Source organism: Zosterops lateralis (genome assembly GCF_965231275.1).
Source record: "Zosterops lateralis genome assembly, chromosome: 21".
NCBI lineage: Eukaryota > Metazoa > Chordata > Aves > Passeriformes > Zosteropidae > Zosterops > Zosterops lateralis.
In genome coordinates, this window is record NC_139781.1 from 9,364,594 (window position 1) to 9,486,489 (window position 121,896).

General features: G+C 55.6%; 5 protein-coding genes and 1 long non-coding RNA gene across 10 annotated transcripts; 2 read left to right on the forward strand and 4 right to left on the reverse strand.

The window, feature by feature from the left end:
* Positions 1 to 35,736: 35,736 nt before the first annotated feature.
* On the reverse strand, positions 35,737 to 40,441 carry SPRY3 (sprouty RTK signaling antagonist 3). Its single transcript, XM_083876234.1, has 2 exons — positions 40,371 to 40,441; positions 35,737 to 36,780 (listed from the first exon to the last, which is right to left on the reverse strand). The coding sequence occupies exon 2, from the start codon at positions 36,731 to 36,733 to the stop codon at positions 35,837 to 35,839; it is 897 nt and encodes a 298-aa protein (XP_083732360.1). The 5' UTR covers positions 36,734 to 36,780; positions 40,371 to 40,441; the 3' UTR covers positions 35,737 to 35,836.
* A 12,191-nt stretch (positions 40,442 to 52,632) lies between these two features.
* On the reverse strand, positions 52,633 to 54,966 carry LOC310917894. Of its 2 annotated transcripts, XR_014591515.1 has the most exons (4): positions 54,877 to 54,966; positions 54,674 to 54,743; positions 53,700 to 53,823; positions 52,633 to 53,504 (listed from the first exon to the last, which is right to left on the reverse strand). It is a non-coding gene; the product is annotated as an uncharacterized lncRNA (long non-coding RNA). The 2 variants fall into 2 exon arrangements; XR_014591516.1 differs by having other exon boundaries at positions 52,633 to 53,823.
* A 1,168-nt stretch (positions 54,967 to 56,134) lies between these two features.
* Positions 56,135 to 67,259, forward strand: TMLHE (trimethyllysine hydroxylase, epsilon). The gene is made up of 9 exons (XM_083876343.1): positions 56,135 to 56,186; positions 56,323 to 56,389; positions 59,319 to 59,497; positions 60,124 to 60,300; positions 61,295 to 61,574; positions 62,585 to 62,704; positions 63,674 to 63,910; positions 64,511 to 64,649; positions 65,542 to 67,259. Exons 3-9 carry the CDS (start codon positions 59,326 to 59,328, stop codon positions 65,671 to 65,673), a joined length of 1,257 nt encoding a protein of 418 aa, XP_083732469.1. The 5' UTR covers positions 56,135 to 56,186; positions 56,323 to 56,389; positions 59,319 to 59,325; the 3' UTR covers positions 65,674 to 67,259.
* Positions 67,260 to 79,276: 12,017 nt separating this feature from the next.
* LOC310917713 (HEPACAM family member 2-like) lies at positions 79,277 to 84,065 on the reverse strand (the record flags this gene model as incomplete). The annotated part of the gene is made up of 6 exons (XM_083876207.1): positions 79,277 to 79,374; positions 80,028 to 80,076; positions 80,389 to 80,448; positions 80,609 to 80,878; positions 80,989 to 81,318; positions 83,987 to 84,065. 6 exons carry the CDS (start codon positions 84,063 to 84,065, stop codon positions 79,371 to 79,373), a joined length of 792 nt encoding a protein of 263 aa, XP_083732333.1. The 3' UTR covers positions 79,277 to 79,370.
* A 3,673-nt stretch (positions 84,066 to 87,738) lies between these two features.
* Positions 87,739 to 93,874, forward strand: LOC310917854 (tumor necrosis factor ligand superfamily member 10-like; the record flags this gene model as incomplete). Its single annotated transcript, XM_083876446.1, has 5 exons — positions 87,739 to 88,002; positions 90,090 to 90,236; positions 90,482 to 90,518; positions 91,570 to 91,677; positions 91,871 to 93,874. The coding sequence occupies 5 exons, from the start codon at positions 87,739 to 87,741 to the stop codon at positions 92,302 to 92,304; spliced, it is 990 nt and encodes a 329-aa protein (XP_083732572.1). The 3' UTR covers positions 92,305 to 93,874.
* A 4,231-nt stretch (positions 93,875 to 98,105) lies between these two features.
* LOC310917878 (H(+)/Cl(-) exchange transporter 5) lies at positions 98,106 to 120,668 on the reverse strand. 4 transcript variants are annotated; one of them, XM_083876483.1, is made up of 13 exons: positions 120,573 to 120,668; positions 113,070 to 113,219; positions 107,530 to 107,681; positions 106,481 to 106,580; positions 104,987 to 105,171; positions 104,414 to 104,536; positions 103,792 to 103,998; positions 103,094 to 103,174; positions 101,892 to 102,434; positions 100,708 to 100,894; positions 99,273 to 99,671; positions 98,635 to 98,851; positions 98,106 to 98,331 (listed from the first exon to the last, which is right to left on the reverse strand). In XM_083876483.1, exons 2-13 carry the CDS (start codon positions 113,200 to 113,202, stop codon positions 98,241 to 98,243), a joined length of 2,418 nt encoding a protein of 805 aa, XP_083732609.1. In that variant the 5' UTR covers positions 113,203 to 113,219; positions 120,573 to 120,668; the 3' UTR covers positions 98,106 to 98,240. The 4 variants fall into 4 exon arrangements, with proteins under 4 accessions (XP_083732609.1, XP_083732608.1, XP_083732610.1 ...); XM_083876482.1 differs by lacking the exon at positions 120,573 to 120,668 and adding an exon at positions 115,345 to 115,428; XM_083876484.1 differs by lacking the exons at positions 113,070 to 113,219; positions 120,573 to 120,668 and adding an exon at positions 111,010 to 111,184.
* Positions 120,669 to 121,896: the final 1,228 nt, after the last annotated feature.

Below are 121,896 nucleotides of genomic sequence, written 5' to 3' on the forward strand. Positions count from 1 at the left end.
CCCCGGCCCATCTCCGTAACGGGAGCTGACACGGCTCCTGCGGGGAGACGTGGGAGTGAAACCCCTCCCTGCACAGCCCCTAATTGGAGTTAACTTTTGCCCTGGGAGCGACTCCATTACCAGGGAACCCCGCGGAGGGGCCGCGCTGAGTTGGGGTTTGATGGGGCCAGACAAAAGTCGTTTTCCGAGGCTCCCCTCGGCTTCGCACCAGACTTTCTCCTGCCCTTTCTCCTCCCACCTCATCTCCAGATCAGCTGCTCTCTGACTGGTAAAATGTTTACACTCCATGCAGGTCCAGAAATCAATTAGAGACACATTTAGCTGACATATGGCTTCTCCAAAGCCATGGCCCTGGCGGATCCAGCCAGAGGAAATAAAGGAGCTGGGCTGGAGACTCCGTGTGCCACCCTTATGGACACCAACCCTTTTTAATGACCCTTTAAATCAGTTCTGCTCCAGGGGTAGGGGCCAAAGCCATTATTCCCTGACATTTATGACCAGAACTCGCCGCCTGCTCTGTCCCTGGTTTTACCCATCAGGAAATTGGTAATTCTCCTCTTCCCCAAACATCAGCTGGGTCGGGAGGTCTCAATCTGCCAGGTCTGCAAAGGGCAGCAAATGCAGGGATCAGGGAAGAGGAGGGAGGGAAGGACTTTGGCATTACTTTGATGGCTCCTTTTCCCATTGCTCCACTTTTCATTCCCATGGACAAGACCCAGCAGCCCCCAGAGCTGTCCTCACCTGCCCAGGTGGCCACGGAGCCATGGGAGCAGGAAACTGCTCCACAAGAACTCCAGCTAAAGCCAACCTCTGCCCAATGATTGAGGAAAAGGTCCTTTATACACTGGACTGATGTCCTGCAGAGGATCTCCCTCCTCTGCGCCCATCTGATTTGGTTCTCAGCTGAAAACATCCCAGAAATAATTCCTACAACACTTCCACAGGCTCCCACAGCAGGAGATGGGAAAGGACGAGCTGTTAGAACAGAGAGGGAATAACTGGGGGCATGGGATGATGGCCAAGGGGCCAGGGAAGGTGGGAGTGGGCACAGCAAGGGCACCTTTGGCCCACCATGCTGCCCGTTGGGTTTGATATAAATCCGAAGTTTTAAATATGAAACTCTGCACCACAAACAGTGCGGTCACACCAAGACATGCAGGATCCAGGAGGAGAGATTTGTCACATCCCACAAAGTGCCCAAGGCCAGGTTGGACAGGGCTTGGAGCCACCCGGGATAGTGGCAGCTGTCCCTGTCCATGGCAGGGGGTGAGATGGGATGAGCTTTAATTTCCAATTCTAAACATCTTATGATTTTCCACTGGCCAAGCACAAACCCTGGGATTCATCATCCTGGCCCCAAACCCACTCCATCCATGAGGATTTCCCTCTGGAGACACGGCCAGCAGCAGAACAGCCTTGTTTCCTCTATCCCCCCCACGACCAGCGCTCCTGGGATCTGTATCCACCGAAAGAGTCCTGGATGTGGAAACTCCTGCCCATCCTGGGCTGCTCGGAGCCACCTGTGAGTGCCGGGAAGGTGCAGAGAGACTCGGGGCTGCAGCGCTGCCGCATCGCCCCATCTAGTGGCAGTGGGTGGCCAGAGGGACCTTCTTCTGCAGCCCATTAAGGCACAGGGATCAATGAACGGCTGCCCCTCGCTGGGTATTTTTAGTGTGCAAATGTTGCAGGCTTGTAATCCATCTCCCCCGGCCGGGGCTGAGCACGGCTCCATTTCCTCCCAGCATTACGAGGATGCCGCTGCAGCCAGACTGACGAGAGCCTGGTTGGAATTATTACACCAGGAACCACAGGGATGGGGCTGTGTGCAGGGCTGGGGGGCTCTGCTAGTTCCAGTAAAGGTACAACGGTTTAAGTGGAAATGACTGGTATTGATCCTGGCAGGCAGAGACCAGCAGAAGTAAAAATAAGCTGCTCTCAATTAACCCGCATTGATCTGAATTAAAAGAAAAATGGATCAGCCCTAAATAAAATACCAAGCTCTCCAGGCAGGGAGGATGGTGCTGGGTGGCTTTTTAGCAGAAACAGGTGTTGGAGACGGGAAAGGAAAGGCCTGGGTTTGAGCTGCAGGTCTGGTTAGAAAAGCAGCAGCACAAATGGGAAGTTCCTGAGGTTTTTCCCTTTTCTCCCTTGGTTTGCAGGTGCAAAGGGCTCTTTGTTCCACCAGCCCCCCAGGAATGAGTCCCAGAGCAGCACCAAGTGCAGGAGGCTGGGGAAATCCAAGGAGAATGGTGGGAATTACTCGACCCTGGTGCAAATCTATGGACAAAACCAGGAGAAGAGCAACAGACTTTCACTTGCAGACTTTAGGGAAAAATTTGAAGTGAAAATGATGGAGAAACACCAGAAGAGACAGGCCTAAGTCCTGCTCCTTCTCTCAGGGTGGTGCTGTGACTGCCAGGAGTGCTCCAGCTCTCCAGGACTGTGGTGGATCCTCCTTCCCTCCTCCTGGATCTCGGGCTCCGTGTCAAGGCTAAAAGCTCATTTGCATCAGACTAATCAGCAGAGCTGACACAGGAGCTGTGAAAGACAACATTATCTCTCCCTGCGGAATTGATAACACACTGCACGATCCCCGGAGGCCCCAGGCTGCCAGCAGACACCGTCCCTGCTCCTCCGGGGGCCACCGGGGCAGCCGAGACTTCGGGAACAGGAGAATTCTCCACTGCACCTTCCTGCTCTGGAGCCTGGCTCAGCTGGACCCCTCCTGCTTGCACCATGAGGAATTTGGGTGGGGAGGGAACCGGAGGAGCCAATGCAGGGAGCAGGGAAATGATGCAGGAGCCTCTTCAGTCGAGGCTGTTGTACCTGAACTTTCTCACTCATCTCCTACATCACCTTCTGAGAAGTGCAGACAGTGCAAAAACGAGGAAGTTTCTTGTTTAGTAAGAAATACAAATTTAAAATTCTTGTTTCTCCTTTGTAAGAAATGTATAAATATCTAATAAGAAATATTAACTGGAAGAAGTGAAGAGATAAAGGAAATTCCTGTTGATGTCCACCCTGAGCCTCCCCTGGCCCAGCCTGAGGCCCTTCCCTCTCTCCTGTCCCTGTTCCCTGGGAGCAGAGCCCAAATTCCCCCTGGCTGTCCCCTCCTGGCAGGGGGTTGTGCAGAGCCCCAAGGTCCCCCCTGAGCCTCCTTTTCTCCAGGCTGAGCCATCAGGGAATCAATGTCCCTGGGGTCAGGGGCTGCTGTGGAGCTCCCACCCCTCACTCCTAAGGCAAACTGGACCCTGGTGCCATTCACAGCTCCCACTGACACGGCCAAGCAAACCAAACCCTCACCTGGGCACACACAGAAAGCCCACAGCCCCCAGCACTGTTGGAGATGGCCAGAGGACACAAACCATCCCTGGCCCACCCAAGGTGGAGCCCCAAGGCAGTTAAGGACCTCTTAAGAGCCGCACAAAGCTGCTGCTCCACGCTTTACTTCATTTCCGGGCAGTGCCTACACAAAATTCTGGGATCTCTGGGTTGCAAAGAGACACAGAGTCTCACTCATGTCCTGGCACCTCACTCACATTGATTTCAGATCAGAGCTGGGTGCCAGGAGAGGAGCAGGAGGGAGCCCAACCTCCCGGCTTTGGGCTGAATCGCTGCCGCTTCCCCAAATTGCTGCTGCCTCCCATCCAGGCTGTGTCTATTCCAGGCACTTTTCTGTTCCCAGATGGAGGGGAAATGCTGGGAAAAGGGTGGCCTGGGAGCCTGGATGTAGGAAAAGGGCTGTTCTCTTGAGCACAGGGGGTGGATGGATGGAGAACATGGTGACAAGCAAATCGCTGCTGCTCTGGAGTTTCCTTCTGTCGGTGAAATCAGGAGGAGAATTTCCCAGGCAAATTCACCTGCTGGACACCCAAATTCGTGTGTAAATTTGCATCTTTTCCTGCTGTAGCTGGAGGAGCCAACAGTGGAAGGGAGCAGCAATGGTTATCCATTCCCAAAACTCCCAGGCGCCAGCACTGCCCATCCAGGGCTGAGGCAGCAGGACTGCCCCTGGTCCCACATTGCTGCCTCAGGTTGGGTTCCTGAGCTGGGCTTGGAGCCTTTTCTTTCTCCCTTTTGCTTTTGGACAGCCCATTTATTAGGGAAGCCCTTTAATTTTTCCGTTTTGGAAGAACCCCAAATGGGCTTCCCAGCAAAACTAATGTGCAGGCACTGGGCATTAAGCACTGAGTAATCCTGGAAGTACAGACCTGATGTCTCTACAGGCAGCAATATACTTTTCAGCACAATACTGTAACCTCAACTCTTCCTCCTTTAATGGCTTTTCTCCGTGCCATTAACATCCCTGCAGAACTTCCCAGCCGTGCCATGAGCAGGTTTTGGGAGTCAGGGCTCAGGTGCAGCCCTTTCTCCAGGCTCCTTGGGTTGGGAATGCTGCCTGCAGGGTAAACATGGAAATCCCATCCAGGCCTTTATTCTTCATCCAAGGCAAGGCTGGATGGAACTCTGAGCAAACTGGTCTAGTGGAAGGTGTCCCTTCCCATCAGGGGTTGGAATGGGATGAGATTTAAGCCCAAACCATTCCATGATTCTGTGACATGCAGGATGCCAGACTGGGAGCAGAGAATGAGGATGACAGAATCCTCCAGGGACTCATCTGGGGCCAGAGACAGCTGCGGAAGAGGGGTGGAATTTCAGGAATGAGAGCAGATTTTGCTCAGCTGATGACAACAGGTTGTCCAGGATGGACCACAGCTCCTGCCAAAGTGCAGGAGCCTGAGAAGGAGCAGGATTTGGGAATGCAATGGTTGTGTGACTGCACTGGAGAAGGAGGACTCTCTTCCAGTAAGAGGATGAAGAGTCTGGAAAACCAACTAGAAAGGTGTGGGAACATTCCCAGGGAGGAGCCAGCTCAATTCCCTGTCCTGCTTTCCTGCTGCTCTGCCCTGGTGGCTCAGGCAGTTACCGAGGCAAGTCTGGGGCTCTGCAGAGCTCTGAGCTGAGCCAGCTCCCTCCAGGCAATTTAAAAGCACTAAAGCTTGGCATGGAGGCCCAGCCAGCAGCAGAACCTGGTGCAAATTGATGTGGGGAGGAAGAGAAATTCCTGCCACTCAGCATCCTGAACACCCTGAGCTGAGAAGGGGTCGGGGCTGGGCTGGCTCTGCCCCCTCTACATTGCCCCCCATGAGTCTGGGGGAGTTGTCCTGGGCTGGGCACCACGGACAGAGCCCAGGGCAGCCCCATACCCCATCCTCAGCTGTCAGCATCTTCTTGAGACCAGATTTTGGGTGACACTGCCTCTGTGTCCAGGGGAAAGTCAGGGAACTGCATCCGCAAGTTCCAGCTCTTCTTCTGCTGCACAAAATTAAAGGTGTAACACTTCCCTCTGAAATCAGGCACAGTTGTCTGTCTTAAATCATTAAAAAAAAAATTTAAAAAGGCAAATTTCCTCCTGGAACAGATTCCCAAGGCCAACTGGCAATGTTCAGGGCTGTGTGAGACAGAAGATGCTTTTGGACGTTTTAGAAAAAGGCCATTGGAAACTTGCAGGGATAATGGGGCAGCCCCAGCTCCTTTGGGCACCCTGTGCCAAGGGCCACTCCATCCTCACTGTAATAAACATTGCAATCTTTAATTATTTCATTATCTCCAGTGAAAATCCCTCTTTCAGTTCTAGTGCAGAGACCTTCCTTTCCCTGTGTGCCCGATGCCTTGGGCTGTCGATGCTTTTGGACATTTTAGAAAAAGGCCATTGGACACTTCCAAGGATCCAGGGGCAGCCCCAGCTCCTTTGGGCACCCTGTGCCAGAAGCCTCCCCACCCTCACTGTAACAAACATTACAATCATTAATTATTTCATTATCTCCAGTGAAAATCCCTCTTTCACTTCTAGTGCAGAGACGCCCCTTATTTCACTATCTCCAGTGAAAATCCCTCTTCCAGTTCTACTGCAGAGACCTTCCTTATTTCACTATCTCCAGTGAAAATCCCTCTTCCAGTTCTAGCGCAGAGACACTCCTTATTTCACTATCTCCAGTAAAAATCCCTCTTTCACTTCTAGCGCAGAGACACTCCTTATTTCACTATCTCCAGTGAAAATCCCTCTTTCAGTTCTAGTGCAGAGACCTTTCCTTTCCCTCTGTGCCCGTTTCCTCGGGCTGTCTCTGCTCTCAGGCAGGGAGATGATGGATCCTGGATCCCGGATCCCAATCCCAGCCCTGTCCTCCCACCACGGCTCCTGTGAGGATGGACCCTGACCTGGCACCTGGGTTTATCTTCACTTTTGAGCGAGGAAAATAAATAAATAAACGAGTCATCCCCAGAGCTCCCCCAAGGTGCCATTAAGGAGCCGAGAGAGAGTCGGTGATTAGCGCCAACAGGAAAAGAAAGGAGGGGGGAGAAAAAAAATTATAAACAAAGAAGTCATCGCGGTGTCCGTGGGGAGAGCACTTCTAAAAATCCTTTAACAGGCCTTATTAAATATTCATGGCCTCGGTGGCTGGCGATACATCCTGATTAGCCGTGACTTCAGCGCCGGCAGGCCAGGGGTGCTGCCCCTCGGTACCGGGACAGGGCCGGGCGGGCCCGCCGGGGCGGCCATGGAGCCATGAGGGGACACAGAGACCTGAGGGGTCATAGAGTCCTGAGGGGACATGGAGCTCTGAGGGGACATGGAGCCCTGAGGGGCCATGGAGCCATGAGGGGACATGGAGCCATGAGGGGCCATGGAGCCATGAGGGGACATGGAGACCTGAGGGGACATGGAGTACTGAGGGGACATGGAGCCCTGAAGCACCATGGAGCCATGAGGGACATGGAGACCTGAGGGATATGGAGACATGAGGGGACATGGAGCTCTGAGGGGACATGGAGACCTGAGGGGACATGGAGTACTGAGGGGACATGGAGCCCTGAAGCACCATGGAGCCATGAGGGACATGGAGACCTGAGGGATATGGAGACATGAGGGGACATGGAGCCATGAGGGAAATGGAGACCTGAGGGGACATGGAGACCTGAGGGGATATGGAGCCCTGAGGGGACATGGAGTCCTGAGGGGCCATGGAGCCCTGAGGGGACATGGAGCTCTGAGGGGACATGGAGTCCTGAGGGGACATGGAGCCCTGAGGGGCCATGGAGCCCTGAGGGGACATGGAGCTCTGAGGGGACATGGAGTCCTGAGGGGACATGGAGCCCTGAGGGGACATGGAGACCTGAGAGGCCCGGCAGAGTGGCCATGGAGCCCTGAGGGGACATGGAGACCTGAGGGACATGGAGCCATGAGGGACCCGGCAGGGCGGCCATGGAGCCGTGAGGGGACACGGAGACCTGAGGGACATGGAGCCCTGAGGGGACATGATGCTCTGAGGGGTCATGGAGGTCTGAGGGGACATGGAGCTCTGAGGGGACATGGAGACCTGAGGGGACATGGAGACCTGAGGGACATGGAGCCCTGAGGGGCTCAGCACAGTGGCCATGGAGCTCTGAGGGCTCTGGCAGAGTGGCCATGGAGTCCTGAGGGACATGGAGACCTGAGGAACCCAGCAGGGCGGCCATGGAGCCATGAGGGCACATGGAGCCCTGAGGGCCATGGAGTCCTGAGGGACCTGGCAGAGCGGCCATGGAGCCCTGAGGGGACATGGAGCTCTGAGGGGTCATGGAGTCCTGAGGGGACATGGAGCCATGAAGGGACATGGAGCCCTGAGGGACATGGAGCCCTGAGGGGACATGGAGCTCTGAGGGGACATGGAGCCCTGAGGGGCCATGGAGCCATGAGGGGACATGGAGCCCTGAGGGGACATGGAGCCATGAGGGACATGGAGCCATGAGGGGACATGGAGCCCTGAGGGGCCATGGAGCCATGAGGGGACACGGAGACCTGAGGGGACATGGAGCCATGAGGGGCCATGGAGTACTGAGGGGACATGGAGCCATGAGGGGACATGGAGCCCTGAGGGACCATGGAGTACTGAGGGGACATGGAGCCATGAGGGGACATGGAGCCCTGAGGGACATGGAGCCCTGAAGGACCCAGAACAGGGGCCATGGAGCCCTGAGGAGCCCTGAGGGGCCTGGGCTACAGAACATGTCCTCCCTGCTCATTCAGGGTGAGAACACTGAGGGAGGAGAGGAGGAACCAAGAGGGACATGGTTTCCCTCCATGCCTGGCAGCCAGTGCCTCATGGCGCGGCTCAGGGCAGGGGAACCTTTGGGGAACATTATTTGTTTTATCCCCTCAGCCAGGACACTGCAGGACCATGTCACACTCAGCAGGACCAGGGGACAGCTCAGGATCAATGTCCACCCTCTGCCCTCACCCTTCCCTGCTGGAGAACACGCAGTTCTCCCCCTCCCTCAGCAGCCCCAGGCCCTCTGCTTTCCCCTCTCCTTTAACAAGATGAATATTTTATTGCGTTGCATTGGAAGCAACATGCAAATGAATGTGTGTGGGAAGGCCCTGGAGCCTCCCCGTGTTAACCAAACAAGAAACATGGATTGTCCTGCTCGTGGAGGATGTTAACACCACAAAGGGATGTTCTACAATCCAAAACCTCGCAGGGAACGCGGGGCTGGAGCCACTTTTGCCACAGGAATTCACTGTGGCACCAAAAGGTTTTGGCTTTGCTGATCTGATTTTAGTTTTTCAAGGAATAGAAGGGTTTATGTCAAATGTTTCAGTAGAATAATAGAAACCTGGGGCTGCACAGGGTGTCAGGGCTGGAGTGGATCCATTCCTGTGGTAAGGAAATCCTGTGAACACTTCCAGGGATGGGGAAGTGTCTTAAATCATCAAAAACGCTCTCCATGGGATTCCAGTGCTTCCACAGAAATCTTCCATGGCCTCATGCTGATTGACACGTTGTCTGTGAGGGGTCCATGATGGGTTGGCAGAAAAGGAGAGAAAAACAGGAATGTGACGTGAGAAAAGAGAGGAAAATCTTCAAAATCAGGTTGGACGGGGCTTGGAGCAACCTGGTGCAGTGGAAGGTGTCCCTGTCCATGGCAGGACCTGGGCTGGATGAGGCTTTAGATCCCTCCCCACCCAAACTGGGATTCTGTGAAATGTCACTAATAAAGTTGGACATTTCTTGGAGCAGCCTGGGAACTGAGGCCCATCAGGATTTCTGGATTTGATTTCTTTGGGTGCTCAGGGTATGGAGAAAATCAGCTTCCAAGGTCTTGCTGCACCTCCCCACAAATCACAGCACTGTCAGATTCCTTCTGCTTTGCTGCTTTTTTTCCAAATTCCTTCTGGTGTCACTCATCACTCGCAGAATCTTGAGCATGAGACATGGGAATTGTGCTGTTGGTGGGGCTCTGTCTGAGGAGAACCATCTGCACGGAGCAGAGGGGAGCCCCAGGTCCAGCCCCATGACCAAGCCCGTCTGTTCCCAGCCCCGAGTCCCACGACTCCCTCAATCACTTCCACAGACAACTCCCTTGGCATCAGCAGCCTGTTTTTCTCACTGCTCAGCCCGGCCTGGGCCAGTGGGCAGAGTAATTATGTAAATTCTGCCATCAGAATGATTAGCCATTCCATGTCAACCAAGAAAATGCTGGAAATTGGCTCATGATTTATTCTGTGCTCCCATTTCATCTCGTCCCTCCACCACGGTGCTGGGGTCTCCCTGCAGCTCTCCAGCCAATTAGTGGAATCAAAGGAGGCACATGGAAATGCAGGTCTCAAACTCAGGTCCACGGACAGCTCCACTCCCCAGGAGCTGGGGGAGTGACATCTCCTCTCCCCAGGGATCCTGTGCCAGGCTGGGCCCTTCTCCTTCCTGTCCCAGAGCCCAGCTCCTTTGGGGACAGGCAGCTCTGGAGATCAAGAATTGCTCTGTGAAGTGGAGAATCTCTGAGCTCAGCCTAGAGGAGAAAGAATTTGGTCTTTCCAACCTAAAATAGTGATAAAACTGCTCAGACAGGAACTCTGCTCCCAGGTGGAGGCAACCAGGGGCTGCTGAGCTGGAAATGCCCACATTCCCTCCCTCCTCCCTGCTCCTGCCTGTCCTGGATGCCAGAGCATGTTCCCTTCATTTCTCCCCAGTGCTCTCCATGGGATTCCAGTGCTCCCGGGGAAACCTTCCATGACCTGACACATCTCTCTGCCAAGACATTCCCCTGAGCACTTTGTTTCCAGTTAAAATCCCCGTCCTTCTCTGCTGCATCCCCTTTGTGCCTTGACATGTCCTTCCCTCCCTGCAGCCCCATTTTGCTGGGACACAATTCCCTGTGTTATCCACCTGCAGTCACCCATCCCTGGCCTGGCTTGATTTTTATCCTGATGCTTTAAAACTTCAGACATTTCCCATATGTGAGAGCTCCATAAAACATCCATATGGTTTTCCTGGAGCTGAGCAGAGCCAGGACATCTCCTCCCTGCTGTGCCCTGAGGGGGTCTGCTGTGTCACCTCCCGTGTGTCATGTCCCTGGTGGAAGGTGTCCCTGCCCATGCCAAGGGTCAGGATGAGATGTTCTTCTTTGAGCTCCCTTCCACCCCACACCATTCCCTGATGGTGTGATTCATCCTCACGGGGCTGCTTGGATCCGCTCTGAGCCCCCTCCCTGCCAGCACAGCCGGGCTATGGGATGGGACACAGGTTATGGGATGGGACACATCCCTGCCAGCAGGAGCTCAGCCGTGACCCCCGGGGGTGATTTGTCACCTGTTGACCTGTCTGGGACCCATCTCCTCCTAAGTGGAAGTGACTGGGGAGCGCTGCCGGGGCCACGTCCCCATTTATCTCCATGAGAGCGGTGACAGCCCGGACAGTGATGCATGAGGCGAGTCCCCGGGCCGGGCACTGTGACACGGCCGGGCTCCGCTCTGCTGCCTCTGTCACTGCAGGGTGACACTCGCTGCCTGCTCCGCTGGCAGCCAGGAGTCCGGGGAGAAAAGCCATTCTTCACACTTTGCTTCAAAGAAATTAAAGAAAGCACAGCTCGTCCGTGGACGTGCCAGAGGTGCCAATGGCTGCTTAGAACTTTCTGCTTTGCTCCTCTCCGGGTTTTCTCCAGAGCTCCCGGTGTTCCCGAATGGTCTGGGGACAGGGAAGGGGCAGCCCTGTCCAGCTGCCCAGGAGACACAGAGCAGCCTCATCAAAGTCAGCTCATGGATCACTCCTGGAGCTTGGGTCATCACACACGAAATTTGGGATGGGAGGCAGATGTTCCAAACCTCAGACTGAGGTTTTATCCATGAAACTGAGAGAGTTATATCCTGTGCCTCAGCTAAAAGGTCTGGATGATATCTGGTGCTTCTTTCCCATCCTTGACCTCGGCAAATTATCCAAAAAACACTGAAAAACAGAGTCAGGTTTTCCAGAAGCTCCCCAGCTTCCATGATTCCTTAATGCTAAATTACTCTTGCAGCCTTTCAGCAATAAGATTTCCTCTCCATGGAGGGAGTGATGGGAATTTGGGGCCAATCTGATCAGCAACACCTTTCCCAAACTAAAATCCTACAGGATGGAGGAGAGCTGGAGGGAGCACCATCCCTCTGCTCTGGACTCAGGAGCTGTAAATCACCAGGAAGTAACTTTGTTCACAAATGTTTTCAGCTTTTGGTTTTATGTTTGGAGTGTGACCAGAGTGATCCATAACCCCACGAGCTGCTCTGCTTCTCCCGCAGAGCCCTTGGGATCTCAGCCTTTTTCCCCCTCTGCTTTCCCATTTCCCATTGAGGGGCAGCCCTAAAGCAAAGCCAAGGAGGCTCCTTGTTGGTCTGGATCATTCCTAGGCCCGAGCCAGCAGAGGCTCAGTGCAGTTGGTGCCCAAGAATTGCTTCTCCCACGTCCTCATTTCCCACTGGCAGGAGGAAAGGAGCAGGGACATCTCACAGGGAGTCCAACTGCTGCCTTTGATGGGAACCACGGAGAGGATGGAGCCAGATTCCCTGAGGTTTCCTGCTGAGGAGTGGGACACGGAGCTGCCCTGATGGGGACATCAATTCCTGCAGCAGAAGCTGAGTCAGGGCAGTTTAGGTTGGAGATCAGGGAAAGGTTCTTCCTCCAGAGTGTGCCGGGCACTGCCCAGGCTCCCCAGGGAATGCCAGAGCTCCAGGAGTGTTTGGACAGCCCTGCCAGGGATGCCCAGGGTGGGATTATTGAGGTGTCTGTGCAGGGCCAGGAGCTGCACTGGCTGATCCCTGTGTGTCCCTTCCAGCTCAGGATATCCCTCGATTCCAATCCCCACCTTCACTCCCGAGCGTTTCGCTGCATTCACAGGCGGCGTCACAAGGTGGAGCAATTGTCCCGTTAGTCACTCCGGTCTCCGCTCCTCCCGGCGCTCCTGGCCCGTCTCGGGCCGGTTTTGCAGCCTGGCTGAGTGGCTTTTCCTTTCCCGGCTCCCAGGGGATGCCTGAATCCAAACCTGCTCCTCGGATTCCCCCAGCGGCACCACATTGCCTGCCTGTGAGAGGCAAAGGTGTATCGGGAGCAGCCTGTGCCTCCTGCAGCCACATCCCACAGCCCATCCCCTGCTCTGTCCCACCACGGGGCTCTCTGCACCCCAAAATGTCTCTGCCCACACAACCCAGGGCTCATCAAAACTTCCAGAGGATGAACTTTTGACAGGGCAGGAGCACTTCAGATCCTCATGCCAGGATCCCATCTGGGATGTGGAACTCCCCTTGAGAACCACACAGGTCCCAGTCTGGTGTTTTGGGGTGTGGCTGCACCCAAACTCCTTGGAACTTGGATCTTTGCTCCTTGGAACTCTCCAGGAGCATCGTGGACAGAGGAAGAGCTGTTCCATGGGTTTAGGAGGACGTGGGCAGGGTGGAAAGGGGGGAAAACAGCCAGGAGGAAAGCAGGAGGCTGGATCTGCCCTTGGGAAAGATGGAGGAGCAGTGGAGGAGGTGAGCAAAGGGGTGGTTTCCTGAGGAATTAAATAAAAGAGGGAAAATGCCTCTTTTCCAGAAGAGTGGCTCAGCTGGAGAGGTGGAGCAGTGCCAGGGAGGCATCACACTCTGATGTTCTGGCCATGGAAAAGTGGCTCTCTGTGCCTGTTCCTGGTGAATTCCTGTCCTTGCCCCAGGCAGGACCTTCCCAAATAAACTGCTGCCATCCCAAACCAATGACTCCCTTGAACTGTTGGAGCTTTTCCACGCCTCCAGATCTCTCCTCATTGAAAACATGCTTGGAAGAGGTTGAAACGTCCCATTTTTCCACAGCCACATTTTCCTTGGGACAGCATTTCCTTCCTGAAGCTCTCTCTGAAGTTGATTGGCACAACAAAACAGGCTCTTTGCAGAGACCAGCTCCAGAGGCGTCATTTGGCCTCTCGCTTCCCAAGTACTTTCATCAGGATGGGAAAACTGAGAGAGCTTGGGGAGAAATCCTTTCCCAGCAGCTCCATCTGACAGAGGCCAGGCCAGAAGCTTCCCTGATCCCCATCCAGGCCAGCAGCCCTAGCCATGGCTGCAGGGACCCCGTGTTCCCCACACCAAATATTTTGTGCAAGTTCAGGGCCACCCAGCACAGAGCAAACAGGGTGAAGCCACAGCTGTACAAACATCTGGGTCTCCAGGATCCCTGGGACCTCTCAGTGTGTGTGTGGCAGCCGAGGGAGAGCAGCTCCAGCCTCTCATCCCCACTGAGGGAGCAGCTCCAGCTCCTCTCCCATGAAGCTGCAGTAAAATCTTGTTTTTTCAAGTAGCCTTTATGTTCCTAAACTCATGGGATGGTTTGGGTTGGAAGGGTCCTTAAAATCACCTGGTTCCAACCCCAGACCTGGGTGTAAGTCCAGACTCATGCCTAGATGAACCCTCTCATCCAATCCCAGACTGGTTTGGGTGGGAAGGGACCCTAAAGTCATCCCATTCCACCCCCTGCAATGGGCAAGGACACCTTCCATGAACCCAGGTGGGTCCTGGGCCAACCTGGCCTTGGACACTTCAGGGATCCAGGGGCAGCCCCAGCTGCTCTGGGAACCTGTGCCAGGCAGAGCAAGGCAGGGGGTCTCATCCTCCCCCTCCATGGGAGGGCACAAGAGATGGATTTCCCCATTCCTCACCCATGGGGGAGCAAACGAAGCTGAACTCCCCTCACATCAAGAGCAGCATCACAAACCCCATAAACAAACCCCCGAAAAGTCCCGTGTCCTGGCTGGTGCTTCCCAGTCCCCCCAGCTGCCCCAGCTGGCCTGGCTGCTCATTCCACGCATGTTTCTCATGGCTGTCAGAGGAATGCAAAGCCCTGGGGTGTTCAGGGAGACCAGCACCACATCCCTGCCGAAAAGGGACAGCGGGCTGATGTCAGCGGAAGCATATTTTTATCCTGTATTCGAATGAAAAGGAAACGACCCAGAGGAAATGCATCAAAAAAAAAAAATAAAAAGAAGCCTCCTGACAATGAAAAGTCCAGCTTTGCTTTCAAGTTTTACTTTTCCCAGGACATGCCTCCCTCCTGCCCTCAGCCAAGAGGGACAAGAATGAGCAAGGGAGCGAGAAGCCCCCGCACAGCCCACAAACAGGAAACTCGGGCTATATAAAGATTGGGAGCCAGAGGGGCAGGACACCAGAGGGATGTGACATCCACCTAGGCCCCTGTGCATGCAGATGGGCATAGTTACCCCTCAAGTGATGGCTTCCCGCTGCCATGGGGCAGGGTGAGGTGGGATTTTGGGCAGGAATTGTTCCCTGGGAGGGTGGACAGGTCTGCCCAGAGCAGCTGTGGCTGCCCCTGGATCCCTGGAGTGTCCAAGGCCAGACTGGACATTGGGGCTTGCAGCAGCCTGGGACAATGGAAGGTGTCCCTGCCATGGCAGGGGGTGAGACTGGATGAGCTTGAAGGTTCCCTCAACCCTAAACAATTCTGGGATTCTGTGGGTCCAACCATCCCTGCTGGAAGCCCATTCCTGTCTGTGTCTGCAGGAATAGCAGTGCAGTGAGGTTTAAGAGAACAAACCCATCCAGCATCAGGAACTGCTCCTGTCCCCCACCCAGCCCGGCAGTGCCAGGGGGTCTCAGCCCACCCAGGACTGAGTCTCTGTCCACTCCAGGGCCGGAGTGTCCCCAGGGGATGCAGGCTCGGAGCCTCTGCGGTGCCCTGACAGCTGATGGACAGCAGGGGAAGGAGGTTCAGCCAGCCCAGCCGTGCCCCTCGCCCTCCCCTCCCCTGAACCCATCCGTTCCCATCCAGCAGCCCTGGGAAGAGCCTTTTGTTGAAGCCTCTGCCAGAGAGGTTTATTAACACCCTTTAAAATCCCATTTCCTGGAAGGCAGGAGACTCCTGGGGACAGAGAGGGAAGGGGAAGCAGAGAGGCAGCGATGGAGGGGAGACGTGTGGCACCTCCGGGTGGTACCATGGGCTGTGAGCATCCCCAAAACCCCATCACACCGGTGGGTTGGCACTGGAGTTCCCCATTCCTCTCAGGCAGCCAGATGGATCACGCAGCCTGGAACAGCCCCAGCACCCCCGGCTCACTCCTCCAGGGGCACCGACTGCCTCTTCTTTACTTCATTTTCCTTCCAGGGCTGAGCTCCAGCCCAGAAGCTCTTCCCCAGACCTGCGCACGGGAGTTATTTTTAGGCGCCGCGGGGGCCAAGAAGAGCTTGGACCCAGCTGCAGGAAAGAGGCGCTCAGGAAGGCAGGAAGGAGCAGGAGGGTGGGTACGAGGAGCCCTCCCTGCCTGCAGCCACCGCGGCTCCTTCCTCTGGCCCCAGCAGAACCAGCTGCCCCCGGGAAGGCGCTCCCCGGGCCGGCCGGGGCTGGGCACGGGGGGCAGCGGGAGGAGAGAAGATTCCCGAGCCTCCCGTGAGAGCCCAGCCCGGGGGATGTCCCAGAGGCCACAGCAGCCACCGGCTTTTGCCCTCGGCCACTGCTGGTGGGAGGTCGGGGCTTGGCCTGGGGAGGGGCTGCAGGGGATCACTGGGGATCCTGAGCAGCCCCGCTGCAGCCGGACAAGCAGGATGCCCCTGAATTTGCCCCTGGGGAGGGTCTGGAGGGGATCCTGAGCAGCCCCGCTGCAGCCGGACAAGCAGGATACCCCTGAATTTGCCCCTGGGGAGGGGCTGCAGGGGATCACTGGGATTCTGAGCAGCCCCGCTGCAGCTGGACAAGCAGGATGCCCCTGAATTTGCCTATTTAGCAGGCTGGAAAGGGTGTGCACCCAGAGGATGCTCCCTGTCCCCTGCTGGAGGGGGTTTTTGGGTCCCATCCTCCCTGTGTGCCCCAAAACTGCTGCTCCAGAAACATCTGGTGCCTCCGGGATGCCTGGCCTGGGCTGCCAGCCTGGGGACAGCACTGAGAGCTCTGCTCTGCTGGGGACAGCTCCTTCACCTGGGAAACGTCAGAGGTGAGGAGTAAAACAAGAAAACTTCAAGGGGCAGATCCCCAGCCTTAAGGAAAACCTGGGACCAAGAGGCTGCCTGATCTCAGGCTGTCCCCTGCAGGGTCTCTATGCCCCTGGAGCAATGTCCCCACTCAGAGCAGCAGCAAGAGGAGATGTGGCACAGCTCCAGCCCCCTGGATGGCAAAGAGGGACGTTTTACAAGGGCATGGAGTGACAGGACCAGGGGGAATGGCTTCAAGATGAAGAAGGGAAGATTTAAATGGGATATTGGGAAGGAATTCCTCCTGTGAGGATGAGGAGGCCCTGGCACAGGGTGCCCAGAGCAGCTGTGCCTGCCCTGGATCCCTGGAATGCCCAAGGCCAGGTTGGACAGGGCTTGGAGCAGCCTGGGACAGTGGGAGGTGTCCCCGCCCATGGCAGGGGTGGGATGGGATGATTTACAGTCCTTTATATCAAAAATGTGGGCAGCACCTTCCTCCCTCAGCTGCTCTCTGTGGCCACAGGGCAGAGGGGACAATGAGGGGCCAAGCTGGAGTTGGGTATTCCTGCCCCCCACCTGCCCAGGAACACCAGTCCCATGGGGTTTGTCTGTGTTTCAGGAGGGTTTCTTCTTCCTTGCTTCACATTTTTTGGGAAATCCTCTTTGCCTCAGGTGTGGCTGCCTCCAAAATGATGTGCTGTGTGCCCGACATCCCTGGGACCTGGTGTTAGGTTTATAGAGTCCTGGGATTATTTAGGGTGGGAAAAAAAAACCCCTGTAATTATCAAACCCAACCATTAACCCACCACTGCTGCTGGTTTAGGCAAGAACACCTCCAGCTCTACCTGCACATCAGTCCTCCCCTGGAATAACTTCCCAGCCTCATACAAACACCAAGTCTTGCTGCAGAGAAACCGTTTCTAGATTTGCTCCAGTGAATTCCTTCGGTCTCATGGGTCTGGGAAAGTGCAGCTTGTTTTGGGAGAAGAGGGAAAAACAGCAGGGCCAGAGGTTTGGCAGTTTTCTTCTCAGGTATTCCCACAGCCCCCCCAGCTTTGATGGACAACTTCCTTCATGCTGAATGACACTGGGGACCCACCGGGCCGTGCGAGGGGTTTCGAGGACGCCTGACCCGGTCTCCACCCTGCGACAGCGACAAGAATGAGCCCGTGCCCCCTCCTCCATCCACCTTCACCCCGCCGCCCAGAGGAGCCCGTGAACCCTGTCCCCCGAGCTGTGGGACACCAAGGGGCACGGCAGGAGCTGCAGAGGCTCCGGGCATCCCCCGGGGCTCGGGGCCACCCCCAGCACTCGCCGGGCTGCATTGAAGGGCGCTGGGGACGCCCCCGGCCCGCCGGGGTTCTCAAAGCCGCCTTTGTTGCGGGGATGTCACCCGGGGCACAGGCGTCCTGGCCTCTGGTTGCCAGGACAACGAGAGGAGGAGGAGGAGGGTGGGCTGATGGGGAGGAAGGGGAGACACGCAGAAGGAAAGTCTGGACAGTGCCAGCAAAAGCAAATCCCAAAAAGCGGCTCCCGGGGGGTTCTGTGGCTCCTCTAGGCACTGCTGGGAGGAGAAATGCCAAAGCTGAGCCCTGAATTGCCCCAAGCCCCCACTGGGTCAATTCAAATCAGACAAAAAGGAGAATATTTTTGTAGTGAGGGTGGTAAAACACTGGCACAGCGTGCCCAAAGAAGCTGTGGCTGCCCCTGGGAATGTCCAAGGCCAGGTTGGATGGGGCTTGGAGCTGCCTGGGATAGTGGAAGGCATCCCTGCCATGGCAGGGGGTAAAAATTAGAAGATCTTTAAGCTCCCTTCCAACCCAAACCATTCTAGGGTTCTACCATTCCATGAAATGTATTTTCAGGCCAATATTTATGGTTTGTCCCTTTGCAGGTTTGTAGTTCCAGCAGATTTCAGGGCAGTTCAAAGGTGTTTTCCTGCCTCCTCCGAGCCCTGGGTTATTTATAGCTGTCAGATGTTGGCAGCCCAGCTCTCACAGACAACTGCGTGGTGACAATGTGCACATGGAAATGGCTCATTCCTGGTGAGTAATTCCAGGGCCAGCCAGGATCCTGCAAAGTGACGGGCTTTATGTATGAGAGAGTCAGAAAGGGGCGCTGGGAAGAGCAGTGACACTCTCCTTTAGGCTGAGTATGAGGGAAAAAAGTAGAAAGCTGAATTTTCCAGGGAGATCTCTTACCTTTCGGGATTCTCCTCGGGGACAACGATGCTAATCCTGCCCCATGGGCTATTTCAAGCCAGGGTGGCCTAGTTGCCAGAGCTGTCCTTGCTGCTTCCAGCTCTGGGGATGCTCTATCCTTCCCCAGGTGCTCAAGAGAGGACAAATCTCACCATGGCACAGTACCAATGCTGCTCCAAGCCCTGACTGATCCAGATGTCCCCCCTCCCCTCAGATGCCCATATCCACCCCCCAAGCTCCTAAAAGGCTTCCTCTGGCTGGGATTTTGGAAAAAGTGACCCAAAAAGTCACTTCTGGCATCCCCCCCAGCATGAAAGTGGCAACCCAGGGCAGGGGTGGTGTCCCCATCACTGGAGGGATTTAGAACTGCATGGATGTGACACTTGGGGACATGGTTTGGTGTGGTCCGACTCTGTGACCTGAGAGGGCTTTTCCAACCTCAACAATTCCATGTTTCTATGGAAAAGAACCTCCTACAGGAACCAGGACCCTCGGTTGCATTTTCTGTATTTCTCCGTAGAAGGTGAATATCCCACATTGTGGGGGAGTGGAGAAGAGCAAAACAGGAATTCCAAATTTCCAGTCAGCAGGGTCTGGCATCCCAGCAAATCCTCATATTTACAGAGCTGCAGGAATGGCCAAGCACAGGGATCTCCACCAGCAGGGGCTGTGTGGGGCCGGACACACGGATGGGCTCCAGCCCACCCTGGACCTGACTGGGATTTTTCCTCTCCTGCTGGAAGTTCCCCCGAGTGCTGCAGAGGCACCACAATCTCCTGCATCTCCCCGAGGGCAGGAAGAGGAGGACACCATGAGCACACAGGAACTCAGAGAGAGCTGGAAAAGAGCTCTGAGGGCTGGCCAGGCTCCAGGGCAGAGGGACACATCCCCTGCTCAGCAGCAGAGCCACAGAGACCTTCACGGCCACGGCTGCCCCATTTCACATCCCACTGGAGCAGAACCACTTCACCTTCCCAGTTTTTTTTGCACTCACCCCCTCTCCCTTCAGCATCAGCTGCCGGCAGATGGGAGTGTGGTGGATTATTTAGGGAAAACGCCCAATAACATCACAATTACTTACCATAAAAGCCTGGTGTTTCCAATAATAGCCTAATGTTCCAGGCACCTGTCCAACAGAGCTCTCCTACCTGCCCACTGCAGGATTTGTATCCATCACACTCCCCTACAGGCATCTCGAGGTGCCATTGCCACTCTGCCAGGCTCGGGGAGCCCTGGGGATTGGGGCCACATCCATGTGCAGCAGGGACAGGGGCTGGAGGACCTGTAAGCCCCACTGTGTCACCCCTCGGGGTCTGCACAGGGTTGTAAACAACTGGTGGGGAAGACGCAGTGCCAGTCCAGGAATTCACCTGCAAATCAACACTGCCATCACTGGAAGTGTCCAAGGCCAGGCTGGAAGGGGCTCAGAGCACCCTGGGATAGTGGAAGGTGTCCCTGCCCATGGGGGTAGAACCAGGTGGGTTTTAACCCAACCCAGGTGAGTCCCTCCCAACCCAAACCATTCTGGGGTTCCAGGATGTGCCAGGCTTTGGCTGCTGCTCCATCTCCAGGCTGGCCTCACCTCTCCTGCCAATGGCAGGTGACACCAGAGGGGCCCAGTGAGCCCAGATGCCACTCTCACCTCCTGACACGGTCACCCTGATGCTGGAATGAGGTGGAAAGGGACAAATGGCAGAGGAACAAAAGGGCTCCGAGCTGTTTTTCTTGGTCAAATCCCACGAGCCCCATCAGCGACATCCGCGATGGCTTTTCCAGACCAGGCTGGGCAGCCAGATTTTGCTCAAGTGTTCCCAGGGAACAACAGAAAAAAAAAAAAAAAAAAAAAAAAAAAAAACCATCAAGAACATGTGTCTTGCTGCAAACTCTCTGGCTGATATGAACCCAGGATTATCCAGCAGCAAAGTTCCTTGTGGGCTTGGGAAAGAGTGGAGGAGCAGCGGAGATAGTGTAACAGGATGTGGGCATCTCATCTCCCCAGAGCAGGAGACAGCCAGAAGTGCTGGCACCCACCCAGCACTCAGCTCCAATTTGTTTGCACACAGGCTTTGCTGGAAAATTGCATCCAGCCGGCCAGTTAATAAAAATCATCCTCACAGAGCTCACCGGCAGCATTTGCTGAATGAGAGATGGATGCTAAATTATTCACTCTGCACCATCAGAGCCGCGGCGCTGGAAGAGGGAGGAAGATTTCGTGTTGTGCTGTCAATTCTGGAGCACTTCATTCTCAGGGCTCTGAGGCTGCCATCTGCTACTAAATTCACCACGAGGAACGGGGAGGGGAAAGCTGGGAGCGTTTTCAGGCACTGACTGCTCATCGTACAGCAGCTCTAGAACACATTTTCAAGCAGTCATGAGAAGGAGAAACGCAGGGGGAAGTGCAGAGTGGAAGGGATAATGTGTCACTTAGAGGATTCCACCCACACAGATGGAGGAGAAACATCTGAGGGCACAAAATACCATCCTGCCTCTCCTGTCTGCCACACCTGAGCAGTCAAGGGAGAGGGCAGACGTAGCACAACCTTCTGGCTTTGTAATTGGCCTTCACAGCCAGAAATTTTCCCATTTCTTCAAGTATCCACCTGTTTTCTTTGTCTACCGAGCTACCTCTCAACTCTCCCAAATTTTCTTTAAAAAAATTCAGAAAATTTTATATATTTTTTAAATTAAAATCTTGGTAAGGTGTTCAGTAAGAGATCCTTGTTCTCTTACACACTGAGAGGAAATTTTGGGAAATTGCTGTTAGAGACTGGCCAGGTGCTGTGGTGGAAGTGTTCTGGTGGAAGTGCTGGTGAGGAGGCTCTGGATGCCTGATCCATGTTTGGGAGCTCATCCAACCATGCTGAGCAGTTTGTTTTATCAGGAACCAGACAGAGGAGACACAGCAGAGCCGAGAGTGAGGCCCTGCAGGCAGAACTGGGTAGGGAGATAGAGCACCTTGGCTGGGCATGAAAGGCTCTGGGAGAACGAGAGAGGAGGAGACAACAAAAATCAGCCAGGAAAACAAGCTCCCTGATTTATTCCAAGACTCTCAGCACTGAACACCAGAGATTTTGGGGGCTCAGTGCAGCTGGAGCAGAGGGCACTGTGGCATTCCTGTGTCTGTGACACGGCCCAGACACGAGAGGGATGAGGATGCAGCCTGTGGGTTCCCACAGAGCATCCCAAACAACCACAGGAAAGCCATGAACTGAAAGCTTCTCCCCTTTCATGCCTTTTCCCCCCAGGCCATGAGCCTTTCCCCTCAGCAGGACTCTGGATCAGAGCCTGGCACCATGCATGGGGAGCTGGGAAATCAGGCTGAAGTTCATCAACCTGTGGCTTGGACTTGAAGCATCTACATGCTCAGGAAGACAATTCCTGAGGTGTCTGAAACACCCCCAGCCCATCCAGGCTGTGGGAAGTTGGGTTCCCATGATACACAGGATGCTGGATTTCCTCTGTGTCCCTCCCCAGAGCTCCCAGGCTGGGGATGAGGACTCTGGGGAAGGCTGTGGTGGGTCTGGGAGACAAATATAGGCTATAAACCAACAGGGAAAAGCTCCACAAATTCTCTTGTCCTTCACTGCATCCCTGACAGTCTCCCTTTAGCACGGCCTGGAGCTCAGGACTCACATACAAACAATACAAGAGTCAGGAGAAGGAAGGGCATGGGAAGCAGGAAACACCCTGATGGATAAGGACTGGGACACACAGTTCCTCAGTCTGTCTCTTTGGGTCCCCAAAGGAAGAGCTGGAGTTTCCTGTGTGGAATATAGCTCAGGCTCAGGAGTTTGCCTTTACAGTGGGTGAGGAGAGGAGAAAAGCTGGGGAAAACCAGCTGATTTTGGGAAGAGATGCTCAGTGTGGTACCAAGGCCCCAACCCTCACCAGGACATGACCCAGACATGAGATTTATGGGTGAAGCTGTTGATTTCTTTATCCTTGTGTACCCATTTCCCACCTGGAGCCCCTGGACACTGGAGGACTCACTGATGGGAGGGGCAGGAGGTAGTTCCCTCCCCTCAGCACCTTGTTAGGTGTGCCTTGCTGGATTGACCCTCAGGGAAAAAGCCTGCAGCACAAGCTCAGATTTCCATCTGTCTTGGACCCTTCCACCTCTCCCACTTCATCCTACTCTGGGTATGAACTGCTGATGCTGCTTCCTTCATATTCCAGCCACTTTCCTAGTGGAGAAGGGATGCCCCTGCACAGCCAGATGTTCACTTCCCACCTCTCTCCCTTTCCAAAGGTGGCCCTTCTGTCCTTAAGGAGCTGAGAGACATTCAAAAGGAAGGTGAAACCCCACAAAATTTCAGCGGGTGGAGCCCATGGAGCTGCTCTCCAGGTGAAGCTCTCCTGTTCTCACCTCTGGGACACACAAGGACATTGTCCCTGTTGGTTATTCCCCAGCACATCCAGCTCATCCAGCTCACTTCTCTCCCTCGGAATCACGGTGGGATTTCACCCCCAGCCTCGGGGGGTGTTGGTTTTTAATGCCTGTGTATTTATTTTTGCCATTGCCCAGACCGTTCCAGACCCCACTTTATCTCCAGCGCTCTTTGACCCCCACATGTCAGGAGTTCAATCGGGGACGTTCCACTCTTTGCCCCCACTTCATTCTTTTCCAGCTGCTCGGCTTTTGAAACCTGGTGCAATATGCCAGCCCCAAAGAGTCCTGATCAATACCGGGGGACCAGGTCCCTGTGACCCTGCAACCCACCCCAAAAAGGGCAGAGGGCAGAGCCCAGCGTTGGCCATGTTTTCATTACAGGGTTTGTTGGAGGGGGAGGGAGAGCTTTTCTTTCTTGCTTTCTTTCTGTCTTTCTTTTCATGGACGTGGCCCAGCTGGGACACTCCTGGCTGCCTGTCCCCTCCTCTGCCTCATTTAATGACAGCAAGTGCCAAAAATCAGGAGAACTGATGAGATAAATTAGAAAAATCAGGAGCACAACTTGCTGTAAGAAAGGAATTGCTCCTGCCTGTCCCTTTGAGACAGCCAGTGTGTTTGGGGTTGTAAAGTCTCACTGCAATGGAGGGACCCATCAAAGGCCCCAAAGAGCCCTGGCAGGAGTGCTCAGAGCACCTGGTTTCTCTCCCCAAAGCTCAACCCCTTGTGTGGCCAAGTTTTATTCCAAGGAACCCCAGTGAGGTGCAGCCCTGTCCTGCCCCAGGTGACAGGGAATGGTGGGGATCCCTCAGCCCTGTGCTAGGGCTGTGTGAGCTGGGATATCTTTAGGCCCCTCAATTTGAAGGTCACTCTTTTTTCAGGCCCAGACCTTCCCCATGCCATTTATTTTCTCCTTTTCTCTGTTCAAAAGGTACAGCACCTGCTTTCATCTTCGGAACAAGGAGAACGGATGAAATGGGAAAAGCAGGTGGTGTCTCCTTGGGACAGAAGTGCTTTGATGGGGTTGCTCCCAAAGGGAGATTTAACCCAGCTTCACTTTGCCAGGGAGGAAAAGCAGCAGTGAGGTCCAAGCCGAACCACTCCCCTGGGAATGGGCAGGGACCAGGTGTCTGCAGGGTCTTCTCCAGTTGCTGCTCTGGGTCCCATCCCCATGTCCTGGCAGAGCAATGTCAGGGCCAGGCTGATGGTGCCAATGTCCCCATCCACAAGTCACCAGGACAGCCCTTCGCTTGGGAGTTTCCATGGGTAGAGACCCTTTCCCTTGGCTGTTTCCTGTGGGCAGAGATCTTGTGCCAATATCCACAGCCAAGGTAAATCTATTCCCCAGCACAAGCCCAGCCCTCCAGAGGGTGCAGGACAGAGTGTGGCATTGCCACAGCCACCCCTCTGCTTGCCTGGGCCCCTGGGCTCTGAGCTCATCAGCCACATCCCTTCCAACCTCCTGACTCAGGGAATGGTCCTGGCTCTGAGCCTCCCAGAGCTCCACGAGCATTTGGACAACACTCTCAGAGGTTGTGGGTGGGATTGTTGAGGTGTCTGTGCAGGGCCAGGAGTTCAGTCAGTGATCCTTGTGGGTCCTTCCAACTCAGGATATCCTGTGATTCCAGATTTCTGGGGTGTCTGTGCAGGGCCAGGAGTTCAGTCAATGATCCTTGTGGGTCTTTCCAACTCAGGATATCCTGAGATTCCAAGAGATGTCCCCTTGCCCAGGCCTGCAGGGGGAAGGTGTGGCCCTGGCCCAGCAATGGAAAAGCCAATGGGTGATCTGGGATCTGCTGCGGTTTTGGCTCCTGATAATGGGTTTGACACCAGGCTGTGCACAGCAGTCCTCCCACAAGCTCCTTTCTCCTCACCTTTGCTTCCACCTCCCTACAGGGGCAGGGACTGCCCAGACCAGGCTCTGCAGGAGCTCAGTCCCATCAGGAATAAAAGCACCTTTGACAGTTTGGGGTCAGTGGCTTCTGCAGGATCCTCTAGGAGAAATGTTGGGGCATTTTTGAGCACAGATGTGCTGATAACTCACCCTGGATCCTAACAACCCAAAACCTGTGGGGTGAGAGCAGCACACCCTGGCGTGTCTGGGGCTGGAGAAGCAGGAAAACCCCCTCTTGCACCGGCCTGTGACCCAAGGGCTGCCCAAGGACAGGAGTGATGGGGCACCTCATCCTCAGCATTTCCTGGTGGTGGGAAGGGCGGGCAATCCCCAGATGGAGGGCACTGCCATGCACCATCCAATTAACCCTTCTGGCAGCTTCCATTAAAAATAAAGGGGCCTGCAGGTCCCTGCTGGAGCGGCCTATTTTACGTGAGCATCTCCTTGGTTTTTCCTCGGCGGACGGACTTGGGGAGGCGGTTATTTCAGGAAAGGGATGCTATAGATAACTGATCTGCCAGCCAGGTGTCATGTTCCTTCATTTATTTTCAATTACTTTGTCTCTGGAGCTCCGCTGAGAGTTGCCTGGTGTCAATTCATTTGGTGTCCTCCGTGCCTGCCGCACCTCTCCGGAGGTGTTCTCCGGTGTGGTGTGATCCATCCCCAGGGGAGGCTGTTACAAAACAGCTCCGCTTCTCTTCCAGCTCCAGCTGAGCCTCAGGGCCACCCCCAGCTCTGTCACCCTGCTCAGGGTCATCCAGGGGCCTGGGAACAGTGGTGTGAGCAGGCAGAGCAGAGAGGTGTTTGGGTGGGAGATTCCTTTTGTTCCCCAGGGTGCCAGGATGGTGACAGTGCCCAGCCCCTCGCCTGCAAAACTTCTTCACAGCCCCAGGTTTTCCTTACATGCAGGTGGCAAGGACCTGAACCTCATTGCCCTGAAGTCCATTTGCCCCCTCAGCTGCTGGAGGTTGGGCTGATCACAGAATCATGGAATGGGTTGGGTTGGAAAAGAGCCTGAAGATCATCTCATTCAACCCCTGCCATGGGCAGGGACACCTTCCACTATCTCAGGTTGCTCCAGCCTGGAACATTCCCAGGGATCCAGGGGCAGCCACAGCTTCTCTGGGCACCCTGTGCCAGGGCCTGCCCACCCTCAAAGGGAAGAATTCCTCCCCCATATCCCACCTAACCCTGCCCTCTGGCAGCTTAAAGACATTCCCCTTGTCCTGTTGTTCCATGCCCTTGTAAAGAGTCCCTCACTCCCCTCAGGGTTCACCACCTTTAAGGTGAAGTGTCCTCACTCTTGCTTTCACTTTGGGGCCCTTTTTACCTGCCTGAGCTGCTCTCTGAGTGTGATGTGAGCCATTCCTGGCGTGTCCCTGCTCCTGCTGGCACCGCTGAGCTGGCAGGGCTGGTGACAGGGCCAGCTCAGCGCTGACAGTGACAACAGTGGGGACCAAGAAGGGCATGATGTCATTTTCAGATCCGCTGGGAAGTTTTCAGCAGCCATGTCTAGAAAAAAAAAAAAAAAATCGTTTCCCCATGAAAAAAAAAAAAAAAAAAAAAGGGCACATTTGCTCTGGTTTCAATGAGAAAGAAATAAATAGAAAGCCTGGGAGTGACTGTCCTTAATTGATTAGTCATTTCTGCAGATGATAATTGCACATCAAAAGACTGAGATCCTACTGTTCCATGCAAATGTCCTCACAGAGAGCAGCGAGGCACAGGGGGAAGTGGATACAGGAAATAAATCCTTTAGAAGCTCCCCAGGGGGATTTGGAATTCCACATCAGGAACAATTTTGTTCTAGATGCACCTTGGAAAAATATCCTGAACCTCAGGCACATCCCAGGAGCGGAACATGGAGAGGAAGGAGGGCAGGGAGCACCTCAGCCAGGGGAAAACATTCCTGCTGCAGATACCAGAGGAGAGCTTTGTACTGTCCTGCAGCTGCTGATCCAGGGGCTGGGGTTTGGCCGGAGCTCAGGATGACCCTCAGCCCTGTTAAATGACCCTCAGCCCTGTGAGATGACCCTCAGCCCTGCCAGATGACCCTCAGCCCTGTGAGATGACCCTCAGCCCTGCCAGATGACCCTCAGCCCTGTGGCTCAGAGCTGTGGCAGTGAGATGGTCAAAGGAAGGAGCCTGCCAGTGACCAGGCTAAGATGAGAAGATGTCCCACCCATCCCTTCTGCATCCCCAGTTCAGTGTCCTGAGCCATTTGGTGCCCACTTGGTGCCTAGACCATCCCTGCTCCCTGTTCTGGGAGGATCCTGCCTCACTGCACGGCCCCAGCCCCGCTGCCAGCCCCGGTGTCTGGCAAAGGAGGCTTGTGAGCATGACTCAGTCAGCCTCCAAAAGCAGCAGCGAAAAACAAGAATCTGCTGTGAGATGCATCTTGATTTTTTAAGCCGATCTCGTGATGTTTTGCAGGGCCAGAATGGGGCTCTGTGATGCCCGGGCAATGATGAAACCCACAGGCATTTTGGGGTATTTTTGGGGTGCAAATTGTTCTTTTTGTACACATTGGGGTTGTGGAGACTCTCCTTCCTGCAGGGAGCAAATCTTCCACATTCCCAGGGCTGCAATCACAGCACAGGTCACCCTTTTGAGGGGGTTATTTCTCGTTGGGGATATTCCAAAACCTCCTGGCTGCCCTTAGAGCTGCCCCCTCAACCTTGTGATGCCTCCTGGGATTCCTAAACCTCACTGAGCAGCTCTGAACAGTGGTGGGGCAACATAAGAACAGCCTCTTGTCTCTGCCCAGAGCAGCCTTGGCTTTGTGAGGCCAGAGGTGTGAGAGCAGAGGTACCATCAGAGCATGACCAGGGAAGGGATTCCCTCCCAGAGCCAGGCAGGGAAGGGCTTCTGATGGTGGAGAAGAACATTGAGCAAATCCCTCCAGCCTGAACTGCTGTCCCATGGTCCCTACAGCACAGGGTGACAGCAGGGAGCTGGACTGGACTGGACTGGTGAAATCTCTGCCCTGTCCCACCCAGATTCCTACAGGCACCACCTTCAGCACATTCAAAACCCACCCGTGTTTAATTAATCAATCCTCCATCTCCTCATCAGCATCAGTGAGGAAGAAGCACTGAGGATCCCCGGGGGAGGCTGAATTCCCTGCTGGCCCAGAGCACATCCAGGAGCCAGGCTTGGATCCGCTCCCCTCGGTGGGGCACGGCGGGAGCTCCTTCCCTCTCTGCAGTCAGCGCAGAGAAATCGGGAATTTCAGGGCATGACTCATCTGACCTATTTAGCCATCTTAGGGAGAGATGAATGACTCCTTCCGAGGGCTCCTCTCTCTCTCTGCTGTCTAGACAGCCAAGCTCTGACTGCCAACGCCTTCCCTGGCTCTCCTGAGCCCGCCAGGCACCTTCCTGGGATGCAGGGATGCAGGGATGCAGGGATGAGAGGGATGCAGGGATGAGAGGGATGCAGGGATGCAGGGATGCAGGGATGCAGGGATGCAGGGATGCAGGGATGAGAGGGATGCAGGGATGCAGGGATGAGAGGGATGAGAGGGATGCAGGGATGCAGGGATGCAGGGATGCAGGGATGCAGGGATGAGAGGGATGCAGGGATGCAGGGATGCAGGGATGCTCCCCCAGACACAGGGCTGGATCACGCCTGGGATTCCTCAGGGGGATCTGAGCTCTTGTTGACTTCTTGCTCTGGGCAAGGGAAGATTTCAACACCAAGGAGGTGGAAAATACACTTCTGGTAAACATTGTCCGTTCATGAGGAGGGTTGAGCTCACTGGGGCTGTGCTGGTCCTGGGACAGGACAGAACAGGACATTTCAGCTCTGAATAACCTGGGGTTTTATCCCAGGTTAAACCTTCTGGGTGGCTCAGAGCCCCAGCTCACCTTGGGTAGGTACCATGGTCTCTCCTCGTCCTCACACAGATGCAAACCAGAAAATAATATGCAGTTCAAAGAATCACCCTAATCTTAGGGTGGAAAATCAAATTTTGCAGGTTTTTTGTCATTCCTGGGACCATTACGACCTCCTTCACATAGAAGGAAAATGTTCAAGTGAGCAATTAAGGGTGTTTAAACATATTTTAACATCTTTTTCGGATTACCGTGGTCTGTAGGTCACTGTCTCGTGTTGCAGTTCATCTCCACAGGATCACAGGAGAGAGACCCAGAGGTGCCAGAGGATTTGGTGACCTGAGGACAGGGAAGGCTTGGGGAGGTGGCACTACAGGCACCAACAGGGCTCTAACACAGTTAACAGAAAGCTGCACATCTGGGAATGAAAGTGCTTGGCTCTGTCCAAAAGAGAGGGACTTTGGCACTGCAAGGAGCCAATGGGTGACAAATGGCCCGGAGCCATCTTTTGTTTGAAAAGCAGGGGAAGAGTGAGTCACAGCAGGGATGGGACTCACATCTGTGCTCCAGAGCCCTGGGGCAGATCCTGGATGGGGGGGATGAGGCGTTGGAACCGGCTTTGGAAAGCAGGCTCCGACACCAGCAATGCCACAGACAGGGAGAAACAGGGAACCAGCCTGGGAAAGGGGTTTATGGTGAGAGATGTGGAGAATTTGTGGTTTTAATTCAGCCCAGGAGTTGGGAAGGCTCTTCAGCACAAGCCTGGCCTGGGGAAAGCCTCCCAGGAAAGGAAGGACTGTGACAGAGAGGGGAAACGGGGTAGACATTGAAGCCAAAAAAGGGAAGAGGAATAAGAGGCGTGTCACCAAATCTGTGTGCAAGGATCCTGTGCTCTGGAGGTGCTGGGGTAAAGCTCCATCAGCTGTTTGAGAGAAGAGCTCTGGGTGAGCAGAGCCCCTGAGGATGAGGATGTCTGGGCTCTGTACGGGCAGAGCTTTGGATCCAGAGCCTGGGATGGGAGCAGAGGCACCAGCCTGGCCCAGGAACTGCTGGGGTGTGGCCCAAATTCCTCCTGCTCTGGCCTAAACCCACCTCCAGGTGCCTGCAGCAGCTGCTGGGGAAGGAGCCAGGGGGCAGCTGCAGCTCCTACTGCAGGAGACACCCACAGCCCTGTGGCATCACCCCCTCTCCTCTGGCACTGGGAGAGGCTTTTGGAGCACGTTGGGATCTCTGTGGGGGGACTGAAAGCCCCCCAAGCACTCAGGAAATTCTTACCTTTGGTCCTGCCCTTTGCCCCCTGAGCCAGCCCTTGCTCAGGGATCTGGGACAGCTGCAGCAGGGAAACCCACACTGAATTTTGGAGGTTTGGCCATCAAAAGACTCCTAGGGGAGACCTCATGGAGGCCAGGATAATCCCCCCAGTTCTCAGTGCCTGCCCAGCCATCCAGGCCAAGCCTGAGCCATCATGGAGACAAAAATGAGACCACGTTCAAAATTAATATATATTTTTATTGAATAGTTGCTCTAAGTGGGCTTGTGAAGCCACCCATAGAATCACTTCTTTCACCTCAGCAGTGGTTCTGTAACAGTTATCAGCTTTGCAAGAGAAGAAAACCAAACAGAAGAGGGTGCAGTAAAATAAATAGGTTGGGTTTTTTTTTCCTTATCTTTAAAATAAACTTTTCAAATAAATACTTTGGTTTTTTAAATTTTTTTTTCCCTTAAAAGGTACAAGAGTATTGTCAAAAAAAAAAAAAAAAAAAAAAAAAAAAAAAAAAAAAAAAAAACAGCCATCAGGTTATAAACATATATTATACCTTATAGAAAGGAACTGGAATGGAGAGAGACATGAAGGGATCTTTACAGGCTGTACAGAAGGGTTTTGTACCCAGAAACTCGGGATGGGAGCCTTGGGAACCTGGGCCTGTCCTGTGGAGCCCAGGGGGATCTTCCAAGGAGAGTTTTGTGCTGAGGACACCAGGGGAGGAGAAGGACAGGGAACTGCTGCCAGGAGAGCATCCCGATGGAAAGGGGGAAAGGGACAAGGTGGGGACAGGTTTGGGACTTGGAGTGACCTTGGCACAGAGGGAGCAGGACCTCCTCTCCCAGGCCCGGCTCTCGGGGTGGGATTGGTCCTGCTCGTGACTTTGGGCACAGCAGGAGAGGGACCCAGAGCCTGCCCCACACATTCCCCCTGCCCCACAGGGCTGGGACCCCTTCCCAGCCCTCCAAACCCCCTGGTTTGGGTCTGCAGTGCCCCTCGGAGGAATCCCAGGATTGCATCCTCAGGGGATGCTTTTTGTAACATCACCCCAGAGCAGATCCCAGCCCCACTCCCAGTGTGACTCCAGGAGATCCTGGTGCTCACGGAGAAACACCCAAAGCAAACTGAGCCCAAAAGGTCCCAGCTCAGAGTGGTTTGGGCCACCTGGATCAGTGACCATCCCATGGGCTCCTTGGGGGAGCCACGCCTGAACCGGATCCTGCTGAAGACCAAGAGTGAGCTCCAGGGTGGGGGCCAGCCCTGATCACATCCCTGTCACAAACATTGGACCTTCCAGTGTCTGAACACTGACAGCTCTCTCCAGCCTCAGAACAGCCAGGAGAGAGTGACAGCAGCAGTGCTGGGGACAGGAGTGGGCTCCTCTCCTGTCCCAATCCCACAGCAGCTCCCCTCCTCTCTACCACACTTCAGAGCCATTCCTAATCTCAGAGCCATTCCTAATCTCAGAGCCATTCCTAATCTCTGATTCCAGGCTTTGGCATCTTTTGGTCAGTGGTGTTTGTCCTCCCCCCATCTGGGTTCACCCCTGGGAATGGGCATGAGTGAACTCAGTGGGATTTTATGGGAATCTGTCAGTCCCAAAGAGCTTCCCCCTGTTCTTTGGGGAACTGATGTTTCTCAGGGATGAGAGGACAGAAATCCAATCTCTTCAGCCCTTCCACCAGGAGTGGTGGGATGGGAGGGACACCCCAGCCTGCTCCCCACAATCCCTCCCCACCAGTGCTGGGACTGATCTGCCAGTGGGGAAAAAGGAAAGCCTTGGAGGAAGCAAAAAAACATCAGAGATTCTTGTGTGGATGGAGCTCTGGACTCCTGGGTGGGAAAAGGAGGCTCTGGATGGGGAGAGGAGCAGGGGGAGCTCAGGTCCTGCTCAGCAGCTTCTGCCTCCTGCTCCTTTGGCACCTGAATCTCTTTCCCTGTCTCAATCTGCCCCCAGCCCTGCGTGTTCCCTGGCAGAGGAAAGACAACAAGCCAGGAACGCTCCCTCACAGTGCAGCTCCATCCCTGTGGGAGAGGAGAGGAGAGGAGAGGAGAGGAGAGGAGAGGAGAGGAGAGGAGAGGAGAGGAGAGGAGAGGAGAGGAGAGGAGAGGAGAGGAGAGGAGAGGAGAGGAGAGGAGAGGAGAGGAGAGGAGAGGAGAGGAGAGGAGAGGAGAGGAGAGGAGAGGAGAGGAGAGGAGAGGAGAGGAGAGGAGAGGAGAGGAGAGGAGAGGAGAGGAGAGGAGAGGAGAGGAGAGGAGAGGAGAGGAGAGGAGAGGAGAGGAGAGGAGAGGAGAGGAGAGGAGAGGGCTCCACATGTGACGCTCACAAAAGAAAACCAAAAAAGACACGTCAGGACAGAGAGAAAAGCCCAACTGCTGGGACAGGCAGCTGCAGACAAACACCCCAGAGCAGATGGGATCTGACTCACAGAGGGTGGGGCAGGAAAGGGGCTCCCAACCCCAACCAGAACTGGGCCCTCTCTGCAGGCAAACCAAACATCCTGGCAGCCGAGGTGGGGATGGAGCAGGATGGAGCTGGTTGGAGGAGGTTGGGAAAAGCTCCGGGAAAAGCTGAGGCTGCCCACAGACTTCCCCACCACGGATGAGCCTTGGGGAGCCAGAGCTTTGGGTGCTTCTCCTTGGAGAGATTTTGGTGCTTCCCAACCTCTCCTGGCTGCTGAGAGCAAGGAGGGGAGATGTGCTGAGGGCCCCAGATGGAGCAGGAAGGAAGAATTCCAGGTGAATTCAGCTCCTGCCCCCATGAGCAGGGCTGAGACCAACAGGCTGAACTCCTCCAGCCCCTGCAGGTCCAGGACGTGGTTTTGGTGTCTGCCCTGGGTGAAAACAAAGCCCTGCTCTGATCCAGCAGCCCTCAGTGCCCAGCTGGGGCTCTCCTCCTCTGCATTTCCTAGAATCATGGAATCATTTCTGCTGGAAAAGCCCTCTGAGACCACCGAGCCCAAACATTAACCCACTGCGCCACCACTAAACCCTGCCTGCAGGTGCCACATCCCCAAAGCTTCTAAATCCTTTCCTTTCTACAACAGTCCAGTATTTCCTGAAATGCATCTCCCAGATTTGTCATTTCACGAAGAGGAGACACTCCAGAGCCCTGGCCATGCTCCACTGCCCTCCCCAGGCTGTGGCACCACACCCTGGTGGGAAGGGACCCAAAAAGCCCATGAGGTGGAGGCTTCTGGCGGTGGTGGCTTCCCCCTAATTCATAATTCTGCTGGTGCCATGGCACCATCAGCTCTGGGGAGCTGAAACATGGGCAGCCTTCTCCTCATCCCCCAGCTCCAGCACCTGGGGGAGGTCACCCCACGCTCTCGCATGACTTGGGAGGCCGTGAAAATGATGAAGCTTCACATGTTGAGTCATTCCACCATCAGGAGAGGAAGCAATGAATTGCAAAGATACAGAGGTGGTAACTAAATTTACAAGTGGGATCCGTTTAAAAAGGAGAAGGGGAGAAAAAAAAAAATCAAAGTAGAGCAAGTTGGAAAATTCTGTTCATTAGTTTTTTCTTTAAAAAGTTTTCAATGAACTGTTTCACATTCTCATTCAAGGGAGACAGTTCCTCCAACCCACAGGGAAAAAGGGACCTTTTCTCCCTAAAAATGCTCTCTGGTTTTTATGAAGAAGGAGTTTAACGAGCACCAATAGAAGAGTGAACTGAGCCTTCCAAAGGAAGGAGACTCCTGGAGGAAGTGTCTCCCCACAACATCAGTTGAAATAGGGACCCAAGCAATTATTGGCATGAGGATAAATGTACTTGCAATGCATTTTATCTTTGCTGCCAGAGGAATGATCTGTGAGGGGTTCACACACCTACAGGGCACCCTCTGAGAAGGTCATGGCTTAAAATCCAAATGATTCCAGAGCCCAGGCTGGCCTCAGGGCTGGGCCACGCACAGATGGGGCTCTGTCCTTTCCCAATGCTGGGAGATCCCTCTGAATCCTGAAGCATCATCCTGAGATACCCACAGATTCCTCCACATCCCCCTCAGGCTGTGGGTGAAATCAGAGAGAGGATTTCACTCCTGCCCATAACACTCTCCAGCACAAACCTCCCACCAGGAATGGGATCCATCCCCCCCTTCCCCACGGAACCCGGAGTTCAATGTTTGGGTGCCATTTGAGTCAGGGGAGCCGAGCACAGGCAGCACAGGATTGAATGAATAATGCTTCCAAGCGGGATGAATCACTCCCTGGAACCACTTTTCCCTGCAACAGAGGGAGCCTGGATCCACCACGGTTTTTTAGAAAGCGAATGGATGGAAAGAGGAGTCCCACAGTGAATCTCTCCCTCCCTGCAGAGCAGACCCCCAGACAATCCACACACCTCCCTTTCCCTCAACCTGGGAACCAGGGGATTGGGATTAGCAATAAACTGACTGGGAAATCATCTTTTCCAGCGTGTGCAAATGCACCAGGAAGCCAAACCTTGTACCTGGCACTGTTCACAGCAGTATCGTGAATATTATTAGCAATAGACCTACCCATCCTAACATTATATTTATATCTACAAAAATAGATCCACAGAACTCTACGGAAAGAGGCGGCTGGGAGGAGGCGTCGGATGGGCCCTGGGAGCTGGGGCTTGGAGAAGCCAAGGGATGTGTTGCATATATTCCTCCCTCAATGGGGAACCATTCTCTCCTCTGTGGGGAGGGGAACAGGCAGACAGAGCCGAGCTCCAGGACACCAAACTCCCCCAGAGGGGGTCACAACCAGGAGCTGGCACTGCACAGAGATGGGGCTGAGGCCAGGCCCACCAGGAGTGCCCCAGCCACAGCAATTAGCTGGGGTTATCACCATCCCAGAGAGGAAAAACAGAGCCCTCACCTGGAGTGCAGTGTCTGCTCTGCCTCCAGCCCCATTCCTGGCTGTCTGTGGGTGGCAGAACTCCCTCAGCAGGGACAGGACTCAAAGGAAATTTGGCAGAGAGGGGTCCCCAGCTTTCACACTCCTTCCTGCACTGCAGCCCAAGGCAGGGTGACAGGAGCCCCCTTTGGGGAGTCCCCGGAGCGGTGGCTGTTCACAGTTGGCTTTGTCGTTTTTGTTTTTTTTTTAAAGTGAATTCAGTGCTGGTGGAAGGTACCAGATTGGGGTTCGAGCACGGAGCCGGTGCCTGTGGCATCTGCTGGGGGGTGGGATGGAGCCAGGCAGCAGCTCCCACCTCAGGCAGCCCTCCAAGGCCTGGAGAAATGAATGGCAATTTCCAAGCAGCTCCTTGTTCTCAGCCAAATCCCAGAGGGGACCTTTCCCTTGCTGCAGTCGGGCAGGAGCGAGTGGGCTGGGCTGCCTCCCATAGCTCCTTCCCCTGCCAGAAGGTTTCTAAAGCTTCCCACACCTTCTCTTCCTCTTTGAGACAGAAAAACACGGTGCCACCTCATTCTGGAGCTCGCTGGCTTCTCCCAGCGGCTCCCAAGCCTGGAGGGAAGCCACTGCCACTATTGAGAGCCCTTGGCACCTCCAGCCCCACGGGGAAAGGGACCTGTGGCCACCTGTGGGGAGAGAGGCCACCCATGGGAAGCCCTGGAGAGGGAGAAAGAGTGGGAGGAGCAGGTCTGGCTCCTGAGGGGCACAGGGATGGACTGACCAGCCTCCTCCTGCCCCATGGGTAAGGACCACACCATGAGGCAGCTCCTAAAACTACAGAGAGCAGAGTCCTGAGAGGCCTCAGGTACCTTTGCCACGGGGGTAGAGCCCCACAGAGCCTCTGGGTCACCTTTCCCTGCAGGACACAGCCAGGGAGGGCACCCTCAGCTCGCTCTGCCTCTCCTGCCCCTCTCCCAGACGTGCAAAACCACTGGTACCCCCCAGTCCAGTCAGTGCCAGCTCCCCCAGGCACTCAGCCAGGGTGTCCCAAAGCCTGGGGGTCCTGGAAGGTGATGGCGGGGAGGGGGGGCACTGCAGGGCAGAGGGAGCTGAGGGAGGAAGGGGATGGAGCAGAGAAGAGGAGGAGGAAGGGGAGAAAGAGGAGCAAAGCCCACTTCTCCTTCTCGGGAGGGTCATACCGGCTTGTCCAGCGTTTTGGGGAAGGGCGTGCCGCTGGCGGAGGAGATCTTTCTGCAGACCGTGTTGGTGTGGCTCTGGCAGCGGCAGCCGGGGCGTTTCAGGCCGTCATAACCCCGCTGGCAAAGTTTGAGGCAGCCCAGGGTGGGAAAGTAGCAGCAGAGGCAGGGCAAGAGCAGGGACAGGACGCTCATGGCAGCCCAGCGGGCGCAGCAGGAGCCAGGCCCGCAGGAACAGGGCTCGTCGGCGCAGGTGTCCTCGTCGTCGGTGGAGCAGTGGTAGAAGAGCCCCTTGACGCAGCAGAGGCAGGTCCCGTAGTCGAGGAGGCTCTCGGCCGAGCAGAGGCAGCGCTGGTTGCAGAGCCAGCAGGAGGGCAGGCTGCGGGCGGCCGTGCAGCGCGGGCAGCGGCAGCGCCCGCAGGCCTCGCACAGCACCAGGTGCGCTCCAGGCTGTTCTGTGCCTTTCCTGGGGGACTCCTCAGCCTTCAATTCTCCACCACCAGCACCACCGAGGGGCTGCGTCCGCACCAGAGAGTGCCCGGAGTGCGACGGCGTCAGGCCGCCCAGCAGGCGCTGCTCGGAGGCCGTGGTGCTCTGAGACACCGAGCTGGCCGTGCTCGAGTGGCTGAGATGCTGCTGTTGGCTCTGGTGCAGGTCCTGGAAGGTGGAGGAAGCCAGGCGGTCCTGGGGCCACTCCTGTTTGTGAGGGGGCTGCGAGAGAGAAGGGTTGGAGCGGGTTTGCTGGAAGCACGTCGCGGGTCTCTCCACGTAGTTGTTGCTGGCGCGGATGGAGCGGATCTGGTCGATGGACAGGACCTGCTGGAAGCCCTCGGCGGGTGGGGGGTCCATGGTGTCCTCACAGCTGAGTTCGGCCACGCTGGAGGAGAGCTGCATTGCCGGGAGCCAGGAGAGCCTGCGGCATCAGGGCACATCTAAAAATCCTAAAGGATGGGGCAGGAAGAGAGAAAAGATCCGTGTTACTGATCCGTCCATCCAAATCACGGAATCGCGGGCTGCTTTGGAATGGAAGGGACCTTAAAGTTCTTCTCGTTCCAGCCCCCTGCCATGGGCTGGGACACCTTCCACTGGAGCAAAGTAGGACACAAAGGCTGCCTGGAGAACGCCAAATGAAAGGATTTCCAGCAATCAGGCCGGAGTAGTTCTGTGCCTGGGAATACTTAGGCTGGACACATCCCAAGGGAAGGGCTGTCAGATCTGCTCCTCAGCCCCAGTGGGCACAGCCTCTCTTCATCCTCTTGAGCCTCTCGTGTCCTTGCAGAGGATTTCCCACCCCTCACCAGTGCCTCCTTCCTCAGGGACAGCTGCTGGCCCTCTCCAGAGGGGGAAATGGGGAGCAGTGACTGATCAGAGGCCTCAGATCAGAGCTGGGAACGGTGTCTCCCTCCAGGCAGAGCCTCTCTCTGCTTTGGAGGTTCCCAGCACACCTGAGCAGCCTCCTGCTCCCATCCCCTGCACACTCTGGGCTGGGGAGTCTGAGCACAGTCAGCTCTGGGGAGCAGCAGTGACAAATCAGAATCACAGAATGGTTAAAGTTGCAAAAGCTCTCCAAGATCAGCAACTCCAACCACCAACATTTACACCACCACATTTACCACTGAACCGTGTCCTCCAGTGCCACATCCACATCTTTTTTTGAACACTTCCAGGGATGAAATTGCAACTAAAGAGCCCCACATTTGTCCAAGGGCAGGAATATCTCACAGACTCCAAACCCCACTACCCCATCCACAGCCCAGGAGCCAATTTGCCCCCATCAGGAGCATTGGGAAGGGCAGGGAACCCCTTCAAAGCTGTCACAGACACGAGGGAAGGCAGATTGGCACAGAAAAGCCCCTCACACCACCCTGATGTGCCCTTTGCTGTTGTTTTCAGGACGTGGCAGTGCTGGAAGCAGAGCCTGCTGTGCCGGATGGGGCAGACACGACTCCATGTCCCACCACTCACCTTCCTGGCAAGCTTGACCCCATGGCAGCAGCTCCATCCCCAAACCCTCATCTGCCAGGGAGATGTCAGGGAGAATGGGAGAGGAGAGGGACCCCGGGGAGCTCTGGGACAGCTCACAGTCCTGGGATTGAAGGATTCACAACACTCCCACTCCATCCACCTGCACACGGAGCTGCCCAGGAGTGCCCAGAGCATGGACATCACATCCCATGGAGTGAGGGATTCACAACTCTCCCACCTCAGCCACCTGCACACAGAGTGCCCAGGAGTGCCCAGAGCATGGACATCACTCCCTGCAGCCACGAGCTTCCCCCCAGCACTTCCAGCCCAGATTTCCATGTGGGATACGTGTTTCCTGTGCACAGGCACGTCCCTGGGACAGAGAGGGACAGTGACACGGACACTGTGGCGGTGCCAGGACAGCAGGAAGGAGGGAGGAAGCTCCTTTCCAGGGGGAGGCTCCCCCTGGCATTGCCCACACTCGGCAGGACGGTGAAGGGGCCACAGGTAAAATGTGCTCATGCAGCAGAGAGAGGCAGAGGGAAGATTGATTTTCATTAGCTGGGCTGACCTTGAGGAGCGGGGAAAAGCAAAGGCAACTTACTTGGACTGCTCAAGCAAGATCTCGTCTCTCCCAGCCCCTCTCTGGGAAAAAGGACACTGACCTGCTCAGATTTGGGGTTTTCCCCCCTCCATGCAATTCCCCGTGTGGGGAGATGGTGACACTGAGGAGTGGCTCACCCAAGACACCCACAGGTGATTGGAGCACCCTTTCCTTTCACAGCAGCACCAGGGGGGAATAGGAGGGCACGGCCAGCCCGGGGAAGGTTTGTGAGCTGCCAGGATGGGAACAAGGCAGAGGCAAAGCTCTCGTGGTTCTCACCTGCTGCCACCTGCTCCCTCACCTGGGAGGCTCTGGCTAAAGCCCAGCCTGGGGACCTGGAGCCCCTGAAGAGGGATGGGCTGGGGTTGTGCAGAGGGGAGCCGAGAGCAGGCTCAGTGCATTCCCACATCCCCCATCACCCACATCCTGCCGGGATCATTCAGGGAACGATGCTGGGTCCACCTGGGAGCAGCCAGGTGTCCATCCCCACTCACCTGGGCTCATTCAGACCCTGTGGAGGGTCCTGGGGGGCTCAAACCATGGGGAGCCTCAAAGGGAGAGACCCCAGAGAGGGTCCTGCAGCCTCAGAGCCGATGGGACTGGCAGATAAAGGGCATCCAAAGGGCTGCCCCAATACAGGGAACCCAAATCCTCTCAAGAGCTGAACCTCATGAGGAATGAGGAGACCCCCGAGCCCGGCTGGGGTGGGAGGGACAAGGTGAGTAGGACCCAAACCCGGAGGCACAGGCAGAGAGGAGCTGGCCATGGGCTGGGCTGGACGCTCTGGATCTGAGGATTCAGGCTCAGCATCCTGAGAAAGGCTGATCCCGGGAGCACCCCCAGCACTCCAGAGCTGAGATTGCCAGATCAGACAAAACCTGGGCTCACCGGCCGGGGGCACATAAATGTCCCTGTGGGAGCCAAGGGGAGCTGAGCAGAACATCTGTGGGTCCTGGGACCTTCCTCCTCCTCCCTGGGATAGCCCAGTGCCCCCCACTCCTCCCCAGCCTGACTCAGTCCATACCCCAGCCCCTCTGAGCTGAGCATCCCCGGGGCTCTGCTGCAACCCTCCCTCCTGTCCCCCTGCCTGCCTGGGGGCCTGGGGCAGCCTCCCCCTCCCGCCCGGAGGAGGAAACCGGGCCGGCTTTATGGCCCCCACCAGCCCCAAACACATAAAGTTGGTGTGATAATGGGCCAGAGGGAGGGATCGTAAAGGGAAATGATTTACAGGCTGAAGGTGGCGGCGAGGCGGGGGCCGGGTGGGAGGAGAGGGACCCCCGGGAGAAGAGGGGACCCCGGGAGAAGGGGGACCCCTGCCCTATCCCGGTGCCGGGGGGAGGCTGAGCCCCCCGCTCAGCCCGGCGCCACTCGGGGGTCGCCCCCGGCGCGGTCCCGTGTGCGGGACAAGCGACAGAACCCCCCACGAGTGACCAGGAGCCACCAGGGGCACCCAGGGGTGGGCAGGACCCCCAAACCCCCCCGCGCATCCAGGGAGCCTTTGGGGGAACATCCCCCCGGTGCCCGTGTCCCCCCGGTGCCCGTGTCCCCCCGGTGCCCGTGTCCCCCTGTCCTGTCCCATCCCGTCCCGCAGCCGGGCGGACTCACCCGCAGCCGCCGCCGCCGCCGCTCCATCCGCCCGCAGAGCCCCGGAGCGCCGGGGGAGCCCCGGGACCAGCCCCGGGAACAGCCCCGGGACCAGCCCCGGGAACAGCCCCGGGAACAGCCCCGGGAACAGCCCCGGGACCAGCCCCGGGAACAGCCCCGGGAACAGCCCCGGGAACAGCCCCCAGCCCCGCGGGCAGCGGGGGGGCCGCGCTCGGTGCCAACGGGAGGAGGAGGAGGAGGAGGAGGAGGGATGGAGGATGGATGGAGGAGGGATGGAGGAGGAGGGAGCCGGCGCTGCCCGGGAGCATCGCGCTCCCCCTCGCTCTGCGCTCCTTCCCGGAGCTCTTAACGCTTTACCCAAGTGGCGTCATCCCGCTGAAATGGACTCGGCCCATTAGCGGCTCCGCAGGGCCCGCGGCGCTCCCCAGGGCTCCTCCAGCCCCGCCGCGGGGCGCTCCGGCCGCTCCTGGAACGTGTCCGTCTGTCTGGGGCCGCCCTGCGCCCCCCGGAGCTCCCCGGGGTGGCCTTTCCTCACCCCGGGCCGGCGGTGCCCCCGCGCCCCCCTGGGGACACGGCAGGGACAGGGTGACACCGGGACAGGGTGACACCGGGAAAGGGTGACACCTGGGCAGGGTGACACCTGGGACAGGATGACACCAGGGGCAGGGTGACACCTGGGCAGGGTGACACCTGGGCAGGGTGACACACCAGGGACAGGGTGACACCGGGATCAGGGTGACACCAGGGACAGGGTGACACCGGGGACAGGGTGACACCGGGAAAGGGTGACACCTGGGACAGGGTGACACTGGGGACAGGGTGACACTTGGACAGGGTGACACCTGGGCAGGGTGACAACTGGGGACAGGGTGACACCTGGGCAGGGTGACAACTGGGGACAGGGTGACACCGGGATCAGGGTGACACCAGGGACAGGGTGACAACTGGGGACAGGGTGACACCGGGAAAGGGTGACACCTGGGACAGGGTGACACTGGGGACAGGGTGACACTTGGACAGGGTGACACCTGGGCAGGGTGACAACTGGGGACAGGGTGACACCTGGGCAGGGTGACACTGGGGACAGGGTGGGGGACAGGGTGACCCTGGGGACAGGGTGACACCTGGGACAGGGTGACACCTGGGCAGGTTCTGCCCTGTTGGGTCACAAAGGGCTGGGAGTGAATCAGGATCCACCGCCTTGGGTTTGATCCATAAATTGCTGTGAAAAGGGCGCAGTCACCACACAGAATCATGGAAAAGTGGGGAAAAGGTCTCTAAGGTCATCCAGTCCAATCTTTCTCCCAGCTCACCTATTCCCAGGAGGCACCTGGAGGTTCCCAGGTTCCATCCACCTCCGACACTTCCCCAAAGTCCAAACCCAGCCCTGGGTTGGCTCCTGAAGGGACACACTCGGCAGAGGGGCTGGGAAGCAGCTTTTCCACCCTGAGACCCGCAGAACCAGCCCACGCACGTCCCACTCTCTCAGAAACAAAAAGCTTGGACTCAAAATCCAACCAGGACCTGGATCCTGTGTCCTACAGGACCTGGATTTTCCATCCCAGAGGTTTTCCCAAGTCACTTTGTGCTCTGTCCCTCCTGCTTTCCTCATGTCCCTCAGGAGCATCACGGGCCCTTGAGACACCCCTCAGCCCCATTTATAACTAAAGTGGACCAGGTTTGACAGTCCCAGAGACACAAAGGCCACTCTGGATGTCACCTGTGGGCCCCAGCAGAGCCCCCCTCCCTCCATTCCCCCGGACACTCCCAGGGTGGTCACCCATCCCTCCTGGCCGTGCTCACCAGAGGAGCAAAGTGACATCCCCAGCTCAGGGAGGGCTCAGAACCTGTTTCAGATAAAACCACCAAGCCCTGAGCCCCCCAGAAAAGTGCCCACAGCACAGGAGCCCCTCAGGGTGGGCAGGTCCCCAGGATAGAGGGCAAACACAGGTCTGAGTGTGTGAGAGCAGGATGGGCAAGAGAAGGACCCGGAATAAGAGTGATAAATCCAGCTCTGCTGCGTGTGGCTCTAACAAGGTGGGGACAAACTGCAATGGGCTCCCTCCCAGCTGTGCCAGCAGCAATCCCCCCAGTGCGGCCAGCGGCTCCGCTCTCCCACAGAGCTGAACCTTTGCAGTCTCATTTTTAGGCATTTCTAGGCTGAGGCTTTCTCCATCCCCACGGGATGCTTCTCCAGGAGTTTCTCCAAGAAAAGAACGAGTCCCTGACAGCATCCCTCATCCCCTGCTCCAGCTCAGAACCCTCAGGCTGAATCCTGAATCCCTCTGCGCTCCCCCCGGCCCCTCCTCTCCTCCCCATCGCTCTCAGCTCCCCTTTTAAAGCCACAGGAAAGATCCGAGTCGCCCAATTCCCAGCTGAGAGCACCTGACAGCCGGGAGGGTGTGTGATGATGCCCTCCCTTTCTCCCAGCCCCAAATCTCTCACTCCCACCTCGAGGTGCCGGTGATTCAGGCTTCCCTCGCAGCATCCCAGCGTCGTGCTCAGCCGGCGCCGCTTTATTCCTGTATTGGGAGGGCCGAAAAGGATGAATGCAGAGCTCCCGGGAGGAGTGGGAGGGTGGGAAGCTCGGGGAGAAGAGCAGCCCTCCCTCCCAGTGAGTTATTGACCGCTGGAGAGGAGGGCTGGCAATCCGGGAAAGTTTAGAGCCTCCCCCAAAGGTCTGGGATGGAGCCCCCCGCCCTGCTCAGGAGGGGGTTTGGCTGTTGGGAGGGAGATGTGGTTCTTCCTGAGGAGCCCTGGCAGAGGGAGGTGTGGGACTTGTGGGGGTTTCTGGCCATTTCTCCCTGTGTGGGGAGTGCAGGGACTGAAATCAGCCCTGCCACATTTCCCACTGTGCCCCATACTGTGCACAGCCCATCCCATCCCAGCCCATCCCATCCCATCCCATCCCAGCTCCTCAGCTCACCTTTGGGGTGTGCAGGGGCTGAAATCAGCCCTCCCAAGCCCCCAGTGTGCCCCACACTCTGCACAACCCATCCCATCCCACCCCATCCCATCCATCCCATCCCATCCCATCCCATCCCATCCCATCCCACCCCATCCCATCCATCCCATCCCACCCCATCCCATCCCACCCCATCCCATCCCATCCCATCCCATCCCACCCCATCCCATCCATCCCATCCCACCCCATCCCATCCCAGCCCATCCCATCCCATCCATCCCATCCCACCCCATCCCATCCCAGCCCATCCCATCCCATCCCATCCCATCCCATCCCATCCCATCCCATCCCACCCCATCCCATCCCATCCCATCCCATCCCACCCCATCCCATCCATCCCATCCCACCCCATCCCATCCCAGCCCATCCCATCCCATCCCATCCATCCCACCCCATCCCATCCCAGCCCATCCCATCCCATCCCATCCCATCCCATCCCATCCCAGCCCATCCCAGCCCAGCCCATCCCAGCTCCTCAGCTCCCCTTTGGGGCATGCAGGGGCTGAAATCAGCCCTGCCACATTTCCCACTGTGCCCCACACTGTGCACAACCCATCCCATCTCCTCAGCTCACCTTTGGGATTGCTCCCACTCCTCATCCCAGTGGAAATCCACCCCCTTTAAGGCCTTGAACTCCTCTGGGGTCCTGCCCAAAGGGACGGGGGGAAGCAGCTCTGGGTGTCCCATTTTTGTTCGAGGCTCTCAGTGTGTGTCGTGCCTGGGCAGTGAGAGCAGAGAGGTGACAACACTGAGATGGAAATTCTGGGGTTCCCAACTCTATCTGAGCCTGCCCAGCAGGGCCCCAGCTCCTCTTGCATTTGGAGGACCCCCATCCCCTCCAATCCTCATAGATTATCATCAGTTTGTCCCTGTTTTGCTCTTCCCATTCCCCCTGCACATCCCAAACACCTCCAAAAACATTAAGACTCACTGACTTTCATTCCCCTTCCCAAAAAGTGCTTCTCTACATCCACACCTTGGTCACAAACCCCGAGGAGCTCGGCCTGAAGAACGGAGAATTTAGTTGGGATTTTAAAACAATCAGGAGAGCTCAGCACCGTTTTCCACAGAGATTTTCTGAGCCTGAGCAGCTCCAGCCCTGGCTGTGGCCACAGTCAGATAATTCACCCCTGGGAATGAGCCCTGGGCTGGGCAGCAGAGCAGGATATCCCAGAGCAAGGCTGGAGCTGCCTCATCTCTCCTCCTGCTGTTTGCCAAGCTTTGGGCTCAGGGGGAGGGTAATTCACCTCCAGTTAAAGATGATGCAGGGGAGGGAGGAAAAAAAAATAAAAAAAAAAATAAAAAAAAAAAAAGAGGAGAAAGAGAACACGCGATTCCCCTGATTCAATCAGCCAGAAAACAAGGAGGTGCTGGTGCCCTCTAATTTGGAGATTCACAGATTTTTAGGGCCAGAAGGGACCGTGATGCTCATCTAGCCTGACAGTCTGGATTATGTAAAAGCCACTTGAAGCCAGACAGTGCCACGAGATTTTTTTTCAGAAGCAACAGCCAGTACTGGGGAACTTATGAAAGGACTGTGATTCTCCCGAGGAGGGGACATGTGGCTCCCAGCAGGCTGGAGAGGAGGAGGCCAGGTACACCCACCCGCCTGGGCTGCAGCTGAACAGACGGCAGCGCTGGGGGAGAGGGAACAGCATTTCCCTTCCCTGTCATGCAGCTCCTTCTCGCAGAAGGAGGGATAAGCAAGGAAAAAAAAAATAAAAAATAATTAAAAAAAATTAAAAAAAAAAAATTAAAAAAACGCACCCTTTCCTTGTGTTTTCCTTTTGTGTTTTCCTTTTTAGTGTTCCCTAATCCCTGGAAATAAAACCGGGATGTTGGTCCTGAGATGTTTCTGGCCCATTTTAAGGGTCAAACCCCACAGTTTGCAGTGCAGCCATGGGAGCTGAGCTGCCTCTCCTGGAGCCGGATCTGGAGCTCCGAGCTCAGCCTGCAGCAGCCGGAGGTGTAGTCATTGACTGCAATGAGAGTTTCCCTCTGAAGATGGAGCCAGGCAGCATAAAACATCAATAAAGCGCTCAGGATGCATCCCTTAATGAGCTGAGATTGTAACACGCTGCCAGAGCCAGCCAGAGCTGCCCATTCTGCCGGGAGAGAGACACAGAGAGAGGAGCAGATTCTGCTGGGGAAGTGTTAAGTGGGTCCTGCTGACTCATTGATGGAGATGTTTCCGGCCCTGCACAGAGCAGGAGCAGCGTCCCCAAGGGCTCCCCAGTGCCCAGAGTGGGCAGGGGTCTGGCTGTGCCCCAGCCAAGGGGGACAGGAGGACAGGGTGGTGATTTCCCAGGGTGTGATTGACTCCCTGTTGTGTCCTGAGTGTTGCCTGTCCCCGTGCATTGTCACCATGAGGGTGGCAGGCCCTGGCACAGGTGCCCAGAGAAGTTGTGGCTGTCCCTGGATCCCTGGGAGTGTCCAAAGCCAGTTTGGAATGGGCTTGGAGCAACCTGGGATATAGTGGAATGTGTCCCTGCAGGGGATCAAAACTGGAGAGTCTTTACTGTGCCTGCCAACCCAAATCACTCTGTGATCCGTGGGCTCCCCACACTTCCACTGCAGCTCTTCTAGAGAACATTTGTCCTGATGGGGACCCTGCCCAAAGCCCATTCCCCTCCCAACAGAGAACACAGACCTGACTCCAGCAGTGTTGGCTCCAAAGGTGAGACCCCCACCCTGAGCTCCTGGGGAACCTGAGCTGGGGGAGTGAGGACACACTGGGATATAAAGGGATCCCACATACGCCAGGGATCCCACATGTCCCAAATATCCCAAATGTACCACGTATCCCACGTGTCCCAAATATCCCAAATGTACCAGGTATCCCACATACACCAGGTATCCCACATATACCAGGTATCCCACGTACTCCAAGTACCCTACATGTACCAGGTATCCCAGGTACTCCAGGGATCCCACGAGTCCCAAATATCCCAAATGTACCAGGTATCCCATGTACACCAGGGATCCCACATACACCAAGTATCTTATGTACTCCAGGGATCCCAGATGTACCAGGTATCCTACGTACTCCAGGTATCCCACAAGTACCAGATATCCCAAATACACCAGGGATCCCACAAATACCAGGTATCCTGTGTACTCCAGGCCATCCCAAGCACACCAGGTATCCCACTTCCACTCCTGCTGGTGCTCCAGGCTGCTCAGCTCTCCCCAGACCCACTCACCCATCCACCCCACAGCTCTCCCAACCCTCCCTCTCCCCCCAAACCTGCACACCTGTCCCGAGCATCCTCCCTCACCTGGGCACTGCCCTTCCCTCTCCTCCACTCCATGGACCAACCCCTGCTCCTCAGGGATGGATGGGAGGGTCTCCCCTCAAATTCTGTGCCTTCAGCACTTCAAATCCCCGTTTCAATGTGACTTTAAGTGGGGCCAGGCGTGTGCCGGGGCCCAGGGCTGGGTATGAAATCGCCGGGCTGCTCACATGCTGCAGGGATTTGGCCGTAGCTAAGCAGCACCACCCCCGCAGTCACTTTTTTGGCTGGTGACTCCTCTGCTCGGCGTAAGGCAGAGCTGGCAAAAGAATAGGAGAAACCGAAGGGGGGAAGGAAGAAAAAAAAAAAAAAAAAATTTAAAAAAAATTAATAAATAAATAAGAGCAAAGCAGGCGAGTCATTGTGAATGTCAGGAGCTCCTGGGCTGCGGGTGTGTGACAGCGATCCTCCCCCTCCAAACTCGCTCCCTGCGAGAGCCAAGGAGAGGATTTCATTAGGATCTGGTAGCAGGCTATTTTCAGAGCTGACATCCTACCCACGGCTAAAAATAGCCGGTCCCCTCCACGCAAACCAGGCTTTCTGTTCTTCCAAACTTTAACAAACCCTAGTGAGGCTCAGACCTTCCCTTCTCCCCACACTTTGCTCCCTTCCTTGTCCCGTTCCTTTCCACCATTCCTTGCCTTCCCTGCTCTCCACCGCTCATTTCCCAGGTGTCCTCTTTGCTCCAGTCCTGTCCCTGGTATCAATGTGGAGATGGAGCTGTCACCGTGCAGGGCTGGGGTCACCTCCTTCCCAAAGGCAGGATCCTGCACCCAGCTCAGGCAGAGAGGCCTTGAGATGCTGCCAGGAGCAAGGAGCATCCCTGTGGAGCCTGGAGCATCCCCCTGGATCATCCCTGTGGAGCCTGGAGCATCCCCATGGATCTGCCAGGAGCAAGGAGCATCCCTGTGGAGCCTGGAGCATCCCATGGATCATCCCTGTGGAGCCTGGAGCATCCCCATGGATGATCCCTGTGGAGCCTGGAGCATCCCATGGATCTGCCAGGAGCAAGGAGCATCCCTGTGGAGCCTGGAGAATCCCCCTGGACCACTCCCTGCCCCAGAATTATCACCCCCACCAAGGGAAGATGCTTCACTTCGGTGCCTGATGCTCATATGGAGATGATCCCAGGATCATTCCAGGATCATGGAAAGGATCCCCCAGCCCATGGCTGGGCCGAGCTGGGCTCAGGGTGTCCCAGCATGAAATTGTCCCACAGTAGAAAGGATCTCCAGCACTTGACCACAGTCACCTCTAAGAGGGCTCTCCTGAAAAACCTGCCTATAGCCTAAAAACCAGGTCCCTAAAATCCTGTCCCACTGCAGCCACTGCTGCTGCTGCTGCCCTCCTCCCCGAGGGGCTGCTCACAATTCCCTCCCTCAATTAGCACTGCCACCTCGGAGGCAGGTACAGGTATTTATAGCCGGCACCTCCTCCCGGCTCTCTTACAGACAACACACGTTTAACTCTTTCCCGGGCTCTGCTTGACACCAGCCCAGCCTGGTGATGTAAAAATCCCACAGCTTGGGATGACCAACCTCTGCAGAGAGTTGCTGCACTCAGTGAGTGCATCCTCCCCATCACAGCCTCAAATCTCCCACCTCTCCTTGGTCCCAATCCCAAATCTCCCACCTCTCCCTGGTCCCAGCCCCAAATCTCCCAACTCTCCTTGGTCTCAGCCTCAAATCTCCCACATTTTCACTGGTCCCAGCCTTAAATCTCTTGCCTCTCCCTGGTCTCAGCCCCAAATCTCACCTCTCTGTGATCCAAGCCCCAAATCTCCCACTGCTCCCTGATTCCAGCCCCAAATCTTGCCTTTCCCTGGTCCCAGCCCCAAATCTCTTCCCTTTCCCTGGTCCCAACCCCAAATCTCACCTCTCTGTGATCCAAGCCCCAAATCTCCCATCTCTCCTTGGTCCTAGCCTCAAATCTCCCACCTTTCCCTGGTCTCAGCTCCAAATCTCCCACTGCTCCCTTGTCCCAGCCCCAAATCTCCCCACTCCCTGATCCAAGCCCCAAATCTCCCACTGCTCCCTGGTCTCAGCCTCAAACCTCCCACCTTTCCCTGATCCCAATCCCAAATCTCCCACCTCTCCCTCCAACCCATCACAGCCTCAGCCACGCCTGTGCCCAAGTTGTGCTCTGTCGCTCTCAGGCTGGACCAGATTCATTCAGGAGTCACCTCCCCTTTCTCATCCCATTTCCCAAAATCAGCCGGGACCAGACCCATCCCCAGGAGCTCAGAGGATCCCCAGGACATGAGGAAAGCGGGTGGGCACAGCTCGGGGACACCGGTGAGGATGGGCAGCGGTGCCACCGGCTCATCCCGGCGCTGCGCTCGCCTTCCCCTGCGGAGGCCTGGCCGCCGGCCAGCCAGCCATTTCCTGGTAATCTAATAGCCGCAGCCGATCAACTGAAAATGCATTTCCTGCCACCGTGCTGTAAAAATTTTATTAATGTAAGGAGAGAAGGCAGCAGCGAGGCTGCGCTGGGCGGAGGCTGGAGGGGGATGCGGGACGGTGCCCCGGTGATGCTGTGAGAACATTGTCAAACAGGGAAACTGAGGCACAGGCCAGGGAAGGGCCTGGTGTGGACATAAAAATGGGCAGCAGGTCCCCGGCTGCCTCCTCAGGTTTGCACCTGGGACTTCGCAGAGTTGTGCCCTTGAGGTCCTGATTTGGGAGTACTGATGTTGAGGGACCATTGTCCCTCCTGGTTGTCCCCTCAGGGAGGATCCCGGCAGCACAGACAGCTTGGAGGGATGGATGGATGGATGGATGGATGGATGGATGGATGGATGGATGGATGGATGGAGGGATGGATGGATGGAGGGATGGATGGATGGATGGATGGATGGATGGAGGGATGGATGGAGGGATGGATGGAGGGAGGGAGGGATGGATGGATGGATGGATGGATGGATGGATGGAGGGATGGATGGAGGGATGGATGGAGGGAGGGAGGGATGGATGGATGGATGGATGGATGGATGGATGGATGGATGGATGGAGGGATGGATGGATGGATGGAGGCAGGGGGAGAGGGGCCACAGTGCCCTGGCAGATGGGCACCACAGTGGGAGACCTGCCACACATCCCTGCCTTCATCCTCCTCCACCTGGCCCTGTGGCCTGGGCTGACCTTCCCGCCTGGCAAAGCTGCATCCCAGCTAAAATGCTCCATTAGGGACAAGGAACAGCCTGAGGCAGCCAGTAAATAGTGCCCACGGGCCCTGGGCTGGCCTGGGAGGGAGCAGAAGGGGTCACCAAGGAGGATTGAGGTGCCAGAGCTGGGACTTGTCCCTGTTTCTGTATCCACACAGGATCCACAGCCCTCGGGGGCTTTGTGAAGGACCCTCAGGGCTCAGTGCACTCCCCACCCAGCCCTGCCACTGGTGACATCCCTGCAGCCACAGGAGTGGCAGCCCCAGCCCCTTCCCACCCACCCGGAGCCTGCTGCCTGCACCAAGGCAGAGCTAAATTGGAAAAACACACACAATGACCTCTTGTGGAATGTAGTATGAATATTTGATAGCTCTAATGTAATCATATCCAATCGATACCGGCAGGAATATCTCCCCCCACACCACTCCCTGAGCTCTCACTCTGCCCTGTTCCTTCCTCTCTCTGCCTCACTCTCCCTTTCATTAATGCATTCTGCACTTTACATTATTTATTAACTTCCTTCCTTTTTTTTTTATTTTTTTTTTAATTTAGAAAAAATAAATTAAATAACCGTGGTTATCCCAGACCCTCCTGCTTTAGGCTTTCAGGCCAGGCAAAAAAAACTTTTCTGACCTTCTCTCACCTGCTCACCTTGTTCTGCTGACACAGAGACTCTGCCCCACAGCCAGGACCCCCTGACACCCCATCCTGCTCTGTTCCAACATCTCTCACCTCCCTGTGGAGCCCCCAGATCCCCCAGGAATTTCCTGAAGCATGGAAGGAGCTCCTTGAGGGGCTGGCAAGGCCTTGGAGGTTGAGGTTCTCCAGTCAGGGCAGATGGAGAGGAGGGATTTGCTCCTCTCTTTGGAGGGGCAGAGGATTCCCTGTTGCCTCCAGATGGTTCTGGAGGAGAGGGGAGAGTCAAGCCATGGTGATCCCACACTCCAGGGTCTCCCACACCCAGCTCGTGCTTCCCAGGAAAAGCATTTTCCAAGGGAGGCATCAGGGGATGTCCCTGCAGCTGCTTCCCAACACACCATGACCCAAAGCCTCTTTGCCAGGGGTAATTCTAGAGGCTGGAAAGAGGGTGAGGATCCAGTCCCAGTGTTGGACGTAGCTCCTCTCCCACTGCTGCTGTCCCAGGAAATTTGGGTGGGATTTCAGATAGGAAAAGGCTTGAGAAGATCTCGGGCTCTTTGGGGACACCACGTCCTGACCCACCGGGGTCCGTTTGGAGGAAGCAAAGGACTCTCCATGCTCAAGAAGGTTTTCTGCTCCCCACCTTCCTAAGCCATCCTAGAGGAGCTGCATTTCCCCACTGCTGGATCTCATCAGCCAGGGCTGCTCGGGGCACAGGGAGGGAAGAGCCACCTGTGTCCCTCAGGAAAGAGATGGTGGGGACATGGGGATGGGACAGCTCTGGGGACAGCTGGCTCAGGACCCTGGGAGTGCCAGCACTGTCAGTGTCCCCAGTGCCCAGCTCCCCCCACAGCCTGAAAAAATGGACAGACAGCCCCAGTGCTTTCCTGCTCCCACATTTCCCTCCACTCTGGCACCTCCCGCATCCTCATGCACCCTGCAGATCTCCCAGGGCTCATCTGAGCCCACTCAAATGTTTCTCCCAGCCCAGGGATGCTGGAGAATCTGGGGATCTCTCTCCCCTGGAGTCACTCCAATATCCCAGGGGAGATGCTCTTCACAGAGGGGCCTCAGACACTTCCTGACCTGATCCCACCCCCAGTGACCCTTTCCTTGGACCACATCCCTGTCCCCAAACAGGCAGCAGGGAATACAGAGCTCCCAGCTCCCCCACCCACAGCACACACTCCTCACTCCACAAATATTTCCCACTTCTGGAACATCTATCTTCCAGCTTGGAGGAAAGAGAGACTTTCCAAGCCAATGGTTGATGGCAGGAGCCATGAGATAAGCTCCTGACATCGCTCAGAGCAGTGAGCACCCCTGAGTGAGGTCTGTGACAGCCTCAGGCATCACTGCCTGGGGCCTGGATGGAGAAGGTGAAGTCCCATGAGAGGAGCACAGCCCAGACCTCAGCGCAGCTCCAGCAGATCCATCCCTTTCCGTGGTCCCACCGGCAGGGAGAACCTTACTGTGCCCTGGGTGAGGATTTGGACATCAGGGCAAGGAGAGGGAATCTGGATGGCAAAAAGACATCCTCCCTATGGGTGTCCCACCAAGCACAGCTCCCTGAGCTGGTGACAAGGGCAGGAGCAGAGGCAGCTGGCAGAGGTGGCCCCCAGGCCAAGATAACTGCAGAGAAACCGTGACGTAAGGGCAGGGGAAATGAGGTCCTGGCCTTTCCCAGGCTCTGCCGTGCTCCACACTCCACTTCCCTGCCAGTTTATCAGCCACTGGAGTGCAACCAAGGGAACATCAGCCAGGACAGAACAAACAAACATCCGAGTTAGTTTGGGCTTCCTTCCTTCCTTTGAATAACCCAAAAAAAATTAAAAAAAAAATCAAAAAAACACCCAGAGAGAGATGGGGAATTCAATTAAATAAAAAAAAAAAGACCGAAACAAGTCAAATAAATAAGCATTTTGTGTTTCCGTGGGGACGTGATGCATTCCTGGGAGCAGGAGCTCGGCCTTGGGGAAGAGCAATGCTGGAGCAGCAAAACCAGAGAGGCCACAAGCGGCTCACCAGGAATGGCCATTTCTGTCCTTCAGCAATGTCCAGGACCAGCTGAACGGCTTTGAGCTCAGCAAGGTGATTTATCTACCTTCTCCTTCAGTGGCTTTTGTCAGCTGTCTGTGGGGCTCTGTAAGGCTGTTTTCCACCTCTGGTTCTCCCCTACAATGCCACAGGAACCATCATTCACATCAGGCAGGGCTGAGGTGGGTCATTCACTAAAAAGTTTCTCATTTCTCAGACTTTTTGCTCCACAAACCATTTCCAGGAACATCCCCTTGGCTCGGCCACCCTGGGTTCCTGCTACAAGATTTCCTGGAAAACACGAGTTCCCTGTCCTAACCTCCAAGGTGACAAATCCTGACACTGCTGTCAGGGAGGTGACAGATCTGCCATGGCCATTTCTCTCCTTCAGCAATGTCCAGGACCAGCTGAACGGCTTTGAGCTCAGCAAGGTGATTTATCTACCTTCTCCTTCAGTGGCTTTTGTCACCTGTCTGTGGGGCTCTGTTTCCATTTCTGGTTCTCCCCTACAATGTGACAGGAACCATCATTCACATCAGGCAGGGCTGAGGTGGGTCATTCATTAAAAAGTTTCTCATTTCTCAGACTTTTTGCTCCACAAACCATTTCCAGGAACATCCCCTTGGCTCAGCCACCCTTGACTCCTGCTACAAGATTTCCTGGAAAACACGAGTTCCCTGTCCTAACCTCCAAGGTGACAAATCCTGACACTGCTGTCAGGGAGGTGACAGATCTGCCATGGCCATTTCTCTCTTTCAGCAATGTCCAGGACCAGCTGAACGGCTTTGAGCTCAGCAAGGTGATTTATCCACCTTCTCCTTCAGTGGCTCCTGTGACCTGTCTGTGGGGCTCTGTTTCCACCTCTGGTTCTCCCCTACAATGCCACAGGAACCATCATTCACATCAGGCAGGGCTGAGGTGGGTCATTCATTAAAAAGTTTCTCATTTCTCAGACTTTTTGCTCCACAAACCATTTCCAGGAACATCCCCTTGGCTCGGCCACCCTGGGTTCCTGCTACAAGATTTCCTGGAAAATGTGAATTCCCTGTCCTAACCCCCAAGGTGACAAATCCTGACACTGCTGTCAGGGAGGTGACAGATCTGCCATGGCCATTTCTGTCCTTCAGCAATGGCCAGGACCAGGTGAACGGCTTTGAGCTCAGCAAGGTGATTTATCTACCTTCTCCTTCAGTGGCTCCTGTGACCTGTCTGTGGGGCTGTTTTCCACCTCTGGTTCTCCCCTACAATGCCACAGGAACCATCATTCACATCAGGCAGGGCTGAGGTGCGTCATTCATTAAAAAGTTTCTCATTTCTCAGACTTTTTGCTCTACAAACCATTTCCAGGAACTTCCCCTTGGCTCGGCCACTCTTGATTCTTGCTACAAGATTTCCTGGAAAACACGAATTCCGTGTCCTAACCTTGTGCAGAAAACATCCCCCACGTGCAGAGGGAAACCTCCGTGTGCCCTGCACGTCACCCAAAGCTCTGGGTGACATCAGCATTGCCAAGGCCACCTCCAAGAAATCCCAGGGTAGGAAAAGAGGGATGGATTTACTGCACAAAACCTGCCCAAGGGAGGATGCACCTGTTGGATCCGGAGTATTTTTTCCTCTGCATGTGGCCACGGCAGCCAAATTGTGTGGGAGCCTTTCCCAGGCAGAGGGATAATTCCCAATCCCACACCAGATCCAGGATCTCACCAGCACCCTCTGGAGAAGGGAAGAGCATTCATTCATTGTGTGGGTTTGTTGCTTTTTTTTTAAAGTTGTTTGTGACCCCGGGAGCAGCGTGTTAGTGAGGGAGGAGGGGAGGACACAGAATTCCCAGATCCCCAGCTCTGCCTGGGAAATCCCCAGAAAAGTTCCCAGGCACTTTTCTGTGTGCTGGGGCCAAAAGCAGCAGGTGCATCCCAGAGCTCTGGGGCACACAGGGGCCTCCTCTAGGAGGGACAAAAACTGCCTGTCCCTGTCCCACGGGATCCTGTGGGGCACAGGAGGGACCACAAATCCCACAGATAAAATCCCACAAATAAAATCCCAATTATAACCCCAGAGCCTTGAGGAGAAACAACCCCCTGAGCACAACCCAAGGGCTGTCAGAGTGACGCTGCACTGCTCATCCCAAAGGCAGCCAGTGGGACACCCTGGAATGAGGAATCCCCTTCCCCAGAGCCCCCTAGAGCCCCCCAGGGCCCCCCAGAGCCCTCAGAGCCCCCCCAGAGCCCCCCAGAGCCTCTCAGAGCCCCCCTAGAGACCCCCAGAGCCCCCCAGGGCCCCCAGAGCCCCCCAGAGACTCACAGAGCCCCCAGAGCCCCCAGAGCACACCAGAGCCTCTCAGAGCCCCCCAGAGCCCCCAGAGCTCCCCCAGAGCCCCCCAGAGCCCCCAGAGCCCCCCAGAGCCCCCCAGAGCCCTCCAGAGATCCCCAGAGCCCCCCAGAGCCCCCCAGAGCCCCCCAGAGCCCTCCAGAGATCCCCAGAGCCCCCCAGAGCCCCCAGCCCTTCAGCTGAGACACGGTTTGATCCTGTTTGTGGGTATCCATCACTTCCATTGGGAACACACCTGGATCCAGGTGAGTCCCTGCTCATCCCAGGTGCTGTCCTGGGCACTGAGGGGGAGAAGTTTGGGATTCCTGCCAGGACAGACAGAGGGACAGGGACTGTTGGAGCACCAGGATGCTCATGGCATCCTCCTCCTCCTCCTGGAGCCCGGGAAGGACAAATTCCCACGGCGGGAGGGCGGGGATGCCTCTGCCCTGAGCTCACCCGGGGACTGAACTTGTTTATCTCCCGCGGGAGCCGCCCCGAGGCCTTTGGGAAGCGGCACATCCCCGGCAGCTCCTCTGCCCCTTCCCTTTTCCTGAAATAAAACACAAAAACCGCTGGGGAAATGGGGAATCCGCGGTGGCACCAGCGCGTCCCCTCGCTGCGGGGACAGGGACAGTGACCGGGACAGGGACAGTGACTGTGACAGGGACAGTGACAGGGACAGGGACAGTGACAGTGACAGGGACAGTGACAGTGACAGGGACAGTGACAGTGACAGTGACAGGGACAGGGACAGGGACAGTGACCGGGACAGGGAAAAGGACAGGGACAGGGACAGTGACCGGGACAGGGACAGTGACTGTGACAGGGACAGTGACAGGGACAGTGACAGTGACAGTGACAGGGACAGGGACAGGGACAGTGACAGTGACAGGGACAGGGACAGGGACAGGGACAGTGACCGGGACAGGGAAAAGGACAGGGACAGGGACAGTGGCCGGGACAGGGACAGTGACTGTGACAGGGACAGGGACAGGGACAGGGACAGGGACAGGGACAGTGACAGGGACAGGGACAGGGACAGGGACAGGGACAGGGACAGGGACAGGGACAGGGACAGGGACAGGGTAACGCGCTCCCCTCGCTGTCCCCGTCCCCGCCCGGCCGCCAGGGGGCAGCACTGCACAGGCCGCGCTCTGTGCCCGGCCCGTCACGGCCGGCGCTGTCCGCACCCAGCGTTCCCTTGGGCCGCGCTCCGTGTGCCCGTTCCCCGATCTCCGTGCCGCCCTCGGCACTCCATCCCACGGCCTCCCGGACCGGAGGGGTTCTGTTCTCCGTTCCGTTCCTGTCCCGGTCAGATCCCGCTGGCCGCCCGCCCCGTCCCTCCCCGCCTCTATGGTTTGCGGCCGCTCTGCCCCGCGCGTCTCTATGGCGGTGGCGGCCCCACCCCGGGGCGGCCTGAGGGGGACCCGACCCTGCCCCGCTCCGGGCCCTGCCCCGCTCCTCCCGGCCCTGCCCCGCTCCGGGCCCTGCCCCGCTCCTCCCGGCCCGGCCCCGCTCCTCCCGGCCCGGCCCCGCTCCCGGCCCGGCCCCGCTCCGGGCCCTGCCCCGCTCCTCCCGGCCCGGCCCCGCTCCGGGCCCTGCCCCGCTCCTCCCGGCCCTGCCCCGCTCCTCCCGGCCCGGCCCCGCTCCTCCCGGCCCGGCCCCGCTCCTCCCGGCCCGGCCCCGCTCCCCGCGGGCTCTGGGGCCCGGCGACGCCGCTCCGAGGCAACGGGGCCGCTGCGGGAGGCCGGGGAGGAGCCGCCGAGGTGCGCTCGGGGCCGGGATGGGGCGCGGCGGTGGCGGGGATCCCCATCCCTCGGGCCCGGGGCTGCGCTTGGGCCCCCGCGGAGAGGGACCCGCTTGTAATGTAGCGCTTTTTCTTGTATTTTTATCTTTTTAAAGGGTCACCGAGACGCCGGGCAGCAGCGGCGGCCGATGAGGGAAAGCTCCGAGCGGCGTTTTCGGCCTGGTGGGCACCGGGGGCAGGAGGAGGGGGCGGCGGAGGGCCCGGGGCGGCGGCGGGGCCTGCGGGACCCGGGCACGGCCTCTGCTCTGGGATCCTGTCAGCATCCTCCCTTCTGTGATCCTGTCAGCATCCTCCCCTCTGTGATCCTGTCAGCATCCTCCCTTCTGTGATCCCTTCAGCATCCTCCCTTCTGGGATCCCTTCAGCATCATCCCCTCCGGGATCCTGTCAGCATCATCCCCTCTGGGATCCCTTCAGCATCATCCCCTCTGTGATCCCCTCAGCATCATCCCCTCTGTGATCCCCTCAGCATCCCCTCTGTGATCCCCTCAGCCCCCCCTCCGAGATCCCTTCATCATGATTCCCTCCCTGAGCTCTTCATCCTCCCCTCCCTGGTCCCGTCACCATCCCGATTCCAGCCCAAGCCTCTGTCCATCACCCCCAGCCCTGCCCGTCGCTGCAGAGCCCCAGGTAATTCCAGCCCCGGGGTCACACGGGGATTACAATCCCATCAAAAGGGAATTGAAGGCTGCAGATCCTGTGCAGAGCCGTTTTCCCTCATTCCCTGGAAAAACACAACCCCTCCCTGCCCGGGGAGAGCTGCTCTTTGCCCGGGCAGGATCCAGAGCATGAAGTGATTTAGCAATAGGAGTTTATTCTAGTTTAACTCCTCTAGGGGGGTTCTGCCATTAGGACTGGCTGCTTTGCTGGAAAAAAAAAAAAAAAAAAAAAAACAAACCAGAATTAGAACTTGTTTCTGTTGAGCTGCATGGCCTGGAAAGGCTTTGCTTGGGAGAAATGCAGCCAGGAGGGTGGAATGAGGTTCTGGGCTGGGTGTCAGGTAGTCAATGTGAAACGTGGGGTGAGCAGATAATTCCCTTTGCTTCCAGGAAAGTGAAGTAGCTGTGAAGCTGGCAGAGCCTGGGATGTCTTTATTAGCTCCTTAATTTCATTGAACTCCCACGTGGGGAAGGGCTGGAAGGGGAATCTGGCTCCTGACAGCTGAGATCTGATGGAGTTGTCTGCAGGGTAAGGGCAGGAGCTCAGCAGGGAACAGCCAGTCTGCTTTTTGTCTCTGTGGTAATTAATTGTAATTAACTGAGTCAGCTCAGGCTGTTGAACTGAGCCTGTGTCCTGTCCAAGAGGTGCTGCCATCCTGGGGGATCTGGTTTGGCACCTGGGCTGGTGCTCTTGGCTCCTCTGGCTCTGGCACAGCCCTCAGGCCAGCTCAGCCTTTGCAGAATTCCTCTTTTCCTTGCTGTTCCTTCACTGCAGGAGGAACTGTCAGGCTAAAGGATCCCAGAAAACCCAAATTCCTTTTCCTCACTTTGGGCTGTTGTGCTGCTGACACCTCCCTGTTCCTCATGGATCACAAACCTGGGCCCCAGCCACTTGTGTCCAGGAATAAAAACTGACTGAGTGCGAGCAGCTGAATGTTTGAGGTGTTTTAAATAGAAAACACCATTTATTTTTTCAGAGGAGCTGGACAAACAGGCTGGAGGGGCTGAGGGAGGGCAGCAGGGTCATCCCATGCCCTGGAGGTTTGGCCAAAAGCTGATGAAAACCTCCAGATTTGTGGTGTTTCTCCTTTCTTAATTGCTGAAACTATTTGGTCACTCATTTTTTAGTTATGAGATTTGTGTGTCAGATGGGGCTCATTCCTCTTCCTGTAGCAGATTCCCAAAGCTGGACAGCAGGGATATCTTGGAAAAGGAGGGTGGAAACAGTGGGTTTGGTCTCTTCTCCCAGGTACCAAGGGGTAGGACAAGAGGAAACACCCTCAAGCTGTGCCAGGGAATGTTTAGATTGGATATTGTGAAAATTTCTGGTGGAAAGGGCTCAGTGGCCTGAAGTGTGTCAGTGTGCCTTCATCTCAAACCTTCTCTTCAAAAACATTCCCACTTTTTCTCCCCGGGGATGTCTGCATTCTTTTTTCCCTGCTTAACAAGGTGCTGGCTGGGAATGTGGCACCTCTGTGGATTTGGTTGTTATCACCAGCCTTTGAGGTCTCTGCAGAACAGGAGCAGCTTGGACAGCCAGAGCTCCAGTGCCTGGACTCTCCAGATAAGAAAACTAAGGAAAATCAGAAGTCTGGGATAAGAAATGCTTTCTGAGCCAGTTGTCTTATCCAGAGAGACCACATTTCAGTGATCTTCAAAGTGCTGTTAAAATCCTGCTGGGTTTAGACCTGGCCCCCAGAAATTCATAAACATGACGGGCATTTAGACTGAGGCGTCATCTCCTAAAACTTGTCAGGTTTTTTGCTGTTGCTCTTTGCTCTGAAGAGCTGTTACAAATTTCCCTCAGAGAAATCGCCTTCTAATCTCTATCCTAAAATTAATCACGATGGTTTCTCCTCACTGCCAGCTGTGTCCTTCACCAGCAGCAGAGATCTTCCTCCTCCTCCTCATTGTTTTGCCTGCTTTTTCTAGAACTGACCTAATTACTGGGTTCTTCTGTTACTGGTTCCCTAACCAAGGTCACTGCTTCCCCAATTGCTGCAGTTCCATCTGGGAATGGTGAATTAAAACTGGGAAATGCTGGAGGGGGGACAAGACCTTCAGAGATGAGGCTTTTGCCACTGTTTTGCACAAGAGTGTTGAACACAGGTGTCTCTCCTGGAATGGCTTTGCCTGGTAAATCACAGAATCGTGGAATGGCTTGGGGTGGAAGGGATGTTAAAGTTGATCCCATTTTACCCCCTGCCATGGGCAGAGACACCTTCCATGAGCCCAGACACCTTCCAAGCCCCATCCAGCCTGGCCTTGGACACTGCCAGGGATCCTGGGGCAGCCACAGCTTCTCTGGACATGCTGTGCCAGAGCCTTCCCACCCTCACAGGATCCCAGCATCTCCTCATGGCTGTGTCCTGCTGGGGTTTAGGACAGAGTATGACACCCAGGTGACCTTTTCCCCTCTCTCCTGCCTGCCAGGACCAGGATGTGGTGGCCGAGGCTGGCGTGGCTGCTGCGGGGGCAGCGTGGGAGCACCGGCCGTGGCTGGGCACGGCTGCCTGGGCACCCCGGGCCCGTCCTGCCTGTCCCAGCTCAGTGCCACTCCACGGCCCCAGAGTCCCCCTGCTGTGCCTGGCAGCTGCACCAGGACCATCTCGGTAGGTGTGCTGGGGGTGGGTGTTCTGCTCTGCCCGGGGATATTCCCTGGAGTGATGTGTATTTTCCTTCTGAAGCATCAGAGGGATGCACACTGGGGGCTGTTTCATGTTCCCTGCAGGAATTCCCAAAGACAGGACAGAGCAGCCTTGTCCTCTATGATAAGTGAGGTGCTGCTAAATAAGTAATCAAATCCAGGGATTCCTGAACAAAAGCTGTCTGAGCTTTGCCCTGTCAGGCACCATTTTCTGTGCCACGCTCAGGCTCTCCTTGGCAGAGCCCTCCTTGGCTCTGGTGTGTGCTCACCTCTGCTGGCCCTGGTGATGGCAGCTGAGGTCAGTGAGATCTCAGTACTCTGATGGCCCACATTTTCAGGGTGATGGCAGCTGAGGCCAGTGAGATCTCAGTACTCTGAGCCACTTTCAAACTCAGCATTTTACACGGTGGCTCCAAAGCAAAGGACTTTGATCAGATCCTCTGCCAGGTCTTCCTCATGTGACAGTTTATACCAAGGGGTACCACTGCATCCCCTGTAATTGGGATGATACAATGTGGGCTCTGGGCTTCAGTTCTCGGCTTTGTTTGCCCTGTGTTGGCCCCAAGCCTGCTGTGCTCCCCTCCCTGGCAGAGCTGAGGTACGGGAGCACCGTGATGCGCCTGGACTTCGTGTGGCTGCGGGACCACTGCCGCTCCGCCTCCTGCTACAACGCCAAGACCAGCCAGCGCAGCCTGGACACGGCCAGCGTGGACCTGGACATCCAGCCCCAGGCCGTGAGGGTGGACGAGGCCACGCTCTTCCTCACCTGTGAGTCCTGAGCACCAGCACCTGTAGTAACATCCCTGGATGGCAGGGAGAAGGAACTCTGCAGAGCTGAGATATTCTAGAAATACGGTTTATTGCAAGGGTGGTGGGTAAAAAGGGCTTTGCCTTCAGCCACCAGCCTGGGCTGAAGGGAACCCCAAAAGAGAGAAAGGGGAGAGAGAGAGAGTAGAAGAGAACTCAGGGGTAGAAACGGGGTAGGAGTAGGGGGAAGAGGGCAGGGAAGAGAGTCGGGGAAAAGAGGGTGGAAAAAGCGTGGGGGAAAAGCAAGAGCAAGAGAAGGCAAGAGAGCATGGGGGAAAAAGCAGGAGCAAGAAAGGGCAAGAGCATTGTTACAATCCATTATATCTCATTTTGTGTTGAATATTCTAATTTACAGTGACCAACCGGTGCAAGATATAAAACCTACAAGCTTTGCATGCAGCCTATAAGAACTACTATATTACCATGTCATTTTATATTCTAAACTCTAAAGATTACTTTCTTAGGCCCTTGTTCCCCGATGCCTTGGCAGAGTGGAAAGGCTCCATTCCTGAGTCCTTTTGTTTTCTATCCTTCAACCCATCTCCAGCTAATCATCATTTTCCTGCCTCTCATGCCTACATCTCAAATCTGGCTTTCATTTCCATCCTTTCTCCTCACTTTCCCAGCTGCTTTCTTCCTTTTGGTGGGGCTTCCCTTTATTTGAGGGCTTGACTTCAGTGCTTTGATTGTCCTTGAATTGTCCTGTCAACAAAAACCAAAAGCACTGCAGATGCAACAGTTGGCTGGGAATTTGGAGAGGGTTGCAGCAGCTGCCCTGAATTCAGAGTTTTCTAGCAACGACAACACTTTTAGGACTTGAGGTTTTCAGGTCATATTTTGGGTGGCAAAGAGCCCATCCCCAGAGAGGTGACAAGGGTGAGGCCTGTCTGGGCTGGCAGGTGCCATGAGCTCGGGCTGCCCAGTGGGATTTTGGTGACCCTGCCCTTGTCCCCAGGGCCGGATGGACACGTCACACGGTACGGGCTGGAGTGGCTGGCAAAGAACAGCTACGAGGGGCAGAAGCAGCAGGTGATGCACCCCCGGATCCTCTGGAATGCTGAGATCTATCAGCAAGCCCAGGTCCCCTCTGTGGACTGCCGGAGCTTCCTGGAGACAGATGAAGGCCTGAAGGAATTCCTGCAGAACTTCTTGTTGTACGGGATTGCTTTTGTGGAGAATGTCACTCCCACCAAAGAGGACACGAAAATCGTGGCAGAGAGGGTCAGCATAATCAGGTATCTGGGCTATCCTGGGAAGGGTAAACTTGTTTTCTTTCTGTTTGGAAAGCTGCTGCCTCCTTGTCTTGTGTTTTGTGTGGCATGGCCTGGTTTGCAGAGTGGCAGACAAATGCTCTGGCTGCTCCCCTTGACCTGGGATGGAGGATCTCACTGAGGGATCCACCCTCCTTTATGGGAGAGCTGGGAATCACTCAGTCATTGAGCTGCCCTCAGAACATACAATGACTTCTGTGACAGTGGGACCGTGCAGAGAGGAGGGACTGGAGGAAGTGGCTGTCTGGGAAGAGCAGGGCTTTGCAAGGAGAGACATTTCCTGTTATGACTTGAGGGGTCGTGAGGGCGGCCTGGCCCTGGGAGCCAGGGACATCAAAGACCAGTTGGAGTTCTTGTTAAAAGAACAACAGTGAGAGGTGTTGGTGCTGAGTTTGTGTAAAGCACCACCAGCCTGGCAGGCCAGGGGCTGAGCCTGGGGCTTTATCCAAGATGTAGAGACAGTTTGATTTGCCTGGGGCCGTTAGAAAAGGAGGGAACAGTCACTCCAAATAGAAACAAAGGGCTCCAGGGAATATCCAGCCAGCTTTTGTCTCCAGCCACCCTCCCCCTGGAGGCCTTGTCTGCTCTCTCTTCCCTCCTGTTGGAGGGGGGAGGTAGTGAAAACAGGATTCTGGGGAGAAGAAATGGAATTATTGGGTAACCCTGTGTGGGTACAAGTAAAGGCTGACTGCACTTAAGCAACTCTTTGTGTCACTTCCATGACTGGGGACAATGGTTGGTATGGAAGCATCAGTGTTTGTGGAGGGGAAGACTCATCACCACCAGCCTTTTGGGGAGGAAAAAGAGGAGCTGAACACCAGAAGAGGGATCAGAAGCACCATCCCCGAATGTGAATTTTGTGAAGTCGTTCTGCTCTAACGACTCTGTGCACAGGACAGAGGAGAATAACTCAAACGTAGGGGAGGATGTGCCTTACCCAGACACTGACCCATAACTGCCCATCTCTTTTCCAGAGAGACCATTTATGGGAGGATGTGGCACTTCACCTCTGACTTCTCCCGGGGCGATACAGCCTACACCAAGCTGGCCCTGGACCGGCACACGGACACCACCTACTTCCAGGAGCCCTGCGGGTACGTGCTGCTGAGGGACACCTTCCACTGTCCCTGGTGGCCTAAAGCCCCATCCAGCCTGTCCTTGGACACTCCCAGGGATGGGGCAGCCACAGCTGTAGGATCATCTGTGGACAGCAGGGACAAGGAACTCTGCAGAGCTGAGATATTCTAGAAACACAGTTTATTGCAAGGGTTGTGGGTAAAGAGGGCTTTGCCTTCAGCCACCAGCCTGGGCTAGAGGGAACCCCGAAGAGAGAGGGAGAGAGAGAGTGTGAGGTAAGAGAGGGAGTAAAAAAGCTAAGAGGGATAAGAGAGAGGTAGAAGCAAGAGAGAGGTCAGAGCAAGAGAGTGAGCACCTTGTTCCAATCCATTCCATCTCCTTTTGTGTTGAATATTCTAATTTACAGTGACCAACCCATGTGAGATACAAACCCTACAGACTTTGCCTGCAGCCCATGAGAACTGCTCTATCACCACATCATCCTGTATTCTAAACTCTAAAGAGACTTTTCTTATCCACCTTTTCCCTGATGCCTTGGCAGGGTGGAGAGGGGCTGCACCCTTGGGGCCTTTTGTTTTCTGTCCTTCCACCCATCTCCAGCTCATCCCCGTCTTCCTGCCTGCCATGATCACATCTCTTCATTTCTATTTCATTCACAAGTTTTACACCTCTAGCATTTCTTACCAGGCAAATCATATCCACAAACCCTTCCTGTCCCATCTTTCCCAACACACAGCCTCTTTGGGTTTGGATTTTGGGTGACATAGCCTTCATCCTGCAGCTCCTGAAATCTCCCAGACTCGTGTCACAGGGTTTGGGAAAGCAGCACAATCAGTTTGCTGCCTCCTCACCCACCAAAACCAGTGTGATTTGGTCTGGAGAAGCAGCAGGTCTGGGTGGTGCATCCATCCACACCTCACAGCGTCCTTTGGGAGCACTTTGTGCTCAGAGGACAGGCAGCTAAAGGTCACTGTGTCTGTGTGCAGCATCCAGGTGTTCCACTGCCTGAAGCACGAGGGCACGGGCGGGCGGACGCTGCTGGTGGACGGGTTCCACGCGGCCGAGCGGGTGCTGCGCCAGGCCCCCGAGCACTTCCAGCTGCTGGCCAAGGTGCCCCTCAAACACGAGTACGTGGAGAACGTGGGCGGCTGCCACAACCACATGATAGGAGTGGGGCCAGTGCTCAACGTCTACCCCTGGAACAACGAGCTGTACCTCATCAGGTAAGGGCCACACAGGGGGGAGAGGGCGTTGTGGTGGTTTTCCAGAATGTTCCAGTGTGTCTTTGAGGAGCTGGGATGAAACAGGAGCACCCTGTGTTCTTGCTGCTTTAGAGAACGTGTCAGCACCCCTGATACAAAGATGGGTATCAGTGCTGAGCTTTGATTTTTCACTGCTGGCATTCTTCATTCAGCTCCAAGCTCTCATCCCATTCCATTTGAGGTGCAGAAGAATTCAGTTCTTCTCTCGAGAAGCCCCTGGAGACTATCCAGGAAGGGTGCAGAGTGATTCCTTCTAAAGGAAACTTGGGCTGATTTTTGAAACTCCAGTTTGGCTCAGTTCTGGAGGTTGTTCAGCACTGCTTTTTCCACTTCTCTTTTAAGCAACCCTCAGTCTTGCCATGGAAAAGCAGGAAGAGCAGGTGTACACTTGACAGCAAACTCCTCTTGCCCTCAGTGCTGCATTCCCAAAAATCCTGTCCTGACAGCACAACCTCTTTGCTCACCTCTGCAAATCACCCACTACTTCCACAGCCTCCCGAGGTTCTCTTGGAAGCACCTGGGGCAGCACTGGGCAGTGTTTTGTCCCTCCTCTCCCTGCAGGTACAACAACTACGACCGCGCCGTGTTCAACACGGTGCCGCACGACGTGGTGCGGCGCTGGTACCGCGCTCACCGCGCCCTCACCGCCGAGCTGCGCCGCCCCGACAACGAGCTCTGGGTCAAACTGAAGCCAGGAAAGGTGGGCACCTGCAGCTGCATCCTCTGGGACTGGTCCAGGGTGGGATTTGCAGCTGAATTCCTTGTGGGTTTGGCACAGGGTGGTCAGTGGATGTGGCAGTGTCTGGGAATTGGCGTATCCGGCGGTTTTCCTCGTTCTGGGCGCTCCAGGGTCAGCAGTAGTGGGTTCTGTGTGTGTGTTTTCTTGCTGTCCTAAAGCAGTATGAGCTCTCAGGTGAGGGAGGCAGAGATGTTTAGTCCAAGCTCTGCCTCAGAGGAAAGTTCATCCCAGTTTCCAGCCACTGAAATAAGAATCTTCAGGAGCAGAGAGGCTGGAACACTTAATTCACTAGAGAGGCCAGAACACTTAATGTTCAGGCTTTCACTTCTTCCAGGAGAAATTGCAGTTTTGAGGTTATGTTTGAGCCCTTACGTGGGTGACTCTGCAGAGGCAGGAGGTTGGGGCTGCCCCATCCCTGGAAGAATTCAAATCCAGGTTCCATGGGGCTTGGAGCAGCCTGGGATAATGGAAGGTGTCCCTGCCCATGGCAGAGGGTGGCACAAGATGGGCTTTAAGGTTCCTTCCATCCCAAGCATTCTGGGATTCAGTGATCCCAGCCACTGTCTACTGCTGGTGAACTATTTCCTCTCCAGCAGAAAGGCAAAGAAACCCCAAAATGTATTTCTGGGCTGGCTCCATAAAGAGCTGGTGAAGGAGCTGTGCTGGACCCTGTAGAACAACTGGCTGCAGCCTCACCTGTGCCAGTGTGGAACAGGAGCTCGTGCCCATGGCAGCACACCCTTACCTGCTCTTCCAGGAGCTGCCCTGCCAGAGGCTCGTGGCCCTGCCAGAGGCTCGTGGCCCTGCCTGCTGTGTTTGCTGTCCTGCTGATGACTTTTTCCCTTTGCTGCAGGCGCTGTTTGTGGATAACTGGCGTGTCCTGCACGGCCGGGAGGCGTTCACGGGGTACCGGCAGCTCTGCGGGTGTTACCTGACCAGGGATGACGTGCTCAACACCGCCCGCCTGCTGGGGCTGCAGGCCTAGCCCAGCCCTCCAGGAGCCAAGGCAGAGCCAGTCCCACCCCTGGGAGAGGCAGGAGCCCCCCAATCCCACTGCCAGGAGAGGCAGGAGACTCCCAATCCCACTGCCAGGAGAGGCAGCAGCCCCCCAATCCCACTGCCAGGAGAGGCAGGAGACTCCCCATCCCACTGCCAGGAGAGGCAGGAGACCCCCAGTCCCACTGCCAGGAGAGGCAGGAGACCCCCAGTCCCACTGCCAGGAGAGGCAGCAGCCCCCAGACTCACTGTTGGGAGAGGCAGCAGCCCCTCAGTGCCAGCCCAGCCTGTCCACACCAGGCAGGTGAGCTGCTCCAGGCCCCCTGTGCCAGTGCCTCACCATCACTGCAATACCTCACACACCTCCACCCTCTCCAGGCAGCCTGCTCAGGAGAGGGGGCAGGTGGAAACCAAAGGTTGCAAGATTATTTTATTTTTTTTTTTTTTTGGGCCACTCTCTGCCTTTGAGCACAGGCAGCTCTTGCTGTTTGTGCTCCCAGCCTGGTCCTCCCAGCCAGGGTGGCTCAGTTGTGGTTAATCCCACCACAGTAAGTGCTCCTCCAAGCAAGTGCCTTCAGGATTTGGAAGCTTTCATTATTCCCTGTTTGGCTTTTTTTTTTTTTTTTTTTTTTTTTTTTCAGCTGCCAGTTTTAGGGGACTTTTAGCAGAGCATAGTGGAAATCTCTGGGATCTTGTCTCTTACCACTGACCCAAGCCAAGCTGCCTGAGAGAGATCCTGGTGTGCTTTGGGCATTTCTGAGAAGGTTTAGATTAGAGAAGGAGAAGGGATGCAGCAAGATCTGCATGTTGAGAAGCAGAGATGATGATTTTAGGTGAGGGATGGAATTCCCACTTTTCCTTGACTTCCAGCACTGCCCTGCTGCTGTTCCCTCTGCACTTGTGCTGAGGGCAATGCTCAGCAGCCCCAGGATTTCTGACAAACTTCCCACCAAGCCTCCTCTTCCATCCTTTCTTAAGGAATTTATGTTAGGTCACCATCATGCTCTCTGCTACATGAACCTCACTCTTTGGGTGTATTTTTTTTCCCAAAATTCTCCCACTCTGGGTGTAACTGAGAGCTGCCTTTCAGCTCCTGGGGGCTGAGATCTGCCACACTGAAGGGCCACAGGGTAAGGAACAAAAACAAACCCTGCTGTTACATTTTTTTCATTCTGCCACATCTTTTTGGGGTGTTCCCTCTGCTCTGAGCAGACCTTAGAGCAGGGCTGGGCCCTTCACCCCTGGCTGTGCTGTGTCAGGTACTCCATGTCCTGCAGGTGCTGAACTTGCTGCCTTTGTTTAATCCAAACACTGAATGTAGAGATCCTGGTGCCAACACAGTCCTGAAATCTGCTCTTGCTGTGAGGTCTGAGCTTCCTGATGCTCCCAGTCCTTTCCTGGGTGATCCCCTGGAGTCCAGGGGGGCTCAAAGGGATTTCTGAGCCCAGGCTGGGCAGGTGGGGCCAGGTACAGCTGCAGTGACAGCCTTGACAGCAGGAGCCAATTTCAAAACTCAGCAGGAAAATTAAACCCCCTTTAGCCGAGCTCTTTTCGTAGTGAAAAAAAAAAACAAACCACACTAGGAGAGATTCTGAGTTGAAGTCACAATTTACTGAAGAAAATCGCAATAATCACGATGATATTAATAAAAAGATTGTACAAAAAGAGAAGGGTTTGCCCACATAAAGGATATTTACCACCAAAAGGTGTCACCTTTAGGATGAATAGGAGAATCCCTCCTATTCCACCTCCGGTTTTTGAAGGGGACAAAGCCACTCCCAGAGCCAAGGAAAGAAGAACAGATTCTTGCGTTATCTGAGATTCTCTGCTGGAACCCGCCCACCCCTCCTCATCCCCTCCCCATGCCCTGCACCGGCCTTTCCCCGGCCACACGATGGCACAAGACGCCAAAAATTCAAATTGATGTTTCCAAACCCCACAAAGGCCATCCCCGGGCGGGCTCGGCGCTCCCGGCCGTGCCGCTGCTCTCTCTCTCTCCATCCCTCTGGAGAGGCCCAGGAATTGCTGTTCGGAGCCTCTGCTGGTTTTTTGGGAGCTGTGGGATGTGGGGAGAGGGTGGGAATGATGTGAGGGAAGGGGAGACCTCGATCTGGGGGTGTCTGCAGGACACTGGGGCTGTGTGAAGGCAGCTGAGCCCAGCACAGCCCATGGAACTCTGAGAGGAGCTGAGAAGGTCTTGATGTGTCCTGGGATCCTCCATGTGCCCATCTGCACATCCCAGGACCCCCAGTCTGGTCCCCTTTGGTGCTGGGGCTGTGTCCTCCCCTCCTGTTCCCCCCACACACCCCCAGACCTTCCACCGTCCCCATCCCTGTTTGCTGCCCTGTCCCAATTCCTCCCTGGGACCCCTCCCTTTCCTCTTGGCTCTGCAGTTCAGCCCCTCCTTCAGGTTTTTTGGGGCTCCCTCAGCCCTGCAGTGAAACAAAACCCTCCCCATTCATTTGCTGGCCACATTTTTCCCTCCAGTATCTCCCAGAGTTTCTAAAATCCCTTCATTGTGCTCAGAGCTCTCTGCTCACTCCCAGCTCAGGATTGTGCAGCTTCCAGTGCATCCCCCTGTGTCTGGGAACAGTAAATATCCCCCTTGGTCCCCTCCGGTGCCACTGGAGCCTCTGAACCCTCCCAGGACTCGGGTAAAACAGGGGGAAGTTGCTTCCAGCCCCGCTGAAAAGTTTTTTAATTTTTATTTTACCTCCTCATTTGGGGCTTGGAGCAACCTGGTGCAGTAAAAGGGTCCCTTCCCACGGCTGGAGGGTGGAGCGGGGTGGGATTTAAGGTCCCTCCCAGCCCAAACCCCTCTGGAATTCCTTAATTTTGAGGTGGATGTAACAGAATGAGGTCCCCAGGTCCTGATTCCAGGGGTGTCCCTCCAGTAAACTAAAATTCCCTTTGCACAAAGCCCGTGGGGCACAGAGGATCCGGCACACCTCAGGGGATGGAGGAAAAAGCTGCTCACGGGTGTTTTAGAGCCAAATTGAGCCTCCTCTCCCCTCAGAACCCTGAATTCCAACTCCTCTCCAGGCTCTGGGAGAGGATTGAGCTGTGGGAAAGGGATGGGGATGGATCTTGGGAAAGGATCTTCTGTCCTCGGGGCATGGAAAAAGCTTGGGATGTCCCCTGTAATTTTTATTCCTGTGGGAATAAAAAAAGCCCGCGGGGACCCTGGAGCGCCGATGGATCCCGGAGCGGTGCCGGAGCCTCGGGCAGCTCCTTCCCCCGGGGGAACAGGGACAGGAGCGGAGCCGCCGCCGCTGCCACTCCCGGGAACAGCCTGGGAGGGGAATCTGAGCCGAGAGAGAGGAGCCGGCGGCAGGAGAACGGGCTGCGGGGCCGGGAATCCGCCCCAGGGCTGCAAACACACGGTACAAACCTTCTATCACCTGTTGCGGAATCGCAAAGGGGTATCTTAAATCAGGGATGTTTTAAATCAGGGGTATTTTAAACCAGGGATGTTTTAAATCAGGGGTATTTTAAATCAGGGATGTTTTAAATCAGGGGTATTTTAAATCAGGGATGTTTTAAATCAGGGATGTTTTAAATCAGGGATGTTTTAAACCAGGGATGTTTTAAATCAGGGGTGTTTTAAATCAGGGATGTTTTAAATCAGGTATATTTTAAATCAGGGATGTTTAAAATCAGGGATGTTTTAAATCAGGGATGTTTTAAATCAGGGATGTTTTAAATCAGGGGTATCTTAAATCAGGGATGTTTTAAATCAGGGGTATTTTAAATCAGGGATGTTTTAAACCAGGGGTATCTTAAATCAGGGATATTTTAAATCAGGGATGTTTTAAATCAGGGATGTTTTAAACCAGGGATGTTTTAAATCAGGGATGTTTTAAATCAGGGATGTTTTAAACCAGGGATGTTTTAAATCAGGGATGTTTTAAATCAGGGGTGTTTTAAATCAGAGATGTTTTAAATCAGGGATGTTTTAAACCAGGGATGTTTTAAATCAGGTATATTTTAAATCAGGGATGTTTTAAATCAGGGATGTTTTAAATCAGGGATGTTTTAAATCAGGGAAAGCTGGGGCTGTTTTCCCTTGGCAGATGATGCTGTGGCGTCCTGTGGAGCTGTTGAGCATCACCTGGGTGCTCCTGGCAGGTAAGAATTCCCCAAATTGGGAATTGGGATGGGATGGGATGGGATGGGATGGGATGGGAACCAAGGCCAGCTCAGGGGTTCCTCTCCTATCCCAAACCCCTTTGGAGCAGAGCCTGGGGAGCTCTGGGCTGGATGTTTTAGGGGGTAAAAGGTTTAACCTGGAAGGCAAAAAGGTGAGAGGAGGTGGAAGAGCCACGCACAGCTCCGGGTGTAGGAGTCTGCTGCAGGCAGATTTATAGATGTGCTCGCACGTAAATATTGGTAATTGTGTTGATATCTGTGCTTGTGTTAAAAATAGATGTGTAAAAATATTTGATTTTTTAAAAATGCAATTTTTTAGTGCTGTTAAACTCACTGTGCTCTATAAATAGTCACTGGCTGCCTTGAAACACAAGCCACGGAAAAACAGGAGGTCTGGGTTGAAAAGGACCTTAAAGCTCATCCCATTCCACCCCCAGGTCACTCCAAGCCCCTCGAACACTTCCAGGGCTGGGGCAGCCACAGCTGCTCTGGGCAGCCTGTGCTAGAGCCAAAAGCACCAAGATTTTCAGGATGAAAAATTAGAAAAAGAGCCCATTACCCTCCAGCTTGATTTTGGGATGTTGTCAGTGAGTTCTCAGTGTCTACAGGATGAGTTTTGGCCATTGCAAAGATGGAGTGTTTTCCTCTTTCCTTCAGCTAGTTGTTCTGTCCTCTGGATATAGTGTTTTCTCAGAAGAAAATGAGAATTTTTCAGAGCAAAATAATTTTTATTCATTAAATTGTATTTTCTTCCTCTGCATCCACTGTTTGGGGGGGCAGGAAGGCATGAAAACAGCTGCCCTTTCAAGGTTATAAGAGTGAGAAATTAAAAATGCCTGATGTACTTGACTTTACCTGGATTGTCACACTAATTTTCCCTCCCAGCTGTGGGAGCAGCGGGAGTGTGCAGTGCCTGGCAGGTGCAGTGGGAATGCAGGTGAACAGGTGTTTATCAGGGCAGAGCTGAGACAGGGCCAAGAGCAAACACAGCCTGAGGATCCCTGGCGTCCCTGCCCAGAGCCACAGGCCCTGGGGACTCTGCCCTCCCTGCCCCTCTGCTCTTCCCTGGAGTTTTCTTTACTGGGGACTGGCAGCTCTGACCTTCCTACAGCTCCTCCTCAAGTCCCTGAGCCCCTCCCAGAGCCCAAGTGGTGCCAAGCCCAGAAATTTTGGGAAGACAAGAGCATGTGGACACACCTTCAGCCCCCAAACACAACCAGGAATTTTGTGGCTGTCCCATCCCTGGAAGTGTCCAAAGGGAATAGGGATTGGAGCAGCCTGGTCTGGTGTAAGGTGTCCCTCTGTTGGATGGCAGAGCTGGAATGGGATGGGCTTTGAGCTCCCTTCTGACCCAAACCTTTCCAGGGTTCTGTGAATTGGGAATGAGACGTGGAAATTAGGTCAGTATGACAAAAATCCAGCAGGAGAAGCAGAGACACCTTTCCCCACCCGGAGCAGTTGCTCCCAGCCCCATCCCCACCCCTCTCCTCCCCGCAGGGCTGCTGCTGCTGCTCCCTGGGGCTCTGGGAGCAGAGGGAGCTGTCCACAGAGCCGCCGCTGTGGGATCCTCGGTGCTGCTCCCTGGGCTGGGTGAGGCTGCCCACAGCAATCCCATGCACTGGGAATTCCTCACTGGCAGCAGCCCCCAAACCATCCTGCAGCACGACGGGGGAGCCCAGGCCCCCAACATCCATCCCCCCTTTGCTGGACGAGCCACTTTCCACCCATCCAACGGATCTCTCCTGCTGGAGGATGTCCAGGAAAGTGACAGTGGCACCTACAGAGTGACTGTCAACACGGGAGGCAGGAAGAGCCTGGAAATCCAGCTGGAAGTGCTCCGTGAGTGCCGGGAGTGGGAGGGAGGGAGGGGTGATGGAGCCAGGCACAATCTGTCTGTACACAGACCAGGAGCCAGGACAAGGGGGCTGGAGAAGGGATTTGGGCAAAGGCTGGTGGGCCAGTCCTGAGCTTGTGTGGAGACAGCACCGAGGAGACCTTGGAGAGAGATTCCCAACCTGCCCTGGGGGAGCAGATCTTTAAGTGCTGCACAGTGAGACCCTCCAGGGGCCTGGCTTGGGCAGGGGGACAAGTTCCAGCCTGGAAAGGCAATTCCCTCCCTTGTTTCCCACACAGGGATGGAGGGACTAGTGAGAGGATAAAGGGATGACAGAGTGACTGGTGGGATGATGGAGGGACCAATAACAGGATGGAGTGATGGAGGGACCAGTGGGGGGATGGAGAGACTGGTGGGGTGGTGGAGGGACCAGAGGGATAACAGAGGGACTGGTGGTTGCTGTGACTCTGCCACCTGCAGGGTCCCTCCCCCAGCCCTTTGCCAGGGGACACCAATGGAGCTGAGGTTTCTGGAGAGGCCACCACCCCCTCAGGCCAGGCTGTCCCCTGTGCCCTGTGCAGGCACCAGCTGCCACCACAGACATAAGAGACACTTGAAACAGCCCACAAGTCCCTCCTCAGTGTTGCTGCCAGCAACTCCCTTATTTTGCTCTGGCTCCTCCACCCTCTCACCAATGATGCCATGGCCATAATGCCACCACAACCCTTCGCCACCTGCCCCTCCTTCCAACCACACACAATCCAAGTGGGATCTGCTGCCTCTTCTGCTGTTTTTTTTCATTTCAAAGTGGTGCATTTCAAAGTGCTCCGTATTTACCCACATCCATTAAAAGCATTGATTCAACTTGGGAGGAAAAAAAAAAAAAAAAAAAAAAAAAAAAAAAAAAAAAAAAAAAAAAAAAACAGTCCTGGAAAGCACAGCAGGAGGATGGACTTCCCAAGGGAAAGGCACCTGTGACCAGCTGTGAGTGATGCTGTGAGGGCAGTTGAAGCCCAAGGGTCACAGTCACTGGCACAGGGTGCCCAGAGCAGCTGTGGCTGCCCCTGGATCCCTGGAGGTGCCCAAGGTCAACTTGGACAGGGCTTGCCCAAGCTCAAGTGCCCAAGCAGTGCCCAAGCTCAAGTTGAAGCACCCTGGGCTAATGGAAAGTGTCCCTGCCCATGGCAAGGGGTGGAACTGGATCAGCTCAAGGTCCTTTCCCCCCAAAATGATTTTGTGATTCTATTCCTGAGAGAAGTGCTGGGGTCTCTGCTCCCTTTCCAGAGCCCGTGTCCCGCCCTCAGCTCCGGGCCAGCCCTCTCCTGGCTGGGGCCAGCGGGCAGGTTGTCTGTGAGGTGGCCGAGGGCAGAGTGGACACCATCACCTGGAGGAAGGACGGGCAGCCCCTCGGCCCAGGCAGAGTGTCCCAGGTGTCCAGCGGCCGCAGTGTCCTGTACCTGAGGCCAGCCACGAGGACAGACTGCGGCTCCTACTCTTGCAACGCCAGCAACGGGATCAGCTGGAAAGAAACCTCCCTGAAGGTCACCATTGAAGGTCTCACTGCTCCTCCTGCCCTCCACCCTTTCCTGGGGACGCCTCAGTGGTTCCATGCCCAGGCTCTGGCCGCCCTCCCCACACGCCTCCAACTCACTGCCCATCATGGGATGGTTTAGCAGCAATTCCCAGCCTGTGATCCCACCCAGGCATGAGATTGGCCGCTCCCTCTTGGGGCAGGTCCAAAAATGATGGTCCTTGGCCAAGACGATGCTGAGCAGGATATCCACTGGGGAGGGTGGCCGGGGAGCCCGTGGGCAGCACAGCCTGGACATTTCATGGAGTGCATTTGGCCACCAGTTGGCAAATGAACGGAATCTGTCCTGGTGCTGGAGGGTCCTGCTGATGTCCCGTCTCCTCCCTCTCGGGGTAACTCTTTCCCAGGTCTCTCCCGTCGCTTGAAGCACACCCTGAGGATCGCCACGGTCGCTGTGGTCTTCGCCGTCGTCTCGGCGTGGGGATTAATTATTCCTGTCTGCCAGTCCGAAAAACTCAGGATAAGTGTGTTGTGGGGAGTGGGACCCCCATTTCCCTTGTCTGGTGGGGGAGAGCAAAGAGCATTGCTGAGGGAACCCCCAAATCCAGGGATATCCTACAATGTCCGGGTGGGGACGGGTGGACCCCCGAGGAAGGGGGTGATGGAATTCCCGGTGCTCAGAGCGGTGACCCCTCTCTGCTCTGGGTTTTTAGGGGGGGAGCTCTGGAGGTGGCTCAGCTCCTACACCTGCGGGCTGGTGTGCATCGCCTGCATCCTGGACGGCACCGCCGGCATCCTCTGGATGCGGGAGGAAGGTCGGAGAGGGCTCTGGGGAGGTTTAGAGGGAGGGGGGAGACTCTGTGGGAGATGCAGAGTCCAGTGGGGCCCAGAGAGGAGGGCAGAGAGGGGCAGGGCAGTCACACTGTGGGATGAGGGGGCAGACCCATCTGGGGCAATGCATGAGCCATGTGTGGTCTCCCTGTCTGGGGGAGCCTGGACCACCATTTCACACCCCCCTGGACAATGAATACAGTTATTCCCCTTTCCCAGGATGAGTCCCAGCCGGACAATAAAATGATCAGAGAATGGAGAGGCTGCAAGGAAAGGCTGGGAGTCAGAGGAGGGTGTGGAAGGGATGCCATGGAGGGTTCCCAGGTGATGAAGTGGGCAGGCAGTGGAACACTGAGGTCTCTGCCTTGTCCCCTTGTCTTTCAGGCCCTTCTGTGGCTGTTTTACTGCTCGAGATCACCCTGACCTACCTCATCGTGGTCACCTTCCTGGTTGCCACCACCGTGATTTTCCAGCCTACAGATTTCAGCCATCTGAAGAGCAAAAAAGGTGAGTGGTCCCACCAAGGATGGGCCAAACTGGTCCATGGGGAGGTTATTCTGCCCAAAACATCCTCCCTAACTTTTTTAAATGACAACTCCTGTTCTGACTCATTGTGGTGGATTCTTCATGGGTGCCTGGGTGAGGCGAGTCCTGCACACACAGCTCTGGACTCTCACCCACATCCCTTTTCTCTTTGTCCCCCTCAGCACAGCGCACCATGGGCTACGCCGCGCCGGGGGCCGTGGTCACCGTGGTGCTGAGCAGCACCTTCCTCATCAAGAACATCTACCACCGTCATGGTGAGCAGAGAGATCCTGCAGGGACCTCCCCAAGGCCACAGCTCACGTAACCCCTTCAATCCCCACATCCCTTCGATTCTCTGTTAGAGCTCTGTCAGAGTCCAGGGCATCCCTCTGGGTGTCCTGGGTGGTCACAGATCTCAGTAGAGAGGCCTGGGACCCAAAAAAGAGGGTCTGGGGTCTGTGCAGGGGGGTTTGGGGTCTCTCCAGGGGGTCTGGGGTCTGTGCAGGGGGGTCTGGGGTCTGCCCAGGGGGGTCTGGGGTCTGTGCAGGGGGGTCTGGGGTCTGTGCAGGGGGGTTTGCCTGTCCCAGAGCCCAGGAGGACACAGGCTTTGATTTTGGTCCATGAGAAAAAACTTCCAACACAGAGAAGAATTGCAAGTCACAAATGTGTGACAGACAGTGGTGTGGTTATCAACGTGTGGAAGATTTTGTAGTTTTGGGTTTTTAGAATGTAGGTGCAAGGGGACAGGATGGAGATTTTAGGGTGCTGCCCTGGGTTCTTCTCCCCTGGCATCCATTGTCTGCAGTGACGTGGGCACAAAGTAGTTTCAGTGGATTGGGGCAAAGTAGAGATGACCCTTCTTGTACAGGTGATAGACATTGGTATGGAATGGTAAATAATAAATACATAATTATCTGTATAAAGGCAGAGTGACCTCCCATCACAGGACAGTCCCCTCGTGTCCGAGCTGCTGTGAACACCTTGGCTGGACACAGAGAATTGTAAGATCAGAATTAATAAACAACGTGAGAAACCAAGAAAACCAAGACCTTGAGACTCCACATCATTCTCAGGCCAAGCCCAGACTCAGCAGAAACTCAGACTCAAAGCCTTCAGAGGTTGGAGAGGGAAAAACACTCCCACAAACCCTCTCAAACCACCAGCCTTGAAATCTCAAGTGAGAGAAACCATAAAACCCAAGAGATCTCCAAAACCAAACCCAAACAAACCGGGACTTTCAGGGAAGTGAAATCTCGGCTGGAGCAAAATTCAGTTTCAACATCCATCACCTGTTTTATTTTCTATTCTTTGCGTGTTCGTGCTTTCACGTTGACAACCTGCCTTCCTCCTTTCCCTGGCCCTGCTGTGTTTTCCCTGGCAGCAGCAGAAGGATGCACGGATTTCATGGACGTGGTCATCCTGGTGGTCAGCACTGCGGCCGTGTCTGCCCTTCCGCTCCTGGCCATTGGCCTCTGCTGTGAGTCTGCCCCTTCCTCCTCCTCCTCCTCCAGCACCTCGGGGTCCCCACACCATCCAGCAGCCACAGGAATTACTTGAACGAGTTTTATTTGGAGCAAGTTTTATTTATTTTAAATAAGTTTTATTTATTTTTTTGTGATGCCCCTGTGGTCAACAGTTCCCACTGACAGTTTCCCTTCCCTGGGAAGCCCCAGGGACTGGATCCCAAATACACCCTTGGTGCCTCTCACATCTTCTTCTGATCTGAGAAATTATTTGTCTTTTGCAGATCACACCACTCAGGGCCGTGATGTCTCCTGGATGGACAAAGCCAGGTAGATCCTTTGTTCTTATTTTCCACACAAATTCCTATTTGCCACATGAATTTGTGCATCTTGAAGTGAAAGAAGCAGGATATGGAAACTATCCTGTGTTTTAGTTTAAAACCCAGACCTGAAGAAAGATCCAGCCCAGCACTGCCCTCAGCCCCTGGTTCTTGCTGGGCTCAGGGGGAGGCTCTGGTGGGGTCCCCACCCAGCAAAGCACTTGAGAACCCACTCAAAACTCCCCCTTAGGGAGTTTAAACCTGAAGCTTTTAAGCCTTCATTCCTCCTGGATTCATGGATTAACAGAGTGGTTTGGGTGGGAAGGGAACTCTGAGATTATCCAGTTCCTTCCCCTGCCATGGCAGGGACCCCTCCCCCTGTCCCAGGGACCCCTCCCACTGTCCCAGGGTCACCTCCCCCTGTCCCAGGGACCCCTCCCACTGTCCCAGGGTCACCTTCCCCTGTCCCAGGGTCACCTCCCCCTGTCCCAGGGACACCTCCCACTGTCCCAGGGACACCTCCCACTGTCCCAGGCTGCCCCAAGCCCCAGTGTCCATCCCAGGGATCCAGGGGCAGCCCCAGCTGCTCTGGGCACCCTGTGCCAGGGCCTGCCCACCCTCCCAGGGAAGAATTTTGATGCTCAGCATGTCCCCCCTTCCTCTTCCTTCCAGCTCCTTCGAAATGTCTCAGCCAGGCAACAAGGACACCATTCCCAGCTGAGATCCACGGGGGTGTCTCTCACTTGGCTAAGACACCCCAAGCCTTCCTCCAGGTTTAGTGGGTTCAGGAGTCTCAGTTTTGGTTCTTCTATGATCTTCATAATAAATGCCCACGAAATTACCATGATTCTGCCTTTTTTTTATTAATAAAACAGACCCAGGGGAGGCCAAATACACATTTCCTCCTTTCTTTCTCCAGAAAACCAAAGCCTGAAGTGGAGAAGTGGAAGCCCTTTAGCAGCAGCTGGAGTCTCTCACTGCTTTATCTTGATTTAATGTTTGTTTGCAACAATTTAGAGCTATTTGTGCAAGATATACCTGGGAGTAACACGAAATACTTTTCTGGGAGTAACCCTGTAGTAACTTGAAATAGATTCTGGCTTTCCCAGAAGTAAAGGCGGAGGAAGGACGTGAAGGCACAAAAACCAGAGTGGGAGGAGGTGGATGCTGTCAACAGCTCTTCCTCAGGTCCATCCCAGGGCGTCTGACACACTCTGAGATTGATTTACTCCAGGCAGGATTAAACTCGTTCTCAGCCTGTGCCAGGGGCTGTTTTTCCCGGCTGTCACAGGGCACTGAGGTGTTTCCTGCAGCCCAAAGGCAGCTTTTCCAAGCACAAACAGCTGCTGAGCACAGCCCTGCACCCAAAGGCCTACAGATGAACCCCAAAGCTCCCTGAAAACGTCCCCTGGGGCAGCCCTGGCACAGCTCCCTGCGAGGCAGCTCCTCCCTGGGCACTGCCAGGCTCCCATGACTCAAGGAATGGGGCCAGGTTAAAAATACCCTCACCCAGATTTGGAGCAGAGTTGTTGGGCTGTTTTTACCCCAGCTGAGTCCCTCGGGCTGTCACTGCCACAGGAGCAGCTCAGGGAGGGGATGGGGATGCAGGAACCCCACAAGGGGAGCAAATGATCAGCAAGGGATCATCTCCCAGAGCCAGGAAAAATCCAGAATTCCCACGTCTGCCACCAGGCACACCCCACCAGGGGCTGATTTCTATCCCACTGCTACCCCAAGGGGGTGTTTCCCACCCCTAAACATCACAGCAGTTCCCTCTGGGATAGCACACAACTCTTTATTAGCAGCAACAGACACCAACAAACCACAAAGTCTCCAAGACCACTCACAGTAAACTCCCCAAAAATTCTTAGAGAAGTTTTTCTTGCAAAGCAGAGGTTTTACACCCTCAAGTGCAACAGAGAACAATGACAACCTGCCCTGCAGCTTCCTGTGGGGCTGGAATCTCATTTATTGCACCCAAACCCCTCTGCTCCCTTTAATGGCTGCACAGAACCCCAGGCTATGATGGCCCCTTGATAACAGCCCCTGAATCTCTCAGTTTTTATTCCTGCAATTTTCCAGGTTGCCTGTAAGAGATCCCCAGGCTGCTCCAGAGGTGCTGGGGACTGGCTCAGGGAGGGCCCTGGGTCTGAAATTTCCTCCTCAGATTAAAAACGGGGTGCAAATGTCCCAGGTGACCAAGAGTGGGTGACACCTGGGAGAGCACCCAGTTCTCTCCAGGCTGGGGGTGGCCATTCTGCCTCCAGGCTCAGCTGAAGGAGGAAAGCAGAGCCCAGGAGAGCCCTGCAGAGGCAGCAGGGCCAGGACAGGAGCAGGGCTCCCTGCGCCCAGCCAGACCAAGGCTGATGTCACCCCCAGGAGCAGCAAACAGGAAGGACAAGCAGGGCTGGGAAGAGGAGGGGATGTCCCCAGGGATGTCCCCAGGGATGTCCCCAGGGATATTCCCAGACCCTGCAGAGCCCAGGGATGGAGGAGATGGGCTCAGGGGTTCCCCCACCTCAGGCAGCTGCAGGGATTTCCCTGGGATCTGCCTTCAGAAACTGAACTCCCTTGCTGCTCCCCCATTCCCTGCCAGCTCCCACTCCCTCCTGGCTGCACACCCAGCACAGTCCTGCCCCTTCTCCTCCCTCCAAGGCTCACAGGGAGCAGCGTGGCCAGAGCTCAGCCCCTGAGCCCCCTGGCACAGCTGGGAGGCCCCAGGGAGGCAGGGCTGGCACCTCCCAGCAGCCCCAGGATTCTGGATTTGCCCAGCAGGGACAGCGGCTCTTTCCAGAGCCATGAGCTCATCAAGGGCTCTGGAGGAAGCCAGGAGGATGGATGGAAGGAGCAGGTACATCCCTCTCCCCAGGAATGCGCAACAGGAAGAGCAGGACAACACAGAAACAGTCCAAACCAGCGTTTTCCAACAAAATATTTGCAGGTTCTGGCAGGTTGAACACTTCAAAGGTGAGGCCAGGAGAGGCTGGGGCTCCCAGTATCCACCACCAGGGAAGGGCAGCAGCAGACCCAGCTCTACCTGCAAGGAGAGAGGGCCCCCCATGAGCCAGTCCTTGTCACTTGGACCCCTCAAGAGTGTCCCACGCTGGCAGTGGCAGCACCAGGAGGTCTGGACTTCTCCCCTACCCAAATTCCAGCAGCTCCCTTGGCCAATTTATCTTTGGCTGGAGTCCCCTGGGATCTGACTGCACAAGACACCTGAGAGCTCCTTGTTTGTGACCTGCCACCTCCTGGGATGGGTTTTCCATCCCAAGGGACCCACAGTCCTTATCCTCACCCTCCAGGAAGCTCCAGTGAACAGCCTGAGTGTGTTTGTGGTCACAGAGAGGGAGGGATTTCTGAGAAAACCTCGAGAATCACTTGCTTCCCAGAAATCTCCAAAGGATTCAAAAGCCCACCCATTATTCAGAGCTAAGATAACCAGGAGTGTCAGGCTCTGGGTGGAGGAATCAGCAATATTTCCAGAGTGGGGATTAAAATGAGGGGACAGCAAATCCTTTGAGCTTCCAGGGTGGGAGAGCAGCCTCTTATCAGAGGGGCTGGAACAGCACCCCGAGCTCTCCCACTTCTCCAGCTCACTTGGATCCAGCCAAGGATAAATGTGGGTTTATAGAGAGAAAATTTTGACTGGAGCAAGGCAGCCACCCCAAGAAGGGGCTGGAGGCATCTTACCAACAGCGTTTACACAAGTTCTCCCTCTTCTGGCACCAGACAAGGACACCTGGGGACAAAGCAGCAGCATCAGAGAATCCCAGAACCGTTTGGGTTGGACAAACCTTCAAAGCCTATCCACTTCCATGGGCAGAACACCTTCCACTAGCCCAGGTGCTGAGAGCCCCACCACCATCATCATCATCAGCAGCATGACCTCCTTGGATTGGGGACAAGCAGAAGTGACAAAGCCCAACCCCTGCCCATGGGATGCCAGGTCCTGGCAGAGATGTGCCACCCTCTCACCCACCTCTGGTGGCCACAGCCCCTGCCATGGCACCCACCAGCCTCAAACAGGGCAAAGAGCCACCCCAGCACCCACCTGCCAGCAATCCTATGATGACACAGCTCAGCAGCACGGGCAGCACCACGTTGGTAGAGTCTGCAAAAGGCGAGAACCCAAAACCTCTGCACCAGAGCCAATTTAACCTGAATTTAACCCACCAACAGCCCCCCAGCAAACCTGCCTGCTCAGCCCAGGCAGGGAGAGAGAATCCCTTTCCTGGGGTTCTTTCCTGGGCACAGGGAAGGAATAAACTCACGGTGAACCTGGAGCAGGAAGGAGGTCTCGTTCTGGCTCACAGCATTGCTCACCACACAGGTGTAGTAGCCACTGTCGCTGAGGGAGGCCTGCAGGATGCAGAGCGTGGTGTTCTCCACAAACTCGATGCGCTCGCTCCTCAGCAGCACCTCCCCGTTCTTCTTCCACCAGTAGCTGTCTGCCTTCCCTTCCACCACGTTGCAAACCAGTTTGGTGTTGCCTCCTGCCTTCACCAGGGAGTCGCCCATGATTTTTGGCTGCGACAGCGGCTCTGGGAGAGGCACAGGCAGATTTAACACAGACGTGTCTTAAATCTCTCTGGGATCACTCAAACCCAGCAACAATCCCATCTCCCAGCCTCGAAGGAAGGTCACCACTCACCCACAACGTGCAGATGGAACCAATCTGTGGCCTCCTCCCTGGCCCTGAGGCGATACAGGCGACCATCCCCTTTCTCCAGCACCACCTGCAGCGACAGGCTGGACTCGTCGAAAACCGTGCGGTTCTCGTAGAGCAGCGACACGTTTGGGGGGTGCTGGAAGGCGTAGCTGAGGATGATGCTCTCCTCAGAGCCCAGGCGGGACTCCCAGGACACGTTTCCCCCGCCCTGCAGTGCTGGGGCTGTCAGCAGCACCGTGCAGCCCACGGCAGACACCAGGCTGCCTCTGGCCGGGCGCAGGTCGGCGGAGTGGCAGGGAGGGAGTGTGCGGGCTGGAAGGGAAAGGAGAGTCACCCCAGGGCCACGGGGATCCCCACTGCATCCACATGGTGCTGCAGGAGCCACAGGGATCCCCACTGTGCCCACAGGGTGATGGAGGAGCCACAGGGATCCCCACTGCATCCACAGGGATCCCCACTGTGTCCACATGGGGCTGCAGGAGCCCTTCCTGCCTCAGCTGAGCGGGGGATTGTTTATAGAATGGTGAATTGTGGAAGGGTTTAGGTGGGAAGGGATCTTAAAGATCACCCTGTTTCATGGGCAGGGACACCTCACACTGTCCTGTCCAGCCTGGCCTTGGGCACTGCACAGCTTTCTCTGGGAAACCTCTGCCACTGCCTCACCACCCACACAGGGAACAATTTCTCCCAAAATCCCACATATCCCTGCCCTGAAGGCATTTCCCCTTGTCCTGTCCCTCCATCCCTCATCCCTCTCCAGCTCTCCTGAGGCCTCTCTAGGCCCTGGCAGGGGTTCTGAGCTCTCCCTGGAGCTTTCTTTTCTCTGAACACCCTCAGCTCTCCCATCCTGGCTCCAGAGGGGCTGCAGAGGGGCTCCAGGTGTCCCAGCCTGGCTCCAGGGGGGCTCCAGGTGTCCCAGCCTGGCTCCAGGGGGGCTCCAGGGGGGCTCCAGGTGTCCCAGCCTGGCTCCAGGGGGGCTCCAGGGGGACTCCAGGTATCCCAGCCTGGCTCCAGAGGGGCTCCAGGTATCCCAGCCTGGCTCCAGAGGGGCTCCAGGTGTCCCAGCCTGGCTCCAGGGGGGCTGCAGAGGGACTCCAGGTGTCCCAGCCTGGCTCCAGAGGGGCTCCAGGTGTCCCAGCCTGGCTCCAGGGGGGCTCCAGCCCTCAGAGCAGCTCCATGGGCTCCTCTGGGCTCTCTGGAGCAGCTCACGGGGCTCCTCTGGACTCTCTGGAGCAGCTCATGGGGCTCCTCTGGGCTCTCTGGAGCAGCTCCATAGGCTCCTCTGGACTCTCTGGAGCAGCTCACGGGGCTCCTCTGGACTCTCTGGAGCAGCTCATGGGGCTCCTCTGGGCTCTCTGGAGCAGCTCCATAGGCTCCTCTGGACTCTCTGGAGCAGCTCACGGGGCTCCTCTGGGCTCTCTGGAGCAGCTCATGGGGCTCCTCTGGACTCTCTGGAGCAGCTCACGGGGCTCCTCTGGGCTCTCTGGAGCAGCTCACGGGGCTCCTCTGGGCTCTCTGGAGCAGCTCACGGGGCTCCTCTGGACTCTCTGGAGCAGCTCACGGGGCTCCTCTGGGCTCTCTGGGCTCCCTGCAGGTCCCTCCTGTGCCGGGCCGGGCCGGGCTGGGGCAGCTCTGGAGCTCTCAGGGCTCTCCCTGAGGGCCCACAGGGCCTGAATCCTCCCCTGCTGAACCTCTGAGGGCTGGAGCCACATTAATCTGGCCATGCTGAGCTTCTCACCCACCAACAGCCCCAAAATCTTTCAGCAGGGCCAGGGAAATGTCCCCTCCTGCTTTTGGAGGGCACAGACAGAGCTGAGGGACAGCCCGGGCAAAGCTCCCCTCAGAGAGTCCCAGCCGGGAGCCCGCGCTGAGAGCCGAGAAACGCCTCAAATCTCCTCCCAACCCTTCCCTAAAAAGCTTTTTTTTTTTTTTTTTTTTTTTTTTTTTTTTTTTTTTTTTTTTTTCTCCGGGATTAAGGCGTGCCCGAGCCTGGAATCGTTTTAAATCAGGCGGCAGGAAAAGCTTTTCCCCAAAGCCGGGAGCGGCTCCCTGAGGCGGGGGCGGATTTTGGGGGGTCCCGGCGGCTTTTCCCCCTTGGCCCGGCCCGGCCCGGCCAAACCGCCCCAGAAGGGCCGGGACAGAGCCGGGACAGAGCCGGGACAGAGCCCGGGACAGAGCCGGGACAGACCCCGGGACAGACCCCGGGACAGAGCCGGGACAGAGCCGGGACACCCCCGGGACAGAGCCGGGACAGAGCCGGGACAGAGCCGGGACAGACCCGGGACAGACCCCGGGACAGACCCCGGGACAGAGCCGGGACAGAGCCGGGACACCCCCGGGACAGAGCCGGGACAGACCCCGGGACAGAGCCGGGACAGAGCCGGGACAGAGCCGGGACAGACCCCGGGACAGACCCGGGACAGACCCGGGACAGACCTCGGGACAGGGCCGGGACAGAGCCGGGACAGAGCCGGGACAGAGCCGGGACAGAGCCGGGACACCCCCGGGACAGACCCGGGACAGAGCCGGGACAGGGCCGGGACACCCCCGGGACAGACCCGGGACAGAGCCGGGACAGGGCCGGGACACCCCCGGGACAGACCCCGGGACAGACCCGGGACAGAGCCGGGACAGGGCCGGGACACCCCCGGGACAGAGCCGGGACAGAGCCGGGACACCCCCGGGACAGACCCGGGACAGAGCCGGGACAGAGCCGGGACACCCCCGGGACAGACCCGGGACAGAGCCGGGACAGAGCCGGGACACCCCCGGGACAGACCCGGGACAGAGCCGGGACAGAGCCGGGACACCCCCGGGACAGAGCCGGGACACCCCCGGGACAGAGCCGGGACACCCCCGGGACAGACCCGGGACAGAGCCGGGACAGACCCGGGACAGAGCCGGGACAGAGCCGGGACAGAGCCGGGACAGACCCGGGACAGCCCCGGGACAGACCCGGGACAGCCCCGGTGACACTCGCCTGTGAGCCCCGGGGTGGCCGCGGTGCCAGGGCCGGGCAGGACGGGCAGGAGGAGGAGCAGGAGGGGGACGGGGACCATCGGCGGGGCCGGTGCGGGGACAGCTCCGCCAGCGGCTCTGGGCGGGACTGGGAGAGCTCCCTCCGCTTTCTGCTCCTCCTCCTCTGCTCATTTCTCCTCTCCTGCCCGCCCCTTCCCTCCTTTCCCGCCCCTTCCCTCCTTTCCCGCCTCTTCTTCCCTTCCCCTGCTCATCTCCTCTCTGCCTCTTCTCTTTTCTGCTCCTCCTCTTCTTCTCTTCCCTTCCCTTCCCTTCCCTTCCCTTCCCTTCCCTTCCCTTCCCTTCCCTTCCCTTCCCTTCCCTTCCCTTCCCTTCCCTTCCCTTCCCTTCCCTTCCCTTCCCTTCCCTTCCCTTCCCTTCCCTTCCCTCCTTTCCCTCTCCTTCTTCCCTTCCTCTGCTCACCTCCTCTCTTCCTCTTCTCTCTTCTATTCCTCCTCCTCTTCTCTCCCTTCTTCTTCCCTTCCCTCTTCTTCCTTCCCCTCCATTCTCCTCCTTTCCCTCTCCCGCCTCTCCCCTCCTTTCCTCTCCTCCTTCTCTCTGTTTTCTTTTCCTCTCTTCCTTCTCCGTCTCCCTCCCTCTCCCCTTTCCAGGACATCCAAACCCCAAACCCAGGGCACTGCCTCCTCTCGTCCTTTCTGTCCTTCCTCTGCCTGCCCCGGTGTAAAACCCCGAAATCCCAGCTCGGGGGGAATGGCCTCACCCATCCCCTGTCCCCAGGATCCCACAAAAACTGGGGATTTGATCCTTTCCTGGAGCCCTTTCAGCCCCCGGCAGGGACAGGACACGGCTGGGACGCTGCTGCTGCTGCCGCAGGAGATTCCCCTCGGGATGTTCCAGGCGGGATGGGGACAATGTTTTTTCTCCTCTTTCAGGAGGCTGGGCAGCTTGGGGAGTGCTGGGGCCTTTTGTGGCAGGTAAAAAAAAAAAAAAAAAAAAAAAAATTAAATTAAAATTTAAAAAGCCTGGCATGTCCAGGAGGGCTCCTCCATCCAAACTCCCTCCAGCGGCACAGGGAGCACCACTGAGTCCCCACAGAGCATTTCTGTTCCTCCTTTCCCTCTCTCCCTGTGCCCAGAGGGCAGGAGGGGCTGTGAGGACCAACCTGTGCCCACTCAAGCTGATGTCCTGTCCCACCTGGGTGACACCCATCCCTCTGTCCCTCCAGCCGGTACCTGTGGGGCTGGAGCAGCTCTGGGGCAGCTCTGATGCCACCAGGCAGGGAGGGAGTGTCTCACCTACTCTGTGATAACAGGGACAAACAAACCCTGGCCCCAAGCTCCGGGCAGGAGAAAACCAGGGAAGGGCTGGGGTGTTCCCAGGCTTGCAGGGAAGAGGTTGGATGCCTCATCTTGGTGGAAGTACCGTGTGATGAGGAAGAGGCTTTTCCCAGAAAACACCTCAGCAGAAACTGATGGGTCCCAGCCGGAGGACAAACATCAGAGGGCACATTCCAGGGAGGTTACAGCAGCTCCTGGGCCACACGCGATGACTTCACGGCGCTGTTTTCCTGCGGGAGGACCCTGTGGCCAACCAACACTTGTTCAGAGCCATCAGGGGCCAGAGCCAGCGCCGGGCTGGGCTTGGCCCAGAGGAGCAGCAATTTGGGGAGCAGAGAGCGGCCCTGGGACCTCCCCGGGAGGAGCATCCTGCCCTGGCCCAGCTCAGGGGGTCTGCCTTGGCCATCACAGAAAATATGAAAAACAACTAAATTCCACCGTTCTGCCTGAAGCAAATCCAAGCAACAGGCCGGGAAATCCCAGATGCAGTTCCATGTCCCTGTTGGCATCTCCTACCAGGTTTCCCCCATCCCTGAGCCCCACTGAGACCCCAGCGAGCCCCTCTCCTGCTCCCCTGCACTTGCTCTGCTCCACAGGGCACTGAGGAAACAGATTTCCAGGCTCTGCCTGACCCGGCTCTCCCAGTGCACAGACCAGGAAACATTAGAAGTGAAAAACAACTCCTCAGCCAGGACTGAGGCATTCTTTTCCCCCTGGCTCCCACCCAATTTTCTCTGCACGGCTCCAGCTCTGGTCCTGCCCTGACTCACAGACAAACCTTCCCTCTGCAAGAGGGCAGCCCCAGGCTCTGGGTTTTCTGATTGTTCCTGGTTTTCCTCTGTTCCTCAGCAGAGCTCAGCCGTGCCCCTGTCCCACCCCACAGACAGCAGTGCTCCCAGCTTCCTTCAGCACAAATATCTGTGCCCCAAATGGCAAATCACAGAACCATGGCATGGTTTGGTTTGGAAGGGATCTGAAGCTCATTGTGTTCCATCCCCTGCCATGGACAGGTTAACATTCCACCAGACCAGGCTGACAACTGTTTCCCAGATGTCCTTTGCAGCTTTTCCCTCCTCACCTCCTCAGCAGGTCCTGAGCCCTTTTCCTGACAACAACCAGGAGGGTTGAATTGTCATGGAATTTTTTTCAGACACAATTAGTCACCTCCCTCCCAGCTCAGAGCCCATCCCAAACTCCAAGGAAAGCATCACACCTGGGGAAACAGCTCTGTGCCAGGGCAGGGATCGGCCTCTGGCACTGGGTACACACTGAGCTGGCAGAGAGGCAGAGAAATCAGTCCCAGGCCTGGCAGATGCTTTGGGGGTGGGAGATGCCCTGCTCTGAGCCCCTGGAGCTCAGAGGGGGTCTGGGGGCTGCTGAGCCGACTGGCTGAGGCCACCCACCCTCCCCAGGGTCCAGCAGGACAGGAGGGACACAAGTGCTCCTGTGGTTTCTCAGGTCTCACTTTCATTTCACAGGTAACAGCACCAGGAGCCACAGGCTCACCTGAGCACAGAGACTTCACAGCAGCACCAGGGGACAGCAGCTTGGGTGGGAAGGGACCTTAAATCCCACCCAGTGCCACCCCTGCCATGGGCAGGGACACCTCCCACTGCCCCAGGCTGCTCCAAACCCCAATGTCCAACCTGGCCTTGGGCATTCCAGGGATGCGGGGGCAGCCAGAGCTGCTCTGGGCACCCTGCACCAGGACCTGTCCACCCTGCCAGGGGAGAGAGAATATATATATATATATATACACACACATATATACACATGCATATATATATATATATATATATATATATATATATATGTATATGTGTATATATATAATATATAATATATAAATATATATAAATATATAAATATATAATATATAAATATATAATATATATAAAATAAATATAATATATATTCAATATATAAAAATATATATTTAAATATATATAAATATGGATTATATATAAAATAAATATAATATATAAAATAAATATTATATATAGATATATATATAATATATAAAATATATATTAAATATATATAAATATATAATATATAAAATATATATTAAATATATATAAATATATATAATATATAAAATAAATATAAAATATATAAATAAATATATATATATATATATATATAATATATATATGTTCCCAATATCCCATCTAACCCTGCCCTCTGTCAGAGCGAAGCCATGGGGTTTTGTCCCCGTGAATTACACCCCGGCTCTCCCTGGGGACCGTCCCCGCAGCCCCGGGGCCACCACACCCCCGATGTCCCCTGGGCCACCACGGCAGACCCCGCCCCCTCTGTAGGCCACGCCCCCTCCCCCGCCCCGCCCCCCTCCCGTTTGTCCGTCTGTCCGTCCCGCCGCGCTCGGCCCGGGGCACCGGGAGCGGAGCGGGGCCGGGCCATGGCCCCGCACGGCCCCAGCGCCGGGCCCTTCCTGCGCTCCGACAGCGGCGGCTCCGACACGCCGATGCTGCCCGAGGGTCCCCCCCCCGCTCCCGGTGCCGGTCCCGTTCCCGGTCCGGACGGCGGTCCCGGCACAGCCCGGGGACAGCGGCACAGGCGGTGCGGGCCCCTCTGGGGCAGCGTGGCCGTCATGGCCATCCTGGCCCTGCAGATCGCCTCCACCACCGGCCTCTTCGTCTACTTCACCATGGCCATCTCCAGGGTGAGCTTTGCCCCGGGGCGGGGTCCGGGGGGGGACTGGGGGGGGACACTGTCCCCAGGGAACCGCGGGTCCAGATGTGGATTGGGGGGGGGAAACTATCCCCAGAGAACCGGGGGTCCAGATGTGGATTGGGGAGTGGACACTGTCCCCAGGTCCCCAGGGAAAACTGTGGGTCCAGATGTGGATTGGGGAGTGGACACTGTCCCCAGGGAACCGGGAGTCCAGATGTGGATTGGGGAGTGGACACTGTCCCCAGCTCCCCAGGGAACCGCCGGTCCAGATGTGGATTAAGGGATCCCCACTGTCCCCGGCTCCCCAGGACACCGCCGGTCCAGATGTGGATTGGGGGGGGACACCCCAGCTCCCCAGGGAGCCGCCGGTCCAGATGTGGATTAAGGGATCCCCACTGTCCCCGGCTCCCCAGGACACCGCCGGTCCAGATGTGGATTGGAGGGGGGACACTGTCCCCAGGCAGCCGTGGATTCAGATGTGGATTAAGGGATCGCCACTGTCCCCAGCTCCCCGGGGAGCGGCGGGTCCAGATGTGGATTGGGGGGTGGACACTGCCCGACCCCGCCCGGAGCTGCAGATCCAGCTGTGCGGGCGTGGGCGGAGGGCTGGGCTCTGTCGCCGATCCAGATGTGGAGAGAAGACACGGCGCCTTTGTCCTGGGCCCCGCCTGGCGCCGGGAGAGGAGGGGTTTGCCCTGGGATCCCATCGGGGTCTCCAGCCCCAAATGGGGGTGCGGGGGGACTTCCCTGGGCTCCAGATCCCCCTGACCCCTGTTCTGGCTTCCCATTCCCATATCCCCCTCTCTCCAGGACCCCCAAATCCTCCTCACCCCTTTGTGAAGTGCTCCAGCAGCTCTTTCCCTGCTCCAGTGCAGCCCCAGCAGTGCTGGGATCCCGCCTTTCCCTCCTCCCGAGGGGTCGCTCTGTAAAAACTCTCCCAAAGTTGGCCCTGACGGGTCTGAGCCTTTCAGCAGCCCCTTCAGCGGCTGGTTCAGACCCACAACAACTCCCCGGCAGCGGGAGGAAAACGCCAGTGGGAGATCCGGGGGTAGAGGGAAATTCGGGAATAGCAGCAGCTCCCTCATCCCTGAGAGTGCGGGGGGAAAAATAAAAAAAAAAAAAAAACAACTAAAATTGTGGCAGACATTCCACAAATCACAGCAGAGGCGGGGAAGGAGGAAAAGCCCTGCCCAGGGACACAGGGGGAATAAACAGCCTGTCTGGAGCATCCTTTGGAGGGGCTCCAGCCCTGCCCGGGGCTTTGTCTCCATCCCCGCGTCACACGAGGTCCCCTGGGGAGGGGGGATTTGCATGAGAGGCGGGGAGAGGAGGGGAAGGGGAGACACAGCCCCGGGGAAGAGGCGGAGGGAGGAGAAAGCCGCTGTAGTGGAACAATTGGGGATCATTTCAGCCCTGGATCTGTGCTGGGAGGGGGGAGTCAGTCCCTTGGAGCCCCTTTAGGCCCTGGAAGGGGCTCTGAGCTCTCCAGGTGAGCACCCCCAGCCTGGCTCCGGAGCAGAGCGGTGCCGCCCTCGGAACATCTCCGTGGCTTTCTCAGGAGCTGCTCCAGCAGTTTTCCCGGCCCGGTACAGCCCGGGGGAGCTGCGGGGCCCTGCCCGGACACGCACCCGCCGCAGCATCCCGAGGGAACAGCCCCATCCCGGGGGAGTCGTGCCCTGGCAGCGCCCGGCACCAGCACCTCATCCTTTCAGTCAGAGGCTGAATGGATCCCAATATCCTGTGGGTACAGAGGCTGAATTGACCCCAATATCCTGTGGATCTAGAGGCTGAATTGATCCCAGTATTCTGTGGATCTAGAGGCTGAACTGATCCCAGTATTCTGTGGATCTAGAGGCCGAATAGATCCCAATATTCTGTGGATCTAGAGGCTGAAGTGACCCCAATATCCTGTGGCTGCAGAGGCTGAATTAATCCCAATATCCTGGTTGTTCTCTGAGTGCCCAGGTGCTGGGGGAGCCGGGCTGGAGGCAGCTGCCCCCTGCTCACAGCCCAGCAGGGTCCTGGCTGCCCCCTCAGCCTGTCCTGATTTGCCATCACACTTTGTTCCCACCCCAGCTGAAGTCCCAGAGCCCGGGCAGCGCCGAGGAGCTGCGCTGTCTGCAGGTGCTCAACCAGCAGCCCCAGGGCTCCAGCCTGGAGGAGCTGAGCAGCAGCCAGGGCTGCCTCAAGCTGGCCAGCACCATCAAAACCTACGTGGCCACGGTGAGCCCGGGACCAGGGGAGGATGGGAGAGCTCCTGGTTGTCCCCGTGCCTCAGTTTCCCCATGAGCCTCACTAGAGCGGTGGGAGGGGGGAATGGTTCCAGGTGGGAGTGGGACTCAAGCAAGGAGGTGGTGGGGCCCAGAGAGTGTGACAGGGAAGGTGAGGGAGGCTTGGAGTGGGAGCTCAGGCAGGGGAAACCCCCGTGTCACCTTTAACCAGGGAACTTTCTCTTCTCTGTGGTGCAGGTGACCGAGAACATGATCCGCAAGAGCGCGGTGAAGGGTGAGTCCCTCCTGGGCCAGCTCTGGGCTGCAGCCTGAGCCTCATCTTGGGAGCTGTGACCCATGGGAGCTGTGACCCTGGCAGCTGTGACCTATGGCAGCTGTGACCCGTGACAGCAGTGACCCTGGGGGCTGTGACCATGGCAGCTGTGACCCTGGGAGCTGTGACCCCGGGAGCTGTGACCCTGGGAGCTGTGACCTATGGCAGCTGTGACCCATGGCAGCTGTGACCCTGGGGGCTGTGACCCGTGACAGCAGTGACCCTGGCAGCTGTGACCCATGGCAGCTGTGACCCTGGGGGCTGTGACCCGTGACAGCAGTGACCCTGGCAGCTGTGACCCATGGCAGCTGTGACCCTGGGGGCTGTGACCCGTGACAGCAGTGACCCTGGCAGCTGTGACCATGGCAGCTGTGACCATGGCAGCTGTGACCCTGGCAGCTGTGACCCTGGGAGCTGTGACCCATGGCAGCTGTGACCCTGTGAACTGTGACCCTGGGAGCTGTGACCATGGCAGCTGTGACCCATGGCAGCTGTGACCCTGGCAGCTGTGACCCATGGCAGCTGTGGCCATGGCAGCTGTGACCCTGGGAGCTGTGACCCTGGCAGCTGTGACCCTGGGAGCTGTGACCCATGGCAGCTGTGACCCTGGGAGCTGTGACCCTGTGAACTGTGACCCTGGGGGCTGTGACCATGGCAGCTGTGACCCTGGGAGCTGTGACCCCAGGAGGCCAGCAGGGGTGGCAGGGGGAAGGTGGTCACTCCTGGGGTGAACTCTGGTGCTGTGAGCTGGGGTAGGGCAAGGGGAGAGCCAGGATTGTCACTTGCAGTGACAGGGACACGTTGTGGGAACGGGCTGGGGGACAGCCATGTCTGTTTGTCCTGAGGACACAGAACCAGGGCCGTGGCACACACAGATGTGTTGGTTGATGATTGATGAGACATTTCTATCCCTCAATAACCTTTTTCTCTGCTGGGTCAGTGGGTCATTCCCTGCCCTGCTGGCACAGGGCTGGCTGTCCCCACACTGTCCTTACAACATCCTTTCCTGCAGAGGCCTGGCAGAGCTACTTCAACACCTCAGAGGGGCAACTTCCTCCCCAAACAGCCGGGAAACCTTCAGCACATCTCACCCTGCGCCCGCAGAGCCTGGCTCAGGATGGTGAGTTGGGGAACCCCTCTGGGGGCACTGCTGGGTCTGCAGGATGGGAATGGGACAGATCAAAGGGCAGGGGGGCAGGATGGAGGAGACACTGGGGCAGCTGATGGGGAGAGGTGTCTCCTGTTCACTCCAAGCTGGACGTCCAGGCAGGAGTCAGAGCCACTTCTCCTCTGCACGTGGCCTCTCCCCACAGGACGCTCCCAGCGCTTCGGGAACCTGTCGCAGTCGTGCCGCCACGCCATCACGCACTGGGCCCACGGCAGCCTGCAGTCCCACGTGCAGAACATGTCGTACCGCGCGGGGCGGCTGCGCGTGGAGCAGCCGGGCAAGTACTACGTCTACTCCCAGATCTATTTCCGCTACCGCGGCGCCGCCCGCGACTCGGGCCCGCAGCTGGTGCAGTGCATCCAGTGGCAGCCGGCCCACAGCCCGCCCGTGCTGCTGCTCAAGGGCGTGGGCACCAAGTGCTGGGCTCCCGAGGCTGACTACGGGCTCCACGCGCTCTACCAGGGGGGACTCTTCGAGCTCAAGGCCGGCGATGAGCTCTTTGTCTCCGTCTCGTCCTTGGCCATCGACTCCAACGATGCTGCAGCCAGTTATTTCGGGGCCTTCCGGCTCGACCTGTGACTGCTGCTCTGCTCCCACGTGGCCCCAGGACAGCGGGCAGTGGCCCAGGGGTGGTGCAGGGTTCTTCTGGCTGTGTTGTCCCCCTGTGGTGAGGGATGAGCCAAGAAGGACACACGGGTGGATGCCTGCAGGGCTCTGCAGTGCTCGGTGACATCCTCCACACGGGAGGCAGCTGTGAACCAGGAAAAGTCTCCAAGGACCTACAGGGGACATGGACAAGAGGGGACATCCCAGCCCTGGTGACACAGCACCTCCCAAGGGCTCCCTGCAGCAGGAAAGGCACCGAGGCCACAGCTGCCACTGCAAGACAAAGTGTCCCCATGGCAGGGTGACACCCACGAGTCTGACCCCACCTTGGGCAGGGCTGTGGGTGCCAGGACCTAGGGCTGGAAGGACCCCATGCACACCCAGGGCACAGGATTGACAGGGCCACACGCTGTGGGGATGGGGCAGGTCCAGTGTCAGCCTCTGGAAGGGAACGAAGGAGTTTCAGTTTGGGAGATAAAAGCCTGGGACAACAGCAGCGATGGTTCCAGGGAGGGCAAAGGGCAGGACTGTGACACCGCAGCAGTCCCAGTGCTGGCACCACACCTGGCACGTGGCACTGGGGCACGTGGGGACCCAGCCAGGCTGCTCAGGACCAGGAGCTCAGCACGGCTGCTGGCCAAGCACCTCCTCCCATGGGGATTTTGTCCCCCCACAACCCTCATGGACAGTGCAGTCACCACTTCCTCACCCCTCCAGCCCTGGAAACCCCGGCAGGATTCCATCTCTGGGTGGTCACAGCAGGACCTTGGAGGGACCAAAGCAGCCCTGGGGTGATGGAGGCCCCCCCAGAGGCCAGAGGTGGGTTCAGGCAGGGGCCCAGCTGGCTCAGCCCATGGACACTGGGTGGGCACAGCCCCTTTTCTAACTCCACCTGTATTCTCTGGATCCTACTAAGACTTAGAGGGATTTACAGTGGCAGTGTGGGGCTCCCAGGGAGGTTGGAATAAAGCCTTGTACTCCAGCCCAGGTCTGGCCCCTTTGCACACAGGACACAGCTCTGGGCAGCTCCTGGAGCCAGGGGGAGCAGAGCTGGGGCACTGACAGACTGGGGCAAAGGCTCCTGCTCATCCTGCACCCACAGCACCTCCAGGGGCTCTGCAGCTTCCAGCCCCCGTGGCCACCTGGGGATGTGTTCCTGCTTCTCAACCCTTCATCCCTGCTGGGCCCAGCTCCTGCAGAGAGCCCAGAAGATCTGAGTCCATCCCAGCTCCTCCTCCCAGCCAAATTGGTGACCCCACCACTGCCATCCTCAGTTCTCAAACACCCCCGGGAGCACCGAGCTCATCCTGCCTCTGGCAGCAGCCAGGGGAGAGCACAGGGCTGGACCAGTGAGGCTGAGGCCACAGGAAACAGCAGGTGGTTCCAAGATTTCCTTTGAAAGGGAGTTTAGCACAGACACGGCCCGATGGAGCCACAGAGGTTGTGTTTGCCCTGGAGGAAACAGGGAAAGCAGCGAGCAGAGAGAGCTGGGCACGGGGCCAGCAGGCAAGGAATGGCCCACCCCGCTTTCCTGGAAAGGAGAGAGGACTCGTGGGTGGGTGGGAGAGTGAGAACTCCAGCAGCATCAGGGCAAAGAGCAGCCTCACCCTGTCTGGGGAGAGCCCAGCTGGAATTCCTCACTGTGAGGAAGTGGCACAGGTTACCCTGAGCAGCCTCAGCCCTTGGGGCCTCTCTGCCTCCTCCATCCTCCTCCCTGTCCTGGTGCCCCCAGCAGAAGGGCTGGACCCCCCCAGCCTGGCCAGGGCCGTGTGGATCCTCCAGCAGCAGGAGAACCCAGCAGCATGAACACCCAGCCTCCAAAAAACCTGCCTGGGGCACCTGTGCCAACACTGCCTGTCCCAGGACGTGCCCAGGAAAGAAAGAACAAAGTGTGGAAAGCCCTGGATGAGGAGACACCACTTTTCTCTGACTGAGGACACAAAATCTGCTGCACAAATGGAGCAGAGTAATGAAGGTTTCTCATACGACTTCTCTGTTTTTGTTAAAATTGTTTATTAAAAATTACAACTCACTATTTTAAGGTGTTGCTGACAAGTTCACTGCAGCTCCTGCTAGAAAGCAAAGTCAGTGATCCCTAAACCAACTGTGCATCCCCTCACAGAGCTTCCTCTCCCTCAGGCTGGGGAGAGCCTCAAAAATAAACAACTCCCCATTATCCCCTCTGCCCCTGTCCCCCAAACCCGAGAGCTCCAGGCAGCACATCCCTGCAGTGTCCTCCCTGCTGTGACAACTCTGGAGCCTCCCAGTCCTTCCTTAACACATGAAGCTGAAGGAAAATGGGGAGAAATTCCCTGTGAGGATGTAAAGCCCTGGCACAGGGTGCCCAGAGCAGCTGTGGCTGCCCCTGGATCCCTGGAATGTCCAAGGCCAGGCTGGATGGGGCTGGGAACAGCCTGGGATAGAGGAAAGTGTCCCTGGGATAGAGGAAAGTGTCCCTGCCATGGCAGGACAAGCCTCATGGTCCTTCCAACCCAAACCATTCCAGCCTTCTGTGATTCCCTCTTGCTTTAACCCGGCCTGGAAGGTGGTGGGGGGTGATTGCAGCACTAATAAAACCTTCAGTTGACCTGATTTCCCGTGAATTTTCCCGTTGAGTCGCCGTGGATTCAATCCAAGCACAAAGTGCTTCCTGCAGCCGCTGCCAAAGGACCCTCTTATCTCCAGCTGCTTTTACCTCAGTCCAAGGCGTTCATGGCCCTGAATCTTCATCTCTAAATAAATCCAAAGGCTCTTTTTTTTTTTTCCTTTTTGTTGTTATGAACCAGCCCATTGCTGTCTCCAAGTCTCCACCCGGGCCCAGACACGATTTTGTGTTTTAGTTTCAAGTCCCCAGCCCCAGAGAGGAAATCCACGCCGAAATCCACGTCAGGGCGGCAGGAAACCATTCCCTGGGACATTGTAAATAAAACACACAAAGAGGAGCGCTGTGAGCCCCTCGCTCTGCCCTGGGGCATCTCACAGCCATCGCTGCCCCTTCCCCAGGCAGGAAAATTCAGCCCGAAAGGAGGGAAATAAAACAGAAATCTCTTTCTTACAGCACCAAGGATTCATGGAGGTGTGGGATGCTCTTAAACCCCCAGGAAAATGTTAATTAATAAATAATAAATAATGGGGCGCTCTGAGTGGGCAGGGAGAGCCGGGGATGCTGCAGGAGGGAGGCTCAGCCCGTCCCTTGAGGAATCACAGATGGTTTGGGTCCTTTAAAAGGCCATTTAATGTGACCCCATCCCAGCTGTGCCGCTCCCAGCCCCTTTCCCAAGGCCCGGCTCTGCCCGGGGATGAGCAGGCTGGACACAAGAGAAGAGCTGAGGCAGCTCCAGCCGGGCTCTTTCTCCTTTTATTCCCCCCTGAGACAGCTGGAGAGGTCAGGGAAAAAAAAAATTCCACTTTTAAATAAAATCCCTCATTTTGTGTTGTGTTCAAACCCCTGCACTATTCAACAGTAACCACAGAATCAGCCTGGTTTGGGTTGGGACCTTAAATTTGAGAGACTCAGAGTCATCTCCCCCCAGTCCCATCCTGCCCTTCCAGCATCGACAGCCGGGTGCATCCAGCCCTCGCCCCAGAGGAGTCCCCAAAATCCTGGGCCATAAATGGGATATTGCAGATATTCCCGGTCCCTCCTCTCCTCCTGCATCCCCACCAGCCCGCGGCAGGAACACAGGGCTCCTCCTGGAGTGAAACAAGGGAAGAGCACGGACTGCACAGGGCAAAGCTCTGCTCAGAAGTTGGAAATTTGGCACCGTGAGGACTCCAAATCCTGCCTGCACCCAAACCGAGCCTCCCCAAAGCCCGGCCCTGCTGGGCTTGTCCTGCCCTTCCCACTCCCATCCTCCCAGACAGGACTTTCTCCCAACAGCATCCCAGGACAAAACAACAACCCATGGGACAGACAGAGCAGCAGCTGGGGAGAGTGAGGAACTGCTGGGGAGGTGTTTCCTGCCCTGGGCTCCTTTTCCCATTGGGCAGAGCAGCTGCAATTCCCTCTGACAGCTGCAATTCCCTCTGAGAGCTGCAATTCCCTCTGTCAGCTGCAATTCCCTGCTCTCCTTCCCCAGGAGCAGCTGGGATGTTCCATCTGGGATAACCCTGCACATGGGTTTCCCTTTTGGCACCTTAACTTTGCACTGGGCTGCTGCAGCCTTCCCACAGGGAGAGGAACCTGCTCATGGATTTAATTGAAGCAGGACCAACATTCCTCAAGGGTCCACGTTTCTCAAGCTGGGACCCTCCTGAGGATGGTAAGGTGAGGAGAAAAATAGAAAAGCTTTGTGTTTTTGGTATTTCCCTGTGCCACAGGAAGAGAAGGCAGCACGTCCAGGACAGGCAGTCCCACCAAGGAGCTCTTAGGGGATTGGGAGAAGGCAGCTCCTTCCCTGAACTCAGCCCCAAACTTCCCTCAACCTGCCTTCCCAACAGAACAAAAAGAGGCATTTAAAAGCAAAGCTGCTGCTGCTGGCACGGGGCTGAGGCAGCACATGAAGAATTCCAACCACCTCCTGCCCCACAAAACCACCACAGAGCAGCCCAGGCATTTATTTCCCAAGCAGGAGGGACTGGATCCATTGGTGACATCTCGGGTTGAGGCAGCTTTGAGTTGTACAAGGATTGAGACACTGTGGAAGCAGCAGAGCAGGGACTGGCTGCTGCATGGCTTTGGAAGATCAAGAATCTGGCTTTTAGCTCCTTGGAAAGACAAGGAATTTGTTTGTATCAGAGAGATTTTGAGAGGGACCCAGCCAAGCCCAGCCAGGAGTCCCCACTCCCCACAAACATCAAACAACTGAGGGCAGGATGAAGAGCATCAGCCTCCCAAGGCATCCAGAAACCTCCCAAATTCCAGTAAATGGGCAGTTTTATTAACAGGAAAATCATTTATTCAGCGCTGGGGCAGGGAATGAGGAGCACAGGGTTTCTTGCATAGTTGTTGGCCAGAGGAGACCTGGAAATCCTCCAGCTGGGATCCAGGAGGGAGCAGGAGCAGCATCTCCCTCCCAGGGACAGGGTTCCTCCGTGGGGCAGGGTAAGGAGGTCACTGTGCCATGCCCAACACCATCAGGGTTTGGGGAAGGGCAGGAATTCAGGACTCACCTCTGGGATTTTAGTGATGTGCTATGGGGAAATCAAGGAGGAGGAATCCTTGGGCATGGATGAGAGAAGGAGCAGGAAGGGAAGACACCTGTGAACTCTTCCTACCTCCTCCTTGGGGTTCTCCTGACGAGGCAGTGGCAGAGTAATTAATACATTCACTAATTAATCAAAACCAGCATCTTCCCAATCAGAAACTGAGCCAAATTTTAAGGACACCTGATGTGGTGGGGTTTGGGTTTTTTTCCTTCTTTCAGCCAAGCACCCTCAGCCAACCAAATTTTATTTTTCTCTCCCCTATTTTGGCTTCCCAAGGTTGTGATTTTTTTTTCCACGTGGACAACTGGGAATACACCACCCTGAGCCTGTCCCTCTGCCACCACCTCAACACTGTGTGCAAAACCATCCTCACTTTTCCACACCTCTGGAAGTGCACAAACACCTTGGCTTTTCCTCCCCGTGTTCATAACAGTTCCAACAAAAGAAGAGGAGGAAATACGATTCTCTAACATTTTGCTTTTACTCCTTCATGGAATCTTTCCAACGCGACTTCACAAAAGCAACGTAAATAAAGTCTCTTTTTTTTTTTTTTTTTTCTTCTAAAAAGAAGATTCATGTTCCACAGATTCCATAGTGCAATTGGTTATCTGGTAGGAAAGAAAAAAAAAATATCTTCTTCAGCTCCATGGAGGAAAATGCTGGAAACAGTTCCATGGTCTCAATAAAAATAGGAAAGTCTACCCAGGATGGGCTACAAAGTTCCAGGTACGTGGGACACACAATCCCTACAGTCTCTGCCTCTAGTTGAAGAGGATGGAATCGGGGTCCTGGTTGGCCATCTGTGCAATGTGCTTTAGTACATCCTTTTTGGTGATGATCCCCAGCAGCTTCCTGGAAAATAAAAAAAACTTTTTTAATGCACAATCAGAAGGAACCCTGTCAGGGCCATTTGGGGGTCTTTTGAGATTGAAAGTGACGCCCCACAGGAAGGACTGCACCCTCTGAGGGTGGAAAAACACTGACACAGAATCCCAGGGGAGCTGTGCCTGCCCCATCCTGGGAAGTGTCTCAGTCCAGGCTGGGCTGAGCTGTCACAAAAGTGCCTTTTCCAGGCTCCAGTATCCAGCCCCAGCTGATGCCAGGGCTGTCCCCAGTGCCCTGGGAGCAGGGGAGGCTGTGGCCCAGGGCTCTTACCCGTTGTGGGTGACCAGGCACTGGCGCAGCCCCAGCTTGCGGAAAATGTCCACCACGATCTCCATGGGCGTCTCGTCCGTCACCGTGAAGGGACTGAGGTCCAGGATGCTCCTGAGCTTCAGCACGGACGGGGAGCTCGGAGGCAGGGGGGGACAGTAGTCAGTGAAACAAATGATTGAGGTGCTCACAATCCCGTCCTGCTTCTTCCGGGCGTTTTCTGGAAAGAGAAATATTTGGTTCAGTATGGGCACTCCTCTCCTTTTCCGAACAGAAGAGCATTCCTGGTCCTCAGCTCAGGTTGGATATCAGGAATTTCTTCACAGGAAAGATTGCTAATATTGGAAGGGGCTGCCCAGGGGGGTTTGGAGTCCCCATCCCTGGAGGAGTCCAAGGAAGGCCTGGAGGTGGCTCTGGGATGGGGACAAGGCAGGGATCAGACACAGGCTGGACTCAATCCCAGAAGACTTTTCCAACCTCAATGATTCTGTGACAAGCCACCCTGTCCTTCACACTCAAGGCCAGCAGAGCCCACCCACACTGCTCAGGGATGCACCACCTGGCCCAGGTGTGACCAGGAGAGTGTCACCTCCTCAGCTCAGCGACAGCTGGCATTAACCACAGCCCTTTTACCCTCTTACCGATGGAGATGATGAGGTCCCTCCTGAGCACGAAGCCCACCAGGCGCTGGGACGCCCGGGACACCACCACGGGGTATCCGCTGTAGGTGGTGCTGGTGACAACACCCTCCACGTCCTCCACGGTCATGGTGTCCTGCGTGATGACCGTCAGCGGAGGGTCGTTCTTGCGCGGCCGCATCACGTCCATGGCCCGTGTCTTGTGCGAGAACTCCTCCTTGGCCTCCAGGAAGGGGTACCCGTTCAGGCGGATGTGGGCGTCGTAAATCCCCTCCCGGCCGATGGCGTCGGCCACCCACTTGCTGGTCATGGCCGCGGCCATCAGGGGCACGATGTACTCCAGCCCCCCGGTCAGCTCGAACATGATGACCACCAGCGACACGGTCATGCGGGTCACGCCCCCTGCCAACAGGGCACAGCTCGGGTCACTCTGGGCTGGTGTCACACCAGTCCCCAGCTCTAGAGGAGGGTGGTGACAGCACAGTTGGGCTTCCCTGTTCTGCCAAATGTGATGGGAACAGCGCTGACACCTCTGCCCCTGGCATGGATCTCAACGCCTCTGCCTGGTTTTGTCTCAGCGTGTTTTAATTGGGCTTTTGAGATTCAATTCCCAAATATTTTTGTTTCAATACCCGTTCCCCAAAGGGGCACAGAGCCTTCAATGCTGCCCAGCAGCAAACAGAACCATTCATGAAGTCAAAGTGTGTTTGTTGTCCATCGATTACATGTAAACAATTCCCAGAAGGGTCTGGGATTGAAGGAACCTTCAAGCCTGTCTCATTTCAACCCCTGTCATGGGCAAGGACACTTCCACTAGACTGGGGTGCTCAAACAAGGGGTATCCCCTCTAAAAGGGCTGAAGATGGGGTTTGCTGGCATGTTTTCAGGGGAGAGTTTCTCTTGATAAAGCAGTCCCTTAGGAGTTAAATGTATTCCATGGAGGAGGGAACTGGGAATTGTGAAAGTGAAGTTCAGTCACATGCACCCAGTCTCTCCAACTCAGCCAAGAGGAAGAAGTGCTACCAAAAAACAGAGCACTTAAAAGCAGAATTGCATCACAAGATCTAAGGCCATAACAGGAAGTAAAATGAACTAAAACCCCAAGGAAAATTCAAGTCTCTGGGCAGCCTGGACTCTTCTGGCTCCCACTCAGGAGCTCCCCACTGCACCTGCTGTGGCAAAAACACACCAGCAGGATGAGAAACACACAGCACATTCTATTACAGAATTTCCTGGGCTTCCTGAGGTGACCACCAGCTCTGATGCCAGCCACAACCACAGAACCACTACGGGGTGGAACGAGATCATCTTTAAGATCCCACCCTGCCCAAACCATCCTGTGCTTCAATGATCAAGGCTGGGAAAGACCTCTAAGACTATGAAGTCCACCCACTCACCCACCTCTCCACGTGGCCACCCCAGGCCCAGCCCAGCTTACCCAGACAGGCAGCAGCTCCCACCATGGCGTAGAGGCCCGGGGTGATGCAGTCGGCACCAGGGCTGCACCAGCCACTGAAGATGGCCCAGTCGTGGTGGTAAAAGGCCAACTGCTCCATGGCCACCCCCAGCAGCCGGCCCGCGATGGCCCCCACGGCCATGCTGGGGATGAAGAGCCCCGAGGGCACCTGTGGGAACACGGGGAAGTGAGAAGTGGAGCACAGGGATTGCACTGGTGGAACCTCGAGCCACAGGGAGGCTTTGCTGGAGCTCAGCTGGAAGGGACATTTCCAAAGTCATCTAGTCCAAATGCCCTGCAACGAGCAGGGATGTAAAAACTGTCCATCAGCTCCATCCACTGCAGGAAAGTTCACAGCTGGGAACTACACCTCCAGCTCCACACCTGGGAACTTACACCTCCAGCTCCACACCTGGGAACTTACACCTCCAGCTCCACACCTGGGAACTTACACCTCCAGCTCCACACCTGGGAACTTACACCTCCAGCTCCACACCTGGGAACTACACCTCCAGCTCCACACCTGGGAACTTACACCTCCAGCTCCACACCTGGGAACTTACACCTCCAGCTCCACACCTGGGAACTTACACCTCCAGCTCCACATCTGGGAACTTACACCTCCAGCTCCACACCTGGGAACTTACACCTCCAGCTCCACATCTGGGAACTTACACCTCCAGCTCCACACCTGGGAACTTACACCTCCAGCTCCACACCTGGGAACTACACCTCAATCTCCACACCTGGAAACTACACCTCCAGCTCCAGAGGCTACACCAAACACCCTCCAAACACCCTCTGCAAGGAACAGCCCCAATTATGCATTTACAAATTAAGGCTCTGACTGCTTTGCAATTAGCTCGTTCATCTAAATCATATATTTATCAAAAAAAAGCTTGAGGCAGGACAATTTTAGGAGCATCCTGTGTCTGGAAAATGGGACAGTGTGGAGCCTTGAAGCAGCAGTTTTGTGGCTGCACTGGTGCCCACACTCAGGCTGGGAGGTTTCTACTGCCCTCAGCTCCAAGCAGCAGGACAAACTGCAGTCTGTCCCCTTCTGACAGAGCTTGGGGGAACACATGTCTGGTTAGGGAGGAAATAATTTTTCTAAGGGTCCTGAAAAGTGTGGGAAGAATATAAACTCCTTTAGAGGCAACCCTCACCTTCATGCCAAAGGTGAAGATGGTGATGAACACCTTCATGATGAGGGCCAGGGCCAGCTGCCACATGGCCGTGTAGACGCCGGGGCCGGCAGCGCGGTCGGGCAGGTCGTCCCCCTTGGTGCTGTTGAAATCGTTCACATATTCACAGAGCTTGGACGAGTCCAGAATCCCACAGTCATTAAAGAGCTCCGAGATGAGCTCGCTGGTGCTCATCCTGGTGTACTCGTTGGGGAAGGCCAGCAGGGCCGTGATGGCCGTCACCACAAACACCTCCAGCACCGGGTACTTGCCCAGCCGCGTCGTCTTGCGCCGCCGGCACCAGGCGATGTTGCTGCGGATGAAGAAAGCCCCCCAGAGCCCCCCGAATATCCCCAGCAGGATGAAGGGCACCAGCTCCAGCAGGTGCCACGGCGTGTGGAACTCCACGTAGAAGAGCACCAGGCGGCTGTTGCCGAAGGGGTTGATGGAGCGCAGAGTGAAGGCGGCGACCAGCGCGGCGAAGAAGGAGCGCCAGAGGGTCTTCAGAGGGAAGTAGTAACTCACCTGGGGGGGAGAAGAAAACATATTTGGGTCACTTCAACACTTGGCACGACCCCACTGCAGGGAGTAAAGCCAGGATAGACAGCCATGAGCACTGGTTCATTCCCTGCTCTCCAGCCAAGCACCCCAGGCCTGCTCTGGAGCTCCATTTCAATGAGGATTTCAGGGAGTGGGATGGGCCCTGGCCTGCAGCACGTGCATGTGGCCCCTGTGATCCCTGGAGCGACTCACTTGGCTAATAAAACCTGTTACTCATCAGCCATGAGCTGAATTCAGAGAATTTTGTGGCTCTGCAAGGTCCAAAGTACCAAACAGCAATGCCTGCCACCGGCTATTGCTCAGCTGAGCAAACCCATCCCTGCCTTCCTCTGAAATCCATGCTGGTGCTCCCCTAAGCTAAACAGCAATGATCCTTTCACATCCAGATCAACAGATTAAGGATTAGGTGGTCCTTGGGAAGAAAAGAGGATTGATAAACCAGAGAAGTTTGTTCCCTGGGACAAACCCTGGGGCACAGATGCCAGCAGAGTGGACAAGGGAAAAGGCCTCAGGCTGTGTCAGGGGAGGGTCAGATTGGCCATCAGGAGGAATTTCTCCAGGGCAGGGGCTGTGTGTCTAACCCACGGGGCAAGGTCTGCACTAAGGCAGCATTCCAAGGTTACCTCCTCCAGGCTGAAGAGCACTCCCCCAATGGGAGCTCCAAAGGCCACAGACACACCGGCGGCGGCAGCTGCTGACAGCACCTGAGGGACAGACAGACAGACAGACATTCAGACTCCTCAGCCCTCCCAAACATCCCCCTTTTCGGTTTGTCTTCACTTCAATTCATACAATATTTATCTACAGCAGAGCCAGCTAGGTCTGACCTGCTTTGAGACAGCAGGGAAAAGGTGGAATGAGCCAATTCCCTATTGAAGGAGCTCCAAAAAAAAATCAGTGTGAGCATAACAGAATCCCTTACCCCACAACAGAACCCCTTGCCCCAAAACAGAAATACTTGCCCCAAAAACAGAACCACCTGCCCCATAACAGAACCACCTGCCCCACAACAGAACCACCTGCCCCAAAACTGTAGCCCTTACCCTAAAACTGTAGCCCTTACCCTAAAACTGTACCCCTTGCCCCAAAACAGAACCACCTGCCCCAAAACTGTACCCCTTGCCCCACAACAGAACCCCTTGCCCCAAAACAGAACCACCTGCCCCAAAACAAACAGAACCCCTTGCCCCAAAACAGAACCACCTGCCCCAGAACAGAAATACTTGCCCCAAAACAGAGCCCCAAGCCCCAAAACAGAGCCCCAAGCCCCAGAACAGAGCCCCAAGCCCCCCTGGCCTCTCCAGGCTGTGTCCCCACACACCTCCCTGCGCTTGGCCTCGTTCTTGCGGTACTTGGTGAAGAGGTGGCACAGGATGTTCCCACAGCAGCAGGCCACGTGGACCAGGGGCCCCTCCTTGCCCAGGCTCAGCCCCGAGGACACAGCCAGCACCAGCGTGATGGTTTTGATGACCAGCGTCCACTTGCCCAGGTAGCCTCTAATGATGAAACCACTTAAGATAGTTTTGATCTGGAAGTCAAGCACACAAAGCTCTACAGGCTTTCATTCAAGCCCTGGTCAGAGCTCCTGATTTACTGGGTGTTCCCAATCCTGCCCTTCCCTAAAGCTTTTGAGAGTCCCCCTGAGCTATCAAAAGTGAGAAACCATAAAAATATCTCTCCAGGCAAAGGCAGGAGCAGCCATCTGAGGCCTCCCTCAGGACCACAATCCCTGCTGGAGGAACACTAAGCAGAGCCTCCTGCAGCAAGGCCAAAACAGCTGATTTTTCAAAGGACTACATGGAGACTTTGGTATTAAACATTTCTAACACCTTGGAAAAACACCTATGTGTGAAACCACCATCTAAAGTGGAATATATTATTTGCATGTGTAAATTTTGTGTGGGATCCTGGCTGAAAAACAACCCACTCTCGTTGTCACTCACCTCTGGGATTCCTGAGCCACAGGCATAGGGGGCAAAGCCCTTCACCAGGAGCACAGCAAGGAGGGAGAACATCAAGGCCCAGATGACATACATGAAGTAGTTGAGGATATAAGCGAAGGCCCCCTGAAACAGAGAGGAAATTGCCCAAATCAGATGGTGTCAACTGAAACCACCTCAGAGCTGGGCACTGAAGTGAGTGTGGGGAATCAGCAGGTCCCATCCCACAGAGTCATCAGCTAAAAATGGAGTTTTTGCCCTAAATCTGAGTTTCAAGGCCGGGTTCCATTCACTGGGTTACCAATCCTGGCACTCCTCCAGAACACTCATGGCCAAAACACCCTGCCAGGAGCCCACCCTGGACACACCACAGGCACACTGCACCTGTAAATGTGGCAAAAGTGTTTTGCCTCCCCTTATCTCCTCCAAGGACAACACCCACATCACCTGTTTATTGACACCCCTTCAGGACCCCAAAGATGAACCCCTGAACCACCCAGAATTTGGGCTCCTGGGATGATACAGGCTGGGCAAACAGGGAATTCAGCAGCAAGAGCAGCTCCAGGCACACATCACCTCTCCATGGCCGAGGATCAGCTGGGACCAGCTTTTCCACTCAGGACATTTGTCCCTGTCGGTGAAGGTGGTGTTGGATTTCCAGCAGCAGTGCTCGTGGTTGAACCAGAACCCTGCCAAACACACTCCTTCCTTCAGATCTGTCATCCAGTGGGCAGAGATGTCGATCAGACCTGCCAAGGAACCTGGTTTAAAAGGAAAAAAAAAAAAAGTAAAATAATTGAAGGAGCAGATTCAAACACCTGAAGGTCACAGTCTGCCCCATCAATTTTTGACTCACCTCCCAACACACAGAGCAGAGTGGTATTTCTGCCTACAACTCACTTCTAAATGAGAGGATTTGCCCTATTTTGAATAATTTCAATATATTGGAAAGAGCAGGAAATAAGAGCATGGCTGATGATGTTTCAAAAGCTGACTGTGTTCAAACTCCTCCCTGCATCCCCAGCAATTAATTCTTCTCAATAAGTGTTTGTTAAATACAGCACAGCAGCAGTGGGAGGGCAGAGAGGGATGTCCTACATTCCTGGGGGACTCAGACAAAATGTGTCACCAGGATCCAGGAGCTGCACCAACAACAGCAACACTGTGACAGGAATAACTCTGATTTTTGGAGAAAACATTTCCAACCCTAATTTAAAAAAAAAAAAGAAAAATAAAGGAGGGGGAAAAGTTACAACTGTGCCAAGTGAAACAAGGCGAGCAGAGCCAGCACAGAGGGGAAGGCAGGTTTTAGGAGGAATCTTCAAGTCTTTTTTGTTAATAACTCCTGCAATCCCAAAACCCCCACACCAAGGCAGAGCCAGGGATCTCTGACCCACAGGAGCAAGTGGCAGCACAAGCTCCAATAAACAATCAGCAAACCCCCCAGTTAATGACCAACTGGCCAGCAGCCTTCCTGGGTAAACATTAACACAAGATTTCACTCCATCCCTCGTGACAGATCCTTGCTGCTTCCTATCAGCAAGATCTGCATCCAAGTGATTTATTCCTGCTGCCCTGGGGCCAAAGTTTGTTTCTTGAGTAATATAAAAAGTCTCAGCCAGCTGAATTCTGAAAGACACCTGATTTCCAAGCAACACCTCTCCCTTTTTGTATCTAAACCTCCCAAAAGTAAGAAACTCTTGCTGGCAGCTCCTGGTATTAACCCCTTCAGCACCCACGAGGAGCATTCAGCACAGACATTCCCAGCATTTTGATCAGCTCTGCTTTATTTAACATTTTTTATTTATTTCAGAGTTCTATGCCAGCAGCAGACCCAGAGCAGTGTCCAGGACACCTCTCAGCCTCAGTTTTGTATTTTACACAAACACAGTCTCAAAGCACTTAAAAACAATTCCCTGTGTATTTACAAGGCAGCAGCAGAGCCCTTGGTGCCAGCACAAATTGTCACTCCAAAATCCTGATGCTCCAGGGATCTGCCAGGCCTTGGGGGAGGAATGGATCCTGATGCTGCAGTGCAGGAATTAGCTCTGCCTGGAGGTTTGCTCTTACCTGCCAACAAACCAATGAGGAGCATCAGGAGCCAGCCAGAGAAGGCATCACTCACACTGTGCAGCAGGGCCCAGGTGGACTCTTTGCTCCTGTTGGTGATCTGGGAAGGAACAGTTTGCACAAAGAAACAAAAAATCTGTGAGGACTCTGATCTACTGTGGTGTGGATGATCTAAAACTGCTTGGTGACACTGTGACTCTGATGGGGGACAGAGAATAATATCTGACAATGGCTGCTCCCACAGCTCTGGGTGTGGGGAGGAGAATGGATCAAGGAATCCCAGGATGGGTTAGGTGGGAAGGGACCTTGAAAACCACCCAGTAGCACCCCCTGAAATGGGCAGGGACCGTTTGCACTATCCCAGGCTGCTCCAAGCCCTCTCCAACTCAGCCTGGAACACTTGCAGGGATGGAGCAACTTCTCCAGGCACCCTGTGCCAGAGCCCCAAGGACACAGACATGGAGGGGTCACAGATTTAATGCTGGCAGGCAGGAATGGCCCAGCTGGGCACTGGTGGCACTGGGAAGGGGACTCAGCCCTGTCCCTGATGCCCAGGAGGGCTGAGGCCTGTCAGTCTCAGACAAAGGGTGACAGAGGAGCCATTGTGTGCCCGGCTGCCTCTCCCAAGGGAAATGTTCCAGTTCACTGTTATTCCCTGAGAGAAAGCAAGGCAGGAGCAGGCTGGGGACATGGGAACATGGGTGTTTCAGCTGAAGCCCCCCTTGCACTCTGAGATTTCTTTAATTGCAGAGTGGTGAACTCCTGGGAAGGAATTCTGCAAGAATTGAACTCAGTCTTCTCAAAGAAAAAAAAAAAGAAAGAGCACCATTCACCAGTGCAAATGTGACAGCAAAAAAACCCAGGCTGGTTCTGTGCTCCAAACCTCCATTTGGAATAAATCAAAGAGACAGATAATAAACTAATAAACTGCAATTTGCTGGATTTAGCACTCCTGTTCCTCAAACTGAACTCTCAGCTCCCATCCTAAGGGCAATCCCTCCATCCAGGGGTCTGTAGGAAGTGCAGAGAGGAAGAGGAGGGGTTTTTACCTCCCTGTGCCTGTCCCGATCCCTGGATTTCTCTCGCACCCAGTCTATGGTGTTAAAATCTTCGTAGGTGCCCACGCCAGGGAGAGGCTCCTCCAGGAAATCCATCATGCTGCTCGTGCCATTCATCCCTCCTCCATTATATGAGGAAAAGCCTGGTGGGGGAGGAAAGAGGGGAAAATTGAGCATTTCTTAGTTTTTTTTTCCTTTTTTATAAAGAAACAAAACTCATTTAGGAGGAAAACCACTGATTTTGAGCATTTCTTAGTTTTTTTCCTTTATAAAAAGAAACAAAACTCATTTAGGAGGAAAAAACACCGATTTTGGTGGGAATAAAGAGCTGCTGAGGTGTTCCCTGAGCTGAATGCCACAGGTGTGTGTTCCCAGGTGATTTGTGCCAGGTATTCCCTCCCCAGATCACCTGGAGGTGGGTGAAACAACTGGAAACAACTGTTCAGAGCAAAGTAAATCACCACCAGCACCTAAATGGTGCCTTTTCCCCAAATCCAGGACTTACCATGAGGATATTTTTGCCATTTAAGGCAGGCAGATGGGAGAGGGAGAGGAGAAAAGGAATATTTAGGGCTTCCAAGAGAGCTGAAGGGTATCCCAGGTGGGTCTGGCAAGGATGAGAGCAGGATGGGAGCAGGGAAAGCAGAAAGTGGTACCAAATGGGGGCTTGGGAAAACACCAAACTGGGATTTGCAGCCTCCCTCAGGTGAGAACTCGGCCAAACCTCCTGTTTAACCTGCTCCAGCCCATGGAAAACAATGCTTAAGTTGGGTGTACATTCCCAAAATTCTGGTTCTGGAAGGCACCGAGTGCTTGCAGTCATCCAGAGGGGAAAAACAGAAGAGCAAAACTCAAAATCCAGTCAAAACTGGAAGGGGGTGGGGGGAAGAGGAGGGTTAAAACTCCCAGACAGAAGGATAATTGTTGATACTTGAGCATATTTAGTTTGCAGATATCGCGGGGCAAAGGTGTCTCCAGATGGGAAAAATAAGGAATTCAAAGAGCTGCCCTCAGCCCCATCATCTGAAGCAAAGGAGGGAAAAGAGCTGTGAAATCTTCCCAGATAGCCACAGCTGCAGGAAAACAAGATGAGTCACGTACAGAACTGACAACCACCACAAAATAACCCACTTAAAAGAGCTCCTTGCTTCACTTGGGACAAAAAAAAAATAAAAATAAAAAGGTGGAGTTTTGCAGAGCTCTTCCAAATGCACAGACTGTGAGCCCCAACTGCACTGGGAGGAAAATGGGGCACATTTTCCATGAGGAATCCCTGGTTTTAACAGCATTTCTGAGACCAGAAGCTTGGAAATGCAAAATTAGTATCGAGGCTTCCTGAGATTTCCCCAATGAAACATTCCCAGAGGAAATCCTAGGTGCTGTTCTCTAAATCTGATAGACCAGAACCTCCTTGGAAAAAAAAAACATCCTGAGAACATGAGCAAGGGGAGAACGTGGAACACTGAAGTTCTGGATCTCTGTGCTGCAGACAGCAGCCTCTCTCTGGCCATTTGGTTTTTGGGATTTTTTGGGGTTTTTGGGGTTGGTTTTTTTTTTGTTTGGTTGGGTTTTTTTGTTTGTTTGTTTGTTTGTTTTTTTTTGCCTATCTACCAAAATCTTTCCCAAAGATAAAAAGAAACAGCTGCCCTAAAGAAAATCATTAATGAAGGAGAGCTCACCCAGCTCACAGAACACCCTGAGCAGCATTCCCTGCAGGGAGAAGATGAGATCAGGCACATTCCATGCTCACTCTCCTGGAATAACTGTCCACAGCAGCCCCTCTGAGCTGTGCTGGGAACACTCTCCCAGCTCAGACTTTGCCCTGGAGCAGCAGGAACAGACCCTGGGGCACAGAGCTGCAGTGACAGAGGGGCTGCAAGTCCTGGGACCCCCCAGACCCTGCAGGATCCCCCAGGCACAGCCCCAGTGAGCCCACAGGGGGATGGGATGGGCTGAGCCCCCTCCAGAGAATATTTCCATTTCTATTCCCAAAGGAGAATATTTCCATTTCTATTCCCAAAGGAGAATATTTCCATTTCTATTCCCAAAGGAGAATATTTCCATTTCTATTCCCAAAGGAGAATATTTTCATTTCTATTCCCAAAGGAGAATATTTCCATTTCTATTCCCAAAGGAGAATATTTCCATTTCTATTCCCAAAGGAGAATATTTCTATTCCCAAAGGAGAATATTTCTATTCCCAAAGGAGAATATTTCTATTTCTATTCCCAAAGGAGAATCTCAAAGTCTCCAGACACACACAATTGTTCATCTGACACATGATAATGAGAAAACACCTTTATATTTTTTTTTTCCAGGGGTAATCCAGAGCTATGAAATGGCTGACAGCTATAAATATTTATAAAGATCATATTTCCTGCCTCAGCTTGCTGCAAATCAAGGCTCCCGGGATTCCCAGGTGGGAATAAAGGAGGAAAACAAGCTCTGTGGTCCCCTGCCAAAACACATCCAGGATGATTGCAGAGATCTCCCTGTTTGGAACATCCAGATCCCCAAACCAGAGACAGAGAGTGAAAAGTGACCCTGTTACAGCTCATTGCAAACAGAGATTTCTCAGTGTTTAAGCCCAGAAGGGGTTAATTAATTAATGCTCCACGTCTGACCCTGCCAGGCTTAGGAAAACCAGTGAAGTTTGAGGCACCCCACAAAGCCCCAGGGTTTGGTGACTGTCCTGCCAGCAGGAGGGACAGCAGAGCCCCTGGAGAGCTGTGACACTGCTCCAGCAAAGCCCAGAAATGCAGGGGATCCGCACGGACAGTGAACAAACAACCATCACACAACACAAATCCCACCCCGCTGCCCCACCGCCCTGGGCCCGGCCCCAGAGCAGAGCACAGACACCCGGACACATCCCCTGGCTCACAGAGCAGAGCACAGACACACGGACACATCCCCTGGCTCACAGAGCAGAGCACAGACACACGGACACATCCCCTGGCTCACAGAGCAGTGCACAGACACACGGACACATCCCCTGGCTCACAGAGCAGAGCACAGACACACGGACACATCCCCTGGCTCACAGAGCAGAGCACAGACACCCGGACACATCCCCTGGCTCACAGAGCAGTGCACAGACACCCGGACACATCCCCTGGCTCACAGAGCAGTGCACAGACACACGGACACATCCCCTGGCTCACAGAGCAGTGCACAGACACACGGACACATCCCCTGGCTCACAGAGCAGTGCACAGACACACGGACACATCCCCTGGCTCACAGAGCAGAGCACAGACACACGGACACATCCCCTGGCTCACAGAGCAGTGCACAGACACACGGACACATCCCCTGGCTCACAGAGCAGTGCACAGACACACGGACACATCCCCTGGCTCACAGAGCAGAGCACAGACACACGGACACATCCCCTGGCTCACAGAGCAGTGCACAGACACACGGACACATCCCCTGGCTCACAGCTCCTGCCTGGAGGGGTCTCCTCACCCTGGCTCAGCCACTCCCCAGCCCGCAGCGACAGCTCCGGGGGTCTGTCCGTGCCATGGCCGGGGGCGAGGGGACATTCCCGGGGTCACAGAGGCGCTTTGGGCATCCTCTTCCTCCTCCTCCTCCTCCGGGGTTGATCCTGGAGCGGTGCTGCGCCCTCCCCTCTGCTGTCCCTCCCTCTGCTGTCCCCTCCCCTCTGCTGTCCCTCCCTCTGCTGTCCCTCCCCTCTCCTGTCCCTCCCCTCTCCTGTCCCCTCCCCTGTCCCTCCCCTCTCCTCTCCTGTCCCTCCCCTCTCCTGTCCCCTCCCCTGTCCCCTCTCCCGTCCTGTCCCCTCCCCTGTCCCCTCTCCTCTCCTGTCCTGCAGCCCATTCCCAAAACTCTGTCCCAAGCCACTCTGCAGCACAGGAAAACACATTTATCACCAGCCTCCCGCCAGCGGTGGGTCAGTCACTGATGTACTGACAGACAACCTCCCTTCTTTTCCCGCCCAGCTGATATTTCCCTTGCTGAACAACTCCCAGGGATGCTCTTCGCTCACTGGATTTTCCTTTTGTCCTCTGGGCACAGCCAGACTTCAAAGGCTCTCCCAGCAGAGCCTTTATCTCACCTTTATTCATTTGCACACAGAGCTCAAAGGGGACTGGTGATTAACTTCCTCGGGCTCCAATTTGCTGCTGATAACTTGTCATTCAAGCATTGTCTGGGAGGCTGAAACTCTGCACACTCCCCACAGTTGACTTTGGTCTCACTGATAAAAAAAAAGCTCCCAAGTTCTGTCCCGGGTCAAGGAGGAAGGCGGGTGAAGAAAGCAAAGGAGATGAGCCAGCTCAAGGGTCCCACTTCGATTTTAATTTAGTTTTTCATTTAAGATGGGGAATAACTCGCTGCTAAAATCCTGTTTGGTGCTTATAAGCACCAGGAATCATTCAGGGTGAACTGGGCACTCTGATCATGGAGTCACCAACAGGTTTGGGTTGGGAGGGACTTAAAGCTCACCCCATTCCACCCCTGCCATGGCAGGGACACCCCCCACTGTCCCAGGGACACCTCCCACTGTCCCAGGCTGCTCCAAGCCCTTTTCAACCTGGCCTTGGGCATTCCAGGGATCCAGGGGCAGCCACAGCTTCCCTGGGCACCCTCACAAGGAACAATTTCTTCTTAAATCCAACCTCAGTCTTCCCTCTCTCAGTTCAAACCCATCCCTGTCATTACTTGCCTCAATTCTTGCTTTTAGAGCTCAAAGAGAAATAACCTTTTCAGATGCCAGAGAAAAAAAGGAGACCTTTACATCACTGAAACACTTTTGAGTCTTGCTCTGAAAGGAGGAGAGAACCTCCCCACCACCTCCCAGCTGGGCCCCCATAGCTCAGGATTCACACCTGGCACCCCAACATCTGCCAAAAAACACACAAAGTCAGCGGGGGAAATTCACAGGGAGAACTGAAACTGGCATTTGGGCAAGGAGCTCTTCCCCCTTCAAAATTTCCTCTTTTATTTCAGTGTCACCTCCCTGAGGACCTGAGCACCCTCTCCAGAGGGAGCCTCGTCCAAGAGAATCACTCCTGAGAGTTCAGTAGGTGGATTCATCCCTCCTCCATGAATTTCACTCCAGGAGGAGGAGCACAACCTCTGGCCAGACAAGGGGTGGCAGGGGAAGCACCAAATCCTCTGTGCTGCCACAAGGAGAGATTCTCCCCATGACAGAAAACCTCCAAAATTACAGATAAGCAAGTAGGGAAGGGAGGGGACACTCTGTGCTCTGATCACAACCCTCAGGAGTGGCTCAGGGCTGCAATTCCATGGCACTCACACCTCTCCCTCCTGCTGCTGCCAGCTCTTCTGGAAAACTCCAGGAAGGGCTCTCCTGAAGCAGAGGATTTGCTCCAGGAGCCACACAGACAGGGATCCATTCCAGCACAGAATCCTGCAAACTCTTCACCTTAGTGCCAGGAAACATCCTGGGCAGAGACCAGCAGGGCCCACACAGCAAATACCCCCATGAAATCCTATCCAAAGCCAGCAGGAAGAACAGAAAGGGCAGAGCTCATGGGTGTTGTTACCTCCCATCTCCCTGTCGAGTGGAGGGTCATCGTCTGCCATGGAGAAATCCACAGATGTCCCGGGGATTTCCAGCATATCCTCATCGCTGGTGGCGCTCTGGAAGCTCCCCCGGCGATACCCCTTCTGATCCATGGCCAGAGCCTCCACACCTGGGAGCAAAGGGAAGCTTTGTAAAGCTCATTTTCTGACCCAGCTGGACTGGCGTTTGACCCTGGAGACCCAGAGGCTGCACTGCTCTTCTCATGGGAAGGATGGATTTCCAGTTCAGGCTGGAATTCCAGTGTTAGCCAGGGCAAGAGCCATTCCAATGTATTTATTAAATTTATTAAAATTATTTATTAATTAAAATGTATTTAAATGTATTTATTAAATTAAAAAATTATTCAATAACCTCCACATGTGCTCTCAACAGGTTTGCAATGATTTATTTATTTTTTTTTTTGATCCCACCAATCTCAAGGAGCTGCCCACGCCAAACCATGACATGAGACCCATTGTCTCTCCTCTCCTTTTCCAGGATGGCAAAGGAACTATAAAAGCACAAGCTCTGAAAACATAATAATGAACTAAACTGGGGGAGGGAAGTCAGATATGAGCCTCAAAAACAACTGTTGCCACGCGCAAGTGGGAATCTTTGCATCTTCATGAGAAGACAGAACCACAGAATCACTTCAACTGGAAAAGACCATTAAGTCCAAACTGTGCCAAATCCCCACCTTGTCCCCATCCCAGAGCACTGAGTGCCACCTCCAGGCCTTCCCTGGACACCTCCAGGGATGGGGACTCCAAACCTCCCTGGGCAGCCCCTTCCAATGTTAACAAGTTTTCCGGTGCAGAAATTCCTCCTGGTGTCCAACCTGAACCTCCCCTGGCCCTACTGGCCACACTGCCCTTGATCCAGGCCAGGCTGCCTGCCTGGAGTCACTGCTGGCCACTGCTATCCCCTTTGCTCTTGCAAACACTGATTTTCTCCCAGAGAATGAAGAGAGAAACCAAGTACAAAGCTCAGAGCTATTCCAGGAAGGGAAAAGGCCAGGCAGCACTTCCCAACAGGCTGAATTACACACTCTGCAGAAAACACTTCCCATTATACAGGAAAACCACCACAGCACACAAAAAAAAAAGCTTTGGCACTGCACAGGGTGCTCTCTGCTGAGCCTTGCACTGTGGAACACCATGTCCCTTTAACTTTTAGGCTTTTTTTTTTTTTTTTTTTTCACTAAACTGCAGCAGAAGATCCTGGAAAAGAGGGAGCTGAGGAGATTTGGGTGCTTGGGAAGGCACAGGAGCAGCTGCACACCCTGAGAGCACACAGAGAGCTGAGGGAGGAGAAACCCCGGAATTCAAAGTCAGGATTTGCCAGCTAACAATGGAAATAATTCACTGGCATTGAAGTGCTGTGATGCTCTTCCAGTGGACTCAGCTCCCAGCCCAGGAGGCAGGGATGGTTCTCTCAGCCTGGCACAGAATTAAGGGAACTGTGCTCGTGTGTCCCAGGGCTCGTTTGCAGCATAATGTGGTTTTATAGGGATTTTCCAGTAAGACTCAATGTGTGTAAATATATGGGAAATGGGGTTAAAATATCTCTGTATTTGTAGAATCCCAGAATGGTTGGGGTGGGAGGGATCCTAAAGTCCATCCCATTCTACCCCCTGCCATGGGCAGGGACACCTTCCACTACCCCAGAGTGCTCCAAGCCCCATCCAACCTGGCCTTGGGCACTTCCAGGGATCACAGCTTCTCTGGGCAACCTGTGCCAGGCCTTCCCCACCCTCATAGGGAAGAATTTCTCCCAATATTCCATCTAAACCTCTCTGCTTTTTACAGAAAGCAGCAGTTCCTGCAGCACCGGCAGCCACAGTTCCTGCTGGAGGAGCAAAAACCAGAGCAACCAACACCTCCTGCTCCCCTCAATCCCTCCCTGAGCTGGTTCTCATTTACAGCTCTAAAACCCAAAGCCACGGCAGCAAACTCAGCACCTTCCAGGCACAGCAGGGGCCAGAGAACACTCAAGAAGGAGTGAGAAGAAGGACACACAGGAAGATAACTTCGTGCTCGCTTCTCCTGTCAGCTGGAGACAGAGGTTTAAGACACTTTTTCTTACCAAAACACTCCCTCTACAGGTGAGCAACACTTTCTCAGGCACAAAGAAGAAAATTAAATATAAAATAGACTGTTTCATGCTTCTCTAGTTGTTAATTTACCCCAATCCTCCATCGGGCAGCAGAGCAGAGGCCCCAGCAATGCCAGAACCCCTGGAGCACTCGTACCTACCCCAGGGCTGCCCGTGTCCCCAACGCCCGTGGGACACCATCCTCCTCCAGCTGCTCCTCCATCCACCTCCTCCACCCTTCTACTCCGTCCTGGGGCTCCCCATGGCAGGCACAGAAAGGGAAACAGCAAAGCAGAACTGGGCAGGGTCCCCGTGACGCCGCCTGGAAGTGACTCAGTGACAGCGCTGGCAGCAGGAAGCCAGAAGAGCCTTGTTGTTGTCTTGCTGGGATGTTCAACTGACATTCCCAACCCAAAACACGAGCATTCCAAGGTTTTCTCCTTGTTCCAGGCTTCAGTGTCACCCAGCAGAGGGGATCCCTCAGCCTCGCTGTGGCACAGGGGATGGGACTGGGATTCCACACTCAGAGTGGCCCTTCCAGCACAAAGGCTCGAGGATTTCCCAGTCAGAGCATGGGAAAAGTTCCCACAGCATTTTTACCTCCCTGTCAGAGGAGAGAATCAGCTCCCAGCAGCACCACATGGACATCACAGCAGGAGCAGGCAGCAATCCCAGCCAGGCACCCCTGGAGCCGTTCCCGCTGATCATCTGTTTCCTCTGGGAAACCAAAATCCTGCATCACAAGACTGGGGGTTCTTTAGAGATTAGCAAATCTAAACTGAGCTTTGACAGTTCAGGGCTCTCCTTCCTCCCCAGTCCCACGTGGTGCTCAGGCACATCCCTTCCCACAAGTACCAGACCTGCTGGGGTACAAACTGGGAAAAAAACTGCAGAATAAGCCAACTGTAACTGAAAAATAATTTAAAAAAAAAAAATTAAAAAAAAAAAGTAGAAAAAAATGAAAAAAATGTAGCATGTGGCTGTTGGGTCAACACTCCTGGTGCCTGGCTGGGAGCCAGCAGAGCCAGGCTTTTACAGTCCTGGAGTGACTTGGGTTGGAAGGGACCTTAAAGCCCATAGTTCCACTATTCCAGGTTTATCCAAGCTCCATCCAACCTGACCTCGGGCACTTCCAGGGACAGGGAGTCCACAATCTCTCTGGGAAACATCCTCACTCTACAGGCTCCCACCAACACTAAAAAATCCCCACATTCCCCATCCTGAGCAGAGGGTGAAGCTCCACCTCTGTGTGAACACAGACAGCTGGTTTGGATTTTGTTGTATTCCAACCCTCGAGACATGGAAACCTCTGCAGGAGGAGCTGAACTGAGAGGCCTCATGCACAGCTGTGCTGCCAAATCAACACCCCTGGGAGGGGCCAGCCCTGTGTCCCCACGCTGTGACAAAAGAGCTGATGATTTGCTGCAGGCACTTCCAAAACAATGTTATTTTTCCAAGCCATTCCCTCCTCCAGTTCCCTGTGCTGTCTGGAGTGACCACAATCAGTCCCAGCTTTGGGTAGAGAGGAAACTGCACCAAATTTCTGAGGACCTGGAGTGACAGGACAAGGGGGAATGGCTTCACCTCACCAGAGGGTTAAATGGGATATTGGGAAGGAATTCCTCCCTGTGACAGTGGGGAGGCCCCGGCACAGGGAAGCTGTGACTGCCCCTGGATCCTTGAAATATTCAAGGCCAGGCTGGACAGGGTTTGGAGCAGCCTGGGATGGTGGAAGGTGTCCCTCCCCATGGCAGCAGATGGTCTTCCAGCCCAAACCACCCCAGGATTCTATGACAGCTCCATTCCCAGGAGGAATGGAGGATCCCAGTGCTCCCACCAGTGCAGGGGCAGGACTGTCCCCCCTGGGCTGGGGGCACAGACAGAGCTGTGCTGGCCCTGGCACAAGGCTGACCCCTCCAGGACTGTCCCCCCTGGGCTGGGGGACACAGACAGAGCTGTGCTGGCCCTGGCACAAGGCTGACCTCTGCAGGACTGTCCCCCCTCGGCTGGGGGCACAGAGCTGTGCTGGGCCTTGTGACCCCTCCAGGACTGTCCCCCTGGGCTGGGGGCACAGGGCTGTGCTGGCCCTGGCACAAGGCTGACCCCTCCAGGCAGCTCCAGCACAGGCAAACACATCCCGGGAATGTTGCTTTTGTCATGCCAGAGCTGCCCTCCTGAACAATGGGAGGTCTGAGAGAACCCGGGAATTTCACCGACACAAAGGCTGCCATTGTTTTAGGGCTTGTTTGGGGCTCTGTTCCTGTTCCCTGACACACACACAGGCCCTGTGTGAGCCAATATTGCAGGCTCTGCTCTGCTCTCCAGAGAGGTACCAGGGGCTGTCCCATGTCACAGGGCATGGTGTGAGCAGGGTCTGAACCCTGGGACAGTTTGGCTTTCTGAGGCTCACAGGGATTTGTTGCCACCCCAGGATGCACAGACACACAGAACTCTCATCCTTCCATCCACACCAAGACCACCTCTTCTGGAATAATCCACTATTCCATAGAGCTCCTCAGCCCAGGACACTGCAATACTCAAACAAACAGCAACACACCCATCCCAAAACCACCCTGACAGCTGCTCCAGACCGAGGTGAGTGCACAGATGTGCCCAAAGGCACTGCCAGCCCTGCTCAGAACCAGCACCAGTCCCCCAAAAACCAAAATAAACGTCATTTAACACAAATCAGACAGAGCTGAGCACACCAGGTACTTTTCCAAGCCCTCCCTCTCCACAAAATCCATCCCAGCTGCTCCTCTCAGCACACGACACGGAGATTATTTTATATATTTTTATCAAACCACAGGATTTCATTCCCCTCACAGGCACCTCCTTGACCTGAACTATAAACTCTCCTGCCCTGCCAATGGTTAAGAAACAAAGAGAAGTTCCTGAAGAAGGGAGGGATAAAGGCAGCCCTTTGGGAGTGCTGGATGACAGCCCAAGAGCTCTGACCCCACAGCAGTGAGGCAGAACAGGCTGGCACAGCAGCACTGGAGTCACTCTCCAGCCTCATTGAATTTCCAGGGATGGTTCCACCCTCCTCCCAAAGCAGGACACACATTCCAACTTCACCTTCCACTCGGCAATAGCACAAACTGGGACCTTCTTGGGTCCAAATATTCTGGAGGAAAAGCCATGAAGGGGAAAAGGGAGTACTAAGAAGAAAATCAGGGATATGATGGGAATATCCTATACCCCAAAATCTCACCAAAGTGCTCAGCTAGGCTTGCTCCTCTCCCCAAACTCCAGGGACAATTGCAGCATCCTTATTCCAACTAAAACAGGTATTTATCCACAGAGAGCAGGGAATGGTGGCTTAAACTGCCAGAGGGCAAAGTTATGTGGGATATTGGGGAGAAAATCTCTGTGAGGGTGAGGAGGCCCTGGCAGAGTGTTCCCAGAGAAGCCCTGGATCCCTGGAAGTGTCCAAGGCCGGGCTGGATGGGGCTTGGGGCACCCTGGGGTCCCTGTCCCTGGCAGGGGAGGGACTGGATGGCCTTGGAGGTCTCTTCTCACTCAAAGCATCCCATGGCAACAAAACCAGGGCTCACAGCCCCTCACAAACACCTGCAGGTGAGGCTGAGCTGCAGCACCACCAGTGGGCTGTAAATCCCAGAGGGAACAATTAAAGTTCCTGATGCACAGAACCACCCACATTGTCACCTCTGCACTCACAGCTGAGCCCTGCTGGACAAACCTGCTGGATGAGTCAGTGACCAGCCCCTGGTAAGGTCTGTCACAGCCAGCCCTGGGCTGGTCAGGGCAGCCTGGGGCTGCAGACATCCTGCCCAGCTCCCAGAGCACCCCAGGGACGTGGGATCCTGCCTGGGTGAGTACTCTGCAGGGGAGAAATTTGGGGTGAAATTTGCCTCCCTTTCCTGGCAGCCACATCCAGCTGGTGCCACCTCAAAAAGGGAAGAGGAAAATGAGGGACTGTGACAGAGGTAAAGAAACCACCTGGGATTTGGGGAAGGGGGGTGAAGGTAGATGCAAGGCACAGGAGCACAAATCCAAATCTCCAAAGATATTTGTGTGAAATCACCCCCCCCAGCCCATTTCCTGCTCTGTGCACAGGGTGGGGGCCATTCCCAAGGGGCAGCTCAGCACAGCCAGAAGATCTTTTGGCTTCTGCATCCCAAAGAATTAAAAACAATTCTCTTCCACACGAGCACCACCCGTGCAGCAAGTGAAAACAAAAACAATCCTGGTTTCGAGTCCTTGGGGGAAAAAAGGGAGTCAGAAGAGCAGAAAACGTCTGTTGGCCAAGCCCCCAGAGCCTCATAGGGGCTCCCAGTCCTGTCCCACAGACCCCTGAGCCTGGAACAGAATCCCCAACACCTGGAAAACTGCAAACTGGGCATTCCACAAACACTCGTTCTGGACAGATGTAAAAAGCTGAATCACTCGTTTCATTCTGGCTGCAAAAACCTGAGGAACGAGATCCAAGATTAAGGAAGGCTTTAAAGGCTGGACAAGGCAAAGCTCACAGCACCCAGAGGCTGGGGACACTGAGTGTCACAGGATTCCCAAATTCCAGCTGCTCTGTTTGTCACTCTGTCTATTCCTGGGGATTCCTCCAGAGGGGGGTTTTCCTTGAGCACCCAAACAATCCCCCAGCTCCACCCTGTGCACTGCAGGAGGGTCAGACAGGAGAGAATCCCACCCCATTCTCTGCCCCCAGCACCAGCATTCCCCCACAGAGAGCTCAGTGATAATTCCAGAGGGTCATTTATCCATCCCACAAGCTCTATCAGGACCTTCTGCCAGGGATCAGCTGCTCCTGTCGCCCCTCTGGCACCTCCTGGAGCTGCTGGAGGAGAAGGAGGGTTTGAGGCAAGGAAGGCCAGGGCCCTCCCCAGGCTGAGCTGTGGGGCAGGGCCAGCCCTGGGGCAGGGGGTGCTGCTGTCACCTCTCACAGGGGACTCAGGGATGGGTTTGGGTTAAAAGGGACCTTAAAGCCCATCTTGTCCCACCCTGCCATGGCAGGGACACCTCCCCCTGTCCCAGGGTCACCTCCCCCTGTCCCAGGCTGCTCCAAGCCCCAGTGTCCATCCCAGGGATCCAGGGGCAGCCACAGCTGCTCTGGGCACCCTGTGCCAGGGCCTGCCCACCCTGCCAGGGAACAATTCCTGTCCAATCTCCCATCCAGCCCTGGCAGCTGGCAATCACTGACTCCTGCCAGCCACCGCCACGTCCCTGCCCGACACGGGGATGCACCGGGTTCCGCCCCTGCCCCGAGCTCCCACCGCCATCCCCTGCAAAGCTCCCGGCGCCGCTCCTCCGCACCAGGGCCCGGGGCACGGCCGCGCACCCCGGGAGGGGAACAGGCCGCGGTGCCGCGCTCTGAGCTCCCGCTGGCTGTGCCCTGGCGCTGTCCCCTCACCTGTGGCCCGGCCTTGTCCCCGTATCTCCGTCCCCGCTGTCCCCGGCGCTGTCCCGGCCTGGCCCGTCCCGGGCCCGGCGCCCGCGGCCCCTCCGGCGGCTCCTCCGGCGGGGCGGTGGAAGGGGCGGGGCGACGGGGGCGTGGTTTGCCATGGCCACGCCCCCTCCCGGGTTTGAAGTACGGGCGGAAGTGCCGGCGCCATCTTGGGTGAGGGCAGCGCGCTCTTAAAGCGGCAGCGCCGCGGTTTGTATGGCGGGAACGGGATTGTCCTCTTGTTCTGTCCCCTGTCCTGTCCCCTGCTATCTTCTGTCCCTCTGTCCTGCCCTCTGTCCTGCCCTCTGTCCTGCCCTCTGTCCTGTCGTGCCCCATCTTCCTGCCCTCTGTCCCATCCACTCCGTCCCATCACTCACACACAACCTCGGACCCCTCTCACTGTCCAGCCTCACCCCCGGTCCCCCAGCAGAGAGTGCCCATCACTGACCCCCATCACTGACCCCCCTGGGAGCCCGTCCTTGGCCTCCCCAGAAGGGACCCCCCCCATCAGTGACCTCCCTCATTGTCCTCCCTCGCAGTGCCACCCCCAGAGCCCACCCTGTGCCCCCCAGTGTCCCCCCAATGTCCTCCAGTGTCCCCCACTGTCCCTCAGTGTCCCTCCAGTGTCTCCCCAGTGTCCCCCTCATTGTCCCCCATTGTCCCCCAGTGTCTCTAGTGTCCCCCCCATTGTCCCCCAGTGTCTCTAGTGTCCTCCAGTGTCCCCATCGTCCCCAGTGTCACTAGAGGGCGGCACAGCCCGGGCAGAGGCAGATCCAGCCCTGCCTGGAGTGGCCACAGCGTGGTGGGATTTGGAGGGTTGGAAAAGCTCTCCACGATCCCAGCACTGCCTGGAGTGACCACAGATTACTGGGATTTTGGGGCTGGAAAAGCTCTCCAAGGCCCCAGCCCTGCCAAGGGCAGCACTAACCCATGTCCGCATCCAAAGGGAGTTAAGTCCCTTCAGGGATGGGCACTCCACCACCACTCTGTGCAGCTGTGGCAGGGCTGGACAGCTCTTTCCACAAAGGAATTTTCCCCATATCCAACCTAAACCTCCCCTGGCACAATTTGAGGTGTTTCCTTTTGTCCAGCTGGTTGTTACCTGGGAGAATCCATCCCCACCCTCCTCCCTGCACAGGGAATTGTAGGGAGATGAAAGTCCCTCCTGAGCCCCCTTTTCTGCAGGCTGAGCCCCCCCCCCCAGCAGCCAGGGGAGGAACACAGACCCCATCCCCGGCTTCCTGCCCATTGTTTTCCCTGCTCAGGAGCAGCACCAGCAGGAAGAACAAAC

Excerpts from the sequence above, each read along its gene's own strand:
- SPRY3 (XM_083876234.1), bottom strand. The coding sequence starts at position 36,733 with ATGCAGCTCTCCTCCAGCGTGGCCGAACTCAGCTGTGAGGACACCATG.
- TMLHE (XM_083876343.1), top strand. The coding sequence starts at position 59,326 with ATGTGGTGGCCGAGGCTGGCGTGGCTGCTGCGGGGGCAGCGTGGGAGC. Across the intron at positions 59,498-60,123 it reads GCTGCACCAGGACCATCTCG|AGCTGAGGTACGGGAGCACC; the intron begins GTAGGTGTGCTG and ends CCTCCCTGGCAG. Across the intron at positions 64,650-65,541 it reads TCAAACTGAAGCCAGGAAAG|GCGCTGTTTGTGGATAACTG; the intron begins GTGGGCACCTGC and ends CCTTTGCTGCAG.
- LOC310917878 (XM_083876482.1), bottom strand. The coding sequence starts at position 115,384 with ATGGTGTCCCACGGGCGTTGGGGACACGGGCAGCCCTGGG. Across the intron at positions 106,581-107,529 it reads ATCGGGACAGGCACAGGGAG|ATCACCAACAGGAGCAAAGA; the intron begins GTAAAAACCCCT and ends GTTCCTTCCCAG. Across the intron at positions 103,999-104,413 it reads GTGGCTCAGGAATCCCAGAG|ATCAAAACTATCTTAAGTGG; the intron begins GTGAGTGACAAC and ends CTTGACTTCCAG.